At 36.8% G+C, this 112,567-nt stretch overlaps 4 protein-coding genes and 3 non-coding genes across 7 annotated transcripts; 5 read left to right on the top strand and 2 right to left on the bottom strand.

Annotated features, from left to right (window-relative positions):
* Positions 1-3,288: 3,288 nt before the first annotated feature.
* Positions 3,289-3,362, top strand: trnan-guu (transfer RNA asparagine (anticodon GUU)). The gene has a single exon. It is a non-coding gene; the product is annotated as a tRNA-Asn (tRNA).
* An 838-nt stretch (positions 3,363-4,200) lies between these two features.
* On the bottom strand, positions 4,201-4,274 carry trnan-guu (transfer RNA asparagine (anticodon GUU)). The gene has a single exon. It is a non-coding gene; the product is annotated as a tRNA-Asn (tRNA).
* An 825-nt stretch (positions 4,275-5,099) lies between these two features.
* Positions 5,100-15,993, bottom strand: LOC128017397 (uncharacterized). Its single transcript, XM_052602775.1, has 9 exons — positions 15,848-15,993; positions 14,556-14,627; positions 13,941-14,443; positions 12,397-12,718; positions 10,655-11,456; positions 8,120-8,329; positions 7,424-7,662; positions 6,712-6,810; positions 5,100-5,942 (listed from the first exon to the last, which is right to left on the bottom strand). Exons 1-9 carry the CDS (start codon positions 15,965-15,967, stop codon positions 5,229-5,231), a joined length of 3,081 nt encoding a protein of 1,026 aa, XP_052458735.1. The 5' UTR covers positions 15,968-15,993; the 3' UTR covers positions 5,100-5,228.
* Positions 15,994-16,837: 844 nt separating this feature from the next.
* trnak-cuu (transfer RNA lysine (anticodon CUU)) lies at positions 16,838-16,910 on the top strand. Its single transcript has one exon. It is a non-coding gene; the product is annotated as a tRNA-Lys (tRNA).
* Positions 16,911-23,706: 6,796 nt separating this feature from the next.
* On the top strand, positions 23,707-34,490 carry LOC128017537 (helicase with zinc finger domain 2-like). Its single transcript, XM_052602942.1, has 12 exons — positions 23,707-26,780; positions 26,855-26,946; positions 28,296-28,451; positions 28,759-28,929; positions 29,231-29,375; positions 30,047-30,148; positions 30,390-30,582; positions 31,744-31,878; positions 32,000-32,212; positions 32,573-32,729; positions 32,990-33,160; positions 34,016-34,490. The coding sequence occupies exons 1-12, from the start codon at positions 23,707-23,709 to the stop codon at positions 34,132-34,134; spliced, it is 4,728 nt and encodes a 1,575-aa protein (XP_052458902.1). The 3' UTR covers positions 34,135-34,490.
* Positions 34,491-48,185: 13,695 nt separating this feature from the next.
* LOC128017396 (proprotein convertase subtilisin/kexin type 6-like) lies at positions 48,186-105,832 on the top strand. Its single transcript, XM_052602774.1, has 21 exons — positions 48,186-48,690; positions 52,024-52,128; positions 54,950-55,060; positions 57,988-58,131; positions 59,329-59,405; positions 61,302-61,390; positions 65,192-65,364; positions 66,145-66,357; positions 71,076-71,176; positions 71,855-71,958; positions 73,275-73,392; positions 81,304-81,492; positions 86,915-87,051; positions 88,092-88,241; positions 89,395-89,497; positions 91,368-91,564; positions 94,567-94,654; positions 96,875-96,978; positions 98,720-98,849; positions 102,405-102,517; positions 104,359-105,832. The coding sequence occupies exons 1-21, from the start codon at positions 48,535-48,537 to the stop codon at positions 104,457-104,459; spliced, it is 2,703 nt and encodes a 900-aa protein (XP_052458734.1). The 5' UTR covers positions 48,186-48,534; the 3' UTR covers positions 104,460-105,832.
* Positions 105,833-107,235: 1,403 nt separating this feature from the next.
* Positions 107,236-112,178, top strand: LOC128017395 (U2 small nuclear ribonucleoprotein A'-like). Its single transcript, XM_052602773.1, has 9 exons — positions 107,236-107,470; positions 107,541-107,688; positions 108,459-108,537; positions 108,646-108,692; positions 108,783-108,885; positions 110,476-110,555; positions 110,869-110,941; positions 111,558-111,651; positions 111,925-112,178. Exons 1-9 carry the CDS (start codon positions 107,389-107,391, stop codon positions 112,056-112,058), a joined length of 840 nt encoding a protein of 279 aa, XP_052458733.1. The 5' UTR covers positions 107,236-107,388; the 3' UTR covers positions 112,059-112,178.
* Positions 112,179-112,567: the final 389 nt, after the last annotated feature.

Below are 112,567 nucleotides of genomic sequence, written 5' to 3'. Positions count from 1 at the left end.
GTCTTGTAAGTAAAAGTTAAAATGTTAACATTTTAGTCAATCTGATCCTGCTTTTGCTTCTCATTGCTGTTTTACACACTTAAATCCTTACATAATTAAATCCTGTATAAAGAATACTGCAATTTTTCTAAATCAAATTGAAGTAACTTACCAGAGAGGTGAAATATCTGTATATCATGTCCATGTCTTTGATAGTTTCCACACTGTAGCTTGGCTCTCAATGTTCACTATTACAGATCTGCAGCATATTTATGCCACACCACAAACTTTCACTTTCCCTTTTTTGTGTCATAGCAAATTTTCCCTTCAGAGTACCCTTCTACAATAGGCTACAAATCTGTCATCACCAAAAGCCATCACTAAATCCCTAAACAAATGTATTCCATATATGTCCAAAAGAGAAGTCACTTACAAGCATTTGTAATTCAACTCACTCAACACATTAAACGTAGATTCTCTCCCATGGAAATATGTCCAACCTCCATGATTTTCCCATTTAATATAACAATGTTATTTATCTTCAGTCTCTTTTATATAAGAAATGTTGTCCAACATGATTCTTAACAATTAAAGCAGTTTGAATGCCTTCACTTTTTTATGTTTTCAAGTTCTCAAAGTGGAAGGTGCTAAAGGTCTTTTTTTATGTCGATATTTCTATGGACATTATAATAATTACAATATGTCACCATAACAAACACAGTAACTCATTTGGATAAATCATTCATTCCTGTTTCAAACTCCATCCTGCCACTAACACTCAGCTGTGAAATAATTCATTTATAAAATTATTAAAATACACTGGTTATTAAAAAGAAGATAAACTCTAAAGCAACTGAACTGAAAGAGCACTATTCAAAGAGTTTGTTGTCAGAAAGCTCTTTGGAAATCACCTCTGGTTTTGCTGGGAAAACACCTTGGTTTATGCTTGGCTGCATAAACTTAATAAAAGTGGTGTCAAGGGGTAATCAATCATTCTTGGTAGTTTTAGTTTTGTTTTGTTGCATTCAAATAAGACCTATGTACGTTTATTTGTAACTGATTTTAAAAGATATAACAGGTTTTAAACTAAAAAATTAGATGATTATCTTGTAGCCTAATGCCCACAGGTTTTACTTTCGCTTTGTTTTGAATGTGTTTAGCCTCAGTTAACTTCAGCACAGGTGAGATTTGTTGAGGCAAGTTAGAGCTACAACCAATCCTAACCCCTGACCCACACCCTAATATAAACCAATGAAATTAGCTGTCGGCTTCTTTGCCCAACGCTGCAATAACACGTCGTACATATAAACTTTTGATGCTCTCAAAAATGCAAACAGGCACTGGATCGTTTGCTAAATATGCTATTAGGGTGCGCGTGCTTTCTTCTGAGGTTGATTAAAAATGTAAAATAGCACTGCATAGTCTTCACTGTAAAAATCTAATAACTATCAAACCAAAATAGCAGTAGAACAATGAATGCATCCAATATTATAGCCTACACATCCGTTTTTTTCCTAACTGTTTACTTTCACTTTTGAAAATACTTTCCAAGACATGGTATTTTTTACATATTTTGTAAGTACTTGTTGCTACATGAGCAAAAAGATGCAAATTCGGTGTTCAAGTGTTTTTAGATGCCTCTCCTTGCATGCGGCCCGAACACCAAGGGTGATGAACTGGGCACTTTCATATCTTTCTCTCTAGCTCATAATTGTTTATTTTGCCGACAAGAAGTCACATGATAGATAAGAACACAAGAAAAGGAGAGAAAGATATGATTCTTAACACAGGTGGAGTGACAAAACCTGTTACTCTTTGTGTAAACATACATCAGTTTCTGTGAGGACATCTGTGTTCCCACCAGGATTTATTTATTTTTTAACAACGAAAAAACCTTGGTTCAGTGCAAAACTCTGCTTCAACAGGCCAAAGAGGACGCCTGCAGGAGTGGTGACAAAGGCTTATAAAAAAAAGGCCAAATACACGCTGAATAGAGAGATAAGAGTGGCAAAGTTAAACTGCTCTGAAAAGCTAAAACAACAGTTTTCAGGTAATGAGTCTATCAGTGTGGAACGGCCTGCGCGGTCCAGCTATCACCCATCTTCACACTGATCTTCAACAGATCTGGAGATGTGTGAAGTCTCCTCATGCTTCAAACGCTCCACCATCATCCCTTTACCAATGAATTAAAAAAATCACAGGACTCAATGACCTGTTGCTTTAACATCTGTGGTCATGAAGTCATTTTAGAGACTGGTGCTGGCCTACCTGAAGGACATTACTGGAACCTTGCAGTTTGCTTACCGAGCAAACAGGTCTGTGGATGATGCAGTCAATATGGGATTGCACTATCCTAAAACATCTGGACAAACCAGAGACTTATTATGCAAGGATCTTGTTTGTGGACTTGAGCAGGTGGCTGTTTGGTGCAGTCACATCAACCTGGAGCTCAACACGCTCAAAATAGTGGAGATGTAATTCTGTGTTCCGGATCATTTCCATAAATCATTCTAGATCTTTAATTATTGCCTTTCTCAAGTATTATGTAAATACATATCAGTTCTATATAGAGTAAAAACACACAAATCTGTACATAAATCAATCTACTGTTCTAGATTCTTTCACATTATTTATTGCTTTTTTTTTCTCATGTCAGATGTGTATTTATGCATGTGAACGTCTGTCCATCCATTTGCTCATCATCTATATGTCTGTCTGTCTGTACCAGGAGCACCTTAAAAAAAACACAACAAATTCCTTGCACCTGGCGAAAAAATATAATTCTCATTCTGATTCTGATAGCTTATTGTTGGTTTACGAAAAAAATACAGCCTATCATTGACTTAAATTGACAAAACTTTGAGAACTACTTTGTACTTAATTTGTAAAAAAGAAAAAAAAAAAAAAGAAAAAAAAATTAGGCCTATGTTTGTAGAAACTGAAGGTAAACCGTACTGGTGTGTTGCAGAGGAACGCGTATCTCATGGCAAAAAAGTTAAAAAAACATGCAGACAAATAACACTGCAGCTGGCTATTTCAGTTTTTCTATCAGTTATTACAATCGGTAGAGCACGAAACTCTTAATCTCAGGGTCGTGGGTTCGAGCCCAACGTTGGGAGCTATGGTTTGCACTTCTTAATGGATTTTTCTTCTTCTACTGGTATCTTATGGCGGGTTTGGCAAACCAGCGTAAATGTGCATTTTCTTAATGGATTTAAACGTCTGTCGTGTTCTATAGAGGAAAACGTTTTTTTTCGAGGCTTGAAGTACTATATAAAATGTTATGACGTCACAAACATATTCGACATCGTCTCTGTGGCGCAATCGGTTAGCGCGTTCGGCTGTTAACCGAAAGGTTGGTGGTTCGAGCCCACCCAGGGACGAAAATCTTTATGCTTTATACGACTGCCACCTAGCGGCGTGAAACAACTCAGAGATTAATGTCCTCATGCTTTATCCTGCTGCCATCTAGTGGGCATCCCCGTCTGTTAGCATATAGATAGATGATTCCGTTTTCGTTTTTCAGAAAAAAACATTTGAAGTTTCTACCCTTAGATTATGTTTTTACAAGTCTATAATATAAACTGTTTCATTTATAATATAATTTAAACGATGTCATTGCTTGGAGTGACTGAGAAGGGTCCGCTGTCATTATACGGTACGAGAGCGGCCTCTAGTGGCGGAATCACCGACGCCTCGTGAGGATCGTTTTGCGCGCTGCACGAGTGGGATCTACTTTAATTAGTTTTCAGCTGGTCGCTCTTATGGATTGGTTAGCCAGCGAAGCTGCATATTTAAAGCTAGTGATGTGAAAAAGCAAACTAACACGTTCATGCAGCCGATAGAAACATATAAACACAAAATAAACGCTTCATACAGAGTGATATAATCATATTCAGTAGGTCGTTTGTTCTGTATTTTCACACACCTAATTTCTAACAGCACTTTGTTCATTCTTGAAGTGAACTTTTGCCTATCTCTCTCTCTCTCACACACACACACAAATCTGGATTCTAATTACTTACAGAGCATTTAATCTTAAATATCGGCAATATATATCCCTTCGACTGAGTTTTTATGATATGTATGTTTATTTACATCACGTACCCCTGCTAGAACTGCTTTTATAATAGAACAATTGTAAAGAAATGTAAAAGTCTCTGAAATGTAAATGTTTTTTTCACGCCGCTAGGTGGCAGTCGTATAAAGCATAAAGATTTTCGTCCCTGGGTGGGCTCGAACCACCAACCTTTCGGTTAACAGCCGAACGCGCTAACCGATTGCGCCACAGAGACGGGGCTACGACAGCGCTCAAAACCAAAGCCGTTCATGTGAGGACACGCACGATTCACAGAAATTGTGATGAAATAAGTGTTAGTAACACAATGACCATATAATCATTATTGTTAAGAAACGGTCTTACGTCTTATGATTCCGCGTGTTCTACCATTTATGGTGTCTTTGTAGACTGTCCACTAGATGGCAGTGCAGTCTAACAATGCAGTCTAATGCAGCGGCTGACAAAGCCCTCTCTGAGAGTTTAAAATAACTTTTTAAGCTTTTACTTGGAGATGTCAGACCATATTAAACTACTTCAAACATTAGACCTCATCAAACTGCTAAAAAAAAAAACACAAATAAGCCACTGAGTGCGCAGCTGGGACGATGTTTACATGTAGCCGTTGTGGCTCGTTCTCAGGTTTTGTTAGCATGCTTTAACATATTTTAGTACTACGCTAAAAATCCAATCTTTGATTTTTTTAACATTAGACGCATGTTTCTGTCCTGTTGTAGCACATTTCTAACATGTTTTACCACGATGTTAACATGTGAAACACATTTCTAGCACATGATAAGCAACATGAAAAGCGGGTTCCTAGTTGTGAACAGGTTGTATCTGATAAATAACCGCTTGCTTTTCTACTGAAAGATTCCTGCAAGTGAAGTAATTCCTCAATAAACAGATATTTTTTACAATGTATTGTTATTTTTTGCTTTTAAATGTATTGTCTGTGCCATAAATAATGCTAAATGAATATACATTCACTGTAGAACATATAGATATTTTATACTTAAGAGCAAATAATTTTAAAAGGAGTGTTAGATAAGAAACAAGGTGCTGCTTTGTGAACTACAAAATAATTTTTTATTCAAATTAGCCAGTCGCTGACTGTTATAAAACCAAACACACAAACAATAATCACACATATGCAAAGGATAATTACAACAACAACAACACACTTGTAAATCTACTTTCTTCTCATTTTCTCCAGCCACTGCTCTTTGGACAGGGTTTCTGTGGCAGGGCAGAAGACAGTGCCTCTAAACTGACTGTGTCCGGTCGCGGCCGTCCTGAACGACCCACACTTCTTGCAGGTGTTGGCTTCTACCTTCCTGTTGCAGGTGCGCCGGGCGACGGGACGCTGGGAGCCCGGTCTGCTCAAAGCTGGGACGATGTGAGGAGTCGATGGGATGAACAAAAGCGTAGCCGGAGGTAGAGGAACGAGGCGTTGTGGAATCGCAACCACAGTGAGGGTTGAGGCCGAGCGAGGGCCGAAGGTCCCCAAAGGCTTCCCGGGGAGAAGCTGGACGACTGGTTGCATTTGTGCTGCTAGCTTGGGTCGGACAGCTGGAAATTTGGCTATATCTACCGGGGGCCTCTTCGGGGGAGCTTGTTCTCCTGCGGCTGCATGGGTTTGATTACGCCACTGCATCAGACGGCTCTTACTCATATCCAGCAGCTGCAGGTTAGCATCAGCCAGGATCAGCTGGCGTATCTTGCAGTAATCCTGTAAAACCAGGGACCATACTGTCTCCTCTTCGTCCGGGCCCCTGTAGATCTCACAAAGCCTGAGTAAAATGGCATCCACGAGGGGACAGCGCTGCTGAGGCGAAGACGTTGAGCTCCTCTGCTGTTTCTTGAGCTCAGACATGTTGTGCCACAGCTGCACAATGTCACTGACCTAAACAGATGTGGATTTTAACATATTTTAGCATGATTTAACACGTGTCACTACCATGTTGATCATATGTTTTTTAGCCATTACCAGCATGCTTCTAGTAGCACGTTGTTAGCATTATTTACCAGGTCAGTAACTTATTTCTATCATGTTTTATAAAGCTGATAGCAACTGTGGTGTGGATTAATGACGTAACATCTCATCTTAGGATGCATAAAATGATCAGGCCCACACAATCTACATGTTTTTTCTTTTCTTTTCTTTTTTTGCTTTTACTGTTTTAAATCCACTTCACAGGAGTTTTACAAGAGTAAAACTAAAGAAAAAAATCTGTATTATTATTTTATGTTAACTATAGCGATATACCATTATAAGCTATATAAACATTTTAAAACACAAAAGAACAAATAAAAAATAAAAATAAAAAACACACTATAAAATTACTAAACAATTAACTAAAATTAAATATATTTATTTTAATATATAAAATGCATTTTATTATAATTTAAAATTATACAAAATGTATTATTAATAAAAAACTGGAATAATACTTAACAATACCAAAATAACACTGCTTTAGACCTATGTTCTCCTCATTTATCTTAGTATTTTCTATATTCTCATCAAGCTATGTAAATGTTTTTGACATGGATTGACACTGATGCATAAAAACTTGATTATATAAGAAACACAGCTCACTCACAAATGTTTAGATTATATTATGTAAACATATATTTATTTTTTCAAGTTAGTGTTGATTTATGTTTCATACCTGCGTGCTGCTGAGATGATTCTCAGTCCTCAGATCCACAAGATAATCAGCGAGTCTGTCTACCTGATCCAAACCTGACGGGTTCTCATTTTTCACTGTCTGAAAATGCAAAAGATGATAAAAATAACGTCATATGCAATTTTTTTAGATAACTTACTAAAACTATACATGTTCCGAACAGAAATTATCACAAGAAACTAACACAGAAAGTACTGCTGAAGCACAATAATTTTATTATATACAAAACAATAGTTTTACGTAATAATAATAATTATACATTTACATTTATGCATTAAGCTTTAGACTTTTATCTAAAGCGACTTACAGTGCATTCAGGCTATACATTATTTTACCAGTATGTTATTAAGTTATATCAGCAATTGTATAAATATAATAATTACAATTATTGTAACAAAGCTATATAACCATAATATAACAATATAATTTTAAAAATGTAATTAATATATTTCCAAATTAATTATATTAATTATGGCATTCTTTTTTGTGTGAAATCTGTTATCAGTTAATTAAAAATGATTCAAGTTAAATTAAATTGCGCTGGTATGAAGCTTATAGTGCAGCTGAACAAAAACCACAAATCATTATTTACGGAAAACTGACAAAATATTCATGGTTGCATCAACCGAAGGTTGTATAATGTTAATGTTCTACTTTATAAACTCTTGAATTCATGGTGCATATATTGGCGTACCTCAGGGATCTGTACTGGGGCATCTTCAGCTGTGGACGAGGTGGAGGGAAAGGCTGGTGGATCATCAAGGAATAAACTCACAGTTGGGTCAATACTGACATCTTCATCAAACCCCCCATCCTCCTGCCCTTCATCATTTACATCCTCCAGCAGCCTGATGGTCTCCTCGGTGTCGGGGTCCACTGTTTGAGGTGGCTGTCCCATTTGCCTGAGCAAATAGTCCACTCCAATGAGCTCTCCTAAAAAAATATGGAATATGGAATGTTATGAACTAATTACTAGTGTACTTGTATGTATATACTGTATTCTGCATAATAAACATAAATTGCATGTATATCAATATGCAAGGATAAACATTACTGACATACACACTACTATTCAAATGTTTTGGGTAGGTGAGATATTTTTGAACAAATGTTTTTGAACAAAACCTCTTTTGCTCACCAAGGTTGCATTTATTTGATACAGCAGAAACTATTTCAAATAACAATGTTCTATGTGAATATATCTGCTGATGCTTAATATTTTACTGAAAACATTTTTCAGGATGAATTTGATGAACGGCAATAACATTATAAATGTCTTTTCTGTCACTTTTGATCAGTTTAATGTGTCCCACATAAATGTGCATATTGTGCACAAGTAAAGATGCTGCTAATTGAGACAGACTAACTACATGGACAGCGAGAGCTTTACCAGTGTATTGTTTGGGTGGAGGGAAAGTCCGCACGAGCTTCCGGCCGAACAGCTGGAGGTAGTTGTCGTTGACGTATTCCACTATCTCTCCTGCATAGCTGAGCACAGATGAGGGTTTGGTGCCGATTGACGTCGCTAACTGTTCCTGATTCCACTTGTACAAGCCATCCAGAAGATACAACTGGAAATTCAGGCTGTTAGCACCAGCACCTGTTAAAATAGTAGAACAAAGGGTCTTCTAGAACGGTCAGGTCAAACTAAGCATGCAGCTCTAAACAAGACTGTATTTAGAAAGAGCATCTTAACCAATTAAATGATTTCAGAAATGCACTTTCATTAATTCATTAAATATAAGTCCTTCAACATTTATTTATTGCATTTAAATTAATTGTACTGTATTATAACATTAGATTTAATTTTAGTTTAATAATAATAATAATAATAATAAATGCATACATCTCATTAAAGTTTGTTAATTTAAACAATAAAAATAGAAAAGTAAGTAAAACAAATCAAAATATATTCTTTAAAAAAAATGTAACTTTGCTTCTCTATATTTACTGTAGATTTAATGCTTTTTTTTTATCTGGTCTCAAACAATCAGGTCAAACTGAGCAAGCATCTTTAAGCAAGAGTATACTTATATGATCTCACCAAAGCATGCAGAGCATTAAGAAATTTACTCATTACAGAAAATGGTTTCCATGAATTCACTACAAATGGCTTCTCTGTATTTATTATTCATAATTATATTTTAATTTATTATTAACATTCTTTGTTGACATTCCTCTTCTGCTCTGGAAGTTTATGGCTGCTCATAGAAACACTTACAGGAAAGTTATGAAATTTGGCACACAGATAGAGGACAGTTTAATCTGTTAACATGGTAAATTTGGAGTTTCTATCTCTATCCCTCTAGCAACACCAACTGTCCAAATTTGTACTTATATTTATGCTAAAAACCTTTGAACCATGATTAAAATGTTTTTTTCTTTTCCATCTTTGGGTCATGCAAAGTCAATTGGACACCCAAATTAAAAATGTAACAGATCAAGGTTCTTTGCAATGTTTAGTAGTCTGAAAAAACAACTTTTAGTTTGTCTGATTTTGACCAAAATTGCCAGAGATCAACTTCAGACCATGCTGGCAAAACGTTATGAAATTCAAGTTGATTAGTTAAACCGTTCTCGAATAACAGGTGAACGAATTTGACGAAGATCACGCAAAAATGGATGTGAGGCGCTATAACCGCAATGGTTTGGTGTATTGAGACCAAACTTGCCGTATGTTATAACAATTGCATGTTATATTAGGACATTAAGTAAAGATCATATTTCATGAAGATATTTTGTAAATTTCTTAATTTTTGTTTAGTAATATGCATTGCCAAGAACTTCAATTGTGATTTCCTCAATATTTTTTGCACCCTCAGATTCCAGATTTTCAAATAGTTGTATTTTCAAATATTGCCCTATCCTAACAAAGTTGATTTATTCAGCTTTCATATGATGTTTAAATCTCAATTTCAAAAAACTGACCCTGATGACTGGTTTTGTGGTCCACGGTCACATATGATAAATGGCTATTTTTGTTTATAACTTCTGATTGGTTTGACCTAAAAATCACAAAACTGGTCTCTTTTTAGGTTCGGTGCAACTCGCAGTTTTCCTATGTCTGTTATTTTTTATTTTGTCATAAAATCCTATATTTTACAAACATTTAGGCGTATCTTAACGAAAACTAGGCAGGCCTATGTGTCTTCTTTGGCACCATGCCCTGATGGTACTCAAAACATTTCGGGGCAGCGTCTTCTCCCTTATGAAACAAAAATATATTGCAGTATATTGGAAGATATAATGTAATATATTAGGCATATATTCTTATATATATTTATTTTTTCCAATATATTGCAATATATTGAAAGTGGCAATCATTTGTATATTTTGCAATATATTATATAATATATGTATCATTAATATATTATTAAATGTATTCAAATATATAATATATTAGAAAATAAAAAGGGAAAATAATATATTACAATATATGACAATATATTTTAAGAAATATATTGGTAAATATATTTTCCTTTCGTATGGGCTTGAGGTCAAAAGTTATAATAAAATTTCAAACAAATTCAATTAAATTATTCTTTGAGGTATTCCAATAACATAGATACCAATTTTGCCATTGTTTTCCAAACGTCTGGTCCTCCAATTTAATTTATTTTGAAAAACCCCTTTTTCGAACCCCTCCTAGCCTGTTGGTCTGATTTTTTCCAAATGTATGTATTATTATTTAGAATAACAGATGAACACATCCTTATTATATTTTTTTTTACATGTAAACGATAAATTAAATTTACTAATGGTATAAGAAATCTAATTTAAGATATATTCTATAAAAACAATGTGCTTCTCAAAATGTTTATTTAATTTGATCTGGTTTTCAAAAAATACTTTTTATTTCCTAGCAGCATCTTTGAGAGGAATAAAGTGTATATTGATTCTATTATAATTCTAATGAGCCACAAACCTGGAATGAAGCTGTTGAGATGTCGGTGGAAAGACTGGAGGTCCGTCAAGCCCCTGGCACACCTGTATTTAGTGAGAATCAGTCCTCTCCTGGTGACACTGGTGCCTGTTTCAGTGTACAGAATCACACCTGGCACATCCTGAATGCACGGCACGTGCTTCTTCTGATCTTGCCAGATGTTCTCCATCTTAACCGCGTCCAGCAGAGGGACGCCGAACGGATCCCTCCAGTTCTTCAGCTCCTGCAAAAGCTGCTCAACATAGCGAACAGTGGTCTCCACTCCACGGGTCCTGCGGCGGCAGTGAAGCACCAGCTCTCTCGCGGTAATCTGGCTGTCTACGAGGTCATTCGTGATGAACGGCACCCCTTCCTGCTCCAGATGCTCTCTTTTTGTCTGCCGAAGCAGGGCGAGGTCGAGCGGGTCCCATTGGAAGATGCAGACTGACAGACGTGCAATGAAAGCTGAGTACAGGGGATGGGTGTCAGACGTGCACCCAGCCGCCAAACGGAGCATGAAGCTCCAGACATCCAGCCTGATGTGGAGGTCAGGCCATCCTCCAAACCTGGCCTGCATCTCACTCTTGTGCCCATTCTCACTACAGCAGCCGGAGTCCATGTACATCAGCACCGGAGGAGCCGTGGCAGCCTGCCGGTAACGATTCATCAAGCCTGAGGCCATGGAGTCCAGACCGGGTCCTTCCTGAGCCGTGAGGACGCTGATAAGGACCTGACCCGTCTCGTTGGACACAGAGTACAACCAGTGCTTGTCTCCTTCAGCTCTTCCCGACAGTTTCCTTGCAATCTGAAATAAAAGAGTGCACACTGACAACATCATTTTATTCTACAAACAAATTAAAAACTATTCCAGATGCACATAAGATTTCAACTTCTAAAAGTTGTATCTGTTATAATAAATTATAATATTGTTTTTAGCCATGAAAATTACGATTTATGACAAAATTTTAATCATCATGTAATTATTGCATGGAAATATTATGGAGCTTTATTATTATAGTTTATTTGAAATCTGTTAAATGGAGTATTTTTATTGTTAACTAAAAATAAAACCATTTAAAAACACTTTTGTTCCTTAAAATAAAAGTTAACAGAAACTAAATAAAATAAAACATTTAAAAAGTCAAATCAAATTTTCATTTAATTTAAGTTACTAAATGAACTAAAATAACTCAAACTAAAATGGACAAAGAAATCTATATTAATGTATTAAAAATAAACTAAAATCAATAATTAAAAAAAAATTGAAAAGGAAATTAAAATATTCATAAAACCTATAATAGTATCTCAATCCCATTTACTACTATTGCTAGTTTAGGAAAAAGGGATGCTCTCTCTGTCTCTGTTGTTTTATATTTTGGGGTAAATTGTCATTCCTAAGAGCATTTTACTGGAAAAAATATACATATGCTCCACAGAAGAAAGACTGTTGATTAAACAATTAGAGGATTTTCATTTTTGTTTGAAGCTGCTTCAATACTATTACTGGCATCATCTCATTGGCATTTGCACATTTTTGATGACAGAATTTACATTTTCTGATGAGGATACCATTTCTATAACTATATAAGTTTATTTTACATAACTTAAACAAGGTTGGTCAGCAAGTGAACACATCTGATGTTCTGTATAACTTTACAAACAGCATGATTCACAGTTCTGCAAGCTCACGCTGTATTTAACCTGGAACTTTCCTTTAGCTTGCCAAACAAACGTCAACCAAATACCTGCACTGATGAATGTAATTTTAATATGGACCCAAATGTTGAGGTGATGCTGGCCTTCATGTGCTCCAGCCGACTGACGATGTCCCGGCCGTAAACCGACAGCAGCCATTGGCTATTAGGGATGTCGCTGGGCTCCGGTGGCTCAGGACACGCAGCCGGGAAGAGTCTGGGGCGACTGACAAAGTCTGCACACTCGCCCATGTAGAGCGACAACTGATCAAGCCACTCGCCTCCATGAATGTTTCTCAGCTGCTCAGCCAGACGGGTGAAGCTCAGCGTCCGATCTCTCAGCATGCGGACAACACGCATGTCACATGCATACCTATGTGTGCGAGAGATTTATTTAGACCATGCCAAAAAAAATAATAATAATTGATTGCACTTTTTTTTTTTCTAAAACTCAAAAGCATCCTAAGTTGATCATAGAGGGCTTGGTGGCAATGGTTCTATGATCTTCTTAGGGTTATGATGCTTGTTTCTGACTAATTTCAGAGTGCTAAGTCCAAAAATAGTGTCTGTTTTGCTCTGGCACGTCACACTTTCTAACAAATTATGATGCATTACCTAGCATTTTTTACTTTCAGTAACCATTTGTAAGGTGAGGTTGTCTTTTATTCTTCCTTAATCAGCAATTCTGAAAAATCGGCTGATTTGCACTTGTATGAAATTACTTTATATCTAATCCTGATTTCAAGTAAGAATTATGGCCAGTGACCGAACAAAATGAAGAAAAGAAAAAAAGCTTACTTTGTAAGAAAAAAAAGAAAAAAAAAATTACATTTTTGAACATCCTTGTAAGTTAAATCATACATTTCTACAAATATTTTGTAACAATATACACTACTTTTTGAAAGTTTGGTTTCAGTCATTTTTTTTCTTTCTTATTAGAAAGAAATGAACAATTTCATTCAATAAGGATGTTTTAAAATATGAAAAAGTGATACATTGTTAGAGAAGATTTCTATTTTGAAAAAATGCTTTATTTATTTATTCATTTATTAGTTTTTTTATTTTATTCAAAGGATCCTGAAAAAAGTATTGCAGCTTTCAAAAAAAAAATAATAATAAAAATTAAGCAGCACAGCTATTTCCACAACTGATAATAAAATTATCATATTAAAATGATTTCTGAAGGATCATGTGACAATGAAGACTGGAGTAATGATGCTGAAAATACAGCTTTGATCACAGGAATAAATTGCATCTTAAAATATATTCAAATAGTAAACAGTTGTTTTAAATTGTAATAATATTTCACAATGTAACTGTATTTTTGATTAAATAAATGCAGCCTCGATGAGCAGAAGTGACTTCTTAAAAAAATCCTTTGACTGGCAGTGTGTATATACAGTATATATAAAATGTGAAAAATCTTCATTCTCATTTGCATGAAACAGTACGTGATGTTAAGTTTTAGTGCTATTTTTGAACTCATCATTGCATCATCAATCTTGGTAATTTTAGGCCTTTTTTGCATCCGATTGTTTTCTTCGAGATGCATGGCTGTGTTTTTATATCAGTCATGATATTAGACTGTAACTCACCGCTCTGTCAAAACCAGTCTGAACAACTGACGGCGAGGTAAGTCCAGCTGGTTCAGGACAGTCTGGCTGCTGGACAGGTAGTTTAGCTGGCATGAAGTACACCGGAGCATCTCCGTCATCATAAGATAATACCTGTCAATGTCCAGGACCTTTCGGACTCTCTTGTGGACACTGTGGTGAAGCAACTGTTTGCCGCAGACAGGACAAAGCAGCTCGGCCTTCCACAAGTGGTTAGGCATCCAAACCAGAAGGCTGTGACTGAGGAAATGCTCCGGAGATGGAGCCTGGACGGAGGTCTGCGCTGGGACCGGCGGATCGTACCACATGTTCACCTGTGGACGAAGTTTGTCGCCGTGAAAGAGCTCTGTTGCGATCCACCTCTGATCTTCTGACGGGATTGTTTCTCTCATCTCATCTGGAAGCCAAAACTGAACCGGACCAGGACCAGGATCGTGAGCGGAGTCCAAATCAGCTGCAGGAGGAGCAGGATCATCTTCTTCATCCTTAGAGAAACACAACAGAAGACTGTTGCCTGTTGCCACCACAAATAGAGTGCAAGTCTGTGGGAAACACTGTAACCCCATTTACATGTTTTAAGACGTGTGTGTGTCTTACCCGGTGCGAGTGGAATCCACATAAGCAGTTCACCGATGGCCGTCCAGGAATCTGCATCGGACATTTCTTTATCTATGATAACACAATACATACATGTTCAGTTCAGTGGCCAGCATAATATGGTCATAAATGGCTGGGGTTGTATTGTACCTCTCAAAAAAAAAATCTAAATACATGAATACATGTTCAATTAATAAAATATATTTTATTAATAACACACAACAATTCTTGACAGCTGTAGAAATTATATTTTTGCAAAAAGAAAAAACATATTTTAGTAACACATTGGCATTATTTTTTGTTTTAAAATTAACTTTACATTATTGTGGTTTATATAATTATTATTTAATATTTTTTTATAATAATTTAATTATACTTTTTATTAGTGCGGTTAATCATTTAGAGAATTATTTCACATTTTTTTCTTCAGTTAATTGCGATTGATTCCATCTAATATTAAAGTGCTCCATTATGCCATTTTTAGTGATCCTAATATTGTTTTGGGAGTCTCCTACAATAGGTCAATAGGTTGAATCAGGTGTTAGATGAAGGAGACAGTGCTGCTGCTCCAGGACAGTTTTAAAAACCACTAAATTTCAAAGACATGCTCTTAAATGGGACTCATTTATAAAAAATACTTACATGCACAGTTTAATGCAGCTTTAATCGCCTTTTTGGTAACTTCATGACTCATCGACAACATAACGACAACATTGCGTGTTAATATGAAATGATAAAGGTTACAGAACAGGAATTTTACAGGAATATGGCCTGACAACATCTCATGGTGCAGAGGTGAAGATGGACTGTGTGTCTAATAAATCTCCCAGTGATGTGGTTGTAAAGATATCCTGGGCCTTAATAAACGCAGTTCTTGTCAAGAAAAAAGTGACAGCAGTTGTGAGTGGGGTGATTGACTCTAGCTTCGCCCCTGTGTTAATAGTATTAAATATTTAATGCATTAAACTGAAAAAATTATGCATGCATTAATGCACTAATTATGACAGCAATATCTTTTATCAATTCACGAACCCCTTGCAGATCCATCACGCACCTCAGTTTGGGAAACCCCAATGCAGACTAACAATAGCACTTTACAACTTAAATAATGTACCATTATTTGGTTTGTATTGTAGTAAAATGGGACAATTCTGCATTGCTATGGGCTACTAACAATTGGGGTATGAGGTTTAAATTATGTTAAAAAAAATAATAATAATAATCTTAATGGTTAATGTGGCCTGCCATTTCTTGACCGTTCCTGTGAGTTGACTCTTATAGTCCATACACACCTGCTGAAAGAGGTCATGCCATTTCCTCTGCCGGGGCGCAGGTCTGTTTCCAGCATCAGAAGGCCAGTTCCCTGAGGATGCAAACCGCTGCAGACGGGACATCCACGCCTCGTCACTCATTGCCTTATGGGATTTTGATTTTGGCATAATCTGAAAACAAACACGAATATGAATACGTTTACTTCATTAGGAACCTGATGCACAAGGAATTTGTTTTCATAATTTTTCATTAGTTTCTCATTTCCTCTCTTTATTACAGAAGGGTGGGTGGATAAAAAAAAAACTCATAGGGATCCCCCTGTGAGTCCTGGTTTGATGCAAACAAGATTTGCATTGATTACAAGCTCAGCTCAACTAGAAAAAAAACTAAATCTGTTTGCAATCACGTTAATGGGTCTACATGCATTGACCATTGACTGTATAAAAACATGTATTGACCCATCACTAATTCAGACATATAGTACGGTGGCCGAGAGAACTCGATGCGCTGCAGCTTAAGAAAACACATGCAAATAGATATAATCTTCATCAATTTGATAACACACACTCTGCAAATGCTCACATCACAACCAAAAAAGAAAAAAGAAACGCAAACAACACCTGCAAATTAAGAAAACAACTTCATTGATTTGACAACACGCGCGCTGCAAATGCTCACAACATAACCAAATAAAGAATTTTATTTGAAGTGCATTTGGCAGTGCTTTATTTGGTTGTGTTGTGAGTATTTGCGTGTTGATGAAGTGTATAATCTAACGTGACTAATCCAAACATTTGCTAATGCACTGCTGTTAACTTAGTTAAAAGTAACTTGTTACCTTGCTTTGGAATTCGAGTCCATCAAAAAAAGCCTAGCAATCGTTATCAGTCGCGCGCAACTAACGTTAGTGATTGAAAGTCGCGAAAAAAATCAAACGAACAGATTGAATGGAAATAGTTGTTTTGGCTACAGTACCAGGTAAAACTATTATATTCTTCATTGCGCTCACCGCCCGGCTAGCTCAGTCGGTAGAGCATGAGACTCTTAATCTCAGGGTCGTGGGTTCGAGCCCCACGTTGGGCGATTACTTTTCATCTTAAAGACTCTGTGTAAACCTTTAGTAACGAAAATATAAAATGGTGTGCACATCCCAAACACCCGAATAGGACGCAGGTGCAAAACAACTGAATGATATAGACAAATAGTGAAAAAGTGAAGTCTGCACACTGAAAACTACTGCTCCAGAGGAACTTAATCAATCATGTTTCGACCTTCAGGTCTTCATCAGGCACAATATCAATGTGAGGTGAAGTCAACTTTAAATAGACACAGTTGATCACCTTAATTAGGCACACCCAAGAAATAATGTGACACATACAAGTCATGTCTATTATGTGACAAATACAAATCATGTAACAGATACAAGCTACGAGCATATTTTGAATCTCTATAAAAATGGCTTAATATCAAAACCCTCATTCAACCCTAAAGGTGACAACGTTTTTAAAGTACAAATCCCAAAACATTCCCTCTGTAATAATTTATACTCATAATCCCCTCCTCTTCTATAAAATCTATAATTACTTGGAGGAAGAGTTGGAATGTCTCGTTTGATATGTTAAGGATATTCAGATTTAACAAAAAAGCCACAATGATTTTTTTGATATTTAAAGACTAATTTTGGACCAGTTTTGAAGACACCTGATAATTTAGGACCACTTGAAATAATATGCCAATGTTTGTTTAGGACTCTACGAAACTCTGCACCCAGTGCAAAGTATTTTATCGTCCACATGGGAAAATTATGAGCTTGCGTTTTATTATTATGCTTTGTTCACAAACACTGCATTTGAGATGTCTCGTTGAATTTCTTTTTTGGCATCTTCGATCCATTCTATACGACACCCACGATTCAATAACCATTTAGTTAAATCATTGGCTTGATGAGTGTAAGATTTATCCTTACTACAAACTCTGCTCACACGCTTAAATTGGCTGATAGGTATACTCTTAACTAAAAGTCTAGGATGGAAACATTCACCTCTTAAAATAGTATTGCGATCCATTGGTTTGGGAGTTTCCCCATCACATATTTATACTCGAACATCAAGAAAACTACTGCTCACTGGATCACATTCCATAGTGAAATTCACATACTCAGTCCTTGAGTTAAGATAATTAAAAAACCTCAACATCTCTGCAGGTGTGGCCTTAGTAATCATAAAAATGTCGTCAATCTACCGTTTATAAAGCAAAATCTTAGGGAAAAAGAATTTGACTCATTTAAAATAAAGTCATTTTCAAACACTCCCACATACAAGCAATATAATACAATATAATATAAGCAACATAATTAGGGGCCATTTTACTACCCATTGCAGTACCTTTAACTTGTAAATAAAAATCATCCTGAAAAGTTAAAACAATACTTGCTCAATCTAATAATCTAATAATAATAATTGGATTTATACTTTAAATACTTTGTCACCTTTTGTGTTGAATGAGGATTTTGATATTAAGCCATTTTTATAGAAACTCAAAAAATCTTTGTGGCTTGTTACATGAGTTGTATTTGTCACATAATAGACATGACTTGTATGTGTCACATTATTTCTTGGGTGTGCCTAATTAAAGTGATCAAATGTGTCTATTTAAAGTTGACTTCACCTCACATTGATATTGTGCCTGATGGAGACCTGAAGGTCGAAATGTTGCCTGATTAAATTCCTCTGGAGCAGTAGTTTTCAGTGTGCAGACACTTCACTTCTTTACTGCACAATGTATACACATTTGTACATAATGCTGGACTCAGTTGTAACATTTCCACCACAACCAACAATGCCCTGTCAATTTCCAAGTGTAGGCCTATACCTGTGGTGTGTCAAGAGCAAAAATCAACGTAAACAAATAACATGTGTCTTTGGTGATGTGACGATTGAATACATTTGGTTTGATGAGGAAAAAGGACATTGGGTGCTGCTTCTGTTATGGCGTTTTGAAGCCTATCAGACTGTGAAACAAAAAAGAAACGAACGCATTTTCATTTAAAAGCAACTTATATATTATATGTAAAAGGATATTGATTAATGATAACTTTGGGAGTGCGTTTTGGATTATTTAAGCATGTTAAGTATTAATTGTCTCATCGGTTTTCTTGTTAAGTCTCGTGTAGATGATCGATTCCAATCAGCTGACTTGTAATAAGTTCAAAGTACAACAGCCATATAAAGTTTATTATGGATGTTTTATTTTTTTTTCCTAGCGGATGTATATATGTATATATAAATAAATAAAAAATGCTACAAGTTATTGTAAAAATAATATGCTATTAACAAGCAAATCGAAAACTCGATCACGTGATTTAAGGGAAATTGAACTTACACGAGGATGATACTCGATCGGTTTCAGAGGGTATGGAAACACATGTAAACTTTAACCTGAGTAATAACTAGATTTACGATGCCTAACGATTTGACTCGCCCGTAAATAATTGTGGCACATATTTTATAGGTGTGGTGAGCAGTTCAACTTGAACCCTAAAACCACACAATAAAAACAATAGTGGTTGTTGTTATGACAGCGTCAGTAACGTGAGATGATCCTCCTTCCCTTTACCTGTGGACCGGGAGAACAGGAAATGCACCTGAGCTCAGTTTCCTCTTTAAGAGCACAGCATCTCTCTCTCTCTCTCTCTCTCTCTCTCTGTCACACACTGAGCACGTTTACTCTCTCTCAGCACCACTGTGATATAAAGCCTTCAACGAGGCTCCTTCTCCGTGCCGAGAAGGTAAGTTTTATGTCCGATTTATTAAGTTGGATAACTTTCAAATTGTACTGTGTGTGTAATTGTATTTACCTGTAGTATTGTGTCAGTCACATTTCCTATTTTGCATTAACTAAAGACGACGAGCCAATCAAAGTACACGAGGGGCGGAGCAACAATCGACAGAAGCCATATGCAAACATCCAGCTGAGACAAGACGTGAACAATTTATTTTTTCATAAAAAGATGCCTCGTTTTAGTTCAAAACTATAACGTTTTCTATCAAGAATACTGATTTACTTGTGTTTCTTAAAAAATGGTCTCATCACATTTATTAATCACATAGGCCTATTCTTATTCTTAAAAAAAAAATAATAATAATCTGTTGTATTGTGAAGAGATGCGCCCAAATGTTCTTCTGTTAAAATTTTGTCTGTGCATTCCTGGCATATTTCATATTTCCTATTCAAGTACAGTGTGGTATGACATCATGTCAGTTCAGGGAAACAGGTTGTTGCCTAATTTTGTCAGGCGAGGTTTATCAGATCAAGAAGTGACGTTTCTTTGTGTTTGATCCTTCTGATGAATAGCCTATATATGAATATGCTGAAAAACTACAAAATCAGATCAAGTTTTTCATTGCATGCCAGTGTTTTACAGCAAAACAGTGTTTATGTTTTTATTCATACACATTTGTATCTGTATAGTTGAATAGTATAAATATATATATATATTTTTTATTCTTTCCCTCTCATGTTGTATATGTCTCCTTGTCTTTAAAGTTACAATGAAGCACATTGTTTTCTTGCACATTGTAATTGGATTGTTTTTATGACTCCATTGTTGGTTGAATTTTGAGATGTGGGTGTTGCACTCAAAAATGGAGGCAGAAGAGTGTGAGATTTCTGGGGCAGAGTTTAGGGATTAAGATTGGAAAAGTCCAGCATATATCACCAGAGAGAAGTCTGTGTCTCGTTTCACCAGAAGGTCCTGTTATGACATTTTTATTAAAGGGGTCATATGATGTTGCAAAAAAGAACATTATTTGGTGTAATGCAACGTGTTTATGTGGTTTAATGATCAAAAAACACATTATTTTCCACAGATTGTTGCTCCTCTATGCCCTGACTGCCTTTCTGAAATGTGTTGATTTTTACAAAGCTAATCATTCGGAAAAGCAAGTATGCTTTGATTGGCTAGCTATCCAGTGCATTGTGATTGGCCAAATACTTAAAGCGTGTGACAGAAATGTTACACCCCTTAACATACTGTGATGCCGTGTGTCACGGCACGAAGAGACAAAACCAATAAAACCCATTACAAACAATGCATTTGTTGTATCCAGTGGGGACATAATGACTGATTGTAATGACTTATACTGTGTTTTTACGCGTTACGTTGCATATCGCACTGCTGAAGCATAAAACCATGTCTGCATATGTGATCGAGAAAACTACAAACAACAAGAGCTACTTTACACTGCGCAAAACTCATGTTTGAATCATCAGTGGCAAATTCTTTAAATATGTAAACGTACTTACAGACTGCATGTCAGAACAGGTGGTATTGTTAGTTCATGAAACAGGCCTGAGGTAAACTGTTAATAATTGTGTTAAACAGACAAATATTTGGGTTTAACGGTTCTGAAACAGTGTTGTAAATACAATTTAACCAGTGTTGTAGTCGAGACCAGCTCATTCGAGTCCGAGTCCAGATCGAGTCCAGAGAGGGTCGAGTCCGAGTCAAGACCGAGTTCAGAAAGGGTCGAGTCCGAGACAAGACCGAGTTCAGAAAGGGTCGAGTCCGAGTCAAGACCGAGTTCAGAAAGGGTCGAGTCCGAGTCAAGACCGAGACCAGAGAGATTGGGTCTGAGACAAGACCTAAAGAAATCTTCAAGAGTATGTAAAATGTTTGGTGGAAACAATAAAGGTTAAAAGGGCCACATAGTATGTGGTGTAAAGGTAATTTTATTAGTATTATGAAGTGTTACTTGTCAATATTAAGTGCTCATTTTCACATAACATCGTTGTACCACTATACACATCCATATAACCTTTCTAGTACACATAATATTACTGTACGACTCTATATTGTAATTCTACATAACACTTCTAGTACAAGTAACATTACTGTACCACTATACCTGTAAATGTTCAACTGTAACAGCTTTTACATAACTTTTAACACTGAAGCTTAACTAATGACTGCTAATATCCTTACAATTTATTGGATTATGTGCACTTTAGATGTTGTGAAGATTAGAGATGGGCATAATTACTTTTCAAAAAAATAAGTGAGGAGACCATCCAGCTACCCAACCAAGCACGATGTGGTCTCATGATTAATCCACCCCAACTAAAAACTCTCTCTACTGGCGCAGAGGAAGCGGGGACTGACAACAGTCACCATTTTATCACTTTCTGTAACAGCAACGGATAATCTAATGCTAATTTCCCTGGATGGTGCGTTTTAATGCAGGGTAAAATACACACTATTTTTTTTAGTTACGGAGGGCATACACACAAGAGCCGAGTGACTGTCCAGGAAAATTTCATCCAAAAGTGTGTATGTGCCAGGGGAAGAAAGCTGGATCAAATGCCATATAAGTTCAATGCATTCTGTCAGACATTGTTTTTGAGGGGGAGATGTTTAGTGTTGAGACAGTCAGTCTGTGTCTGTATTCATTATATAATTTAATTAAACAATATTTGTTTTTTTTTCTGTGACCATTTTGTCCTACTTTGTAAAAATAACACAGTTGAGAGAAATAATGTAGCAATGTGGCTTCCTGGAAAGCGGGATCACTACAGGCGGATGGCAGGAGGGTAACTTAAGGCCGGTGACACACTGGCTGCGTTGCGTCTCTACTGCGTGCCAGAAACGTGGTGGCTGCTTCGCGTTTTCTGTGTCTTTACACACCAGAAGCGTGCCTGCACGCGGCGCTTGGCACGCTGCTGCGGCTGTAGGTGACATAGAGGGAGGCCGCCAAAAAACCAGGCTCTTGTCTTCATGACAACAATATCAAATTTATTTTTTTATTTTTTTACACACCTACTGATAAGACACCATCAACAGTATTGACGGCAAAATAGAGTATGTTTGACAGGTGCAATATTTGAAAATCGATCATTATTAATTTATTTTTAAAATTACATTTAAATCTGAATTTATGTCAACCTATAGACTTTCAATTATCAAAATGTCATGAATTAATATGTATTTGTGTACAAAACGACATATAAACATATTTTCCTAGTATATTTTGCCTGGAAACGCTTCCAACATGCACGCGTGTCGCGTGAAAAATAGGCGTCGGTTCTATTTCTAGCATGCACGGGTTTTACGCGCGTCTCACGCAGGCAGTCTGCAAGCTCTAACCTGTTAACATGGGAGCCGAATTAAAAACAGACACGCCACGCAGCTGAGACGCTTGCGCCACGCATCCAGTGTGTTGCTGGCCTAACGTCTCACGTCAAAAGAAAATCACCAGTCATTGGATGTGTCAATCATACATCAATTTAAATAAACATTAACATACAGTAATAATCATGAAATATTTTGATTGGGACTCGAGTGGACTCGGGCATAAGTCCGATTCCTAATATGTTCGAGTCCGAGTCAATACCGAGTCAAAATGCACACGAGTCCATGACAAGACCGAGACCATTAAAATACGGTCTCGAGACCGAGTCCAAGACCGAGTCCGAGTCTCGAGTACTCAACACTGAATTTAACCACTGATTTCTACAGCAAAAATCAATGTTATGCCTTCATTCTTTGCTTAAACATTCCGGCGATGTTATGCAAATCTCCCCACACGGTGACATAGACATGTGGGGACATGTTTAAACTAGGCGTTTTAGGGGGGTGTGGACGAGCCTTAACTTTTATAAATAATATCCCTTTGGGTTTGAGACTTTAGTCTTTGCCATTTTAGAGATATTATGTATGCACGAACAGCTTGTAAAAATCCAAAGAGAAAGGAAAACTTAAAAATGCATCATATGACCTTTTTGGGAATGACAGAACAAATAATGGTAAGTTTTAATTTCATGCTGATATTAAGTGCCTAATATCTCAATTTGTGTTTGTAGGTGCACATCCAAACATAATTACATGGATACCTCGCTATCAGAAGAGAGTGACTCTGCTAGCAGCAGCAACGCAGAGGAGAATCACTCCAAGACCGTTTACAAAGCCCTCTATCAATGCACAAGTCTGGAGTATGACTCTGAATTTGATGAGGAACTCTCTGAGAAAGATATTGAAGAACTTTTGAATACCAATCCAGATCTTTTCAAACACTGTAAACTTGTAATGGAAAGACCCGATAAGGCATATGCAAGGCCTGTCGACGATCCAACACTCTGCATCAAAATCTGTGGAAGAGAAAATGTGGGCAGGTCTTTGCCTGGAGATGAAGTCTGTGTAATGATCTTAAACAGAGAACAGTGTCTGAAGGAAGGTGAAGTTTTAAAAGGGAGGGTTGTCGGACTAATAAATAGAGATGAAAACTCCTTAACCTTCATCTGTAAGATGGTGGAGGGCAACCCAATATTTGTTACACCTGTTAACAAAAAAATTACCAGAATACGAATAGTTCAAACTAAGCCTGACATGGGCAAAGTTGAAATACGACAATACAAGTGTGGACGCTGGGAAAGAAAGGAATTTGTAAACATTGCTAAGAACCAAATGTTGAAAGTCAAGGTTATAAAATGGGAAAATGGGAAACCACACCCTCTCGGAGTGGTCACAAATGTAATTCAAGAGTGTGATGCTTTGGATGAAATGCTAGACATTGAATTTGGCTGTAAAGACACACCTCCCCCATTAAAACTACAAGAACCTGAAGACGATAAAGTTTTACACAGGAAGAATTTGTGTGACATTATCACTTTCACCATTGACCCACCTTCAGCTGAAGACCTGGATGATGCCATTAGTGTGAGAGAAATAAACTGTGATTGCTATCAGATCGGTATTCACATTACAGACGTCGCGAGTTGCATTTCCAAAGATAGCAAGCAAGACCAATTCGCTAGAGAGCGTGGCAAAACAATTTACACTCCAGAGAAGGGTGATGTGGCATTCTTGTTTTCAAGAGAGCTGAGCAATGACCACTTGAGTATTTTGCCTGAAAAGAAACGGAAGGCAATATCCTTGCTGATAGACATTGACAAGAAAACAAGCCATATACTAAACTTAGATTTTTCTGAAACCCTGATTATATCCGACAGACGGATGTCATACGAAGAGGCTGACCAAATTATTCAGAAGTACTGCTCGGATGACTCTGAGCCTCTGCGGTTCTCTTGCGTGGAGGATTGTGTAGCTGTCGCTTACCGTTTCTCCGAAGAGCACCGAAAGTGCAGGCTGGAAGATGTATGGCCGTTTGGGAGGCAGGCTGGGCAAAGTTGCTCTCATGCAATGGTGGAGGAACTAATGAATCTCTACAATAGTGCTGCAGCTGAAAAACTCATATCTACAGACGTCACACGTGATCTCACACCACTGAGGTGCCATGGGGAGCCAGACCCAGAACAACTTACTCATTTTAAGAAGAAATACGTTGAGCTAATTCACATGTCGCCTTACTTTTCAAGCATCTGTGAAGTAGATTCTGAACATAGTGAAGAGCATGTTTGGTCCAATCCACAATATGAAAATATGGAGCACAATGGCATATCTTTTAACATATTTACATCCATATTTCAAAAGATGGAAGAATTTGCAAAGAACAATGACTATTATAATCTAATGCAGTTAATTTCTTCAGATGAAATCCATCCGACACTTATCCCTATGGTGCGGGAGTTTCGTGACATTCAAAAGAAAGCGGTCATCCTTAGATCATGTTCCTCAATGGATTCCAGGTTGGGTCACTATGATTTACGACTGGATGCATACACCTGGGCATCATCTCCAATGAGGCGTTATCTGGACCTTATCTTGCAGAGACTTCTGCACACCACGCTTTCTAAGGAGAACCTAAAGCAAGCTGACTACACTCAAGTTGAGATCAATAGGTTCTGCCAAACTGGCATGGACATAGAAGAGAAGTATGATGCTGCTATGGTGTTGAGACTAAAAAGGGTTCAGTTTGAACCCAAAGATGTGGTTAAGCTGGCGGTGGTTAACCAGCTCACTCCACAGGGGCATGAATTCACAATATCATTCCCACTACATTCTAAATTAGACGTCATCAGCATCATGTACAAGCAACTTAAAGTTGTGGATCAGCCAAGATACAACAAGGAAAATAACTCCATGTATCTTCATTGGAAGAGAACAGTGTATTCATTCAGTGAAATATTCAAGAATTCATATCCGTTAAAGCCCATGAAGAATGTGACATCAGTGTCAAGCAACTTGTGGAAAAGACTGGTGTCTGCCATGAAACAGCAGGATTGGGTTAAGATTAAACAATGCCTACAAGACATGAAAAAAGGAGAGGATAAAGGAAAGGAAAGTGTGACAAGTAAGGCTTGTTCAACAGAACAACGCCATCATAAGGAACTAACCATGAAGCTGAAGTTGGGAATGGTTGTTCAGGTGCAGCTTGGGACTGAACTCAAAGATGGCTTTCCAGTTCCTGTAGTTCAACTTCTCAGTGTTAATCAACATTTTGAGATTTGTTTGGAGCATGCAAGAAACCCTATTGATTGTTTTTCCAAAACAGTGTGCAAAGCATCAAAGCCTTTCTATGAGAGCTACAAGGAGTACCAGAAAATCTGGAGCCAACTATGTCAGATAGACACCGCTTATAATGCTTTGGAAGAAAATAACAGCGTCATTTTAGAGGGTGTTCGTATAACATGGAATAGAGATGAAACCAATCTCCAAGGGTTCTTTTATCTGACAAAGACTCAGAAAAAACAGTGGTCTCTGGACTTTAACCTTAGTAACTGCTTCTTGTGCATCAGACTAAGAGATCAGAAACTGGAGAACCGTGAGAGTGATCCAAAACAACTGAATAGTATTGAAATTTTAGATCTGCAGGGTTCACTACCTTTTACATGGGTCGCACATGCAGTGACCACCAAACCGAAGAAACAGAAGAATGGAGACAATCAAAACAAAATAACATTTCAGATCACGAAAAGATCTATGAGTTACATCCCACCCAAGGTTTTTGAACAGGGAACAAACTTCACCATTGAGGTCATTCCCAAAAAAATTCCATATTTGTGAGTGATTCTTTCTTTCTTTAAATTTCAGATTTATACACAACTATACATATGCTAATGCAGTCTTTTTGCAGGGTTAGGGAACATGTGATTGAAAACTTAAAACGGGCTAATAACCTGGTGAAGAATGTCGCCACTAATCATCGACTCAAAGAACTGAATGCCAGTAAGTGCAGCAACATGGCAGTGCAGAAGATATGCCCAAAAATCATATTAAGATACATCTTCACATTCTAGTTGTTGTTGTTTTGTTATTAGAAGCAAATTACAAACAATATTGTATTCGTCAAGACTTGGAGTCAATTATTACACTTATACTACAGCTAACACACTGCTATTGTAGAGGAGTTTTTCACCTTTCCCCTCCTCTTCAGACTTGACGCACATTCAGATTGCCAGATTGACGACACAAGACACAAGAAACAAGAACGAACGCACTTGACGATGAATGAAATTAAATATGCTGGGTTTACCGTAAATTGGCAACCCAGGGTGACAAAATACAATTGGGTAAACTGGCAGTGGGCAGGTTTCACAAACCAAAACAGAGACTGACATTCCGACCCGGAAAGCACATTTTCAAAGGAAAATAACTGTAGCATTGTTTTTCAGATAAACATATACGTTAACCTGGCATGTTTCTTAAATATCTGCAATCATATTATGGTATTTTTATGCTTTAGTAGAGTCAAAAACTTACATTAAGCACCTTTAAAGGAACACTGCTCCTTTTTTTTTCTTTTTTTTTTAAAGGCTCCTTTTTCAACTCCCCTAGGGTTAAACAGATGAGTTTTTTTACGTTTTTGAATCCATTCAGTCGATCTTTTAGCACTTTTAGCTTAGCTTAGCATAGATCACTGAATCTGATCAGACCGTTAGCATCTCGCTCAGAAATGACAAACAGTTTCGATATTTGAGTTTCGATAAAACTTGACTTCTGTAGTTACATTGTGTGGTAAGACCAACAGAAAATTAAAAGTTGCGATTTTTAGGCTGCTATGGCTAGGAACTATACTATACTATATGCATAATATCACTGTGCCTGCTGCACCCATGGTACAGCATCACAGTTCCTTGATTATTATGCCAGAATGAAAGTATAGTTCCTAGCCATATCAGCCTAGAAAATTGCAACTTTTCATTTTCTGTTGGTCTTAGTAAATGATATAAAAACAAAAGAGTCAAGTTTTAAATAGAAAACATATTGAAACTCTTTGGTCATTTCTGAGTAAGATGCTAATAGTCTAAACAGACTCAGTGATCTATGCTAAGCTAAGCTAAAAGTGCTACTGGCAGACCCTCCAAACAGACCCATTGGCTGAATGGATTTGAAAATGGGTAAAACTCAACTGTTTAACTCTAGGGGAGTTGGAAAATGAGCCTATTTTCAAAAAAGTAAAGTTTTCCTTTAACACACGAAAATTACCATTAATTAAAAAAAAGGAATGAATGAAAATCTCGGCAATACTGCTTTGTCTGGTCTGGTTAATGGATGTCTTATGTAACTGTTATTTTAATATGCTGAAAACCCTCTTGTCTTAGTTCCATATGAAAATATCAAATTGGACGATCTGGATGAAAGCCTGAAACTGCCACGTCTGAATCAGAGCCAGCAGAAAGCTGTTGAGGAGGCTGTGAAGAAACCTTTCACAGTGATCCAGGGCCCACCAGGTACTGATTAAAATACTGCATGTAGTAATAATATAGTTGCTTTAGTAATTGTTGTCAAACTTTGTAAGGTCACGTTTTGTTTCAGTATTAAGCAATTCACTAAATTTCACAAACTTTCCAAACTGATATTTGATTTCTCAGATTTTCCATTGCAGACTCATTTTATTCACTGTTGTGAGTAGTGTGGGAAAATGCAAAAATAATCATCAATGCAAATAATCAGACTGATTTGCAGTGTTGGGAATGGAGATGTGTTGTGGAAAATGCTGAAGAAATTTACTCTTATGCCATATACATTCATCCATAGGTACTGGAAAAACAGTGGTTGGTATTCACATTGTTTACTGGTTTTTCAAGAAGAACCAAGACTTTATGGCCTCTTCCAAATCTTTCAAAGCAAACCCTGATCAGAAACCCCCAAAAAAGCCTGCCATCCTCTACTGTGGTCCTTCCAACAAGTCTGTGGACATTGTTGCAGGTGAATTGTGTTTGGTGGTCTTTTTTAGCATATACCCTAGTCTGATTGTTTTTTATAAGGAAGCCAGAAACTTACTGTATACAAAGCACAAATGTTTGGCCAGTGCAGTTCCATCATTCTTACTTTACTTTGGTGGTGATTAAACATAATTCCTTTGGGAACGAGAGTACCAAGTGTAATGACAAATAAAATCAAAACTTCTTTGATGTATTTGCATTTTCATGTATGCTTTGATTATGTTTCATGGTCTGTTTTACATGATAAACTGCACTTACATGACCCCATTGATCTTGTGTCTCAGAGCAGTTATTGAAACTGAAGGGAGTCCTAAAGCCTCTGAGAATCTACTCTGACCAGATGGAAATGCGTGTATTTCCCTATACAGACAGTGACCTAATGCTTTGCCGCAAATCCCTCCGGGATGAAAAACCAAAAGAAGAGCTCAAGTAAGAGCTACTATTTTGTACATGGGTTCAAAAGATTTTGGAGCCAAATTGCATGGCGGCAAATAATTTTTTACACATGATTACTAGGTGTATTAGTAATATCTGTAAAAAATCAGTTTCAGCAATACTTGTATTATATGCCAATAGTGACCATTCAAAAAAAAGTCTCAGTTTCCTTTTAGATCATTTTCTTTTGGTTTCTTAATTTTTAAGACCACATATAGTTCAATCCCAGATACATGGGGATTTCATTGAGCAAATTGTTGTGTTTGACCCATTTTACGGTAAGTGGTTGAAAACCAAATGGGTATATATACTCTATTTGCATATATGCTGAACATATTCAAAGATGAATGTCTGTACAACAAAAAATGTTGAAACTAGAAATGTACCTTTTATATATATTCACATCAAAAAATAATGTCAATATCTTGATTTTTGAGAAGCTAAATATTCACTTTTATTAAGAATAAGTAAAACATGGCTATTTAATACCTTTATTACACTTTGGAGTTTTAGAAATGTATATCTACAAAACTTATGGAAGGCATACATTATCTTTGAATGTGAAAGTGAAACTGTCTACCAGTGGTGGACGTTTGGATCCACATTACAGAAATCACAACAAATAGTGAGTGAATATACCCATTAAACATCTGATTTTGTTGCAGGGATATTACACTGATGTACCTTGTTCGTAAACCTGAGAAACCTTATTCGAAAGAAATTGAAAACTATGAACGGAATGAATTAAAAGAGGATGAAGTAGAGACGTGAGTCAAATTTCTGTATTTATTTATTTTTTTTACATTCAGAGGCTTGCCACAATCATGCATGAATATGAAAAGTAAGGTAATTTATTGTGAGGCATTAATAAAAAATCAGAAGAGATATATAACATATAAAGATAATCCAGAAAAATCAAGATCATCCTATATGAGATATTACTCTATAACACAGTGTTTTTCTCATCGCCATCATCATTCTGTTTATGTGGTGAATGTGGCTTTGCAGCTACAGGAAACTGTTGAAGGATGCTCATAAGGATGAGATTCAGAATTATGATGTAGTGTTGTGCACCTGCTCATCAGCGTTGAAACCCGAAATCCTGGCGGTCATGGATTTCCGGCAGATAATCATTGATGAATGTGCCATGGCAACAGAACCAGAGGCCTTCATCCCATTAGTTTCATACAATCCACAGCAGGTGAGTTCTGGGATGTCATCATCAATCAAACCAAAGAGATTCTGTCAGATGGAACAGACTTGTGCCATTTGCAATCTCTCCGAAGTTGCTCCCTGTTCCCCTATGTCATTTGGTAATTTTTTTTGTTTGTATGTGAAAAATGTAATTCCCTACACAGTGCCATCTTTATAATCCACAATGCACAAAATAATCTATAGAGCAAAAACAATGGCGTTGTTAAGAATAGCATAGCACATATATATTATGCACTGTATACATATGAAAAACGCTGCATGGAAGACTAAATCCCACAATGTAAAATATCAACAACATCCTTTAATGTTTCCTTGACAAATAATTTGTTCAGCATAGTTGGAATGAAATAAAATAAATGCAAAATTAATGTTTGATAATGAGATTATTCAACAAGAAAGTTTTTTTTTTTTTTTTTTTTTTTTTTTTTTTTTGCGTAATGCATATTGTTTCACATAGTTTTTTTTAACTAATAGGCAATAAACCTACCTAAAAAAAATTTATTAAAACAAAATTAAATAAGGTAATACACATTTGATGATTTATGGACAGATATGCGCACTAATCAATTCTGTGTAAGACATTTACATTTAGTCCTTTAGCAGAAACTTTCATCCAAAGCAATTTATAAATGAGGTCAATAGAAGCAATCAAAAACAACAAAAGGGCAGTAATATGTAACTGCTTTGACAAGTCTAGGTTAGCCTAACGCTGTGCATATACCGTGCAAGGGAATTATTTTATATAATAAATAAAAAGAAAAAAAAGTCAAAATAATAGACAATGCTAGTTTATTTATTTATTTATTTAAAAGAAGACAAGTAGTAAGAATAGAATTAGAATAGAGAGTCCTAGAGTTATAGGGTCAAATAAAAAAGGAAGAGATGTGTTTTCAGTCGATTCTTGAAGATGGCTAAAAAATGGCTCGGATTGAGTTGGGCAGGTTATTCCACCAGGAGGGAACAGTGAATCAAAAAGTCAGTGAAAATGATTTTGTGCCTCTTTGAGATGGCACTATAATGTGTTGTTCACTTGCACAATGCAAGCTTCTATAGGCCATATAAGACAATGTACAGTGTATAGCAATTGTATAGGATTGTAAGACATGCATCTTTTTATATGAAAAGTCATTGTCACAATTCTTTTTAGATTGTTTTGCTGGGCGATCATCAACAGATACGGCCAATAGTGCAGTGTGCACTCGTGAAAAATATGGGCATGCAGCAGTCTCTGTTTGAACGCTACATGGATATGGCCATAATGCTGGACACGCAGTACAGAATGGTAAAATAACTGATAAACGCACTAAGATTCTCCCTCAAATAACAATAGAAAACATTTAGTAAAAAGTCTAACAAAGATTTCATTTTGCTTTGGCGTTTAAAAAAATACACACATATGGCAGCATGAAGAAATTTGCAGGTTTCCTTCAGAAGAGTTTTATAAAGGAAAACTGAAAACTGGAGCTGAACGAGGACCCCTCTACCTGCTTAACAAGTACGGACTGCCAACGGCGATCCTGTTTGGCCATGTGGAAGGAAAAGAAGACAGTTTAGTTGTATCCACAGAAAAGGGCAATGAGATCTCAGTGGCCAACACCGAGGAGGCAAAGCAAGCTGTAAGTCTGAGACTAATGCTGCCTTCAGTTCACCTGAAGATAAACCATTACAGAAAAATACTCACAGAAAATACTAGTCATTTATCCATTTAAGAGGCTACAAGCTTGCATGAAAAAATTTAATATTATATAGTGATAAAATACCCTGATAAAACGTAAATTACACATTCATGTTGCTGAAAACTGGTTAAAAAGTGGATATGAAATTGCTAAATATTATTATATCACATTGTAAGCAGGAATTTATTTAGGAGAACGTGAAGGCAGCAAGAGTTGTAATTATGAAACATATCACTCTCACTCAGTGCATCATATTCCCAGTATTGCATTTTCACCAGTATTGCATTTTCTTTCCCCCAGGTCCATGTGGCGTGTCTGTTGATTAATCAGTCACGTGTGGCACCTGAGCATATTGCAATTCTGACCCCTTACAACGCACAGGTATCAGAGATCAAAAAGACAGCAAAGAAGAAGGGTATTGGAAATGTCACTGTTTGCACAATTATGAAAAGCCAAGGTGTGTTATTCTGAAAATTCTAATTAAAGTCTCTCTATTCAGTCTTTATTTACATTTTACCTTACATTTAAGAAAGCTTTTATTTGGTTGTATTATTATTATGCATGTTAAGTTTAGTTTTAAATGGTTTTCTGTTCTCTCTGTAAGTGCCTTTATTGGATTTGAGACTCCTTCCCACTCTTAAGCTTTGTTTCTGTCAATAACGATTGGCAAAACAGAACAGAACGTTTAATGCTCTGAATGTAAATTGCTGTGTACAGGAAGCGAGTGGCCGTATGTGATCCTCTCTACTGTACGCTCCTGCTCTATATCTGATATAGAAAGCGACAGACCAAGTAAAGCCTGGCTTGGAAAAAGACTTGGATTCATCACTGATCCAAATCAGGTCAATGTTGCCATAACTCGTGCACAGGATGGACTGTGCATTCTGGGTAAGCAGTGAATTTTTTTTCACAGTGACCATAAAATTCCACATTAAAAGATAATGTAATTGTCTCATGAATCAAATGATCAAATATTGAATTCTAGATCTTTCCTCACTACTGCAAACACGTCATTTTCACCAAAAACTAAATAATATGAGTTTGTTTCTTCATCAGAACAGATTTTGAGAAATGTGGAGTTATATCACTTGCTCACCAAAGGATCCTCTGCAGTGAATGGGTGCCGTCAGAATGAGAGTCAAAACAGCTGATAAAAAAATTAAAATAATCCACAATTAATGATGGATTTGTTTCTTACAAACACGCAGAGTATTACTTCATTAGATGTTAACTGATGGACTGGAGTGGTGTAGATCATTGAGATGTCTTTAACAGCTGTTCGGACTCTCATTCTGACGGCACCCATTCACTGCAGAGGATCCATTGGTGAGCAAGTGATGCAATGCTACATTTCTCCAAATCTGTTTTGATGATGAAACAAGCTCATCTAAATCTCGGATGGCCTGAGCGTGAATACATTTTCAGGATTTTTTGGGGGTAAACTTTTCCTTTGATGTTTTACAAACATAAAGCGACACAATACTTTTTCAAAACCTAGATCTATTATTATGCCATTTCAAACTGAACAAGCTTCTTTTTGTGATTGTTTTGCTCTAAAAGTTTGTGTTATGTTTCTGTCAAATAAAAGCCATTTGGTTTGCTGTCTCATATAATTCGATGTCATGCAGTCATTTTTTACATGTGGCTGAAGTGTCCAGAGGTCCTGTGGACAAGTTCGCTCTAAATTTTCATTCCAGCACTTATGCGCACATATGTAACATCCCGTTTTTTGTTATCTTCTAGGTAATAGTACCCTGTTGAGATGCTGTGAACTTTGGAAAAGACTCCTGGATCACTATTACAGAGCGCACTGTGTGGTGAATCCAGCTAGTGACATTAAGGTCAAAAACAGAGGAGAGTGACGTTCTCACTGTAAGTGCTTCACATGGAGCAGGTGTCTGGTGGATTCTCTGGCCTTCATTTTATCTTATTCAGATATTAGGAAACCAACACAATCTCAGGGCAAAATCTTACGTTTTGGAAAATTGGTGGATAAATTGTATTAATTCATATGGTCTAATTTTATATGATTCGGTGACAGTTATGTGTAGATATGGACCTTCATGCTTTCGTTTTCATACTAGTTCTGTGCAAATTCATATTAAATTTTTATGTTTTAACATGAGGAAGCACATGTTTCTGAAAGGGTCAAAGCACTATTCAACAATTAAAAATACAAGCACTCATTGGTGTACCAATCAAAACCTAAAATGAGAATGCTTAATGCTAGTTAATTAAAAAATCTAAATGGAATTCAAATTAAAGTAACCAATAGATTGCAGAAATGCAGAGTAAATTAAATGAAGTGCATCTGAATCATGGTTTTGATTGGTTTTGATTGTTTAATCATTGATGATTATTTATAATTAATAAATTAATTTTCTTTTTATGGACCAGTGTGGATTACTTTTTTTACTTTAATTCCATTACCTATTGAATTTCTTTGAATATTAAGTTTCAGTTTGAATATGTTCTCTACATTACTTAAATGTGAGCATGCTAATCTCTGACATAATATACTGTACATACATAAGGCTATTGACAATAATTTGGAGTAATTTATCCATGCTTTACTGAGTGGGATCTGTTTTGTGAATGTGTGACCCTTTTGCAGAAATGCACCATTCAGGGGAAATGTTTCTATTTTTCAGTCACCAACTAAAGGTAAAAAATAATTTTGTTTGGTTTTGGCATGATTGGAGTTTTTTCATTTTGCTTTTATATGTTATTTATTGTTCAAACTATTTTAAATGTGTTTCAATTTTGCTATAGTGGGTGTCTAATGTAATCTTTTCCTTTCTGCTCTTGCTGAGAGGATGGAGCCTCATAATTAAGCTCTTACTAGGCATACTAGAAACTTCCAGGCAGGTGTGTTGAGGCAAACTGGAGCTAAACTCTGCAGGAGTTGCAATTCTATTATTTTTTCTTTTGGCAACAAATTAGTTACTGTCAGACACAGACGAGGACACAGAGGATTCAGTGATAAGGTAGTTTAATGTGAATCAGAGGTTTCAGACACAGGTGAATCTTGACATGTGGATAGAACGATGACAACACAACTTCCCTTATGGTGAACGGTGATCCAGATGGTGCTCAGATGAAGACGATGGGAACAGGAAGACTGACGAGGATGAAGAGGGTTCAAGAGTTCAGGTAGGTTTAATAATGGCGTTCAGGCAAGTGAGGAGATCGGTGCAAGACCAGACGATGAGTGATGGTGACTGATGGCTTTATAAGTGGTTCTGGTGATGATGCACAGGAGTTCAGAATTCGGGTGATTGGGGACGAGTGGGTGTGCCGTAAGTGTCCGATTCCGGGAGTGTAGAAGGTGTGGCTGTGACAGTACCCCCTACTCCACGGGCGGCTCCTGACGGCTGGGATCTTGTGCGACGACGGGGTCTACCTCGGCCACGGGGAGCGGGGCGGTCTGGATGGTCTTGATGAAAGTCAGTGAGAAGGCTGGGGTCCAGGATGTCGTTACGATTAACCCAGCAACGCTCCTCCGGGCCGTAGTTTTCCCAGTCCACAAGGTACTCCAGTTGAGGACCCCGTCGTCGAGAGTCGAGGATAGCTCTCACCCGGAAGATGTCGTTGTCGTCTTCGATGGCCGGAGGAGGAGGTACGGCATCATCACCAGGTTCTGTGGATGAAGGAGACAAAGGTTCAGTGAAGGGTTTGAGGAGTGAGACATGGAATGAAGGTGAGATACGGTACTGTGCAGGGAGTTGGAGTCTATAGGTCACTTCGTTCAGTTGCCGTTCAATAGTGAATGGTCCGATGTATCGGGGACTCAGCTTACGGCAGGGCAGTCGGAGGCGGATGTCCCTCGTCGAGAGCCAGACTTGTTGTCCAGGTTGGTATTGCGGCGTGGGTCCTCGACGAGCGTCCGCTTGCTCCTTATGCCTCCGCACTGCCCGCTGGAGATTCACGTGAGCCGAGTCCCAGACCCTCTCGCTCTGTCGTAACCAGTGATCTACCGCTGGGACCTGCGAGGGCTCACCTGACCATGGGAAGAGCGGAGGTTGGTATCCAAGGACACATTGGAAGGGGGTGAGCCCGGTGGTAGATTGCTGGAGGGAGTTCTGAGCGTATTCGGCCCAGGGTAGGTACTGGCTCCAACAGTCCTGGTTACGGTGGCAGTAAATCCTCAGGAACCTCCCCAGCTCCTGAATCTTACGCTCCGTCTGGCCGTTGGTCTGAGGATGGTATCCCGAGGAGAGACTGACGGACACCCCTAGAAGACGGAAGAAAGCTGACCAGACTCTAGAGATGAATTGGGGGCCTCTGTCGGAGACGATATCTTCTGGGATGCCAAAGTGACGGAAGACGTTGTGGAATAGTGCCTCTGCCGCTTCGAACGCAGTGGGGAGTCCTTTGAGAGGGATGAGTTTACATGATTTTGAAAACCTGTCGACCACTACCAGTACACAGGTGTAGCCTTGAGAGAGAGGGAGGTCAGTCATGAAATCAATGCCGATATGGGTCCATGGACGTTCAGGAATGGGCAGAGGCACCAGTTTACCTTCCGGGAGTCTTCTAGGGGTGTCTGCTATGGCGCAGACGGAGCATCCTTTGAGGTAGCGGACCGTATCCAGAGCCATCGATGGCCACCAGTAACGCTGTTGTAGGAGCGAGAGGGTCCGCCTCCTGCCTGGGTGTCCAGAGCCCGGAGAGGTGTGAGCTAAGTCCAGGAGGGTAATCCGATGTTGAGGGGGGATGAAGAGTTTCCCTTCTGGACCTCCCGGCGGAGCAGGGTGTTGAAGGTTTTCCTGTGCAATCAGATGATCAATACTCCACTGGATAGGACTAACTATCATGGCTGGAGGGAGGATTGGTTCTGGAGATTCGGGTTCGGGATCTGCTTGATGAAGACGGGAGAGGGCGTCGGCTCTATTGTTCTGGGAGCCAGGGCGATAGGTGACCTTGAAGTTGAATCTCGTGAAGAACAAGGCCCATCTAGCTTGGCGATGATTCAGTCTTTTGGCTTCACGGAGATATTCCAGGTTCCGGTGGTCGGTTACCACCTCGAAAGGGAACTGGGCTCCCTCCAGCCAGTGACGCCATTCTTCCAGAGCCAGCTTAATGGCCAGTAGTTCACGGTTACCGATGTCATAATTCTGCTCCGCCGGGGATAGCTTCTTCGAGAAGAAGGCACATGGATGGAGTCGTGGTGGATTCCCCTGCCGCTGGGAGAGGACTGCTCCGACCCCGGTGGATGAGGCGTCCACTTCCACGATGAACTGTTGGCTGGGATCAGGGTGGATGAGGATTGGAGCGGTCTTGAAGGCTTGTTTGAGCAGGTGGAAAGCTTCAGTGGCCTCGGGGTTCCAGGACAGAGACTTGGGCCGGTTCCGGAGGAGAGAAGTTAGAGGGGAGCTGAGTAAACTGTAGTCCTTGATGAATCTTCGATAAAAGTTGGCAAAGCCCAGGAAGCGTTGAAGTTCTTTTATGGAGCCGGGTTGAGGCCAGTGTGTGATGGCGTCCACCTTCCCCTGGTCCATCTTCACGCCACATGGGTCGATGATGTAACCTAGGAACTGGACTGAGGGCGTATGGAACTCACATTTTTCGGATTTGAGGTAAAGGTGGTGTTCCCGGAGTTTTCGGAGTACGAGGATGACATGATGGATATGTTCTTGCTTGGATGTGGAGTAGATGAGGATGTCGTCGATGTAGACTAGGGCTGTAGTACTCGAGTCCGGTCTTGAATTTGCACTCGGACTTGTCTCGGACTTGGCCATTGGACTCGCCAAGTCTTCTAGTTGGTCTCGACCGAGTCCAGCAAAAAAATTAAATAAAAAAATTCTCCTTCAAACCAAAACCACATCTGCATGATGTCGCGACTGAAAACGTGTGGAAAACGCTAGGCGCGCCGCTCTCCTTATTTCCAAAGCACTCTGTAGCCTGCGCTCGCGCTCCAGTGGCGTCTGCTGTTGCTGGGCAACCATGACCCGCTCTTCATGATGACGCAGAAGTTTCAGCAAAGAATAAATGGAATTCCAGCACTTAAAATCACTTGCAGTAGCTCTGCTAATAGATTCATTTAAAAAATGGCTATCCTTGTACAACTATGATCATCTGTTTCTCCATCTTGCCTTAGCTTTCAGTATTGTTCCGGGAAAGGATGTGCATGACCTTGGTGCACTTACTGCGACCTGAAAAGTTTAGATGTTTCTAATTTAATTTTCTACCTGTTAGATTGTGTTTTATTTACGTCTACACCTAGATGGCCTTTTTTTTTAATCAATAAACGCGTATTAATGTATAGCCTTATGCAACAATTACATATGTAAATTTTAAAAACTTTATATATGACATTACATATTTACATTTTCATGTAACAGCCAGTATTTGTATCTGTAACAATCACAAAATTTTTCCTATCTGCATTCGGATACAACATCGTACAGTTACTTGATAAGACTGTTATGACTTTTTATATATTTTTTCGTAGTTATCACTGAACAAGTATGTCGTGTTAAACTGAAATAATTATTAATTTCTAAAATAATATTTATCATGCAAGCAGAGAGATGTCATGACAAACGTGTCATAGTGATCGTTTGAACACGACTGAATCCATTCAATGCACACATTCTCATTACGCAGAACACTTTAAGCGAGTCTTAATGTTAATGAACTTCACTAAACAGATGTGTGTGTTCTTCGCAAACCAGCAAAAGGTAAATATGCAAACATGTAGGACAAGTAGACAATGTATCCGTATCGAAGCTGATTATTAGCCTACTCTTGAGAGAGAACTGGTTTGGTTTTTGAGAGACTGAGACGCGCAGCGCGGCTGTTTGATTGGTGAGCGCGCTGTGTTTATTCCATTCATTCGTATCATATCGTGGCCTAAGCTTTCAATATTTGCCTTTTAAATATATACAAATAATATAACGTGTAGCTATGATGTATTATTATAGGTAAAATTACTCTTGCACTGATTTCTGAGAGATGCACAGAGAGGCGACAACAATGCGGTGTTTGATTTGCGCTCTTTTCACTCATAAAGTTTACATTCATTCACTTCTGGCGCTGATTCCCTGGCTCACCTGTTATCTAGCAAACACCAGACTCTGTCAGCTTCAGCCGAGTATTCAGGCAGAATTATTCCTTGAGCGTTATTCGTTTTTTAAGCCATTATTCGTGCCATTCCGAATAAGGTATTCGGCTTCAGGCACAACCCTAATTATTACATTACATATTTTATTTTTACATGCAACATAGATAAGGTCATATAGTAACAGCTCCACGCAATATTGTAATTCTAAAATTCACGTCGTACTTGCAAACACTTTGTGTGAATTATGGTTAATGCATGCTGGAGTAGTCGATTGTTTCCGACAGAGCTCGACTAGTCTATGCAAGCACAAGCACAGTATGACAAAAATTTCGCTGTATTTATGTGCGCATGCCCAGTAGAGCCAAACGTATCCATTCTAGCCTTGCTGCACGCATTTGTCATATCCCGAGCTTTGCGTGTGTCTGTGCACTGTGCCAAGGCATCTGTCATATACATTTTTGACCACAGATATAATGTCAACAAAAAATAAAGTACATACAAATTATTTGACCTTACAGTTCCAAACTTTGTTTGTTTATCCAAGTTTAGCTCCCAGGGTCGAACTGGGGGTAAAACCAGTACTCATTAGCAAGGCCCCAAAGGAAGAGAGGGCCCTTGAAAAGTATGAATCTAAAATATATATTTTTTTCCTGGATATTTTCATGGGTGGGGGCCATGGGGGCCCATCAGGACTGCCTATGCATAGGGCCCAGGATCTTGTTTAACGCCCCTGTTAGCTTTAACCCTAATTATACACACTTGAATCTAATCAAGCTCTTACTAGACACACTAATCTTCCAGGTGTTTTAAGGCCAGTTGGAGCTAAACTTTTCAGGACATTGGCCATCCAGGATGTAGTTTGGAGACCCCTGTCCTACAGAGTTGTCACTTTGCACATGCTTTTTGATCATTACAAATAATAATGTAAAATTATTTTCTTAGAATAGGAGATATGCTTTCTCTCGCATCACAAACATTATCAGTAGTTAAGTATGTGGTCTTGAAGAGGACCCTTTTTTCTTTCATTTGGACTCGGTCTTGGACTTGGACTCGAAACTTTTGGACTTGGACCTGACTTGGACTCGAACCTCTTTGGACTCGGTCTTGACTCGGTCTCGACTAGTCCTGGACTTGGACTTGACTTGGACTCGACAAAGCCGGACTTGACTACAGCTCTAATGTAGACAATTACGAACTTGTTAAGGTAATCTCTGAAGACTTCATTCATGTAGTTTTGGAAGACGGATGGACTGTTGGATAACCCATACGGCATGACCCGGTATTCATAGTGCCCGGAAGGAGTGATGAAAGTGGTCTTCCATTCGTCCCCCTTCCGGATGCGGATTAGGTTGTAGGCGCTCCTCAAGTCCAGTTTCGTGAAGATCCTGGCTCCGCGTAGTTGTTCCAACGCCGCTGGGACCAGGGGAAGAGGATAACTGAATTTGACGGTTTGTGAATTGAGGTGGCGATAATCGATGCACGGCCTCAAGCCTCCGTCCTTCTTGGCCACGAAGAAGAAGCTGGAAGCGGCAGGGGAAGTAGATGGTCGGATGAACTCCTGAGCGAGGGCTTCCTGTATATACTCCTCCATGGCCTTCTGCTCCGGGATGGACAGGGGATAGACTCGTCCTTTTGGAAGGGTTGCTCCAGGCAGGAGGTCAATGGCGCAGTCCCATGGCCTATGAGGTGGTAGCTTCGTTGCCAACCGCTTACTGAACACATCCTGGAACGCCCGAGATTCAGGAGGGATGATATGATCCATCTTCGTGTCGGGGCTCTCCACTGATGTGGACTGGACCGGTAGGGAAGACTTACTTAAGGGAGGACTGACCTTGGGGATTTTAGCTGGAGGAGTGATGCAGGTATGATGGCAGGACATTCCCCATTTCAGGATCTCGCCAGTGGGCCAATGGATGTGAGGTTGGTGGAGGTTAAGCCAGGGGCGTCCCAGGATGATGTCTGCGGTGGATTCCTCCAGCACCATGAACGTGATGTCTTCTTCGTGCAGGAGTCCCACGCGGAGGATGATTGTGGGGGAGAAATAGTGGACACGACCCTTGCCCAGCGGTTTTCCCTGTATGGTGGTTACTTTGAGTTCGACAGGGCTTCGGTGATGTTTGTCGTTGAGACGAGTTAAGGTTTGCCGGTTGATGAAGTTCCCCACCGAACCGGCGTCGATGAGGGCTTGTACTGAAACAGAAGAGCAAAGGTGTCTTAGAGTAACCCAGGTCTTAGTTAGATGAGCAGTTTGAGGAGGTATATGGATGGTACTCACCGCTGGGCGTGGAGGTCGAACTGGACAGGATGGTAAGAGGTGTCCATCTCCCCCACAATAGAGACATAGCCCGGCGTTGATCCTCCGCTGACGTTCCGATGCGGACAGATGGTGAGAGTCCACTTGCATGGGTTCAGGTGCTGGAGGAGCGACAGATGGTATAGCGGGCGGAGGAAGTACAGCGGGAGTGAGCGGATGACAGGCAGTGAGTCTCTGGGCAACTCGAATGGATTTCTGAATGAGATTCTCTAGTCCTAGTGAGTCTTCGTACACAACTATCAAACTTTGTATCTTGTCATTCAATCCGTGGCGATATGCTGTAATTAAGGCAGTTTCATTCCAGCCGCTTATGTAAGCGAGAGTACGGAAGCGTATGGCATAATCACTTACAGATTCATCTCTCTGTTGGTGAATGGTAAATAATTGGTCATGGACAGACAATGCAGAAGTTTGATGGCCAAAGACGGATTTTAACTGGGAACAGAAGTTAGTGACGTATCCAAGGGCAGTTGAGTTCGAGTCCCAGAGAGATTCAGCCCATTGGAGGGCCTTACCTGAGAGTAGGTTGATGATGAAGGCTACTCGACTGCGTTCGGAGGTGAATAAATGAGAGTTGGATTCCATATAGAGGGAACACTGTAGCAGGAACCCGCTGCAATCCTCCGCCGTGCCGCTGTATGTCGCTGGTTTGGCCATGGGACTCGCAGGGGCAACTGAAGAAGTGACCGGAGTTGTAGCGGTGTTTGAGTTGTTGACAGCCGGCGAAGAAGAGGGAGTTTGTTGCATCAGTGAGGACCGTACAGCGTGAACCAGTTGCGTGAAGGGATCCGCGGTGCGGTCCTCGCCCGTGTCCGAAGAGCTCTGCATGCGGTCTGGTCTTCTGTCAGACACAGACGAGGACACAGAGGATTCAGTGATAAGGTAGTTTAATGTGAATCAGAGGTTTCAGACACAGGTGAATCTTGACACGTGGATAGAACGGTGACAACACAACTTCCCTTATGGTGAACGGTGATCCAGATGGTGCTCAGATGAAGACGATGGGAACAGGAAGACTGACGAGGATGAAGAGGGTTCAAGAGTTCAGGTAGGTTTAATAATGGCGTTCAGGCAAGTGAGGAGATCGGTGCAAGACCAGACGATGAGTGATGGTGACTGATGGCTTTATAAGTGTCCGATTCCGGGAGTGTAGAAGGTGTGGCTGTGACAGTTACTCTGATGCATCTTAAGTGACTGGATAAAATATCAGGAAAATGCATAAATGCTTGCTGTCGATACTTTACTGAAACATTCCAATATGAAAACACATTGTGATTAGCTCTTGACAAACCTTATATAAAAGTATTTTTGTAAATGATCAGGCAATGTGTAGAAACCTACATTCTTAAAAAAAAAACTAGAAAATTGCACAAACCTGTCACAGGGGCAGTACCCTTTTTAAAACGATGCATGAATCAGTCATAAATCAACACATCATCAGAGTGAAAACACATATTTAATGAGGTCTGGACCTGTGTTCAGAGTTTTGGAACGGTGTGAACAAAACAAAATCAAGGGTTTGATTCTTTAGCCAGTTCTTGCCATGTTCAAACTGTTGAAGACATGAATGGTTTGAATCCCAAATCATGATGGTTAGAAACAGATAGATCGCTTGAACCTAGTACATGTGTCTTGATATTCTGGCCTCAGGTCCCAACACAAGGTCCAGCAGATTTCCCCAACCTGGGCACTGCTCAGGAGACTCGCTGTTACCCCAGGCTTGTTTGTACCACTGCCCAGACAAACTACAAATAAGTTTCAAGAGGGTCTAAGAAACAGGAGGCCTCCAGAAAAAAACTCTCCAGCAGTGTTTCACATTGCGTGAGATTGCTCTGAGGACCAAACACTTGTCACAAGTATTCGGTGCTTGGCTTGCTTACAAATTTGGAGACTTTTATTCCCAAACTCATGTCCATTATAATCACTGATTGACCTTGCGTGACATTTCCTATGGATTTTACTCTTGTTTGAAGGAGTTAATTAACTTGTGGAAAGCCCTCTCTGGTGGTGCAGCACTGCGGCCAACTTGCTGCAACTTCATTTAGGACTAATATGTATGAAATGAGAGGTTTGTGCCAAGAAAGGCTCAAGGTTGCACTGGGATTTAACAAAACTGATGCCAGTGCTATGCAACGCATTGCAAATGAGTCGCCTCCAATCAAAAGAAACCTGGGACAAATCTGAGCATGACAAACAAGTCATTCAGGGAACACAAGTCTTGTACTTGGGACAGAGCAATGCATGCAACTATTAACCAAGGGAAAATGTTATCATGTCTGTCTCAATCTATAGAGACATCTGTGGATTTAAACAGAGATTGCATGACTTCATTTTATGACATTGACTCATTTGGGACATTTGCCTGAAAAGCTAACTATGTGCATGATAATTTTTCTTGCATTCTCTCTCTCTCTCTATCTCTCTCTCTTTCACAGAGACACAGCTGTAATAAGCATACTAATATATAGGATGTGTTAATAACTTGTTGTTGTTTTTCTTTTTGCTTGTTTTTTACATTTTAGTGATATTCATTAATATGTTCAAAAAGTAGGTGGCAGCATTCTCACATGATAACAACCTGATTTCCTGACAACTCATCAAATTCTGTCTCAGAAACATTTATATTGCAATAGAATGCAGACAAATGTGCAATCAGACTTATTCCAAAATAGTACAATAAATCCAGAACGATATACATATACATATACATTTTTGCAATCTTTAACCATTACTTATATAAATGTGTATATTATTTATATTATATATATAATAAATTCTACTTTTGCAAGTTGAAATTTATATTGGATATAAATATAGAAAGACAGCGATTGTATAATAATATAATCTTGTATATTTAAGTATATTTGTAAAAAAAAATGATGCATGTTATCTATTATATAAATAGATTATATAGACATAGATTAAATTTTATACTTTGTATGTTGTTAATGCTTTGATCAAATAAAAGAGATATTTATTTCATATTTTGCTTTTAAAAGCACCATTTAGTAGCGCATCTCCATTTACTATCCTGATCATTTACTTCATCTCAACTTTTTTTGACCTTCTGAAAGTACACTTTGGCATCAAGACATCACAACTTTCAGCATTTTTCAACAAGATGCACAACAGATGTGAGATGCAGATATGACATAAAACAGGTCTCTATTCAGTCAAACCACAGAGAAATCCAGCACACTAAATTGGATCTAGTTTTTAATCTTATAAAAAGTAGCCATGGGAAGCTGTGATGGCCACATACAGAAGAAGCTTTATGCAGAAAAATGTCCAACTGTGCAAAAGGCACTATGATAAACAGGTAAGTGACAGACTGACATATCCACCTGTTAACCTCTAACACACCTGCCAGAAATCATGAGAAATTCATCTGGCCAAGATCTCTGGAGCAATGTGTGAGCCAATTCAACCTGCCAAAATCTGCACTGTGGGCAGCAAAATAAATAAATAAATAAATGATACAGGATAAAGATGTGCTTGCATTTAAATTGCAGCACGTACAGTATGGACCTCGAGCACAAAGTTTGAAGAAATGGTAAATCCTAAAGCGTGTGTTTTTCCACCCAACATATGGTGACTATACAAGTTATATCACACAGCTGTCTTGAGTTAAAAGAATAGTTCACCCAAAATTGAATATTTGCTGCAAATGTGCTCTCCCTCGGGCTGTCCAAGATGTAGATGAGTTTGTTTCTTCATGGGAACAGATTTGGAGAAATTTAGCAACATCAATTGCTCACCAAACGATCCTCTGCAGTGAATGGGAGCTGTCAGAGAGTCCAAAGAGCCGATTAAAAACATCACAATAATCCGTAATCCACACAACTCTAATCCATCAGTTAACATCTTGTGAAGCGAAAAGCTGCATGTTTGTAAGAAACAAACCCACCATTGAGGCTCTTTAATTTTAAATTAAAAAAAAAATTGTTCATAATCTATAACTCTTCCTCCAGTGAAAAAGTCCAGCTCCTGTTGTCTACTCCGAATAAATAATCCACCAACATATGTGATTTGGACTGTTTTTGGGTTGTAAACGGCTCTTGGTTTTTTTTTTTTCTAGATTCAGACAAGACCAATTTTTCACTGGAGAAATTTTGACATTTTAGAATTAAATTTAGCCGGAAGCAACTGTTTGAAGTTAAAAACAAATTAATAATGGATTTTTGACTATAAACACACAGCTTTTCACTTCACTAGATATGAATTTGTGTTTTTATCAGGTGTTTGGACTCACATTCTGACGGCACCCATTCACTGCAGAGGATCTGTTGGTGAGCAAGTGATGCAATGCTGCATTTCTCTAAATCTGATGAAGAAACAAAGTCATCTACATCTTGGATGGCCTGAGGGTGGGTAAATTATGGGTAAAACTAAAATTATTAAAACTATTCCATCAGTAAATGCCTCTAGCTGTAGGGACCATCCAGTTTCAAAACCTGCGAGCATGCAAGAATATGCTTCAGATGCAAAGTTTTTTTTTTTTTTTCAAAAGGAAGACAATAAGATTATTCTGCCTTGTAAATACTAAGACTCATCATTTGGCATCATTTGCGAAGAAGACAATTCCATAATAATTCACTGCTAAAAATAAATAAATAACGAACAGTCTGAAACTTTCTGTGTTAACTTTGTAACGTTGTGTATTGCAGCATTTCTCATGTTACGACCTCCTTAGGATGAATCGCTTGTGTTTTCCTCATTTTTAGGTCACTCTGGATAAAAGTGTCTGCTGAATGAATAACTGTAAATGAAATGTCATAAGAGCCTAATTTCAGATAACAAAGGATATCTTGGGTAAAGGTGACAGCGCGGTGCTTTCCCTCCGAGATAAAGTTTAACGTTAAGAATAAACATGACAGCACTCTTCAAATGACCTAATGCTTTTATTATTCTCCTTCACTGCTTGGGATGTTCAAGTAAAAACATGCTGAGTAGGAATACTACCTCACAAGAAACATAGGTTTCTATTTTCAGAGAGGCCAAATGAAGACCGACGCTGATCAGGCGTGTAGAATACCCATGAAATAAATCCCTTCCAGACTGTGAATTTCCTTTAAAGCACAGCTTACAGCACAGATAATGCTCAACAAGATTTCAAGGAGGATTGCGCTCCACTGTTGTCCTGTAAACGTCTTCTGAGGTTATGAGGTTTAAAGAGAGCTATGAATATATACAGTCGGGCGCCACAGAGCTTATATTCCTTAAAAATGGGCTTCGGCTACTTAATAGATACTCATTTCAGGCCATCTATTGTTTTATTAGAGATGACTGCTGAGGCTAGCATCGCTGTTTGGAACTCATCACATGTTTTTTGTGCCACTTCAAATCTTGCAGCTTGTTGAAGAGAGGTGTGCTATTACTTTCCCAAGCAATCAGACCTGTTATTTTTACATGGTGGATGATAAAATGGGCAACAAACATACAAACAAATCCCTTAGACTTAGGAAGAGATAACAGTAGGAACTTTTAGATTTGCCATAATTGTATGTTTTGTAAAAATGTAATGTAATGAGTTGACAGTGAATCTGGCAAATGAAGTCTAAATTTAGAATAACTGGTGATGTTTCTCATAAAAAGAGCTCTTCTGATCATTTACAAGTGGTAGACGGAGTGCGTCTGGCCTTTTTTTCTAACACCGCAGGGAAGGCACAGATGGTATGGAATGGATAGAAGTAGAAAGAGAACTATATCACCGGTTTCTGAAACAGAACTTGGCTTTGAATTCACTTTGTATCAGTGCCATCATATCAGATTGAGAAAATGAAAAATAAAGGATATAGTCAAATCTGTTTTTTGTTTTTTTTGCATTACATACAATTTTAAATTATATACAGTAGGATCTAAAAGTCTCAGAGCATCAGTGGAAATGTTTCTATTCTTTTACTAATTAATTAAAGGATGTGTGGAAACAGAGATCTGTATCAGTTTCTATTCATATATGTGAACCTGTGATTCATTAATCATGATTTTTGTGAGCTAGTGTATGACGTGAGACACTAATGAAAAATGGAAAATCTAAACCTCTTCAGTCATTTTTGCCGTGGAACGTAAAATGAGAATTACTGAAGAATATTCACAGAGCTCTTTTACAACAACCTTGTTTGTAAAACTTGATATTTTATAATCAAATGCATTTAACTTGTTGCAAATAATTTGGGGGTTGTTGGATACAGTTCTCATTTGTCTATGTAGCTACTAAAAAACACAAATAAATAAATGAACAAAAAAATACAATAATAAGAGAGATGTGCTGATAAGCTGGTCATAATTTCTGCTGTCTTTCTTTTCAATTTGGTATTTTATATGGCCTAAGACACAGACACAGTCTTGACAGGTTTCATACGAAGAGACTCATCCTTAACAGTTAGAAATATAGTACTTGTACTGTAGTCAGCAATCATTAGGGTTCATCACCAGGTCTTGTTCAAAAGTAAATTACCTCATACAGTACCAGCAAGCCGCTTGTCTGGATAAAAACGCCTTTATTGGCGTCTATCTGAAACACTTCGCCAAGCGCAAACAGCCATAGGCTCGTGCAGCTAACCTCAGTAGTAGCGCGCGCTCGTTCTGCCATAGGCTTACATAACAACACTTATTACATCAAAGCGTGCAAACGGGACAAATATTTCAGGTTTGTTGAACTTGAGCTCCCGGATGAACCGGAAAGAGGTGATGCTGCTCTGTGAATGAGAGAGAATAACGCGGGAGTAGTAACTCGGGGATGTTTGGGATGCATCGCGTCGCGTGCCAGGACTGAAGCTTTGATGCACATCCACAGGCTCGTGTTTCGATGAGTTTGGAGGCGATCGCTCCTGCCTGAATCATTTACAGCAAAGATAACCGGCTGGATTATCGACGAGCAATATGCTGTTATTGGTTGGTTTTGTGTTGTCAACTTTTTGGCTATGGGAAGCGTCGCTTTCTCGCGTTTACACCAATCACTGGGCTGTTCGGATCCCTGGAGGACCAGCAGAAGCTGATTATCTCGCCTCTAAATATGGCTTTACCAATTTGGGTCAGGTAGGCATATTTTTCCTGTTTTTAATTTAGTTTCCTGGTCACGCATTGAACGCATCTGTGAGTTCCATGAGAGTACAGCATCCCTGATATGAGACTATTATCAAAAAACTAGCAAAGTTAGGTCATGCATAATTTACGCAAATACTTGCGCACTGAAATGCATTGCTTAGGGCTTTCATGCTACATTCGCACGCAGCGATCGCAGTTCGTGCAAAATGTGAACAACTTGGTGCTAGAAATGAGACTGTGAGTTGTGTAGCAACAGTCAACCAATCATTAACGGTTTCAGCGCTTGGCTAATTAGATATTCATGAGCCATGTACAGCAGTAGAAACTTTTACGCGCACGTTTCAGTTTAGTTTCAGTGAAGAAACTGCGTGCACAAGTGAAAATGTCAATCAATAAGGTGAATCAAGTTCATTCGAGTGATGAAGAGACGATTTTATTTTTACAATTCTGTGGACTAACGGCTAAGATAATCAAAGCAGACATGCAGATAATATGGTTGCCCAATCAACCTAATAATGCAAATAATAACGTTTCCCAGGGGTTTACATATGTTTATTGGAAATCTGCAGGATAACTGAGTAGGCCTTATGGAAACAAGATAACTCAGGATTACCCCTTGGTTAAAAATCACTAGAATGTGTTGTAAACAAATGTTTTTCACTACTTCAGGACACAGGTTTTATATTAAAGTTGTGGACATAAACAACAAAACTGTTCATTGTTCAAAAGTAAACTTAATTAAACACTGAAATGTAACTTCATAGATCCAACAATATGTACAATTATTACATATCGACACTGTAGCTACATGTGTTTTGATGTTTTATTGATTGGTGAGACATCCAATAATAAATTGCGACTTGTTTGGGGATTGGTCCAAATCATGCAAGCCAAGCTTTATTTAATGTAACTTGCTCATACTCGCACGTGTTTCCAAGCACAAGGAGATCAAGCAAACCTGTCCATGTTTGGTTGAAATGAGACAGATTCAACATGAATGTGCACCTACTGTAGAGTTTTTAAGCTTGTTTATGTTATGTTACTTTACCTCTTTTCCGCTGTTGTGAACCATCTACCTGCAGCCAAGTCATTCAGTCTTTCTCTCCTCCTACTTAAAAAAAATAATTTGTACAGCTGGGTGAGATTGATCAACCAATGAGAAACTAAATTTGATCTAATTTCTAAAACTCTGGCCTACTGAAGCAATGTTCCAATGGTTAGTTTCAAGAGGAGGTAAAAGAATTCTGAGTTATGAAAGAGGTTGGAAATAGGAAATTTCAGCTCGAGTATTCCCACTTCTGACTTGTCTGGATCACGACACTAGCAACTACCACTAAATTAGACCACCCAAACATCCTTTCAATACAACCACAACCTCTAAAAACATGTGGGTCAACAAACCTGAGCACTTGATTGGCTAATACCTGTTTTCTGTTGTGGTTTAAAGAGTCTATATTTATCTCAAAGCAAAAGTTTCAGTGATAGGATAATTTTTTTTTGTATTATATTACTAAAATTGCATGCTGAACCTTTAACAATATTGGAAGAGCCTTTGCATTTCATTTGGTCAAATGCTGTATTGCGTCATATTCTTGCAGTATGTCCAGAAATGCCCCCCGTCCTTAAATAAACTCTTCCTAACCATGTTTACATCATGAGGACTTGAGAAATCATCCTGTGGATTGTTTGAACATGTTGTTCAGCTCTTGTTTCCCAAGTCAACCGCACAGTATGGAATGCACTTCTCTATTAGAGGGCCTTAGGATATCTGGAGTTGGGGTTTGTTCAAATTAACACTGCTATAGGCTAATATTATGTTTTGAATCTGGTTCCTATTAAGTTCACTTATCTCCAAGACTTCAGAACTTTGGATTAAGAAGATTGGTTGCCCATCACAGTGGCAGATCTAGTTTATTTCTTTGTTAAAGGGTTATTTTAAGTCCACTCTGTCACCTAATTCATGAACCTCAGTTATGCTCTGTGTTTTATGACAGCAAGGGGAATCAGAAAGATGGAGTTAATTTACAGACAGCCTTTCTGAAAAATAAACACGTTGTGCCGAACCTGTATGACTTTCTTCATAGAAAAGATAAGGAAAACTAGTCATCATAACAGTCAACTTGCTTTAATAAAATATCAGATCACGTTCTTAATGTCACTGAATATCTGTCAGAGTTATGCGATAATCAATAACTGGTTGTGGATACCATTAAAAAGAAAGGAATGTTGCAAATTGTCTGTGACAGCATTTATTTTTCAGTGTAAACTCTAAAAATAGATCAATCCAAAATGAATGTTTGATGGCAAATGTGTTTTAGATTCATTAAATGATAAGATGTTTTTCCACAGAAGCAGTTTATTCAGCCTATCGAAGCCTCTCCTCACACTGAAATCCGATAAAAAGGCTTCTGGTCTCCTTTCCTGTGTACTGAAGCATGACACTTTTTTTTTTGCTGACTTTGGAGACTTCTCTTCAAGCAGCTTTGGCTTTACAATTGCATTTGTTGCTTCTAAAAAATAATCGACTATTTTTGCACCATTTCATTAAACTCATATACTCCCAGACACAGAACAGACATTTTGGTGGGAGCGTGGAAAGAAACGGTAGTCATTTGCTTTATTAGAATGATGTTGAAATTGATAATTCAAGGTAAAAAAAATAAATAAAAGAATTACACACAGTTGCTTACAAGTAGTACACACAAGTTGTCTTTATTCATCAGAATGTTCCACCAGAGTTCCAAAATTCTGATTCAGAAATGACATCATTCCAAGTTTGATGTCATGGACACTAAAATGCTTTTGGAACATTGCAATCATGAGGTGAGAGTTTAAATATGTTGGAAGGAGAGGACTTTTAAGCAATTACTGCACATTTGTATCTGTTCCTCATGCAAAGCCATCAAAATAAAATGGCTTTCATTGACAAGCAAGCAGGTTTGGAGCAACATGAGAGTGAGTAAAGACTATCCCTGTAACTATTTCTCAGAAGTAGCGGTGTGTGTGATAGATGTGCTGTGAATCCCAGTCAGATCTTGAGGGCAGTAGACATGTGCCAGTTAGATTTTGCCTTTCATGGCACCACCCACTGTGTACCATATGTCCATTCTACTGAGATTCACTTTGGCGTTTTATGAGGTTTGAATAACAAACCATGTGCATGAAGGTTTCATACTGGAGTCTGTGTTGATATTGGTTCTTTTTGGGTAGGCTAGTCCCTGCCAAGATGCAATTTCTGTCCACCAAAGCTGTCTGATAAAATGCCTTTCTCAAATGTGTGACCGTGATTTCTCTTGCTGTTTTTCATGGTTGTTTGTTCTGTAGATCGGAGGACTGGAGCACCATTACCATTTCCATCACAGCAGGGTGGTCCGCAGATCCACCTTTGTCACCAGAGGCACTCACATCTTCATTCACATGGACCCGAAGGTAAGCCTTCCCTCCGGTGACCACATGCAAGCACTAGACAAACATTTGGCGGGCTGTATGGCACCTGTGCTGTGTTGTAGTGAAAGTGTTCAATAAAAAAGGAAACTTTAACTTTGACTTTAGTGGTGTTATTTTTAGTATGGAGTCGTTTCTGATGCATCATCATGGATAGAAGTCACAACGTGTCATAAGGACTTAAACTAAAGATGTGGATATGTATTCAAGTAGTCCTCTTCAGTTCACCTATTATCGAAGAGGACTCATTTGTCATTTTGGGGTTGAGTTATGGCATAATCTTTCATGTCATGTCATTCATGTATCATTTTTAATGGTATCTTGCAGTCAACAACAGAATTTTGCAGGCTCAAAATTATTTAAATTGGCTGCAACTTATGAAAGAAATTTGATATTTGTTGGATTTTTTTTGTGTGTGGATTTGCATAAGTAAATGGTGGCACAAGTATATACATATTCATAATTCTGCTTCACTGAAAATACAGAATGGTTTTAGACACAGATGCTTGTATACTGTCACTGAATACATATGTATTTTAAAGGTTTTTATATTATTCTTTCATGTTTGGCAATATGCCAGTTATATTATAAGATGTAGATGAGTTTGTTTCTTCATGAGAACAGATTTGGAGAAATTCAGCATTACATCACTTGCTCACCAATGGATCCTCTGCAGAGTAATATTACAATGTAAATGTAATATTATTCTTTATTGTTTATTTTTCATGAATACTGTCTTCAGTTGCATTGATTCAAAATATTTCAAATGTGCAGCTGAACACCTATTAATCAGTTTGTTTGTGGATTTTGGATTTTTATTTAGCCAATATTGCTCCCCCCGAATAACACAAATATATAAAATTAAATAACAAAAAATGCAAGATAATGCTGCAGTCATAATGTAGTTGTCTAATAAATCTGCCGTTTTGTTTAATAAATATTACTTTTTGAGTACTTGCTCTATTCATCTTTAGTAAAAGCGTCTGCTGAATGCATAAATGGAATTGGTCAATGCATAGCATTCACAAGATCGCAAAAACCTGGATGGACTGCATTATGCATCATCAAAATCATCTAAAACTAAACTGAAACTAAAAATCCAAAATAGAATTAAACTAGTAAAACTTTCAAAACTATAATAAAATTTTCTTAGGAGGTTTAGCAACCATTATAGGGGGACAATTTTTACGTAATAATTTTTTTTTGACCTTACGAAAGGACAAATTTATGTTAGTCACATATGCAAACTATTTTTATAAATCTAAAGTATTTTACGATCTTACTACATCTAGTGCAATTTATCATTGAACTGTATGCCTTTCAGCATATCAGGTAGGAATATTCCTGTTGAATATTAATGATGACTACCCAATTATAAGAATATTCATGAGCCAAGCTGTTAAGTTCTGCAACAATTGTGCCCTCCCTACTTTTCTCATGGCCGTTGAGCCTCTCCATCCTGCACGTTAAATCACATCGCATCAGTATGACAGGCAGCCGTGTTTGTCCAAGACTTCATTTGACAGAGCAACCAGGCATTCAAACTCAAGCTGTTTCCAGGCCCTCTCCTGCTAAGATTATCTCCTCGTGACAGCCGGCAACTTGGGAGTAATAAAACAGTTCAGGTCTGTTGGAGGGCATCTGACGGAGGGCCTCTGATCACACCCTGCCCCGGGCCATGTGTACAAATGGTGAGGCATGGCAGAAGCCCAATAACCCATTTCATCAGTGTCAGGCCACAGGCAGAGGCCATGCAAGACAACGCGAAATATTTTGTAACCGCAAGCAAAGAGCTGTCAAGCCTGAAAAGAATGTAAAAAAAAGCTCTTCCAATAGATGTGTTGGTGTTCCGCAAAAGGACACTGATTTTTTTATCTTTCATATCTGACATGCCATGTTCAACCTGCGGTTGTTGCATAGAGATACAAGACACCAGTGTTCAATATGTATTTTTTTAGATTAGCACACTAGCATTCATTGTAGGTTTTATGTTAAGTATTCAGGATGAAATATGATTGCACTACCAAAATGTAACGATAATGATTGAAATAGTTCATACTTAGAGCAAACACACTAAAGTAATCATCCTACACTACTATTAAAAAGTTTGAGGTTTGTAAGATTTGGTTGAAGGGAATACTTTTATTTCTGCAATGCATTTGAAAAAATTGTTCAAAAGTGACTTTTACATTGTTACAAAAATGTATTTAAATTAAATACGGTTCTTTTGAACTTTCTAATAATAAAAGAATAAAAAAAGTCATAATTTCCATAAAAATATGAAGCAGCAAAACTGTTTCAACACTGATGATAATAATAATAGAAATGTTTCTTGAGCAGCAAATCAGCGTATTAGAATGATTTCTGAAGGATCATGTGACACTGAATGATGCTGAAAATTCAGCTTTGAATCACAAGAAAAAAAATGCATTTTAAAATATGTTCAAAAAGAAAATAGTTATATTAAATTGTAATAATATTTCATAATCTTTACTGTATTTTTAATAAAATAAATGAGCGTAAGAAACTCCTTTCAAAACTCATATGTTTTATGAAATTTAATTATTAAGAAAATCTCTAAATATTTTGGATGATGTGACTTTATTTTTTCCTCAGGCTGGATTTGGGGAAGCATGCCTCGGAGTACTGTGTTCCCATTTATTTCTCCTCAAAATCCAATGACTTCATTAACCTCATGTAATGGAAAAGCTAGAGCGTGACTAAATACAGGGCACGCGTTCCACAGACGTGTTTATGTGCGTGAAGGTGAGCTGAAACTGTTTAGTCTGTGATGCTCTTTCTGCAGGTTGACTGGGCGCAGCAGCAGCTGGTGAAGACGAGAGTCAAACGCCACGCCAGGAGCGACCCGAACTACATCCACTTCAACGATCCCGAATGGTCCAACATGTGGTACATTGTTAGTAGATATTTCACACATTCAGTCCTCTATCTCATATCTGCGCTGTCTATTTACCATTTTTTTAATGAAGATATTTAGCAAATGAATCATTGCTGTTTCCAATGACTTCTAGAGAAAAGGGTCACTGATTTGCTCTTCATTAAACCAGCTTGTTTGTGTAGCTCCTGATGTTTTATAGCAGGGCTGTTTCCAGTGCTCTTGCCTCATAAAAACCAAACTGTGTGAAAGCAGTGAGTGTGCACCAGTTTGTTTCCCTAAGAAGCAAATGAGTTTATTGTAGGTTCAGTGATGGTTGGGAGAAAATTAACGAACAGTAACACTAACGCAGGCATCCATCAGGCCAAATTAAAGTCATAAGCATAATTTTATATAGTTGTTCAAGAATCAAGAATTCCCTAAACAAGTCAATGTTTCTTCAGAAAATAAGCTCTGTGACCAACCACAGTTTATGATTCTTTAAAGATTTGTTCATCAAGAAAATCTTTATAAATGAAGAAACCGTTAGAAGTAAAAAGCTAAAGTTAGGTTATAAACGAAGCACTCCACGATTGCATCACTTTTACATCATTAGACAATAGCTTCTGATAACAGTTTCAATCTTTAGGAAAATAAATATAAATATGTTATAAATATAATATAATATAATATAATATAATATAATATAATATAATATATAATATATAATATAATATAATATAATATAATATAATATAATATAATATAATATAATATAATATAAAGATGTTTTCACCAAATTTTCAAAAATGTACTTGCATGTACATGTACGTTCTCTTTTAAAATAAATAAAATAAATAAAAATAAAAAATAAAACCTCGCAGTTCTAAATTTATATCTTTGGAAAATGTCTTAAATTTAAACAGATTTGTGAGAATTGCAATTGTGAAAAAAATATAATAGTGAGATAAAGTTGCAACTACCTTTTTAATTTTTTTTTATTCTGTGGTTGAAACAAAAAAAAAAGCAGAATTCAAAGATATAAACAGAAATCGGAGAAAAATTCTCACAATTGTGAGATATAAACTCTGGAGACAAAAAGTCAGAATTGTGAGATAAAAAGTATAGCAGTTGACTAATGTTAACTAATGAACCTTAAGAGTTTATTTAGTGTGGAAACTGACTTTCATAGGATCCACTGTGCTCTTTTTGTGCTATCGTGGATGATTCTGATTGCACTATTACGTTGCATTATTTTGGTCTTGAAAGTTTAAAAAATAAGTATTTGTTGATAAATGTGCCTCCAGGAACTCTGTAACAGCGGACGAGTGAGTTTATGTGTTCAGCGTGAGGACATTTAATGTCCCAGACAACCTCTGCAGTCCATTTAAACTCCTGTTAGCAACTGGCAAGTACAAGCTTCGAAAAATCACAAGGAAGTATTACTGATGCATTTTACATCCAGGTGTTAGGACTCTACAGAGCGGGGTGTCAAACTCAATTCCTGGAGAGCCTGGGGGTTCAACCCTAAATAAACACATCTGATCCAACTAATCAAGTCCTTCAGGCTAATTTGAAACTACATGTTATGTGTGAGTTTGACACCCCTGCTATAGACAATACACATTAGTAACTTTAGATGTCAGTATTTTGTTTGTATAACATCTCTGTCTGTCATTGACCTATAGTTGACACTGATTGATTGCTGTATATAGAATTAGTTCAACAAAGCCCCTGAATTCCTCCCTTTTCTGTTGCTCGTCTTCATTCTGTGCTGTTTAATCTTTATTCGTCTGGTTTACTGAGAGCAAACTGGTAAAAAATAAATGAATCAGTTCTGATTCAGTGAATCGACTCAAACTCAGATTCAGTGGTTTGTTTATGTCATATTTTAAATAGCATCTGCTGTATGATGATTATGGAGCAAGATGAGGGTTAAACGATTGATAAAATCAGAAAGCAGTTTACTGAATATAAATCTTTTCTCTTTTAATCTGAGCTTTCAAAGTCAAGCCCTAAAAGGACAAATTTTGTCCTTTTAGGACACCAGATCTACCAAAGTTTGCTATAAGTTTGATTGAATCATATAATAATTGCTGTAAATAGTGTTCATTGTCTGTTTGATTATGTCTTTAATTGATTTTTCCGTACATTTCTGCACATAAACTGACAGTCACCTCTGATAAGCTACTACTAAATATTCTAGAAACTTAATTTTCTGTAAAGTTGCTTTGCAACAATTTTTATCGCGATTTAAAAGCGCAATACAAATAAACTTGAATTGAATTGAACAAATAAATAAATACAGACTCAGGTAAAAAGTAGCTAAATGAATTGCCTTTCTATAATGATTGTTTGCATTGTACTTCTGCTTCCCATTGATTACTGATCAAAGAGACGTCTTGATCCTTGTAAACTGTCGCTCTTTTATCATTTTTACTCTTTCTAAAATGCCTTTGAAGAACTGTAGACCTTGTCAATGTTATGCAAATCCCTTTGTTCTCCATATATCAGTACCAGACACCAGACGATTAATGGTTAATCCATTAGAGCCGATGTTTTCAGACATTATTAAAGCATATTCTGTGTTTATTTGCTCTTGTCTGATTAATATTCTGGCACAAAGGAATCTGAGACTGTTTTCAATCCGTCCTCTGATGTTGACTTCGCACTGGGACGTCTTTGTTGATCGTGTCCTCAAAGACGACGTTGAAAAGAATCATAAACGAGCCCCTCAAGGACATGCAAACCTCTGCTGCTGAATAAACATGAATCTACCCGTTTCATTTAATCATATTTCCTCTCAGACGGATTGAGACATCGATTCACTGAAGGCTTGTGTTTCTGGAGAGCTGAGAAACAGCTTAATTGTCTTCCAATGCTTCCTGTTTTCAAAGTCAAATGCATGTGCCTGAAACTGATAGCAGGTGAAGGTACGATGATGTTAATGACTTCCTGTTGTTTTGCAGCACTGTAATGATAAAAACAGCCACTGCCGTTCAGAAATGAATATCCTTGCTGCCTGGCAGAGAGGCTACACAGGTCGAAATGTGGTCGTCACCATCTTGGACGACGGTATTGAGAGAAACCATCCAGATCTGGTGCAGAATTATGTGAGATTATCTTTATCTCCTGGTGCAGATCATGCATTATTGCCGTAAATAAATTTTTTAAGGCAAGACAGACACTACAGGTAGAAACATTGTTGAGATTTTGGGCTTTTCATAAATAGTCTTCTTTCAGACTAGTAGAATGAAAACACCAAAAATACACTTTTATGTGTTTATTTTATTATACTTTATAAATGCGTAGATTTCAATTATATAGATATCATTAAAATCCATGTTATAAAAGAATTTAAAATCTGGATGTATCCAAAGTTCATCTTTCTGTTCTGGAGATGTATGCAAATACATGCATATTTAAATAGAAATAAAAAACTTGAAATTACTTTTTTTTTGTTGCTAATCTTAAGGAAGTCAGTCAGCTGTGGAAATAAGATTGTGGTTTATTAATTTCTAGATAATTTTTTTTTTATGAATATTAAGTTCATTAATTTTTTTTATTAAATGATTAGTTAACATTTATTTATTTTGATTTTTTTTGTTTTACTCTATTCACCTGCGGTGTCTTGAGTATTGTTTTTGTATCATCAATGTAGTATGATAGTCTTATTATTTCTTAATATTTTTATGCCTTATTTTCCATTTTTAAATGTCTATTTTTTACATTTTATTTCAGGTTTATATTTGTTATTTTCTGTTTCAGCTTTAAATTAAACAAAGCAAACATGTACAATTTCCTCTGCAACTACACTATAAGAAAAAATTGTGCGAAGTTGTAAATGAGACTAATTTATACTATTTCACTATTTTTACTTCAAAATTTCAATTAAATTAATTAAATGCATTACTTGCTGTTTTCTTGGAATTGTTAGTAAAATTTACGAGAAAGTTTTACACCAATTATTTACTATATTTAAGATTTTCGCATTTAATTTTATGTTTTAATTACCATTTTTTTATTATTGGTGAAATGTACTAGCTATTTTTACACCATTTTTTATTCAATCTAATATTTACTGACAGTATAACTGAAAGCTTTTATTTTTTTCAGATAACATTTTAGTTTTTTTTCACTTCCTGTAAATTATTTTAATACTTTCGGTTTTAGTTAACACTGCTCAACACAGTATGATTTATAAAATAATTGTTTGTTACATATTTTAACACAAATTAAAGTGGAAAACATAATGTTAATTTCACTCTAAATTCCTCAGGTGATATATTTGTGTTTTGTGCGTTATTTAGGACCAGCTGGCGAGCTACGATGTGAACGGAAACGACTACGACCCAACGCCACGATACGACTTCAGCAATGAGAACAAGTGAGTCCTGAAGTCCTCAAAACTAAACGCACCTCACTTGCTGCAAACAGGTTCGTGTCTGGCTGTGTGTGATCATGCAGAAGGAAAGTGAAAGCCGTCACATCCTGTAAGCAGTGAGATTATCTAATAAACCCAGGGGGATTTCATAATGATCTGGTGTGGAAGGAAGCGAGTTCTGAACGTCTCAGCGTTATTTTTGATCTGTAAAGGTGAAGATGCGCTTCATTTCTGTGCCAGCAGAAGCTGGAAACGTTGACCTCACAGAGTCTTATCTGCAAGCTGAAAAAATGTGAAGATTGATTTGAATATTGAAGGTCATAAGCTTTGTGTAGTTAAATAGCTGGTTAGTTTGAAGAGAGATTTTAGTTGCTAGAGACTAGTGTTATACGTAGTTGTTATCAATTAATCAGATTACTCATAAATTAACGCATTACTTTTTAATTTACAAGAAAAAGGATCACTTTTTCAATTAAGAAGCACTCAAAAAGTAACCAAGTAATGCAAAAATTTTTGAGATTAATGCAATATTACAATGCATTGGCTATTTTGGACCACAATAGATCTATGACAAACAGAGCAATGTTTTGAAACTCTGGCATCTTCAAGGACTGTGATATTTGGAGCGATGCAAATTAAGTCGTGACGCTGGACTCTGCATGTCAAAGAATGAAGAGCTTACTTTTGTGGCGAAGCACTGAATCCAATCCAATCCTGTGGGTGTGGATTTAATTGAAAATGTCTCCGTCTTTGATAAGGACTTGATTTAATGCTTGTTCTCTGCATGTTTACCAATGAACTCTGCCAAGAGCTCAGGAAAAACTTCAAAGTGCTGTTTTGTTAATACTCGTCAGGACATTTGAAACTGGAAAACAGTGAAGTGTGGAACGTGCCTCCCGGAGCAGAAACTTAATTGAGTGAGGACAGGGGGGAAAAAACATTGAAAGAGACTTTAGTGAAGAAGTCACTTGAATGAGAGAGAATGAGTAAGCAATGCATTTCTAAAGCAGCTGGCAGCGCTCCTGGATCCACAGTGACAGGGGTGGACAGAGGATTGACTCGCATGAGCTTTAAAATGTGTCTTCAGAAACAGTTTTCGCTTTTGGTTTCTGAAAAGGAAACAAAGTTCACCTTCTTTACTTTGTTAATACAAGATCATGTGACACTGAGACAAAAATCAGCTTTGTATCAAAGTAATAAATTACATTTTACAATATGTTAAAATAGAAAACGGTTATTTTGAACTGTTGTAATACTTTTTTTACTGTATTTTTCATCGAATGCATTTAAAAAAAATCAGTCATTATGAGCATATATGTATATATTTATTAGTGATATCAAATTGTTTCACAATATTTCAAACAACGTCATTTAGTATCCTTGAGATATATTTATAATATCTAATATTAGTAGTTTTTTTTTTCATTTTCTTTTTTCTCTTTTTAATTAGTTTTAATATTTCTGTATAGCTTTTACTACTTTGTAGATCAGTTTTAGTTTTTTGTTGCCTTGTCATTTAAAAAAAAAAGTTTTACTTAACTATAAAAACCCTGACTGTAAAATGTTAGAATATTGTATTATTAAGAATACAGTGTGTATTTTTAATCAAATAAGTGCAGGCTTGGTGAGCATAAGATATTTTCAAAAAACATAAAAGATCTTACCAACCGTAAGCTGTTCACAATGAGGCAAATCACTATGGCTTAAATCAGAGGCAGTTTCTTACTTTTCTTTGTTTAGATTTTTTACAGTTTTAATTAACCGTGTGAAGAGGTCAGAATAAAATAAGCAGCTAATAGAAAAGAAAGACTCAAACTCAGGCTCAGAGTCAGACACACTAAAATATCTCAAATATTAGATCTTTGTTTGAATTATAATTGCATTTTCTTTTCTTTTCAGGCACGGGACACGATGCGCAGGTGAAGTCGCTGCTGTGGCCAACAACTCGCACTGCATTGTGGGTATAGCCTACAACGCCCGCATAGGAGGTAGTCTGTTTACGGTCAGCTTTCTTTCAGAAATGTCAGATGCTATTTCAGTTTGAGACCCGCCACCCCTGACACTTAGCACACACACAGATCAGCAAAAAAACTGACCAATTGCCGCAAGTGTATAAACCCTGATTTAGCAACAGGTTTCAGACACAGTCGGAGCAGATAAAACAGGATTATTCTGCATGTGTGCACAGGATTAAAGTGACGAGATGCCTGCGCTCCTGTCCGCCTCTGCTTGGAGAGGTCATTCATTTAGTGGACAGCGAACCGCCCGACATTCATGTGCTCGTAAGCAATTAATCCAATGAAAAGGCCGATCATTTTTAATCAAAAAGCGGATTTCATGATATGCCATCAGCCATCTGGGTCCGTTTTGTTCAGGCCCGCAGCTGCGCTGAAGGATGTGAATATTTATTTATTGTACACACAGGTGGCAGGACTGACAAATGCATCCTTTGCTCAGACTTGGCAGGGGGTTTCTGTCAGTTTTGTTCCAGTTGCACCATATGCCAAATGCATAAAGTTTAGCAACCGTGAGGATAGGGCTGCACATGCAAGTCTGTTTATTAGGAGCCAAGCAAGAGTTGAATTCATTTGCTTGCATTCATTTACGCATTGGAGACTGTGGCAGCAGTCTGAAGGAAAGTTTTGAAAGACTTGAGTGATTTCATAACCCACTACTTCAACATTTTTCAACATTTTTTAATCCACAACAATCCCACATCCATAACATCCCACTTTAGTGAAGTGTATTAAACCCCTTCTGTATCTTGCTTCTTAATGCTGCTTGCATAAATACGTATTTGATTTGTTTACATTTTTAAAGCTTTAAAACTGTCCTATTGTTTCTCATAAAATAGAACAGGACAGCGGTGTTTATTTACTACACTAAAAAAACTGTACAACAAATTTTCACTCAGGAATTGCTAGTAAGTTTCAGAATTACAAAAGAAACGTCAAGTAACACAAAGAATTAAATGTACAATTTTGAAGTAGCAAGACTGAAATTGATTTTCTTTTCAAATGTAAAACGTACTCCATTAATCTGATAACACAATGAATTTGCTTAGCAATTAATAAGATCTGCGTGCTCTGTGATAAAAAAAAAAAACATCTGCCTTTTGATTTACAGAATAACAAATGAAGAAAGGTGCATGAATCAAGTTATCGTGAACAAGAGACATGCTTTATATTTATAGCTAAAAACAATTTTCTAAGCTTGCAGTTGACAGACACATCTGTTTTTATAGTGCTTAAGACATGTATTCCTAAGTGCAAAACTTACATTATAGGCTTATATTATAAGTATAATTTTTAATAGTCATTTAAGCTTCAGACCAGATGTTGTTTTTGGTAATGTAAGGCTATATATAAGTATAGTCTACATGGATATAATAACTTATTTTTTCATAACCTTAAATTTACACATTGTTTGGAGGACAACACTGGAGATGCATTTTTTTTTTTTTTTTATTAATCAAATTAAATAATCATTAGTTGTGTTTATTGTATACATGGATAGTGTTTGTTGACTGGATTAGAAACTTTTTGGCATCACCTGAAGTCTGTTCTCTGCATGACCTGAGGATTAAAGGGTTAAACGCCAATAATAACCACATTTTGAAGAATACAAGGAGACTTGTTCCTCAATCGAAATGTTGGCTGCACATCTCGTTATATATCTCAACTGTAAAGTCCTGTCAGCGAGATATTCCTTTTAAGAGTTATGTTTGAAAGAGAGTTGGTAATTTTCCCAAACCTGATACAGACAGATTAGCCCAACGAAAGACATGCTTTAGGTCTTTTGGCTCAACAGTTGATGTTTTCTCCCCCCTGCCTAATCACTGAAACGCCGCCAAAGCTAATACGTGTCAGATTCAAGCCAATGACTTCATCGCCTTCTAATGACATTTCTAATCTAAGCGGCCTGGCTTTGGCTGCTATGTAAAACTTCATGTCCCTTAACCATAATTAGAAATGTAGAAATGATTAGTTCTTCTGCTCTGCGGTTCAGAAAAGTGTTTACTCGGCGATGTATGAGAAGTCGAGAAATCAGTTTGAGGTGTAACGCAGCTTGTTAGAAGTGAGAGGAATGATAGAGAAGTGTTGAACCTCCTCAGAGGTGTTTCAAGGAAGGAAAACTCTGTCACGTACTGAGTGATACTGAGCATATGGTGTTAGAAATAATAAAACACGCACACAGCGTCTGACACTATACAGTCAGGATCTATTCTAGTCTTAATCTGAGCACACAGGAAAACAAACACACATGTTTGTTATTATATTATGGCAGGAACCTCTTATGGACTTTCTGAATTAAGCTTATTCATTTTGCCTGCTCATTTCCTTTAGCTGAACCCTAACTTTCATCATTGTGCCCTTAACAGGGTTTCAGCGGGTGCTTAGAAAGTCTTAAAAAGTCGCTGTATGTCATTTTTTATTTATTTGTTTTGATTGTGATAAAGCATAAACATACCATAACATTTTTTGCAGATATTTAGGAAACGTGCTAAGTTCACATTGTTGTTTCACTTAAAAACATAATTTTACTTTGAAATGTGTATTCTGTGTCTGAATGTTTTTGTTTTGTTTTTCTGTTTTTGACTCCGCCCACTGGTGCTTCACCCATAGGATCTTCTTCACATTAATTTTAATGTGTTACTTATGGAAGCCAGTTTCTGCCATGAAATAAAAATAAAATAAAAAAGTAATTGTGACTCTTTTTTTAATTTCACAATTCACATTTTTCCTTGCAATTGTTTTTATATATATTTCACAAATCTTTTTCAATTCCCAAGAAAAAAAGGCAGAATGCCAAGTAATTATTTTATTGTTTTTATTTACTGATTAATAAATATAAAAATGTAATTTTAAATTTCTTCTTAGAATTGTGAGTTTATTTTTTAGAATTGATAGTTATAACCCCACAGTTACAAGTTAATGTTTCTTAATTCTTCATTTATATCTCACAGTTGTTGTTGTTTTTTTCTTAGAATTGCAAGAAAGCAAGTCTGAATTGATAAATAAAACTTAGATTAGAATTGCAAGTAAAAAAAAAAAGAATTATCCCATGGTGGAAACAAGCTTCGGTAGTTACTTCCCATTTTTTGTAGGTATTTGAGAAATTTACTAGCAATTTCTGAATGAAAATAGTTTCAAAATAAACCTTACAAGTATAATAAATCATTTTCAGCTTAATGACTTGCATAGATATCACCGGTTTTGTACCAACTATTCTCTGAAGTTATTAGAATAGATTAGATTCAACTTTATTGTAACTGCACATGTAAGGTACGAGGCAACAAAATGCAGTTAGCATCTAACCAGAAGAGCAATAAGCATTAAGTACAGAATATACAAGGTCTACAATATGTACAATAACTATACAGAGAAGTATTATGGACATAATTTACTAATTTGAAATACTATCAGCATTGAATACTTGTGTTAACAAACATATGGCATATGATTCTGTCTGGCTTTGTGTGTCACTCTCCATTTGCTCCGTTGCATAAAAACTGTTAAAAAATTCAGCTCACACAAAATTTTCATATGGCTAACTGACACTTGAAATATAGTCCAAGAGACTACTTTCATGGCACTTTCCTTGTGCATTTTGTGTCTTGGCAGTGTAAACCACCATCTGTTTATGCTGCATGCAAGCCTGGACATTATTCCTAAAATTTGAGTTTCAGAGAAAAGAAAATAATACAGGTTTGGAACGACATTGGGTTGATTATACAATGACTTTATTTTTGCATTTTTTTTTTTTTTTGGATGAACTATTTCTCGAAGGTGTCCGAATGCTTGATGGAGACGTGACTGATGTGGTAGAGGCCAAGTCTCTGGGAATAAGGCCAGACTACATCGACATTTACAGTGCCAGCTGGGGCCCGGACGATGACGGGAAGACCGTGGACGGGCCGGGGCCTCTGGCCAAACAAGCCTTTGAGCTGGGAATTAAAAAGGTTGCTGTCTCAAACTCACACATGAACATGAAATTCTCATCGTTGTCAGGGCTGTTAAATTTAAGACTAAATTGAAATCATGACATTTGAAGGGAAGTTCAAAGATGCTGCCTAAAGCTGATCTGGACTAGTATGTTATGATGGTTTTGTCTAGGTCTGGTCTCTATGGTATTTTTTTATCACTGTAACAGTGAAAAATCATAATATTGTTATTTTTGTATGAAATTCAACATGAAATGTTGTAAAATGTAATCTAACCATGTTTTAATGATTGTTTTCCCAAAATGTAGTTGCTTAAATATTTAGAAAATTAATTCAAAACAAGTTTTGTCTGAATATCTACTAGTTATTTGTCTTCCTCTTTTTTTTTTTTTTGCAAAAGTGATCTGTCGGCTAGAGGCAGTGTTGTTATTTTCAGTAATAAGAACAATTTTTATTTATTTTTTTTGGTTGATATTTTAATGATTTTAAAAATTTAACGATTAAAAAAAATACATTTAGATCAAATGGAAGTGATACATTTACTAAAACTAAAATATATAAAAAATGTCAATAGAAATATTAAAAACTAAATCAATAACATTTAAAAACAATGATAATAATAAAATTACAAAAACATATAATTTTATTTGAAATTAAAATGAAAACTGTAAATAGAAAAATACAAACTATTTCAAAATATTAATAGTAAATAAAAATACAAAATTAACGCTGTATACACAATTGCATGTTTTCATTTATATTTGTATAGCTTCATATTTCCTTCATGTGTGTCTGCAGGGCCGGAAGGGTCTGGGCTCCATCTTTGTTTGGGCGTCTGGTAACGGGGGCCGACAGGGCGATCACTGCTCCTGCGACGGCTACACCAACAGCATCTACACCATCTCCGTCAGCAGCAGCACTGAAAACGGCAACAAGCCCTGGTACCTGGAGGTGTGTTCCTCCACCCTCGCCACCACGTACAGCAGCGGAGAGGTCTACGACCGCAAAATAGTTAAGTCACATAGACGTCTGTTACACCAGCACAAGAAAGACTTTGTTCCTGGAGTCCTCTTGTAATGTCACTGAAGTTTTCTATATGAATATATTGTAAAATGTAATTTATTCCTGTGATCAAAGCTGAATTTTCAGCATCATTAATTCAGTCTTCAGAGTCTCATGATCTTCAGAAATCATTCTGATAAACTGGTTTGCTGCTCAAGAAACATTTCTGATCATTATCAATGTTGAAAACAGTCGTGCTGCTTCATATTTTTGTGGATACCATGACAAATCTTTTTAATGAATGGAAAGTAAAAAAAAACAGTCTTAAGTGTCAATTTTTTAATATTGAAATTTATACATCATCTGAAAGCTAAATAATTAAACTTTTCATTAATGTATTGTTTGTTAGGATCGGACAATATTTGGCCGAGATACAACTATTTGAAAATCTGCAATCTGAGTTTGCAAAAAAATCTAAATACTTAGAAAATCGCCTTTAAAGTTGTTCAAATGAATTCTTAGCAATGCATATTACTAATCAAAAATTAAGTTTTGATATATTTACGGTAGGACATTTACATGGATCTTCATGGAATAAGATCTTTACTTCATATCCTAATGACTTTTGGAATTAAAAAAAAAAAAGTATATTTTTGACCCATAACAATGTTTTTTTGGCTATTGCTACAAATATACCCCAGCAATTTAAGACAGGTTTTGTGCTCCAGGGTCACATTTAGCCTCTTTCACGTTAGTATTTCACTTGGGCTTGTGCATCTCATGGCTATCAGTAAAACATTGCAACTCAATTATATTTTGCTGCTCTATTGTGATGCTTCCTGTGCCCTGGAGCAAAACCGGTTGAGATGCATCAGAACAGATTGAGATTTTCTCATTTCGAAAGAGCAAAGGAAAATCTCGTTTTCCAAGATATGTCCCTTATAAGCGTGTATCTCTGTGTACTCCATTTGTCTTCTCCATCTGTCATCTACTCAACCTTTTGTCCTCGTCTTAGTATGTTCTCTGCTTTATTGGGTCATCTGATGCCACCTATTGTGTCCTACAAACCATCTCAGTTATTTCTGTGACACATTGTCCTTCATTTCTTCCCTCGTCCCTTTTTAACCCTAAGTATTTGTCCAATAGATGTGCTATTAGATTTATAAGCATTCAAATGGGTTTTCTTTGCCTTATGGGTGTAAAAAGGGTTGGGAAATAGCCATCTGCCAAAACTCTTCTGTAGCTCCTGTAGATCCCGTTGCTCATCCTGCAAACACAGCTGAGCTCTTGTTGTTAAAATATCTATTGATGAAATGAGACGGTTGGAAAAAAGACTGGGGCTAAATGTTTGGTCTGGCACCCAGACATTGAGAAAACCGCAGGGTGCAATCACGAGGGTTTTTTTTGCTTTCTCTTCCATTAGTGCAGATTATGACATTATTCTTAAAGACTACTGCGGGTTTCACTTTTTTTTACAGTGTTTGGATAATAGTTGAGGGCTTAATACAGTGGCTGATTTACATATGACAGGATTCTTTTTCTCTTCTGACACATGAAATTTGTTCAGTGTCAAAACACTTTTTAGTAATAATAAATATTTTGATGTAAGTATTAATAATAAGTATTTTTTATTTCTATTGCACGGATTAAAAATCTTAATGCATGTTACTGTTTTTTTAAATGTAATGTTTTTGTTAGATAAGCAATATATATATATATATATATATATATATATATATATATATATATATAGTCACGGGAGGAGCACAAGACAGACACAGTGGGCGTGGCGTCAGGCCTCGGAGAGGCTTTTATTAACAGAAATCATAAAACAAAGGGAATAAAAGTGGCCAAAGGGGGAAAGTGTCCAAAATAACAGGGAATCTGGTGTCCTCGTCGTGCTGCGGGATTTGTGTAGGTCGGGCAGTGTTCATCGAGGAAGGGTCCAGGTAAGGGGCGGAGTCCGGCGGCCGCACGCGCTCCCCTCCTTGGTCCGGGGCGCGAGGGGCGGCGGCTTCATCTAGCGGCCACATCTCTCTCGTCGGCCGCGGCGCTGGTAGGGGATGGACGGCCCGGCATCCTGGCCCGTCGGCCGTGTATACGGGTGCGGTTCCCTTCCGGATCGCGGGTCCGGCAGCTCACGTCTTGGTGGCGCGGGAGTCCCTCAACGCACCCTTCCTGGACCCACGAGGACACCAGTGTGCATGCACGGGGAAGAGACCGGTCTCCTGAGGAGAGGCGCGTTGGGCTTTTAAACAGCGGCGGTAATGAGGCTCCACTTCCTTCAGGTGTGCCCCATCACACGCCGCCAGCCCTGACTCGTCCAGCGCCCCTCCTCTCACACACCCACTCCAGTCGGGAGCCTGGTGAAGGGCGGCGATTTAGGACGGGGTGCCGGTGACAATCAGGGAGGAGGCAGCTGACTCGTCACATTCCCCCTCCCAAGCGACATCCCCGTCCCCAGGGCGCCACCCACACGGGAGTGCTACCATCCTCAACCAGGCTCCAAACGGTCGGAGTGGGCGGGGCTTCCTCTCCGGGCGGTCCTCCCTCTCGCAGCGCACCAGAACAGGGACAGAGAAACCGGGTTTTAGTGACAGCCTCAACCAACCACCGGGCAAAATGACAATGGAAAAGTCACTTACCCCTTGTGTGGCTGGGAGGCTGTCCCCAGTTTTCCTCCGTCCCAGTCTGGGTTCTCACGAACGTTTGCAAGCGAGAGGGAGTGACGTCACCAGACGTTTCCCAACTGCGCTGTCTAGGCTCCGCCTGCCCGCATTCTCCACCAGTGTCACGGGAGGAGCACAAGACAGACACAGTGGGCGTGGCGTCAGGCCTCGGAGAGGCTTTTATTAACAGAAATCATAAAACAAAGGGAATAAAAGTGGCCAAAGGGGGAAAGTGTCCAAAATAACAGGGAATCTGGTGTCCTCGTCGTGCTGCGGGATTTGTGTAGGTCGGGCAGTGTTCATCGAGGAAGGGTCCAGGTAAGGGGCGGAGTCCGGCGGCCGCACGCGCTCCCCTCCTTGGTCCGGGGCGCGAGGGGCGGCGGCTTCATCTAGCGGCCACATCTCTCTCGTCGGCCGCGGCGCTGGTAGGGGATGGACGGCCCGGCATCCTGGCCCGTCGGCCGTGTATACGGGTGCGGTTCCCTTCCGGATCGCGGGTCCGGCAGCTCACGTCTTGGTGGCGCGGGAGTCCCTCAACGCACCCTTCCTGGACCCACGAGGACACCAGTGTGCATGCACGGGGAAGAGACCGGTCTCCTGAGGAGAGGCGCGTTGGGCTTTTAAACAGCGGCGGTAATGAGGCTCCACTTCCTTCAGGTGTGCCCCATCACACGCCGCCAGCCCTGACTCGTCCAGCGCCCCTCCTCTCACACACCCACTCCAGTCGGGAGCCTGGTGAAGGGCGGCGATTTAGGACGGGGTGCCGGTGACAATCAGGGAGGAGGCAGCTGACTCGTCACAATATATATATATATATATATATATATATATATATATATATATACAATTATCATAACAAGTGATTAAGAAATAAAGAAATAAAAAATTTCTAAGTTTAAATTTCTTTTTTTTTATTTTATTTGCTTTCTTAAAAACCTCTTAAATTCCCTTAAACATACAGATGAAGTGGTTAATGAGAAGTCTGTTCATATTTTTCTCACGTCTTCATTTAAAAATTCTAGTATTGTCTTGTTTATTTCCTAACGAACACACAAACACATTTGGATGAAAGCATGTGTCTCCAATCCCAGCATCTTCCTCGGGACCCCATCGGTGGCACTGACCCTATTCGTGTTTGTCCTTTTGAGAAACGCCAGTGTAATCAAGCTCATGTTTGACTGAAGACACACTCGAGTGCTCGATCTCTCTGCCTGCAGCTACCAGAGCAGCTCTATGGGTGACCCACTGTTTATCAAAAAAAAAACAGAAGCATATACTTGCATGCTCACAGGTTTTGAAACTGGATGATCCTTACAGCTAGAGGCATTTACTGAAGGAATAGTTCACCCATAATTTACCCACCCTCAGATCATCCAAGATGTAGATGAGTTTGTTTCTTCATCAGATTTGGAGAAATGTAGCATTACATCACTTGCTCACCAATGGATCCTCTGCAGTGAATGGGTGCCGTCAGAATGAGAGTCCAAACACTTGATTCTGGCTAAATTGGATTTCTTTATCAATAAATTAGCCTATTTCCAGTGAAAAGTTATCTTATCTGAATCGGGAGAGAAATAGGCACAGATCGAGCACCTTTTATAAGCCAAAACAGTTCAAACGCAAATATGTGGATGGGTTTTGACGTGAGAGGACGATAGGGGATGGACTTTTTTAATGGAGGAAGCGTTGTTATTGATTATAGACGTTTAAAACATCTTTATGATGGATTTTGTTTCTTACAAACACACAGCCTTTTGCTTCAAGACATTAACTGATGGACTGCAGTGATGTGGATTACTTGTGGATTATTGTGATGTTTTTATCAGCTGTTTGGACTCTTTCTGGCGGCACCCATTCACATTACATTTCTCCAAATGTCATTAACATCTTTGATGGCCTAAGGGTGAAGAAATTGTAATTTTATTGAGGAGGACTTTGCCTAAACAGAAGACAAACAAACCTAGCAGACCAGCCGTACCATTTGTTCACTATGCTGCATGTACAGTAAACTGAAGTTATTAACTCGAGCGCTCTGTATTTGTGTGTTTCTGGCTCCAGGTGACCACGGATCTGCGTCAGAGATGTACAGAAGGACACACAGGCACCTCCGTGTCTGCACCGATGGTGGCGGGTGTCATCGCTCTCGCTCTGGAGGCAAAGTCAGTTTTCTGCTCCTCTACATCACTTTCCACAGTTTGACATCATTTTTCCATAAAACAGATGCAGGAAGCTGCACTGCTTCTTTATGTTCATTTTTGCTAAGCTTTTTTTTTTTATCAGTAAAACAAAGGAAATCAAAATTGAATGCGGTTTCGAGTTGGATTCCTCTGTTTTGCTTTCTGTCTGAGATTCTCTGCTTGTAAAGGCTTTTAGGACTGTAATTTAATTTGGCGTAATCATGTATGTGTATATTGTGGTTTCAACTCTCGAAATTAAATTATATTTACATTTGAGGCATGATGTGTGTATTTAATATTGCTGAACAAAATGTGATGTAATGTTAGCCACAGGCTTTGAAAACCACTCATCTGTTTAAGCAGTATCACACACACATTAGTGCTTCTGTTGAACGTCCTGACGTGGTCTTTCCACGTATCTGTCTGTGCATGAGACGGCTGACAGCAGAAGTGGAATAAAGCAACGTGAAGCATACAGAGCTTGGATAAAGTTACCTCACCTGCCAGGATGCAGTTGTTGCACTAAATTGAATTAGTGTCCCAAAAGCCCTAGCAAACAGAGCCTCTCAGATAGGAAGCAAACCAGAAATGTTATTCAATTCCCAAAACCAAATAAAATAGCTAACAGTTCTCTCTTTTCTTTCTCTTGTTATCTTTCAGTCCTCTGATAACATGGAGAGATGTCCAGCATCTCCTCGTGAAGACGTCAAGACAAGCTCATCTGAAAGCCAGTGACTGGAAAACTAATGCAGCCGGACACAAAGGTGAACAGAACAAACAAAAACAAACAAAAACGCACATTTCTGACATATTTTTTTGTATTTTTTGTATTTTTAGTGGAATAAGTCATGTTTTTTAGAATACATGAGAGTGATTCACTAATTTACATGGCATAAAATACAAAAAAATGTGTATATACACACACACACACACATATATATATATTTTTTTTTATTATTGTTTTCCAATTGAATACATCACAATTATCCATAAACCAACTTTAATTTATTTTAGAAATATTTATTTATTATTTTAATTATTGTGTAAGATAATAAGACTTAAGGAGATAGTTCATCCAAAAAATAAAATGTACATGTACTCACCCTCAAGTTCCAAATCTGTATGAGTTTCTTTCTTCTATTTAACACAAAAATACTGAGAGAAAATAAAGATTTAGAAGACTGTTGGTAACCAGACAGTTGACGGTAGTCGTTGACTCCCGTAGTATGGAAATAAAAAGATATACTATGGAAGTCAGTGGCTCAGCAGAAGAAAGAAATTGTCATTTTTTGGTGAGGTATTCCTTTAATTTCATAGAATGTATCTTTAATATTTTATTATTTCTTTCTTCGTTGAAAAATTGTGCAAGAATAAATTTAGTTAAAAATGTTGAAAAACTGTGCCAGTAGCTTAAGAAAAGTAAACTTAATTTAAAGGAGCACCCCACTTTTTTTGAACATAGGCTAAATTTTCAGCTCCCCTAGAGTAACACAGCTTAGTTTTACCGTTTTCGAAAATTGCAACTTTTCATTTGCCATCAGTCTTAGTACACAATGTACAGAAGAGTCAATATTTAAACAGGAAAAATATCTTAACTCTTTGGTCATTTCTGAGCAAGATGCTAATGGTCTAACTAGATTTAATGATCTATGCTAAGCTAAGCTAAAAGTGCCAGACCCAGAGATCGGCTGAATGGATTAAAAAACTGTGTACAAAAACTATTCTCTTTAACTCTAGGGGAGTTGGAAAATGAGCCTATTTTAAAAAATAGTGGACTGTTCCTTTAAGATATATTTAAAAAAAAAATGCTGCAAGTTTACTTATGTGAAATGATTTTTCTTTTCTTATTTGCTGTCCTTAAAATGAGTTCTTCATATTTTCATAACCTATCAGCAATATCAGCCCTGGACTCGATATCAACAACAGCATTAAAACCACACTGGTGACACTATTAGTAAATACAGTTTCAGCATGAATGTCATCTAGATTGGTTCAGACAGTCTGGACATTCTGCTGTCTTTGACATCCGTACCTGGTTAACTTTTGGTGTGTGTGTGTGTGTGTGTGTTTGTGGGTGTAGTCAGTCATCTGTATGGCTTTGGTTTGGTGGATGCTGAGGCCATGGTGGTGGAAGCCAAGAATTGGAGAAACGTTCCTCCTCAGCACACCTGCAGCAAAACCTCTGACCGCAGAACCCGGTGAGGAGAAACTATATATATATAACTCGCTTCTACTCAATGATTTACTCAAATACATTGAAAGAAATGAATTATTATATTCATCAAGGATGCAAAAGTGACAACAAAAGTGACAACATTTATAATGTAAAAAAAAAAAGTATCTTATTTTCCAGCATATATTTATAAAGCACAACTGTTTTCGACATTGATACTGAAGACTGAAGAAATGATGCTGATTCAGCGCTGCATCACAGGAATAAACTGCATTTTAAAACCTATTCAAATAGAAAACAATTATTTTAAATTGTAATAATATTTTACAGTTTTTCTAATCTGAATATTCCAGTGAATTTAATATTTAATAAATGAAATGTTCTTCATCTCATTTAAATATTTTCTTCTCTCTATTTGTGCAAACTTAAAGGCGATTACACATGACCAGGTCTTCTGCGGGTCTTAAAAAGTCATATCTTGTCATTTTGCTTCTCAATGTATCTTGATTTAAGAAACTTTTTGCACTGGAAAACAATGCAAAAATACTGAAAAAAAAATTTTTTTTTTTTTTTTTTTTCAGTATGATCAGAATATACAGTATCAGTTATTTCCATATTCTAGTTAAATGTTATGAACGAAAGCATAATTGGAGATCTGCTGAATGTTGTATTTTCATACTGTTGCTAAGTCAACTCATTTTCTGCTCTCTACACATTTACATTTGGAAAATATATTTCTCTACTTTTATTTTCTTAAACTGACCTTCAGAAAACCTGTAGAAACCCAAATGAATGATCCATCAGTAATACTTTAAAACGTGTGTTAAACAAAAGACACAACATTATAAAACCGTATATATACTATCATGCCAGAGTTACTGTTTTATCTCATTTGTTGAAAACAACTTTAATAATGTGGAAAACATCCCTAATCTTCTGATCGATTTCCAGACACCCATCCTCATACTGTATGTGACCCAAGTGAATCTGTGGGTCTCTGTAACAAATTCTGCCTGATTGTGATGGGATTCAGCAGGGCAGGGGTGGGAACTGGAGCATGTCTAAGCACTATTAGCTCATAATGTGAATTATCATCGGGTCTTGAGAGGGATGGCGTGTCGCGCTGCTTTGAAGAGCGCCGTACATTCAGCAGACATGACGAGATGAATCACATGCACATTCAGTACAACATTTTAGTTCTCAATTCAAATCCCCTCCGTATAACCTCTAAGAGCTCTGAAATACTGAGATATTGTGGCAAGCTACTAGGCTTTATGACAAAGTCTCTATATTTCCTGGAGTATCTCAATTTGTCTGCTGCGCCGCTGTGCTTTTGGATATTGAGAAGACACTTCCTGCATACAAAGGAAGTAGGAGATGCTGCAAAATATTCTTCATTTTTGTATGATCCAGCACAGTTTGTATATCAGTTTAGAGGAGTAACTGACTCAATTGTTTTTTTGTTTTTTTTAAATTGAGAAAGCAAAGTTCCCTTGATCTTTTGACATACTGTATAAGAGGTCACTGTATTTACGTCCTGTAAGTTTCAGAACTCAAATCTTTCTCGTTAGTCTAAAAAAAGCGTATACTGTAGTCAGTCTATGTCTTTATTTTGTAATTAAGTGGCTAAAAACTACCTCTGCAGAAGATCAACCCCTGCTTCTACATCTATACCTGTTTAGCCCCGCCCACCTATTCTGTATCACTACCTGTTTAGCCCCGCCCACCTATTCTGTATCACTGCCTGTTTAGCCCCGCCCACCGATTCTGTATCACTACCTGTTTAGCCCCGCCCACCGATTCTGATCACTGTCTGTTTAGCCCCGCCCACCTATTCTGTATCACTGCCTGTTTAGCCCCGCCCACCTATTCTGTATCACTGCCTGTTTAGCCCCGCCCACCGATTCTGTATCACTGCCTTTTTAGCCCCGCCCACCGATTCTGTATCACTGCCTGTTTAGCCCCGCCCACCGATTCTGTATCACTACCTGTTTAGCCCCGCCCATCGATTCTGTATCACTATCTGTTTAGCCCCGCCCACCGATTCTGTATCACTACCCGTTTAGCCCCGCCTACTGTTTCTACATCATTGCCTGTTAAGCACCACCCACAAGTTCACACATGTAGTGTAAATAACGAGAAAGGCAAACACAAAATATTTCTATCTAGGCTTTAATATTTTTTTTGTTTTAGTTTTAATAATTTAAATACTTATTTTATTTCAGTTAGATGCCAATGTGCAATTTCAAATGTTTAAGTTTTTATTCTAATATTTATATTTTATTTTATTGTAGCTTGATTTCAGCCAGTGGAAATGTGTTTTAATAGTTTTAGTGAACAAAAACATTTATTTTTCAATAATTGTTTTTTATTTTTATTTTATTAAATTTTATTAATTTATAATGTTTATGAATTATTATTTCTTTAATACTTTTTTATTTCAGTTTTAGTTTAAGTAATTTTAATACGTCAGTATTTCAGTTAGTTGCTATGTAGTGCGTTTTGCACATTAGGGAGCTTTTTTTGTTGTTGTTGCATGAACCTCTTTGGTTTCTCTGGGTCTTGGATGGTTGCATTCCTTCATGCAAACACAACCGTGTCACATCGACACAACACCATCACCGTGTCGGCACACATAACAGCCCGAGTGGCTCTGTGTCACTCACACGGAATGTTTGGCACCGTTTCCTGCAGCATTGTTCCGAAATAAAGTTTGAATGCACGACTGTTCTGTGTGGCCTGATTTGAACTGTGATATATAATGCTGCCATGTCCAACTACTGATTGATATTGAAAGGGATTTTCTCTCCTTTCATATCTGGCCTCAGAGGATGTGCTGTCACTGCATTGAAAGGCAGATTACGATGGTGATCTGTTGAAGGGCATGATGAAACACTCTGACCTTAAAGCTTTATACTGTTAGTTTTAGTACAGTTTTAGAGACAATATAAGCTGCCTTTTTTGCATTTCGTATTGCCTTTAATGACATATGGAAACCTGAATTGGTTATCTGGAGTGATGCATCCTCATCAACATACAAACTTGATTATTCATGATATGTTATTTAAACTTTTACATCCAAATGGTAATTAAGTGCAGTGCAGAGTTTGACCCCAAAGTCTTCAGTATTGAGCATCACATGATTCTTCAGAAATTATTCTAATTTACTGATTTGCTGAAACCGTCGTACATTAAATTTTTCTGGATTCTTTAATGAATATAAAATGGAAGAAAAAACAGCATTTATTTGAAATAGAAATAACATTATACATGTCTTTGTGATCACATCCTTGCTTATGAAGATTATTAATTCCTTAAAAAATATATGTGTGTGTGTGTGTGTGTGTGTGTGTATGTGTGTAATATTAATGGGAGATCTATATATATATATATATATATATATATATATATATATATATATATATATATATATATATATATAATACATAAGCACTAATACAGAAGTTTTTGTAGTTGAACTAATCAAAAGTTTCATCTATGTAAAAAAAAAAAAATCCTAATAATATAATAAAAACTAAAAGTACATTTGATTATAAATTATTTAAAAATAATAAAATAATAATTGAATACATTTTAATAAAATATATTTGATATACAGTAATGCAACATTTACAATAAAGTGATATTTTTGGCACTTTGTATGAAAAAGTTTGGGCACTTCTGATCTAGTCTCTATGATAGTGATTTGATAGTTTTATAATATCTGTGCCATTCTGGATCATTGATTTTATTTGTTTTCATTTCAAATTTTGATTAAACACAGTCTACACTGAAAACTAAAGTATTATGTCACACGACGCAATATGAAAACACTGCTATTAATCATCAGAACATTCTGGATGCTGAATATACTGCTGTATAGATCAGCATTTCACAGTGGTTAATTGGTGCATTAATCTTGTGCATTAATATCAACACATTTAGACTTGCATTCAAGCTCGGGCTGTAACTGTTGCATGCTCATTTAGATGTGCGTCTTTAATGTTTTGTGGCGATGACATCTGTCCTCTATCAAGGATGCAACATGACTGGATTTCTCTTCCTCTGTGTCTGAGTTCACATCATTTGCAATGTGTGTTGAAAGAAATCTTTCTCAGCCTTGTGAGCTCTATGTCAAGAATTGGCCTGGGTTAGACAGGGATTGTTTTTAATCGCTGGTTGATGCTCGAAGTGTTTAAAGTACTGGTTTCGGTTGAATCTTGCTGGAGGCGATGAATTGCTGTGTATGAATGCATCTGCTATTTTACTCATTCTAATGCTTGAGGAAGAACAACAGGAACTTTACATTTTAGTCTCAGTTCCACAAAACTGTCAACATTAATGATGGTCGATTTTTTTAGAAATATGCATTTCTTGGTGAACTTTTCCTTTGAGTTAACTAGCCTGCTCCTTTAAAAATATTTACTTTTCATATTAAATGAACTAAAATAGAAAACGTTTCAGCAGAATGTGCTTACCAGAATGCACTTGTGCCGAAGAACATTAAACACAGGCTTGCATGTAAAACTGGAAGAAAAGTCTCAGTTTGAATGGTAGGAAGAAGTTTGGTTGGCATGAATATTTGGGTTAGACAAGGGTGACAGATGACCATGATAAAAATAAAAAAACATATTCACAATAGCCATTGTTTTATTGCATTTAGTGCTTTAAAATGTGACTCAATGCAGTAAAATGTCCTTACTGTCCTTTGTTTACCAGAAAACTGGACAAACAGCCTGATAAGACTGAATATTGAATGTCATGGGAGGGAATGATGGGATGGAGGATCTTTGTTTTGTTTGCGGACTGAGATACCATCGAAACTCCACGAGTGTGTGTTTGGTGTTGGCTGTGTGCATGACTGCTGTGGCCACTGATATTAGTCATAGATTAGGTTTTATTTATAGCATCTCGTGCTCGGGTGGATATTTAGAGGGAGCTAGCCTGCGCTTTGGCCGTGCTTCACAATCTCATTAGCTTGGCTGCCATTTATCGATTTACAATCTCATTCCTTTGGCTTTGTGAAGTGAAAAATGTAATGGCTGAATGCCATAAACAGTTGTCCATGATTAGATGCATAGCATGCACTTTTCTCAGTGTCCGTCTCTTCCACAGACTTTCTGAAGCATCTTCATATAAAGTATGATGATATGGCATAAAGACCAGCACAAAATATATTTAAAATCTGTGTTGTTTTAGTATTATATTACATTGTTTTTATTAATATTTTTAAATTGCCTTATAATCTTTATTTTAGTAGTTTTTATAATTTTTTATATATTTTTTTTATAATTTTTTAGTTTTTATAATTTTGTTACTAAAACAGAATTGTATTGTGATTCTTATTCTATATACATATATATATATATATATATATATATATATATATATATATATAGAGAGAGAGAGAGAGAGAGAGAGAGAGAGAGAGAGAGAGAGAGCTTTAATTTATAATTATTTCATACTTTTTATTCAATTCAGTATTATTATTTACATTTCATTTTAATAAGTTAATTTATTTTAATTTATTTTTAATTTATTTAAATTTAAATATACTTTCATTAATAAATTAATAATATTTGAATATATTTATTTATACATTTTAATGTTAATATATTTTAGCAAATATTTTTGTATATTATTAAATAAATATTAGTACATTTATATGTATATTTAGAAATATAAAAAAAATATATATATATCTAACAACTTAGTTTTTATTTTTTTCTGTGTGAAGTCCTGGTCTCCATATGGATGCCGTTTCCCCCGTGTTTCAGCTGAAAGTGTCACTGCAAGCTGTCATGTTAAATTGAAGAGGTGCAGCCTCCCATTTTAAGCATGTTTTCCTTTGGATGTCAGTCTCAAGATTGAAACGAGGATGTAGTGTAATCTCCAGCTAGCGTATTTCTGGGTGATGCTGCTTCTGAACGTGTGCTAAATAATGGTTCAGACCTCAAGTGACTAATTTTTCTGCCATCTGTGCGCTGTTGTTTATCAGCACAGCCATAAAACTGTGAAGCCGGCATTATAAAACCGTTGAAACAGTGTCATTCCCAAGAAAAAAAGTCTTAAATATCCAAAACGAGCTTCCAGACTGAATGAATAGACGATCCCACAGCTTAATGAGCCATGAAACAGCATTGTGGAAGAGTACATATTACAATTTGTGTGCTTGGTTTTATTATTTTTCACACTATTAAGGGGAAATGTGATTTAAATGATTTGGGTTGGAGTAAACTGAAAGGGTCAAGCAATTTAATACTTTATTACTTTTTTTTTTTATCTTAACAATCCTCATTAGGGGTATGATTGATGCTCTAGCTGCACAAAGGATTATGGGAAATGTAGTTTAGTCCTGCACATCATAAACCACTAGTGTTGTTTTTCCAGATTTATTGCTATCCGTCATGAAAAGTACACAAAATGTATTAAATCTATATACATATTTATATTTTATTATTTGTATTCAATGTTTTTAAGATATATACTTAAGGATTTTACAACTATAACATATTAAAATTATGTAAAAGTTATGTATTTTCATTACACGCATCATTGAGATAATGCGTTTGCAACTTATCATTTATTCATCCTCATGTAATTCAGATTATATTTTTCCTTTTGTTAAACGTAAAGTGTAATACTGATCTGTTCTTTTTCATTACATTGAACGTGGATGTTGATGTTCATTGCCAAGCTGTATAAAAGAGCAAAAAGGCAGCATAAAAGTCATCGAGCAGATATAATGGAGTTTATATGGAGATTAATGAACATAAATTTAATTTCACATCTCACACAAAGCTATCATTTGACTTCAGAATACATGAAATAGAGCGCATGAGTTTTAAAGCCTATTTTTATGCCAGTGTTATTTTATATAACAATAAAAATTATTATTATTTCAATGTGTAGTTGAGATAGTATTATAGTTTTCATATGTTTTCATTTTAATTTTTAGTTTGTTTTATATATTTTTAACGTGGTTTTAGTTTTACTTCACTATTAAACCCCTGGTTAAATTAAATTAAATTAAATTAAATTAAATTAAATTAAATTAAATTAAATTAAATTAAATTAAATTAAATTAAATTAAATTAAATTAAATTAAATTAAATTAAATTAAATTAAATTAAATTAAATGTATTTCAAGTATTATATCAAGTATTATATCAAGTATTATTTCAAGTTTATTTCAAGTTTGGTTTTATTTTTTTATTTTTTTATTTACCTGTAATATCCCTGGTTTATTGTACATTTATGGAGTTATTTTTTTTTTTACCAATTTTTTAATTTTTGACAGTAAAAATTACCATCCACTTATGTAATTCATGCTTTCCTTTAAAAAAAAATTATGCTTCCCTTTAAAAATGTTAAACATTTATCGTTTATGTTATTCAGGAGACATCAAGTGTCTGAAAGCTTTTTACAATGTTTTCAAAATCAGTAACTATTTATTATCTATGCTCTCATATGAATACATTTTTTGAAACTGAGATTTATACATCACCTGAAAGCTGAATAAATAAGCTTTCCATTAATGTGTGGTGTGTTAGAAAATCGGGAATCAGAGGTTGCAAAAATATCTACATATTGAGAATATTGCCTTTAAAGTTGTCAATTCACTTGGACAAATAGGGCATATTGCTGATGATAATACATTTTATGGTAAGAAATTTACAAAATATCTTCATGGAACATGATCTTTACTTAATATCTTCATGATTTTTGGCATAAAAGAAAAATCTATACTTTTGACCCATACAATGTATTGTTGGCTATTGCTACAAATATACCAGTGCTACTTATGGCACACATAACCTGAAGTGTTTTTAATCCGTGTTTCGTATGATATACACACATCTTGACAGTCTAATATTGTGTCAGTGAATGCAGGGCTGTGTTTTACATTCTGACCTGTTCTCCGCTGACCCCCCAGGTATATTCGAGCAGATCAGAAGCTGAACGCCAGCATCTCGAGCAGCGGCTGCAGCGATCAGCCGGATCAGCGGGTGGTGTTTCTGGAGCACGTGGTGGTGCGCGTCCTCATCATCCACCCGCGCAGAGGAGACCTGGAGATCAGCCTCGTATCCCCATCAGGGACGCGATCAACGCTGCTGGCTCAGAGGTGATACATTACAAACAACCACTTTATAGATTCAGTGGTTTCTGCCTTTTATCGGCTGGATTGTGAAGAGAGGACAGGAAATAATGAAAGAGTTTGATCTTGCATCATCTGTTTGAGCTCTACAACTCATTGCGATAGAGAAGAAAGTGTGCGAAGCACCCGCGTGTTTCTTTAGATTTATATCTGTTTTTAGGAAAGTACATTAAAAAAATCATGTTCTTCGAAGAAAATGCATTTAAGGAAAAAAATTTAATTACGCACTACACAGTGACTGCAACAACAAAAACGATCTACCCGTCAATCTGTCCGTCTGTAAATATTTATGTTAAATAATTGTATTAAATGTTTTTAAGATATAAAATAAGACTGATTAATCGCATCCAAAATAAAACATTTTGTTTACATAACATACGTGTGTACACTGTATATTTATTATCTATATATTAATACACACACATACAGTATATTTTTAGAAAATATTTACATGTATATACATGTTTATTCTAATGTTATGTTATTTAATATTTATATAAATATATTTAAGATGTGAGCATAACATATTTTTCTTAAATATATACATGAACGTGTTTGTATTTATATATACATAATAAATGTGCACAGTATACACACATATGATATGTAAACAAAAACTGTTATTTTGGATGCGATTAATCGTGATTAATCATTTGACTGCACTAATAAAAACAGTACAATGTAATACATTAAAGGGATAATTCATCTAAAAATTAAAATTCTGTCATTAATTACACACCATCATGTTGTTCCAAACCCATAAGACCTTTGTTCATCTCCAGAACACAAATGAAGATATTTTTGATGAAATCCGAGAGCTTTCTGGTCCTCCATAGACAGCAATGCAACTGAAATGTTACCAGGCCCAGAAAGATTGTAAGAACATTATTAAATTCAATTCAAGTTTATTTGTATAGCGCTTTTTACGATACAAATCATTGCAAAGCAATTTTATAGAAAATTCAGTTTCTACAATATTTAGTAGTAGCTAAGCAGTGGTGACTGTCAGGTAATGTGCATATTGCAGACATTTTGGGAAAAATGTATATGAGACACAGTCAATCAGACAATCATTATTGACAGCAATTATAATGTGATGGCATAGTAAGTAGCAATATTTGTTAGTTTGGAGCTTGTGTAAATCCTAGTTACCACAGGATTTAAATCCTGAGGCAAAACATAGAAACAAATAGAGACATCATTAGCATAGCTGCTGATCCAACCATGTAAAATTAATTAGTTTAACCCAAGCTAATGAATAATAATGTGCTTTTGATCAGATCACAAATTATGAGATGCATTATTCGTATGCTTGGCGAAAGAGATGTGTTTTTAATCTAGATTTAAACAGAGAGAGTGTGTCTGAACCCCGAACATTATCAGGAAGGCTATTCCAGAGTTTGGGAGCCAAATGTGAGAAAGCTCTACCTCCTTTAGTGGACTTTGCTATCCTAGGAACGACCAAAAGTCCAGCGTTTTGTGACCTTAGGGTGCGTGATGGGTTGTAGCGTGGCAGAAGGCTAGTTAGGTACGCTGGAGCTAAACCATTTAGGGCCTTATAGGTAAGTAATGATAATTTGTAACTGATATGGAACTTAATAGGTAGCCAGTGCAGAGACTGTAAAATTGGGGTAAAATGATCATATTTTCTTGACCTGGTAAGGACTCTAGCTGCTGCATTTTGGACTACCTGTAGCTTGTTTATTGAAGAAGCAGGACAACCACCTAGAAGTGCATTACAATAGTCCAGTCTAGAGGTCATGAATGCATGAACTAGCTTTTCTGCATCAGAAACAGGTAACATGTTTCGTAGCTTGGCAATGTTTCTAAGATGGAAGAATGCAGTTTTTGTGACATGGGAAATTGCTGTCTAATATAACACCCAGATTTCTGACTGTAGAGGAAGTAACAGTACATCCGTTTAGTTGCAGATTGTAATCTACAAGATTCTGTGTAGTGTTTTTTGGTCCAATAAGTAATATCTCCGTCTTATCTGAATTTATTAGGTGAAAATTATTGGTCATCCTTTTACATTTTTAACACACTCTGTTAACTTATATAATTTAGAAGATTCATCTGGTCTCGTTGAGATATATAGTTGAGTATCATCAGCATAACAGTGGAAACTAATCCCGTATTTTCTAATAATATTACCAAGGGGCAACATGTATATTGAAAATAGAAGTGGACCTAGGACTGATCCTTGTGGCACTCCATATTTTACTGGTGATAAATGAGACGACTCCCAATTTAAATAAACAAAATAGTAGCGATCGGACAGGTAAGATCTAAATATACATATTTGTGTGTAGTGTGCAGTGATTGATGTCTTACATTCTGTTTTGTTTTCTCACACAAACATATGACTTCAGAAATCTTCTAATATAGCGCACGGGTTGTTTAGGTTATCGTTTATGGTGCTTTTTTGGAGCTTGATCAGTTGTTGATACAACTGTTGTTGTATGAAAAAAATTGTGTTTTGAGATTCTTCAGCATTTATGTGCTACAAAACAAATAAAAGCTTGTGTTTTGTCTCTTCTAAAGACACTTGTAGTGTCCAAGACCTTAGGTTTCCCTCATACACACACTAATGTGGTAATATGCTGCTTTTACCATAGTGTATTCTAGAGGAGTCCACACAGGCTTCTCTGGTTTCTGTCACACTGGGAGCTTCGTGCTGTCAATCACGCAGCAGTTTGATATCCTCTCTGCTGGTCTCGACGCTCTGCTCTCTCCTAAATCTCTCTCCTCTAGTTTTGAGCGTGGTTTAGTATTCGCTCAGCAGTTTTTCCTGCACGGTTATGAGCACTGAGAGATCCTGAGCATCATTCTTATAACCCTCATGAATAAAACTCTCACACGCTCCAAATCACTCTGCTCCTGCCTCAGCACCCAAATCTTACAGAGGACATAAGCAAAAAAAAATACCAACAAAATTAAATATCTAAAATAATTTCAAGTATTTTGGCATAAGGCTGCAACATAAATAATGATGTCTGAATAATTTCTGAATGCACTAGTCATTAAATTATGTTTAATTAAATTTCGGAGGATTTTACACAGCTTTTAATGGGAGAACTGTGTCTCTTTAGACATTTGAATGAGAAAAATGTCACAGAAATCAAATCTATAAAACGTAATACACATTTTTTTGTTATTACAGGTATTATTATTTGAAATCTGGCATAGTTTTGTTCTTGATTGTGAAAAATCCTTCCCGTGTGACTAAAAAGTCAATACAAATATGTAAAATAATTATACGAATTTTAGCATTAGGCTGCAGTGAAAAAGAAAAAGAAAAAAAAAGAAAAAATATTTTATTTACAAGTTATTTACCTGTTTATATCTGAAAATCTTGCATAGTTTTATTCATGGTTTGGAGGACATCACACAACTTTTCCTTTCCAAATGAATGGGTCTTAATACTTTTTGAGTGGACTTTATTTATTTATTATTCTAAATCTAGCATTTTTCGTGTTCATTTGTTTCATGTTCATTTTTTTCTTTTATTACAGTAATTATTATTTTAATTTGTAAATATTTTTGTTCCTCGGTTTTGGAGGATATTACATTGGCAGGAATGTGGCTCTTTAGACATTTAAATTGCAAAAATATCACTAAATGTACATAATAAAGTATTTTAGCATAAGTCTGCAACATAAAATCTGAAAAGTCTGAATATTTTGTATACACTGCATTTTAATTAATTAATTGATTTATAAAAATTATAGTTTTGTTCATGGTTTGGAGGAAGTCACACAATTTTTTTTTTTTTTTGAAGGAAACATGTCTCTTCAAACATTAAATGCCAGAGCCGTCTTCTGTCCATAACAATGTTCCTCACTCTCTTTTGTCTTCGTGAACGTGTTTCCATTCTCACTCCTCCACAGAAAGCGTATTGTTTTGACATTGTGTGTCTTATTTACCGCGTGGAGAGAGAAGAGCTGTCAATATCCTCCCCTGCACAAACATCTCCCACCGCGCGTCTGCTTTTGTAATAACAGATGTGACAGTCTCACGGTGCTTCCCGGCTTCGGAGAGCATTTATTAACGGCCACCGATCGCCCCGAGTGTTGCTCTCTCACCCAAGCCTTTCAGTGCTGAGAGTCGCATCGTGGAGTCGATGGAGCGTTAGCTGTATAACGCCTGCGAATCACCAGGAAAGACATTTGCCTTGAATTATGGAGAGGGATGCTGTGGTCAGGACCTCACTGGTGGTGCAAAATACCATCAAAGTCTGTTAACGCGGGCTGTGAGAGGGCCGAGTTCAGAAAGTGCGGCTTTGCAAAGCTCTCATCAGTAGTGTGATTGTGGACGGGGAGTTTTCTCAGGATGAGTTCAGGTCAAAGTGAAGTGAGAACTGTGTTTTGTTCATACTGCTCATAAGCAGCAAGAACCAAAGGCTATTAGCTAATGTTAAACCAAATGCAGCATTTAGTCATTAATTCCAGTTGTATGTAATGTCTATTAATGGAAATGAAGGTTACAGAAATGATCATAGACAGACAGTGTTATGCATTTATTTTGGTATTGCTCTTTTGTTGTTTTAAAACACAATAATAATAGCACTCTCTAATTCTGTTCTTAAAAACAACAACAACAACAAAAAATTGTCCCTTTTAGACTTACACTCTATTCATTTGCTGCTTGTTTTCTTAAAAAAAAATAACACTAGCTTTCTAATTTTTTTTTATTCTATCTGTTTTATTTTCATTTATTATTTTATTGTACTTTTTAACATTGTTTTTCATTTTATTATTTCAATATTCTTAGTTGAATTATTTTTATTTTTAATTGAATTGTATCATTTATTTGCTTGTTTGTTTATTTGTTTGAAGGAAAATCTGATCATTTTAATAGATCAGTGTGTGTATGTGTATGTGTGTGTGTGTGTGTGTATCAATTTGCTTGATTTTTATACATTAATCTTTAATTATTTAATTAATTACATTAAAAAATCATTATTAGTAGTATAATTAGTATATACATTTTTTTCTTTAAGGCAAATCTGTACGGTTAAAGATCTATGAATGATAAAACATATATATGGTTCTGTTGTTGATAAAAACCCACCCCTTTTATTCTCATTAAATATCTTGTTTCACTCTGAAATACTTTAAATGGTTAATTCATCATTTTCTCACCCTCATGTCCTTCCAAACCACATTAGTTAGAAACAGTTTAATCTTTAGCTTGTTAGTAAAGGTTTACACTTTAGATGGTTAATTTCTCATCTGTTATTGAGGAGGTTCAGGTTCTTTTGAGTGATCTTCTTCACTGTGAATAACGAGCAGTTATTAGTGATGCAGCGTAACACATGACTTCGTCTGATCTCCTTATTTTCGTTATTCTCTCTGTAACGTTGACCTGTGTTTCTTCTGTCTTCCAGATTGTTTGATAACTCCCACGAGGGCTTCAGGAACTGGGAGTTCATGACGGTTCACTGCTGGGGGGAGAGAGCGGAGGGCACGTGGACGCTGGAGGTCTCAGACTCTCCGTCTCAGCGGCGTAACCCTGAGGTGTTGGGTAAGGAACGAGGAACGAGGATCAGTATCTAACGTCAGGGTGCTGCGCTGCTAATCATGTTCAGTCTAGACACAATATAAACATCTGACTCACATATCTGACGGTATTCCCAAATTCAGAGCCTAATCATATTTAATATAAAGCTAATATGAAGCTGAATTTGATTGTCCCTTCAGTACTAGTTTGGTTTCACACTGTATTATGTTGTTTTTCACCATCGTGGAGATGTGTAATACTCCCAACTTCTTATAAAACTAGTATTTTTTGTTTTATTTTAGTATTTTTTTTTTTAGATATCATTTTATAAATATTTTTATTTCACGTCGTTACATTGTTAGAATTATTTTATTGTGCTTTCTAATATTGTTTTTCATTGGATTATTTCATTATTTTTAAATTAATTATTTTTATTTTTAATTTAATTTTATATTATATTATTTTATTTTACTATTTATTTATTTTGTTTTAATTAAGTTACAATTTATTTGTATTTATATTTCACAATTATCTTGTTAATGATTATCTTAATTATTTAAAATGTATTTTTTTATATAAAATATTTTTTTTTCAATTAAAATTATTTCATATAATATTTAATAAATTATATTTTATTTGATTAAAACTATGATAAAAATATATACTTTATAATTTACTTAATTTTTCGTTATTATTAATATTTTTTTGACTCTCAGTACTACATGTAGTAATTGTAACTTTACTTTTTACATCATGTTTTGCAAAAAAGGAACCCATAAAATCTATAAAATATTAAACTAGCTGTGTCCTTAAAAACTAGTGCGCCTAAAATCTAAATGAAATCTCACAAGCAGACCTAGATGGACAATTTTCCCAAATCTTCTACACTGATTTCTTATGTTGCTGTCTGAAATGAATGACATTTTTGCTTATTGTAAACCTTTGAGCTATGCTGCAGATCATCCTCTCTCTCGTCAGGATTTGATGTGTTTCATTTGAATGCATAGCAGAACTTTCTCTGTCCCACTTCATGGCTGTCTTGCTCTTTCTTTCTTCTCTGTCAGGTAAGCTGAAGGAGTGGACACTCACCCTTCACGGCACGGCTGAGCACCCCTACCAATCCCAGAGTCCCCAGCACTCGAGCACAGCAGGCAAGGAGCTGAAAAACACAGGAGCCCCTGAGCATGAAGACGAGGAAGAGGAGGAATATAATGGTACTCACAGTAATACCTAGACAAGTTCAAAAGTTCGGGGACATCTTTTAATCCTCTGCTCATCAGGGCTGCATTTATTTGATCAAAAATACAGTAAAAACAGTGAAATATTATTATGATTTAAAATAACAGTTTTCTGTTGTAATATATGATAAAATATAATTTATTCCTGTGATCAAAGCTGTATTTTCAGCATCGTTCCTCCAGTCTTCAGTGTCACATGATCCTTCAGAAATCACTCTAATATGCTGATTTGCTGCTAAAGACACATTTCTGATTATAATCAATACTGAAAACAGTTGAGCTGCTTCATATTTTAGTGTAAACATAATTTTCCATGATTTTTTGATCAATAGAAAGTTTAAAAACAGGATGCATTTGAAATAGAAATCATTTTAAATGTTTTTACTGTCGCTTTTGATCAATTTAATGCTAAATTAAAGTTTTAATAAAAATCGTACTCACCCCAAATTTCTGAATGGTAGTGTATATATAAAAATGTATTTTAAACACACACAAGGATCAGGTGATGTATCCTGGACACTTTATTTATTAATGGTCTAAAAAAAATTTAATTAATGTTCAAAATAAAAGCCAAACAAATATGAGCTACAAAAATATATATATATTGGTACTGTCCTAATATTGAAGCAAAATATATAAAAAAAACTCTTGATAGGATTTTGATGTGTCTCAGTTTTAATGAATAGTATGATAAAATAAATACTGTATATATTTTATATATAAATGTGATGGTACCTGTTGCTTGTTGATAGTGTAAAATAAATGATGTCTTCAACCTAGATACCATGTAAACAACTTAAAACATAAATGTAGATAAGACGTATATTACTCTTGCATTATTGAAACACTATTATCCTGTTTAACACTGTCAGCTGCTTTGACTCAATCTGTACTGTATACAGCTCTATATAAACAAAGCTGTTTTGACTTGACTTCTTATATTTGATCTTCTTTATCAACATTATGACACTTATTATTATAAACATGACATCGTTTTTTACGATGAATATTGTTGACTCTCTGAAGACTTCATGCAAGTCATTTGCAAGTGGCTTTGATTCAGAGTGTCTGTTAAATGAATAACTATAGATGTTATATTATCCCCTGCTGGTTTGTGACTGTATTTCAGGTCCATGTCATCCTGAATGTGGAGACCAGCGCTGCGACGGGCCGGACGCCGATCACTGCCTCAACTGCATTCACTTCAGTCTGGGCAGCCTCAAGACCGGCAGGTGCCAGAAGGACATTTCTACTCTGAATGGGTTTAATGTTACAGATAGTTTGTCCAAAATCACAGTATGAGGGTTTTTTGTTTTTGTTTTATTTTGCCCTGTGGTATTATTATAGTTGACTAACACTAAAATCATAAAAACTATATTACCGTATTTTTCGGACTATAAGTCGCACCTAAGTATAAGTCGCATCAGTCCAAAAATACGTCATGTCGAGGAAAAAAACATATATAAGTCGCACTGGACTATAAGTCACATTCATTTAGAACCAAGAACCAAGAGAAAACATTACCGTCTCCAGCCGTGAGAGGGCGCTCTATGTCTTCAGTGTAGACTACAGGAGCACTGAGCAGCATAGAGCGCCCTCTTGTGGCTTGAGACGGTAATGTTTTCTCTTGGTTCATGTTAAATTAATTTTGATAAATAAGTCGCACCTGACTTTAAGTCGCAGGACCAGCCAAACTATGAAGAAAAAGTGGGACTTATAGTCCGGAAAATACGGTATTTGAAATAAAGGTAAATAAATTAAATTAAATTACACTACATTTTAAATGGAAACATTTAGCATTTCCATTTAGCTTAACTTGATGTAATAATTACAACTAAAACTGAAATAAAAATGAATAATAATATAGGCGTGCTTAAAGGGGTCATACGATGCTTTTTTAAAGTGAAGTGAAGTGACATTCAGCCAAGTATGGTGACCCATACTCAGAATTCCCATACTCAGAATTTGTGCTCTGCATTTAACCCATCCGAAATGCACACACACAGAGCAGTGAACACACACACACACACACTGTGAGCACACACCCAGAGCAGTGGGCAGCCATTTATGCTGCGGCGCCCGGGGAGCAGTTGGGGGTTCAGTGCCTTGCTCAAGGGCACCTAAGTCGTGGTATTGAAGGTGGAGAGAGAGCTTTTCATGCACTCACCCCACCCACAATTCCATCCGGCCCGAGACTAGAACCCACAACCCTTCGATTGGGAGTCCAACCCTCTAACCATTAGGCCACGACTTCCCCAATATTTGGACCAATATTTGGACCAATATTTGGTGTATATTTAATGTTCAAAAAACATTTTTCAAATACTGTACATTATTGTAGGTCCTCTATGCCCCGCCTCTCTCTAACGAGTCGTTTTTTACAAAGTCCCTCCTTCTGACAAGCGCAGTCTGATCTGATTGGCCAACTGACCCAGTGCATTGTGATTGGCTGAACACCGCAAGCACTCGTTGGAAATGTAACGACCCTTTCCATAATCGCAAGCTTCATCTTTCAAAATAAATGTAAAGACAGTTAATAATGTCCTTAGTTTTACCATCAGTTCAAGCACGAAAGAGGAACAGAGTGGTGTGACAGACGCAGTGATGAAGCATCCACATCTCTCTCCATACACACACACACACACACACACACACACACACACACACTTGTGATGCACAAAACTCCACATTTGAACATTCAGTAGCAAATACTTAAACTAACCCTGGACTACAAAACCAGTCTTAAGTCTCTGGGGTATATTTTTAGCAATAGCCAAAAAAAAAAATATATATATTTTATTTTTCTTTTATGCCAAAGGGGATATTAAGTAAAGATCATGTTCCGTGAAGATATTTTGTAAATGTCCTACTATAAATATATCGAAACTTAATTTTTGATTAGTAATATGCATTGCTAAGAATTCATCTGGACAACTTCAAAGACAATCATTTTTTTGCACCCTTAATCGTTACATCCCTACTTATACTGTAGTACAGTATATTGAACATATGCAGTATACTAAAGTCTGTTTTGTTTCCCTCATAGTCAAACAGATTTATGCTTCAACTTCTCTTTACGTTTGTCTCTTGTCCTCCTCACAGGACGTGTGTTAGTCACTGTCCTCTGGGTTATTTTGAGGACGGAGAGGCCCGCAGATGTCGCCGTTGTCACCGCGGCTGTGAGAAGTGTGTGGCTCGCGGGCCGAACGAGTGCCGGTCCTGCCGGAGAGGGCTTTACTTCTACTCGAAGGAGAGCACCTGTGTGGAGACATGTCCCGCCGGCTGCTTCCCCGACGACGGTAAATTATGCATAAATTATCCACATATTACTAAGCTAATGATGTGATATTCTAATAACACACATTGTTTGTTTGTTTGTTTTTTTATTCATTTTTTTATTTAGTAATCCAAATAAATTACATTTATAATCTTCTTTTTATATATATATTCCAGTAATATTACATACTTAAACGCAATAATATTTATGAGCAGCTTTTCTTTTACTTTCCTTTTTTAAAAGTGCATTATGGGATTGTCTTCTCTGTGAAGGATGTATAAGATTCTGCCTTTGAATTTGGCTAAAGAACATGCAAATGATGTCTCAAGTAGTTCATTAAACTATAAAAAATATTGCAATTATTTACAAAGTTTTTTTTTGTCATTTATATAGCCTAACAGATGTAAAAAACTCTGAGCAGTTGTTGTGTGGACCAAAGAGATTCTTCTACTTTTTAATTTCACAAAAACTAAGACCATACAGGTTTGCAACGACTCAAGGGTGAATGAATATAGTAAACGTTGTCCAAATTATTATATTACAGCTGAACTTTGCAAAGAGCAAAAGAAGTCATTGCTTTCCATGATTCTGCTTCATGTGTGGACGGTGCTGTGGTTTTATTGTGTTGGTTGTTTCCGTCTTGTTGATAACAGCTGCTGCGAGGGAGATGAGCTCTAGTTCTCTCCACAGATCAGACTGATGATTGAGCGTCTTCCACAGTCCGTGTGCGATACGTATGAGCACGGAGAGTTTGAGGTGGTTTATGGTTGTCTGTGCGCTCGTCCTCAGCTGCTGAACACATGCAGAGCCGTGCGTCTGGAACAGATGTGTTTAGTGGCAGTGTGAATGGATGAAATTTGCACATACCCAAGCATGAATTGCATCCAGATGCCCAGATATTTCTCCCACTGCTGTTCGGATGAAAATTAGAGGGAATATAAAACTCATAGGTCCAAATGTGTGCCTCTCTCTCTCTTTGTCTGTCTTTCAGGAAGCTTTGGGAATAAAACACTGCAAAAAAAAAATAATAATAATGATGACATCATGCATCTCCATGGGACAAAAATAAGATTTTCTTTCTAAATAAGAAAGCAGGCTAATTTAACTTCTTTTTAAATGCAATTTGTGATAGTTTGCAGGTTTCATTAACTGTAATAAAATGAACACTAACTGACATTTTAAAAACTAAAAACTTAATTTCTTTCTGCTAGTTGCAATGGCAACATTTCCATTTTTTTCTAACTTTTAAAATGTAGTAAAATAACTAAAACTTAACGTCCAAAAAACCCACAAAAAAAAAACGAATCTGAATATTAAGAAGGCTTATTTCCATTAATTTAGTGTGGTCTATCGATAACATTTTTTTTATCTGAAATTAATTGTGATTAATCCCACCTAATATTAAAGTTTTAAAATATATTTTATATTGCAGTAATTTCACATTATTTTCAATCTTCAAAATTAATGTAGAAACAACATTAAGACATTAAATGCTATATTATTTGTTTTTTATATTTGCATCTTTTTTTATGACTGGAGGCGAGTATCACTGATACTAAAACTACTGATTTTTACATAAACCCTTTATAATAGCAAGTAGGAAATCTACAGAAATGCAGAAAAATGATCAAACACTAAATACTAAATTAAATAGATCAATCCTCCAGAAGTGATTGATTTCCTCTGTTTTCCTTCATCACAGCAGCTGGTTATGAGGTTATTTTGGCTGATTTAAGTGCTGCTGAATGTGACGTGGATCTGACACACATCATAGTTTCCCATAACTCATAACCTTTTCTGACTCACTTCAGCTCTTACAGTGTCTATAATGAGCTGAGGAGTTGAATCAGGTGTGTTAGATGAAGGAGACCGTGATGCTGCTCCAGGACAGTTTTAAAAAACCACTGCATTTCAGAGACATGCTCTTAAATGGGACTCACTTATAACAAATGCTTGCGTGCACAGTTTTAAGGCAGCTTTAAATACCTTTTTTGCTAACTTTAATGTCTTGACTGATGACATAAATATGAAATAGCATGTTCATAGTTTCATTTGTGCTTTAATATGAAATGATACAGGCTACAGACTGCTGCTCAGTATTTGTTCGTGCAATTAAAGATCATGACCGCAAAAACGTTCTGTGTCTAAATGCATTTCTTGTCAAGACAAAAAGAGACATAAACAGCAGTTGACAGAGGGGTGGCCGACCCTAGCTCCGTCCCTATGTTAAATGCATTCAATAATTTTGACAGCACTAATTTAATTGTTTTTGTGCACGTTGATTACAGTGTGATCTGTAACTAATGTTTTTTTTTTTTAAGTGATAATAAAATAATTCACCTGGTAAAATGACAGTACTATTCCGAAAATACGTAATTATTTATTTTTATAATATGTATTGGGAAATTCATTTTGTAATAATAAAAAATCAACTTATAGTTGTTGTTGTTATTGCTATTGTTAAATATCACTATTGTATTTTACTCTTGATGTGAATAGTTTATAGTTAGTTTACACGTTTTATCTGTTCATCAAATAATAAAAATTTGACTTATTCAGTTAATTGAAATCAAGTGTTAGTAGCATGGTCCAGGTCTACCTCTCAGAATACTCCTGTCACAGCATCATTATAAGGTCCATTCAGTATCATTCAGCAGCTTATCTCTTTGCTCAGGAGCTGATTACCCTCCTCCATCCCCAGCTCCTCCTGTCGTCCACAGTCAGGACTTGGCTTTCTGATATTCCTTTTTGAATCAGCCTCCTTTATTTTGAATTATTTTGATACTTTAAATTGCCATTAAGAACATTAATGATATGTGCTACATTTATGTTGGTTCTGTTCTGTTTTCTTAATGGGGTTATCACTGCTCTCCCTGCTCTTAGCCATGCTAAGCTACATTGATGGGGAGTTTTTGCCAATCCAAACCGTAGTCTGACTGTCCATTATCTTTGACTATAGTGCTCCTGACAGAACTTTCTTTGATCGTCTGTGTGAGCTTCACATCACATCTTCTTTCTTTCCAGGCCAGAGATGTTGTCTGAAGTGTCACGAGAACTGTTTGAAATGCTTGCGAGATGCAGACAGATGCACGGCCTGTAAAGATGGCTTCAGGTAATACTAATAAACATCAAGGGCCCTATTTTAATGATCTAAGCTCATGGTCTAAAGCACACGGTGCAGGTGCACTCAAGGTGTTTCTGAATCCACTTTGGTTAATTTAACGAAGGGAAAGTGGTCAGCGCTGTCCCTGTTCTCTTAATGAGTAATGGATGTTTTTTGGGCATAACATGCAATAAACCAATTAGAGTCTCATTTACCGTCCCCTTAAAGAACCAGATGTGCTCGAACCATGGCGGTCTTGCTATTTAGAATGTAAATTTTAATTTGTAAAAATGTTTGTGTGATGCTGCACGTCCCTGTGTGTTTAATAAGCAAAGTGTACGTGCATAGTATAACTGCCTATAGGTGCATATAATTAACGCGCTCTTTAAATAACAAAGAAAAATATTGCACCAGACTTTAGACCAGGTTTGGGTTTGGCGCAACAATCTACCCACCAACAATGCTCCTGAACACACCTCTTTTTTAGACCACAAATGAGCGCCAATGCATTTGCTATTTAAACAACTTGGCACAGGATTGGAAAATGAGAGCTGCTTTGCAATTGCACTAAAATCCTGATGAGTAAAACATGCACATCTTCATTTCCCGTGTTGAACTGCTGCTCTCATAGTGTGGCAGTCGAGATGCGTCATCTAATCGTCACTAGATTGCTGCTTGATTGCAGCATAAATTAGCATAAACCAAATGAGCATTTAAAAGTCTCTTGCAGCCATTTGAGTTTAAAAGGCAGAGCTGTGACCCCTCTATGCACTCGATTCATAATATATATGGATTTCTGATTTCCCATGGCATCTGTAGCCTCATGCTGGTGCGGACGAAATAATGTAAGAAGTCAGGCTTTGGGGTCTTGTGTGGGTTCAGGACATCTAGGGTACATCTGCTCATCTTTATGCATGCTGTCTTTGCTGTGGTTTAGATGAGCCGTACTGAGACAGACCAGGCTTTAGTTCTTGAAAGGCAGTCTGGTCTTGTGAAGGGTAAAACTTTGCGCCATGACCTCTCGACGGCATTTAATCTGTCAGGGTTATATATCGTGATTTGCTGTGTTTTTTAAAGAGCAGATCGAGGGCAAATGTGCGTCACACTTGCTCAGATGATTATTGAAATGCAAGTCATTTTCAACCACTGACCCACAATACCCCACTTCCATAACAAACCGCTCTTTTAGCCAAGACTAGATCAAACCACCGTGAAGAAGACTGTAGAGTTGTTTTCTCAGACACACATTAAGCCTCATCTTGGATTGAGAATCACTGGGAACTGATTTGTTTGAAAATATAATTTAGCTTGACGATAGTTTCAATCTGTCCCTCATTTAGACCATTAAAAGCTTAAAGGAGCTGCACTTTTGGAAATAGGGCCGTCACAGTTATGATATTTATGTTTTTTAACTGTTCAACAAAAAATAATTACAATTATTTAATTGTCTATTTTGTACATGTTTGTTACAGTATTATAAACATAGTTGAAATATAATAAATGATGCCGTTTAAGGGTTAATAATATAATGAACACATTAAAGTGACATAACAATACTATTCTAAATATTAAAATACTTGGTTTATTATCATATTATAAAATTGAAAATAAAATCATTATTATTAACTATTCTTATTGTTTTACTAATATATAATTTGTTTTAGTCTTGGTGTGAATAGTTTGAAGTAAGAGTCTACGTTTGGGAATTATGACATTTTGATTGTTGATTATTTATCTGATTTACCTGTTTTTGTGCATGTTGGTACAGTCAGAAGTTGGAAATAAGGTATAATTTGGTAAATATGGCACATCATTAAGTAATATATATATATACTATTCCACATATTCACAGACTTTACTATTTAGTTCTTATTGCCATTATGTTATTTATTTCTTTAAAATGATGAAAAGTCCACTGTTGTTACAGTAATACCAACAATTACTATAGATGATTTATATTTTTTGCAAATTGCATTGTTGTTTTTATTATTATTATTATTGTTATTATTATTATTATTATTGCATTTTTTGTTTTGCTCTTGGTGTCAGTAAACCTTTAGGTTCATAAAAGTCAAGTAAATGTCATCAGTCATATGTTAATGTGCTGAGAGATTTTTTTTTTTTGCTTTTCATGATGTTTTATCTTTAAAGCTGTGGAAATATTGCAGTGAACTGCTGAACTGGTTTATTCTGTTCTTCTTCTTCTTCTTCTCTTTTTCCTGATTAAAGTCTGGCAGGAATGACCTGTGTTCCAGAATGTGCCAATGGAACGTTTTTTAACCTGGAAGAAATGAAGTGCAGCCCCTGCCATGTCTCCTGCTCTACATGCACAGGTAACCTATTCTGTTCTATTCTATTCTATTCTATTCTATTCTATTCTATTCGATTCGATTCGATTCGATTCGATTCTGTCCTGTTCTATTCTATTCTGTTCTGTCCTGTTCTATTCTATTTCATCCCATCATATTATGTTATGTTATGTTATGTTATTCAATCCTGTCCTGTTTCATTATATTATATTATATTATATTATATTATATTATATTATATTATATTATATTATATTATATTATATTATATTATATTATATTATATTATATTATATTATATTATATTATATTATATTATTCAATTCTGTCCTGTCCTATTTCATCCTATCCCATTCTATTCTGTTCTGTTCTATTCTGTTCAATCTTGTCTTGTCCTGTCATGTTTCATCCCGTCCCATTATGTTATGTTATTCCATTCTGTTCTGTCCTATTCAATTCTGTTCTAATCTATTCTATTCTTTCATTTTCTGTCCTATTCTATTCTATCCTATGCTATCCTTTCCTATCCCATCCTATTCTACTCTATTCTATTCTACCCTACTCTATCCCATCCCATTCTATTCTATTCTTCTCTACTCTGCTCTACTCTATCCCATTCTATTCTATTCTATTCTACTCTACTCTACTCTACTCTACTCTGCTCTACTCTATCCCATCCCATTCTATTCTATTCTACTCTACTCTACTCTACTCTACTCTACCCTACTCTATCCCATCCCATTCTATTCTATTCTACTCTACTCTACTCTACTCTACTCTATCCCATCCCATTCTATTCTATTCTATTCTACTCTACTCTACTCTACTCTACTCTACTCTATCCCATCCCATTCTATTCTATTCTATTCTATTCTATTCTATTCTATTCTATTCTATTCTATTGCCATCTCATCCCTATTCGAATCCCTATATGTTTTAATTCAGTAATACCACAGAAACAGGTCATTTTTCATACATTTCATACATTATTAATTATTTTGTTTTACATTAATCAAAAGGTGTACGTAAATGTAGGCAGTCGTTATATTCAGAACAGCACAAACTTATACAGCAGTGTAATAAACAAGAATTTCAGATTGACCAACTTATATTTCAGACAAAATTTTGCCTGTTCATGTTTTGTTGCCATCTGTTGAAGAAACTGTAGTTTAGTATCTTAAAGCTCAATACAGATTAATTGATAATGTCCCGGTTTCATTATTTACATCAGAGTTTCTCCACTCAAGGTCTGGTGAAATTGAATCCAGCCCTGGTCAAACTCAGCTGAACAATCTAATCAAGGTCATCAGGATTACTAGAAAATAACATTCTGCTAGTCTATAGCAGACCTTGAGGAACGAGTCGAGAAACCCCATTTGCATCGATTTATTATCAAAAGTCTCATTCAGAATCAGTGCAGTACTCTCACAGGACATCACCGATGTGAGCAGACTCCAATAACACTCACAGAATATGAAATCAACTGAACACAAATGAGGTCTTCTTTTTTCACAATGAGAAACTGAAGAGGAAAGTGTGTGTATTGTTTTGAGGACCGCAGGAGTGAACGAGTCGCTGCTCAGCTATTGAACTTAATTAACTTACTTCATTAAACCAAATCACCAGAGACGCCGATAAGCCCCGAGTTGTTTGCTTTCCAAGTTCACTGAAATGTGGAGAGCTGTTATAGACACAGCGGGGCAGAGGGAAATAAATTGACAGTAAATAACGGAGAACTGAGCTAACGGTGTGCTTGTGTTTGCAGGTCCAGGACTGGAGGAGTGTATTCAGTGTGCACCAGACTATCTACAGCAGGAGTGGAGGTGCGTCCGAACCTGTGCTCCTGGATACTACAGAGGAGAGGCGGCGGGATTCACACAGAGGATGTGCCGCAAGTGAGTCCTCCACACGTCTCACATGACCTCTATACAGCTGCATTCATATGAGCAGCAGGGCTCGTGCTTTATGAATGTGCATTAAATGGAGCACACCTATGATGCTTTAAAATGCTAAACATTTTCAAGATGTTTCATATTTAAAAAAAAAAACAATGTTACAATTAAAATTCTTGCAAAGCACAGTTTCAAGTTCTATGACAACCAATCTAACATTTTTCTGTCAGGTCATCCTCAATGTCTTTGTTTCCAACTGTAATGTCATCAAGGCTTTTCTCTTTCTTTTTTTGGTTTTTGTGGTGTTTGCATTCTTAGCTTCTGATTATCCGTCTCATTGAATTTGCAGTTGTTGAAATTGTAGCCTTGGTAAAGGATTGTGTACTTTTTACATTGGAATTCTTTCTTATTGCTCTCTGGCAGAAATGTGAACACACACATACACACAAAAGCGCACACACACAGACACACACACAGACACAAACACACGCATGCACACACACACACACACGATATATAAAACTAACTTATTGTATTTATTTAATAAAGAATTCATTTTAATCGTGTATAAAATTTTATACAATTAAATTTATGCATTTAACTATTATATATATATATATATATATATATATATATATATATATATATAATAATTATTTACATATTTTTTTCATATATAAGATATATAGTATTTATTGTGTATACATACAAATATAAAAAATATTTTATATTTATACACATTTATTTTATTTGCTTAAATTGCACAATAAATATTTATAGATTTCTTATATATTCTTATTATATATTCTTACATTCTATAAATATGTATTGTATATAATATATACAATTACTGTTAAATGTGTATATATGCACACGCATTAGAATTTTATATATGTGTATTGTATTTACTGTTCATATAAATTATATACAAATATTAAATAAATATATTATATTTACTTTGTATTCATATGCAAGTTATATATTCTTATATTATTGAAATCTATAAATATATATATTGTCCGTATAAATTATATTTTAAGTTTTATTTTAAGTTTTTTTTAGTTTATGCTTTTTTTTATCTGCATAATGATCTAACAGCAATCTGTTTTTCAGATAATACCAGAGAGAAAGGGTAGAAGAAAGTGTATCTTTCGTGTATGGCTGAGAATTACAGCTCGATTCTTGTAATGTGCAGCATAAGGGCAGTGGGACACTCCACAGTTTATAAATCAACAGTCTTTTGCTTTATGAATGCTGTCTCAAGCAAATAGAGGCTTTTCTGAAGGTCACAGATGGTGATTGCAGTGGAAACGGGTTCTTCTCCGACTCTGAGTCCGGTTGAGCTTCACTGCAGGCAAATAGATCAGACAGCCGTTAAACAGAAGTAAAGTGTGGCCCTGAGGTAACCAACCCACACTGGAAAACATTCGCTTTGAACTCATATACAGCAAATGACAAAGTGCATATATTAAATACTGCATAAGAGCACCGAGGTCACACACAAAGTGCCAAGGACAGGTTTAAAGCCTGTCATTTTGAGGTCAGTCAGAGCGTGTGTATTTTATAATGATTAATTAGCCCCTTCAAATCATAATGGGCCTAGGCCTGTATAAAGATATTTATCCTCATATGAAGATGCATAAACACTGAATATGGGTTATTTCCTGTACACTTACAGTACTGATCAAAACTTTGTGGTCAGTAAGATTTTGTTGAAGCTTTTTTAATTGAACAAAGATGCATTAAAATAATCAAAAGTGACAGTGAAGACATTTATAGACAGTTACAGAAGGTTTCTTTTTTAAATAAATGCTTTTCTTTTTAACTTTCTATTCATTTGTATTCAGCACAACTATTTTAAACATTGATATTAATAATTGCATTTATTTATTTATTTACTTATTTCTTGAGCAGCGAAGCAGCATATTAGAATGATTTCTGAAGGATCACGTGACTGAAGACTGGAGTAATGAAGCTGAAAATTCAGCTTTTCATCACAGGAATAAATTACATTTTAACATGCATTCAAATAGCAAGCAGTTATTTTAAATTGTAAAAATATTGTACAATATTACTGTTTTTACTGTATTTTTTATCAAATAAATGCAGCCTTGGTGAGCATAATAGACTTTCAAAAACAAACTTAAATTTCAGTTGACTATGCAATACCAGTAAAACGTCACAATTTTTGATGCCACATTAAAAGACAGTTCACTCAGAAATTTCAATTTTGTTACGCTTATGTTTAGACCACATGACAAGTTGTTGTTATTGAAATTATTTAACTACATATCAAAGTTGCAACACAAGAAATCACAGTAAACAAGGTATATTTTGACTCACAATGTTGCCAGATCTTGCTATAAAAAACAACAAACAAGAAAACGGTCATAATAAATCCAAACTTAAATATGCCACATACTGAAATATAACGACCTGCGCATACTCTATTAACTCTATAAACTGGAGTGCTTTTTTAGCTGAGTCCAAATAATAAGCAATTAAAATAAATGGACATGGCAACCCTGCAAGTGTGTGCGCTGGAAAGCAGCCTTCTACACAAAAACAAAACACAACAGCTTTGTCGACGGTGGTTAAGTTAAAATTGCAAGACATAACGAGTCAGTGGCCGCTGTTATATTACTCTGGTCAAAAATAAGTGATCCCAAACGTGTAAGATGGCAAAACGGTGCTACAACGGCATCATCCATCACAGTTTCAAGAGTGAGTTCTGTTCTGTACGCACACAAAACTAGAATTTAGGGGATTTACTCATTAGCTCAATGTTTCTCCTCCAGGATCTGTTTTATGGCACAGTTTGATTCGTATCATCTTCAGCTCTCCATTAGATCAAGAGTTTACTAAAGTTGCCTAAGTTATACTAAAAAGTACTACAGAGTTTGTGCCAGTTTTAAAAAGGTGTTAAAACCTCATGTACTTTTCGGAGGCCTCTGGCAGATTTTGTTCTTGTTTTGCTTCCCAAGTAAATGATCTTTAGACATTTTCAATACAAGACAAACTTTGCTAGTACAGGACATTTATGTATAGAGAGCATATTTTGTTTCATTTAGTGGATTCCTTAAATTGTCTTTTCTTGATCTTTAAAAAGGTCTAACATTCACCTTCATAAAAGGTAAAAACCCTCCAGAAACCCTGTACTAAAGCAGCACTTTATGATTCATTGCACTGCACTCTTAAAAATAAAGTTGCTTCCAAAGGTTCTTCACAGCGATGCAATAGAAGATCCATTTTTGGTTCCACAAAAAACCATTCCGTCAAAGATTCTTTAAAGAACCATCTCTTTCTTACCTTCTAATAATCTGAAGAACCTTCTTTCACCACAAGGAACCTTTTGTGAAACAGAATTTGGTTTGGTTCTTCATGGAACCATCTAGACGAAAAGGTTCTTCTATGGCATCGTGAAGCACCTTTATTTTTAAGAGCGTGGCTCTGTTGATGGCGGTCGCTCTCTGGAAATCTGTCAGTGTCATTTATCAAACCCAGTCTTTATAGACATTAATAGCAGAAGCTGGTGTGTGGTTCTGGTTGTGTTTTCAGGTGTGAGGAGCACTGTTTGAGCTGTCAGGGTCCTGGAGCGAGCTGCACACAGTGTAAGGACGGATACAGCCTCGTCAGCCGGACCTGTGTCATGAACGCCACCTGTAACAACGGTACGTACCTTCAGTTTGTTTTGCTCCGCTTTTCTCCACATGTGTCAGAAACAGTCCCCTGCTGGTACCGAGACTCAAACCTGCCACCTTCTGACTCTCTAACCATTAGGCCCCAGACTGATTTAAGACTAATGAGTCATTGGGGCGATTCATTGAATCCATTCCTGTCCATAAGAGTCATTCAATTGTGAATTAGGCTACACTGGTCGCGCTGCATATTTACTGCACTGTGTGACAAAGACAATATTTGTATTATTTTGCAGCACCCACACTTTCACTCAACTCAACACAATATAACACAATTCAGAGTGCAAACTCACAACTCGCATCAATTCATCCATGGCACTGTAGATCCAGTGACGGACGTGCGTACATCTGTTCACAGATTTGAACATTATGAGAATGATTGGATTCCCACAGTTGTGTGTGTGTGTGTGTGTGTGTGTGCATTAGTAATTTTCCTTCATTCTTCTGTATTGTTGCATAGAACAAGGACAGTGCTTCAAGTCTTCAGTTGCTTCTCTGTGAAAACACAATACAAAATCTGTCATCATTTTGTCCCTCATATTCCAAACATGAAGGATTTTCTTTATTCTGTTGGGGGGGGGGGTGTTCGGCACTTCAGTTTTGGTCTGTTCACTCAAACTGTTTGACTTTAAAAGAGGTGCTTCATTATCCTTTTATCCTTTTTTTGTTTTATTTCAAATCCACCCTTGTTGCATGGAAAAGAGTCACTGAGACATTCTGTCAAACATCTCATTTTTGTGTTTGACAAAAGAGATTTCATCTTGATAATTGATTAATCAAAATGAATTTAGATAATCTATTTAATTATGTTTTATCTATTCAATCATTGCACTGATTTGCAAATCGGGGGCATTGAGCATTAAATAACATACGACAACATGAGTTTAGGACTGATTCGTGAGTTACTGTGACTGATGCATTGAATAGAATTTTGTTTCTGAATCAGGCTAATATTTAATTAAAAAATAAATTATAAACAATTATAAAATTATTGTTAAAAAAGATATATAATTGCCTTACCTTGTTTATTTCTTCATTTATGTATTTTTTCACAAAGTTTTAAGGATCTTTCTGTTATCACAGAGTAATTCATATGGATGACGTTGTGTCAAACTGACCTGACTCGGGTGTTTACGAGGCTCTCAGACATCAAAGCTTCTCAAAGTTTGTTGTTGCACAGCTATAAACGCTGACATTAGAGATAGGAGAAAGAGGGACACAAAAGATTTCAGAAGAGAATGACGAATGGAGGGAAGATTAAAGGGAAGAGGGTCGTGCGTGAGTGAAAGGCTGGAAGGATCAGAGCGAGGCAGAGCACTGGCAGGACAGCAACAATGCTTTCACCAGGATCCGCTGCTCCTCATTTCCCTGGAACCTCCTGTCTGTCCAAACTTACATAACATGAGCGTCAGATCACCCAGAGAGGAGAAAGAGAGACAGAAGACGGTCCACTGCTGTTAGTGGCACCTCTCATTCAGGTGTAGGGCATTTGGGTTTCATCCTAGACTCTTAAAACTAAAGGGTCTTTATTGGTTTTGATGGTTCCATTGGAACCTTGAACATTCATGGAACCTTTCTAATGCAGAAAAAGGTTCATTTAAGAACTGTTCACTGAAAGCTTTTTTGGGGAACCAACTATGGTTCTTCTGTGGCATCACTATAGAAACATGAAATTTTTAAAAGTGTGTTTGAGAATTTTTTTTTTTTTTAAGAAACTTTGGGCCGTGACGTGCAGGATCATTCAGATCTGTGATGTGTTTGATAAAGAGACACAGACACGACTGAAGTCTGAACCCTCTCTTTCTCTCTTCCAGCGGATGAAGTATTCTGCGAGATGGTCAAGTCGAACCGACTGTGTGAGAAGAAGCTCTTCCATCAGTTCTGCTGCCAGACGTGTTCGATGACGGCTGGATGACAGCAAGGAAAGAGACTAATGGACTGACCTACTATTTCTTTGGTTGTGTTATCTAATGTACATTTTAAACTAGTTATACTGTGATTATTAAAGGAATAGTTTAGCCAATAATGAAAATTTGCACAGAATGAACAGTGCTCTCTTCCACCCTGAATGCCCACAGCTGAAGTGCCCTTGAGCAAGGCACTGAACCCCCAGTTGCTCCCCAGGTGCTGGATATATAGCTCTCCACTGCTCCGGGTGTGTGTTCACGGTGTGTTCACTTCTCACTGCTGTGTGTGTGCACTTGGATGGGTTAAATGCAGAGCACCAATGCTGAGTATGGGTTACCATACTTCGCAAATGTCAAGACTTTGACTTTTTTTTCATCAGAACAGATTTGGAGACATTGCATCACTTGCTCACCAGTGGATCCTCTGCAGTGGATGGGTGCCGTCAGAAATGAGAGTCCATACAGCTGATAAAAACATCACAATAATCCATGAGTATTCCACACCACTCCAGTCCATCAGTAAACATCTAGTGAAGCGAAAAGCTGCATGTTTCTTAGAAACAAATCCATCATTAAGGAGTTTTAACTTTAAAACATCACTTCCTGCTAAAATATGAGTCGTCTATCCGTAATCTTGCTTTTCAGGAGATGTTTTTTTTACTGGAGGAAACGTTATTATGGATCATGGACTCATGTTTTGACCAGAAATTATTGCTAAAATCATCTTGATGGATTTTTTTTTCAGTTTTTCAGTGTTTCTCTTCACAAGATGCTAATTGATTATTATGTGGATTGTGATGTATTTATCAGCTGTTTGGACTCTCATTCTGACGGTACCCATTCACTGCAGAGGATCCACTGGTGAGCAACTGATGCAATGCTACTTTTCTCCAAATCTGTTTTGATGAAGAAACAAACTCATCTACATCTTGGATGACCTGTGGTTGAGTGCATTTTCAGCTAATATTTGTTTTTAGGTGAACTCTTCCTTTAATGAAATACATAATACTCCTCATTTCAAGAAACCCGGTTTGATTTCAACAAGATATATTTTTTTTAAACATGCAGTACATGTATAAATTGCTTCCTTTTTTTTTTATTCAACGACATCACTCTGAATTATGATATAATTGTATATGAGAGATGCCGTTCTCATAAATGATCATGTGATTTCCAGTGAAAATGATTACGTTGGTGAATGCCAGATAACGTTTGGAGTGAAACTGCAATGTTAAGAGAGACATAAAGCTTTTAAATCACAAGAAGGATCGAGAACAATGACACTGTACATTTTAAACTACGCATCTAATGGTATTTTAAATATCTGAAGGTGGAATATCTCCATCAAAGGTCTGAAATATAAACCTTTCCTTGATGAAAATATGTGGTCGAGTCTCTGTTTTCCCCACAGTGAGGATGCCTGTGCTGGTGGTCCAGGTTATGTGCTAATGATCATTTGTTTGGGTTTTCCAGTGTTTCCATGTTCTGAAATCAGAGCTTGTAAATATTTAGATGGGGCTCAACTATTTGCAATGCATCTTGGTGAACTGTCAGAGTCTGACCTGCAGTGACCCGGTGATGCTTTGACTGTAACGTCCTGAAGGGCATTAGATGAACACACACACACACACACACACACACACAAACAATGATTAATGCAGTGGAGGTTCACAGCTGCTCTTAATACCATCCACACACAGATGAACCCATGACACGTTCCTCATCGTGATGTTACTGAACTGAAGCTTCAGTGAATCTCTAATGATTCTGGACTCACTTTGTGTGAAAAACAACAACACAGGACTATAACAATAACATTGTGCTTTACTACTGACTCCTGAACTATGATGATCCTGCAGTTTGATCATTATTCTTCATTATCTTTGCATTTCATTAACAGTTTGGATTATGGAACACCATTCACTGTTAACTAGTTGGTTAGTAGCATGCATATTAATAGAATACATTAATAGTTGTTTATTAGCCAGTATTCTAGTAGCCTAATATTATCATATTCTAACCACTACTACAACTACCTTACTATCAATAAGCAGCAAATTAGGAGATTGTTGAGGGAAAACTCTTAGTTAATAGGGAATATGTGTTCCCTAATCTAAAGTGTTAGGTATTATGGTACTATTTAAAGATTAAAATCGTGCATTTGATTGCTCTGATGAGGTTTACGAATGCATAATAATCCGCTTTAAATCTCCGAAAACAAAACGACCCCTCCACATCTGAACAGAAAATCAGTTGCAGCTTTGCATATAGTTAGAAAATAAACATGTTTCGGCAGGGGAGTGAAGGATATGTTCATCACACCATCTGTGGTTTTCTTTTACACGGTTTTAGTTTATTTTATACAACCTCAACACATTTTAAACAGGATCAGGAGAAACTGGCTCAGACTAAAGGCCTGTGCTGCGCTCTGGCGGACGCACGACGGGACTCTTCCGGTTGTTCGTGTGCTCACAGAACTGGTGGCTTAAGACTGAATGTTTTTATTACCATGCCCTGTCCGCATCATCTGAGTTTTCATGCGCATTAAAATCATTTTGTATTACGAGCAATTTTTGTATTGTATTTTGTATTGAATGAAATGTAAATTATTTTGACAATTTCTGTAATTTATTTACATATTTAAATATTTGGGGTAACACATTAAAAACATGGTTAGAATTTGCACATTACAGGAGGGTTTAAAAAACCCGTTTCTCTTTTACGGTATGTAATTGTTATCTGTCTGAACGATGTATTGCTGCTGTAGCGCGTTTCTCCTCCCGTCCGCTCGGGGGCGCTGCAGTTCTCGCACAGTCGTGTCGTTCGTTTCGAGAAGAACAAAACAGACGCTTCCGTTCGGCGGCAGCGCGTGTGCGAATGAAATATTTGTAATAAAGTTGTGATCTAAAGTCTGAGTCGTTCCTCTCAGCGGCTGACATGGTGAAGTTGACGGCGGAGCTGATCGAGCAGGCGGCGCAGTACACGAACCCTGTGCGGGACAGAGAGCTCGAGCTGCGCGGTGAGTCGAGACACAAACACTCGTTTATCTGCCTAACTGCGGGGAATAACTCACGCTCCTGTGTTTACAGGCTATAAGATCCCCGTGCTGGAGAATCTGGGCGCCACACTCGATCAGTTTGACACCATTGATCTGTCCGATAATGAGATCAGAAAGCTGGACGGATTCCCGCTGCTGAAGAGACTCAAAACACTGCTGATGAACAACAACCGGATCTGGTGAGAGAGTCAGACATCAACATGTTCTGCACGGTTTATCTCAATATCTCTAATGAACGATGTCATAACATTCTGCTCAGCGCTGTTATACTGTCCGCTTATGAAACGATGTTAAAAAACGATGAATTTTGTGCAACCAAAATGGGACCGCATTTAGCAGACTAATGCAGAAATGTTGGAAGCAGTGCTAAGATTTAGGGTTTTATTACAGGGAATGCTTAGCAGAATAATAGTTAATGCAAAAATGGATTACACATCTTCAAGCCACCCAAGATGTAAATCAGTTTTTTTATTATTTGATGAATTTTCGCATGGTATCACTTGCTCACCAGTAGATTCGCTGCAGTGAATGGGTGCCGTCAGATTGAGAGATCACAATAATCCACAAGTAAATCTACATCACTCCAGTCCATCAGTTAATGTCTTGGAAAGCTTTCTGACCCAAGTACAAGTTTATATTTTATAACTAGTTTATAGTTTATAACATGACAATCCACCAGAATTTTTTTTTTTTTTTTTTTTTGGACCGTAAATGGTGCTTGATCTGTGCATATTTCTCTTCTGATTCAGATGAGATTACTTTTTCACTGGAGAAAGCAATTTTATGCATATACTTGTATTTATAGCCATAAGCAGTGGTTTGAATTTAAATAAACAACCCTGAGTTGTGTGGATTATTGTGGTGTTTTAATCAGCTGTTTGAGTTAATTACTCTACAGCAGTATGAAGTAGAGTTTAAGGTTTGACTGTTTTTGACTGTCTTTCTGCAGCCGAATTGGAGAGAACCTGGAGCAGTCTTTACCAGACCTGAAAGAGCTCATTCTCACAAGCAACAACATTCAAGAACTGGTGAGTCCAACCATAGATGTGCTGTTATCACATGAACCAGTCGCTCTGTGAGCTCTGAAACTGGTGTCACTGGATTGTCGTCAAGTGGTTGTTTCTGGTTCTCAACAGGGTGATTTGGATCCTCTTGCATCAGTCAAATCATTGTCCCTCCTCAGGTACCTGCTGAACAAACTGCTGTTTGACACCTTTTATTAAGCTTTGAGGTTTTAACTTCAGCTAATTTGAGCTGTTTTTCTGTTCTGTAGTCTCCTCAGGAATCCAGTTACTAACAAGAAACATTACAGATTATATGTCATCAATAAAATACCACAGATCCGAGTTCTGGACTTCCAGAAGGTGAAAATGAAGGTATGATTAAACCATAACACGTTATTTATTTATTTTTATTTTTTAACTAAACTATCATTCAGAATATATATTTTTTGAAAGAAATTAATACTTTTATCCAGCAAGGATGCATTAAATTGATCAAAAATGACAGTAAAGATATTTATAATGTTACAGAAAAGCTGATTATTCAAAATGTTTTCAACATTGCTGATTAGAAATTTTTCTGGAGCAGTAAATCGGCATATTAGAGTGATTTCTTAAGGATCATGTGACACTGAAAAGTCAGCTTAACATCACAGGAATAAATTAAAATTTAAAATGTACTCGCATAGTTGTTCTAAATTGTCATATTCCATAATATTACAGTTTTTACTGTATTGTTGATCAAATAAATGCACCCTCGGTGAGCAGAAGAGACTTTCAAAAATAGTTTGGACCCCAAAATTTGGAACCGTAGTGTACATCATGCTTTAAAGTGGCCATGAACTGATAAACCAAAGTTCCCTCGATCTTTTGACATATAAAGGTCATTGTACTATAACAACATCCTGCAAGCTTCAGGACTCAACTCGTACTCATTACTCTAAAAACAGCTTATACTGAAGCCAATCTGCCAAAACATGGGCTTGTGGAATGTGCCACTTTATGATGTAATAGTGTGGCTAAACCCCGCCTACACAGAAGATCAACGCCGCCCTCTGCATAACTGCCTGTGTAGCCCCGCCCACCAATTGTAATCACTGCCTGTTTAGCCCCGCCTACTAAAGTGTTAGTACGGTGAGAAGGAGAGAAGAGCAGTACAGGATCACTGGACTAAAAAAAATTACCTTCCAAAGGATCCTAATTATAGGAAAGTGATTATTTTTCTAAGTAGATCATTGTTAGTTTGTTCAGTACACCTTCCTGTGGGTTCTTTGGTAAATCAGTCGCAGTTCCGTTGAGTTTGCACTGTTAGTTTTGATATAAGCATTTGTGAAAGTGCAAAACTCGATTAATGCGCTCAACAGTCTGTCATCGGCTACAATGCTCATCAAATGAATCAAATTTCCTTTTATTTCTAAATTATAGCAGTTTTTGGTGTGAAAGTGCACCTTAGGAAACATTATGCGGATCATGTCCCCTTTAAATAATATGTCAGGTGTCAAAATGTTTATTTGTGCTGTTCGTGTTTGTTTTCGTTCAAATTTAAGACTTTGTTTTTAACAGATTATTTCTACTGAGATTTCTAGGTGTTCTCTATTTAGAAGAATAACTTGAGGGGAGACTTTAATCTTGTGAAATATGATCTGTGATGCAAATACTCCTGAAATGCGATTGTGTTAAATATTGGTGTGGTAGTTTACTAATGCAGACTATTTGATACTGCTTCCTTTAGACAGATTGTTTCTGTTTTCTGTTTATGATGTAGGCTCACCCTGTTCTTCATGCTTTGTGTAGTTTATCCGTCATTATAGTGATAATTCCCCTTTGGATCATTATTTTTTAAGCGCACATTCGGACTGAATTTGTGTGGTTGAGTTCGATTGAGATCATTCAGTACTGCATGTGTGAAGAACAGGCTCGTGGTCTGTTGTGAACCTCTGCTTTAACTCTGATGTATCAACGCAGGAACGGCAGGAGGCTGACAAAATGTTCAAAGGCAAACGAGGTGCCCAGCTTGCAAAGGATATTGCCAAGCAAACCAAAACGTAAGATGAAAGTCCTTGATCAAGCACAGCTCCCCCGATGTACCGGACTGTGGAAGTCCTGAACCCGACATCTCCGAGAATGAAAACTGACTCTGAATTGGCCGTTTAAACCTTGATGTCCATGTCAGACTTCAGCAGTGCTTCTCAGGGGAGCTGGCTCAAGGCTTTGCTGTCTCATATCAGTTTATTCACATTGATAAGATGCTCCAGATACTACACTCTGGTTGTGGGAACAGTGGTTGAAAGGCTGCAGAGGCACATAAACACGGTGAGGTTGTCTGAACACCGCATGTCCTCTTGATGTTACTCTCAGGTTTACTCCAGGAGCAGCACTTCAGACTGAGATCAAAACAGGGCCGTCAGCTGCAGATGTTGAAGCCATCAAGGTACGGAAGAACTGATCACTCAAGAAGATGCTTATTGCATGTTTTTAATATTAAAAAAGTGTGTACGCGTGTTTTTGTGACACATCAGGACACAACTCTGTATGATGACACGGGTATGACACAGGTATTACAAGGAGAGGGTGACTTATGAGGACATAACCCATGTCCCCATTTTTCAAAACGCTTATAAATCATACAGAATGAGTTTTTTTGAGAAAGTAAAAATGCACAAAGTTTCCTGTGAGGGTTAGGGTTAGGTGTAGGGCCATAGTATATACAGTTTATACAGAATAAAAACCATTACACCTTTGGGATGAACACACTTTTCACAAAAACAAACGTTTATGTGTATTCTACACACTTTAGGTTTTTTATGTATTTCTAGAATATAATATGTATTTGATACGGATTTATATATATATATATATATATATATATATAATTATTTATTTTATAAAAGTCTTTACTGTCACTCCTGATCTATTTAATGAATCCTTGCCGAGTAACAGGATTGATTTCTTGCTCTCCTCAAATGTCAGTTTAATGTATTCATACATGGAAACATATAGGTTGATGTCCTGGTGTAATCTGTCTCACTTGTGTTGTTTATGTGAAGAATGCTATTGTTAACGCCACGTCACTGGCTGAAGTCGAGCGGCTGAAGGGACTCCTGCAGTCCGGACAGATCCCTGGACGAGAGCTGCGATCAGGTATTGGTTTTAATTCGCACTTATACATAAACACATTAACCACAAATGATGAGAAAAGTCATGAATTCATTGGTGGAAAAAGCGGGAACTCTGTGTGTTGATGGGAAAGTTGTGACATCGCTGCGGTTGATGATTGCTGCTCTAAGTGCGAGTAGTTCAAGTCTCAGACTGAGGCTTTTCTGAAAACCTGGTTTGTTTGTGTGCAATAAAAGCAAGGTTTTAAGCACTTCCAATGATCGAGCTTCTCACAGGTCTTTTGTTTGTCTCTTTTAGGAGCACCTAACATGGTGGAGGAAGAGGAGGAGATGCAGGAGTCCGAGGCCATGTGTGAAGAGACGCAGGGAGCAGAGGGAGAAAACGGAGACGCTGATGACATGCAGGAAGATGTGCACATGAATGGATCATAGATATGTTCGCTGGTTGATGTTTTTAAGAATCGTCAATGCTTTTTGATGCCGTGTTTGACAGCACTTGTTTCAATAAGTGTTGTTTTTTTTGTAAAGTACATTAAACTTTTTTTATTAACATTGATGTGAATGTTTTTGTTCTTTGTGCATCTGAACGTGGTCACGAATTTCTTGATTATTTTCTAATATTTTGTGAACTGGAGCCTATGACCGCCAAAGATCAGAAATTAAAATATTAATACTGATTATTTAGTTCGCTCATTATTTTAAGAACTTAACTAAAAAACTTAAACTATAAATTCAAGGCACATTTCCTGTATAGTTCATTTGTAAATCGTTAGAAAATATGCAATTTTTTTTTTTAGATGCCGCAGAGCCCTAAATATGACCATCCTTTTGATGAACCCAATCCTAAATAATAATAAAAAAAACACGTGTGTGTGTTTTTCCCTTGTGCTCAATGGAAAGCTTTATAAGTGCTTCTAAATCTTTAAAATCTACATATAATC

This window comes from Carassius gibelio, chromosome A7, assembly GCF_023724105.1.
Source record: "Carassius gibelio isolate Cgi1373 ecotype wild population from Czech Republic chromosome A7, carGib1.2-hapl.c, whole genome shotgun sequence".
In the NCBI taxonomy this organism is placed as follows: Eukaryota; Metazoa; Chordata; class Actinopteri; order Cypriniformes; family Cyprinidae; genus Carassius; species Carassius gibelio.
Note: the sequence above shows the minus strand (reverse complement) of the source record. Positions and strands in the feature narration are given on the sequence as shown.

Coding starts and splice junctions, on each gene's coding strand:
- LOC128017397 (XM_052602775.1), bottom strand. CDS start 15,967: ATGAGTGACGAGGCGTGGATGTCCCGTCTGCAGCGGTTTGCATCCTCA. Junction 14,444..14,555: donor GTGGATTCCACTCGCACCGG/GTAAGACACACA, acceptor TGTTTCTCTAAG/GATGAAGAAGATGATCCTGC. Junction 7,663..8,119: donor TCCACCCAAACAATACACTG/GTAAAGCTCTCG, acceptor ATATTTTTTTAG/GAGAGCTCATTGGAGTGGAC.
- LOC128017396 (XM_052602774.1), top strand. CDS start 48,535: ATGCTGTTATTGGTTGGTTTTGTGTTGTCAACTTTTTGGCTATGGGAA. Junction 59,406..61,301: donor GACTTCAGCAATGAGAACAA/GTGAGTCCTGAA, acceptor TTTTCTTTTCAG/GCACGGGACACGATGCGCAG. Junction 102,518..104,358: donor GAACGCCACCTGTAACAACG/GTACGTACCTTC, acceptor TCTCTCTTCCAG/CGGATGAAGTATTCTGCGAG.
- LOC128017537 (XM_052602942.1), top strand. CDS start 23,707: ATGGATACCTCGCTATCAGAAGAGAGTGACTCTGCTAGCAGCAGCAAC. Junction 28,452..28,758: donor AGTGATCCAGGGCCCACCAG/GTACTGATTAAA, acceptor ATTCATCCATAG/GTACTGGAAAAACAGTGGTT. Junction 28,930..29,230: donor GTCTGTGGACATTGTTGCAG/GTGAATTGTGTT, acceptor CTTGTGTCTCAG/AGCAGTTATTGAAACTGAAG.
- LOC128017395 (XM_052602773.1), top strand. CDS start 107,389: ATGGTGAAGTTGACGGCGGAGCTGATCGAGCAGGCGGCGCAGTACACG. Junction 108,886..110,475: donor TCCAGAAGGTGAAAATGAAG/GTATGATTAAAC, acceptor GTATCAACGCAG/GAACGGCAGGAGGCTGACAA. Junction 110,942..111,557: donor CAGATGTTGAAGCCATCAAG/GTACGGAAGAAC, acceptor GTTTATGTGAAG/AATGCTATTGTTAACGCCAC.